Source organism: Stomoxys calcitrans, chromosome 2, assembly GCF_963082655.1.
Source record: "Stomoxys calcitrans chromosome 2, idStoCalc2.1, whole genome shotgun sequence".
Lineage (NCBI taxonomy): Eukaryota > Metazoa > Arthropoda > Insecta > Diptera > Muscidae > Stomoxys > Stomoxys calcitrans.
This window is the reverse complement of record NC_081553.1, coordinates 179,060,320-179,198,740: the sequence shown is the minus strand read 5'-3', so window position 1 is coordinate 179,198,740 and position 138,421 is coordinate 179,060,320. Positions and strand designations below refer to the sequence as shown.

General features: G+C 41.0%; 4 protein-coding genes across 15 annotated transcripts; 3 read left to right on the top strand and 1 right to left on the bottom strand.

Annotated features, from left to right (window-relative positions):
* Positions 1–2,247: 2,247 nt before the first annotated feature.
* On the top strand, positions 2,248–25,530 carry LOC106086110 (nuclear factor related to kappa-B-binding protein). Of its 4 annotated transcripts, none has more exons than XM_013250642.2 (6): positions 2,248–2,698; positions 2,794–3,954; positions 12,210–15,351; positions 20,031–21,142; positions 24,159–24,524; positions 24,591–25,530. In XM_013250642.2, exons 2-6 carry the CDS (start codon positions 2,845–2,847, stop codon positions 24,870–24,872), a joined length of 6,012 nt encoding a protein of 2,003 aa, XP_013106096.2. In that variant the 5' UTR covers positions 2,248–2,698; positions 2,794–2,844; the 3' UTR covers positions 24,873–25,530. The 4 variants fall into 4 exon arrangements, with proteins under 4 accessions (XP_013106096.2, XP_013106095.2, XP_013106094.2 ...); XM_013250641.2 differs by having other exon boundaries at positions 2,248–2,709; XM_013250640.2 differs by having other exon boundaries at positions 2,248–2,740; positions 2,825–3,954.
* Positions 25,531–29,300: 3,770 nt separating this feature from the next.
* LOC106086109 (uncharacterized) lies at positions 29,301–31,135 on the top strand. Its single transcript, XM_013250639.2, has 4 exons — positions 29,301–29,577; positions 29,642–30,446; positions 30,502–30,767; positions 30,854–31,135. The coding sequence occupies exons 1-3, from the start codon at positions 29,429–29,431 to the stop codon at positions 30,757–30,759; spliced, it is 1,212 nt and encodes a 403-aa protein (XP_013106093.2). The 5' UTR covers positions 29,301–29,428; the 3' UTR covers positions 30,760–30,767; positions 30,854–31,135.
* LOC106086108 (protein unc-79 homolog) lies at positions 30,772–99,083 on the bottom strand. 9 transcript variants are annotated; one of them, XM_059362151.1, is made up of 31 exons: positions 98,983–99,083; positions 91,529–91,637; positions 91,347–91,466; positions 91,101–91,262; positions 86,826–86,996; positions 86,665–86,754; positions 86,406–86,591; positions 82,076–82,875; positions 81,440–82,007; positions 81,104–81,375; positions 76,740–76,841; positions 76,531–76,675; positions 75,396–75,452; positions 71,959–72,038; positions 71,380–71,442; positions 63,015–63,123; positions 62,734–62,951; positions 62,498–62,646; positions 58,317–59,053; positions 54,359–55,123; positions 53,847–53,900; positions 48,514–48,781; positions 42,331–42,967; positions 40,925–42,277; positions 34,950–35,128; positions 34,735–34,889; positions 33,963–34,672; positions 33,729–33,907; positions 33,157–33,664; positions 32,969–33,088; positions 30,772–31,207 (listed from the first exon to the last, which is right to left on the bottom strand). In XM_059362151.1, the coding sequence occupies exons 2-31, from the start codon at positions 91,581–91,583 to the stop codon at positions 31,034–31,036; spliced, it is 9,186 nt and encodes a 3,061-aa protein (XP_059218134.1). In that variant the 5' UTR covers positions 91,584–91,637; positions 98,983–99,083; the 3' UTR covers positions 30,772–31,033. The 9 variants fall into 9 exon arrangements, with proteins under 9 accessions (XP_059218134.1, XP_059218139.1, XP_059218135.1 ...); XM_059362156.1 differs by having other exon boundaries at positions 55,046–55,123; XM_059362152.1 differs by having other exon boundaries at positions 75,396–75,422.
* Positions 99,084–102,805: 3,722 nt separating this feature from the next.
* Positions 102,806–103,642, top strand: LOC106086107 (uncharacterized). Its single transcript, XM_013250634.2, has 2 exons — positions 102,806–103,260; positions 103,323–103,642. The coding sequence occupies exons 1-2, from the start codon at positions 102,897–102,899 to the stop codon at positions 103,565–103,567; spliced, it is 609 nt and encodes a 202-aa protein (XP_013106088.2). The 5' UTR covers positions 102,806–102,896; the 3' UTR covers positions 103,568–103,642.
* Positions 103,643–138,421: the final 34,779 nt, after the last annotated feature.

Below are 138,421 nucleotides of genomic sequence, written 5' to 3'. Positions count from 1 at the left end.
ACTCAGCTTAATTGCACCAAGATAAGAGTCACGGCGGTTTAAAAAAAGATGGTCTCACGCGAACAACTGTTAACAGCCCGCCATATTTGACGGTATTAAGATGACAGATTTTTGTATGCATTTTCTGTTTTGATATTTATTTTATTTTCATTTATTTACTTTTACAACTAAAAACACTACTATGTGCCAGCACCTAATGACGATCGGTTTTAAGCGTCAAGGCATGGCAAAACAATTAAAGGTGGTCTCATTAGCACAACAACCATATGGTGCAATCCGCCATCAAGATGATCGACGTTGCCAACACACACGAAATTGGTGTCGCTTTTGGATATACGTATGCGTACATAAGCAGATAATATGCGAGAAAGAAAATGACAGCAAAGAGAATGAAAACAAAAATCTGAACAAAAAACGTCTGCAAAACGTTGGCTAAAAATAGTGAGGAAATTGGCAAAAAAAAAATCAAAGTGGCAACACTTGATACCATTGCACGCATCATTTTTGTATGTTTTATTGGTTTTAATGGTACCTTTTCTTTTTTAATTTGCGAAAAAACCAATTGAATAGAGAAAACAATAAGTGCTGATAAAAAAGTGTATTGGTATAGAATTTATTTAATTATTTTACCAAGGTTGGAGTCAAGATATATTCATTTACAGGTAGTGGCAGTTGCCCAACAACAAAATATTGAGTGCACTATCTGTCAAAATCAGTGGTTAGTGCAACTCTGATTTTGTGTAAGTTGCTAGTTCGCGCCATATTTCGTTGTTTGTGTGTGTTATGGTTCTTAACTATAATACAAATCGTTGACAGATAGTGAACTTCGAAATTGTACCTAGCAGTTTACGGTGCACTACCAGGTAATTATGTCATGAATGAAACGTCAAAATTTGCTGTGCTGTCAAAAATCTTACTAGCCCCTGGACTTCCCAAAAATTATTTACCACACTTAACGTCATATTTTTATTATCCCTACAACTTTGCTACCATTCGACACACAGCCTTTGTCGGGAAACATTTTTCAATTTTAAACATGTTTATACCTTCTAGGATATAAATGGGTCAAATCGGCCTATGTTTGGATATAGCTGCCATATAAACCGATCTTGGGTCTTGACTTCTTGAGCCTCTAAAGGGCACAATTCTTATCTGGTTTTATTAAAATTTTGCACGTAGTGTTTTGGTATCACTTCCAACAACCACGCTAAGTATGGTTCACATCGGTCCATGTTTTGATATAGCTGCCATATAAACCGATCGTGGGTCTTGACTTCTTGAACCTTTAGAGGGCGCAATTCTCATCCGATTTGGTTGAAATTTTGTACAACGGCTTCTCTCATGACCTTCAACATACGTGTCTAATATGGTCTGAATCGATCAATAGCTTGATACAGCTCCCATGAAAACCTATCTCCCGATTTTGCTTCTTGAGCCCCTACAAGGCGCAATTCTTATACGAATGAACTGAAATATTACACAATGTCTTCTACAATGTTCAGCATTCATTTATGGTCCGAATCGGACTATAACTCTATATCAAGTTATAGTCCGATTCGGACCAATAGCATAACAGTTCTTATTCAATATTTTATGTTTGTCTAAAAAGAGATACCGCGCATAGAACTCGACAAATGCGATCAGTGGTGGAGGGTATATAAGATTCGACCCGGCCGAACTTAGCAAGCTCTTACCTGTTTTATTTTTATAAAATTCAATTTTAATTTTTTGACATTTTGGGGACTGTGTTTAGTTTGCACAATTAAGGCATTTATTGGCGTTTGGGCTGACATGCCTTAAATGACTCGTTTTTGTGGCAAACGAGTAGTCTTGCCCTTATAAATTGTAAAGGAAAAACGAGTCGCTTTCAGAGCATTATAGAGCGAAATAGAGTCGTTTGCTCAAAACAGCTTTGTGCTGAACATAGTATAATTCAGCCATGGAAAATATATTATCGTATTAATGCCCCATATAATATGCATATTATTAATCTATTAAAAACTTTTACTGTAAAGAGATATTTGGTCACTCGCAATATATCAACATTTTCTCTAAACTAGATCATTTGAAAAAAATGTTTTAAACACCATTACTTCCTTGACTTTCGCTTGATTTTTTTGGGGAAGTTTGGCAAAGTGTGGGCGTTGTGTTTCTAAAACGATGTCATAGGAGCAATGACAACACTATTTAGTGGCAACACCCCAAACAAATGTCAAATGTCATACAGTGTTGTATTGCCACACAAAATTCTTATATTTTAAAAAATGTTCACTAAATTACATTCGAGCGAAAAAAACACGACCACGAGCAGATCAAGAGAAGCCACAAGGCAATTCCGAAAGAAGCGACGAAAAATCATGTAATTGCGCATTAAATCGCCATAAAAATAGCAATATCAATTATATTTTTCATCGGTGGCTTATTGTTTTCACTCGAAAAACCAGAGCACTAGGCTAAAACCTAAGGATTCTTCATTTCCGTATGAAAACGGTGGCGCTATCTCTGAAGCCGAAGATTCCAAATAGAAGCATAGACACACGAAAAAACTTATAATAATTCAATGAAAGCAGCAAGCAAAAGGAAAAAAGTATTTTAATGATGATGCAACTGAAAAGAAAATAGAAGAGAAAAAATATAAAAAATGTGTGTGCGTGTGTGAACAAATTTAAGTTAAAACTACTTGTGTACTGAGATTGCTGTGCGTGCTTGGTATAGAGAAGAAATTTATATAAAACGCTATGTAAATATTCACAACAATTAATGTGGGCCAATTGATTTTCTCACCATTTGCAGATCATTGCTTTGTGGAATATTTTATGTGCAGTTTAATACAAGACATTCCATATGTCTGACTCGGAATTCAGTGAATCATTTGCCGGCCAAGAGGGATATGAAGAGCAGCATGCAGGTCCTCCACAAACAACAGAACAAATGCATACCCAGCAGCATACAGTGGCCGGGGCCACCGCCTTTGGTGAATTGGCTGCCTCTAGCAGTACATCGGGCGGAGATTCTAGTGTTTCGTCCACTTCCTCGGAGGATGAGTCAGATGAAAATGAATCGGAAAACTCGTTGGAGTTGACAAAAATCACCAGTGAAGTATTGAGTTTGCCACGGGGTTTGTGTGAGAGTGCAGAGGTATTCCATGAATTCTTCTCCCTGGACACCTGGCATCAACTGCCAGTGCAAATTCAAAATCATTTGCAACAATTCCTGCCCAACTTTTCACAATTACTGCCGCCACAAATTGCTGCTGTTGAACAGGCCAGAACACTGTCAATGCTGTTTACAGGCGAATTGCAGCGATTTGGACAATCCCCTCTGGCACTTTTGCAACAGCAACTAGAGGCAGGCAATTGTCGTCCTGATATTAAAAAACTAAGAGAAAACATTAAAAAATCGCAAAAACGTGAAATGAAATTTCGCAATTGTGAACGTTTATCGCATATGGCTAAGCGGCTGTTTCTTTCGCGACAACGCCTGTTGGACCATGCCAACAAGTCTTTGCCAGAGTCGATGGTGAAAGCAACACCTTCACCATCCACATCAGTGCGGCAACCTAAACCGGCGCATCTTTATCGCGATAACAAACTCTCGGCTATAAGAGCTCGCAAACGTTTCTACTGTGAGATATCACAAATAGCCCAAGATTTAGGTATGGGAGAGAATTTTGCTCTCAGTGCCGACGAGGACGATGAGGATAATAAACTAAACGAGGAGATGCGGAAAGATTTACTGCAGCAACAACGTTCTGTGGACGAAAACGCAGAGCCTCCTAAAGCAAATATCGCATTGGCCGAACGTTGTGTATACAGCACTGTCTTCTGGAAACGGGCCGATGTTGATGACGAGGAGGCATTTCGCTTCCAACAGAGAAGTCGCCAATCCAGGCTGTCTAATCACAACTTTAAGGAGTACTTAAGGGAACACAAGAGAAGAAAAATGACTGAACCGGTAAGTAATGCATGAAATTGTTATTTTTTTTTTTGGAATTTATTTGACTGCAGCAGTGGGTAGGTATATAGCGGCATGAGAAAGTGGTTTGATGAACTCGAAGACTTGTATTATTTTCGCAGGGGTAAGAAATAGAGGTGTGCACGTGAGTTGCCGCGTCATGTGCGTATCAGGTGATTCGTTAGCGATATCCAAAACCAATCACGTGATCTTGCATGACCGCGATTGAATTTAAATTCTTCGTGCGTGAGTGAGTGAAGTCACCCTTACGACACTAACTTACCGAGTGACTTGTGAGTCGCCGAAAAATGGCGTGCGTGAATACCCTGGGTGAGGCCACCGTTGCGCAGAAGTTGGCATGCTTGCCTATGACGCTAAACACCTGAGATCGGAACCTGGTGAGAATTTCAGAAACAAAATTTCAGCGGTTGTTACCTCTTCTGATGCTGGGGCCATTTGTGAGCTCCTAATCCATCTCGAAAAGTTGTTGTCCTGCGGCTCGCAGCTTTCACTCTGCTTTAAAAAGGAGGTCTCTTATCATTGAGCTTATTTAAATCGTACAGCTGTTGTTGTAGTTAAATTTTCTATGTGGAGGTGGCGATCCTCGTCAAACCTTTATTTGAGCAAGCTCGCTCCGTTGCAAAGGTCCAATCGCAGCGGGAATAAGGTGGCCATTGGTCTTATAAAGGCGCTAATAACCCGCCTTGTCATATCGAGCATCATAGGCACTCAGTATTTGTGCAAGAGCCGGTTCCGCCCGGCCTCTCACTGAGACTTTGCTCGATAACGCTGATTGTCCGCGACTGTCGTTGCAGCTACTCCGTATGGAGCATTCCGCTATCCGAAACCTGTAAACGCGCCAGGTAGCTCGCAACTAAGCTTCTCGTGACAGCACCACACAGACCGAGTCTCAATGTTCCAGCCTGTTTGGTGCTATCCCGTGCCGGGAATCGGACAGCTCTCATTAGTATGTTAGAAGATTGCCCGCCGAATAACTACAGTAAGTCAAAACTTGCATATCTCTTCGGTAGGTCGGTAGAGACAACCCTCCACAAAGTAATACGAGAGGTCGAAACGCCTCTGCAACTGACGGAGTATGCTATGACGGTTTTCCTGGAGATAGGGATGTTCTTGTTGTAGCCACATTTTCATGTGGAGGTGGCGATCCTCGTCAAGCTACTGTATTTGAGCAAGCTCGTTCTGGTCCAAAGGACCGATCGCCGCGGGAACAAGGTGGCCCTTGGTTATTTTAAGGCGCCAATAACTCGCATTGTCATGTCGAGCATCATAGGCACTCAGTATTTGTGCAAGAGCCGTTGCCGCCGGGCCTTTCACTGAGACTCACCGTTCGATACCGCGGATTGTCCGCGACTGCCGTTGCAGTTACTCCGTATGGAGCATTCTACTATCCTCAACCTGTGGACGCTGCCGGTAGCTCGCAGCTAAGCTTCTCGTGGCAGCAATGAACACCACACAAATTTTGGCTAAATGTTCCAGCCTCACAGTGCTCACAGCTATCCGGTGCCAGGGGAGATAGGGTTGCTTTTCGATGTCGTGCACTGAACTGGACCCCACCTGAATGTCTGCCGGGGTTTAGACTCCGTTATTTAGGCTGTGCCAGCCTAAATAAGCGAGTCTAAGCCCCGGTAGGGAAATGTTCGGTAGGAAGTTAAGAGTTAGCACTTCAATGATTTACTGAATATACAAGGCCATTGCGAAACGATTGTTGACATGCATTTCAGGTATGGTGGTAGTTGATGGAAAGCAGTATTCTTACCTGGGAGTTTCAGAAAGTTCAAAGTTTGGCATGCATTAGACTCACGGAAGCGCTAAGGTCCACACAGTAGGCAGGTTAGGAAGCTATGCTGGTTATGCAAGAAATTGAGGTACTCTGTCGCCAAATTTGCGCTTAGACTGGTAAAAATTAACATGCCGAAGTGCCGAAGGAGAACGGGTTCAGCCACGGCCATGTTTCATTCTGTGTCTTTTTATATATACTATAGGTCGGCTAGACTGAAGAAGGTCTCATACTATCTGGTACAGAGACCGATTCGGCATAGGATCTTTAGAATTCGCTTTTCCCGAGAGAGGTGTGGGAGAACGATGCTGTGTTTTAGGAGGATAAGATCTCGGTGTTCAAAGATGACTTGTAAGATGGAGTCAGGGACGGGTTTGTAGGACTACTCCGACACATTTGACATGAGGATGTCGGGGAGACTGTCGGACGAGGTGTGCTCGTGATTCGTGAGTTATCATATTGCGCGAGAGTTTCGCAATTCGTGAGGGACATGCAAACTTAATCACGTGATCGTAAATGCCCGTGATTGAATAAAAATTCTTTGTACGTGAGCGTGTATGGGAGAAATCATGCACAAGACTCAAAAGAAAATTGCGACACTCGAGAAGATTACAACTCACAAAAGCTCACCACGCTTCATGTAAGGTCACGATTCACGCTTTTTTCAAACGCGATTTTCTTGTGAACTGTGATTTTCTGGAGTCGTGAGCTTACCGTGAGTCATGTTTTTCTCGTGGGTAGTGCGTATTTGAGTAAAATCCTTTTTTCGTGAGCGAGGGTGAATGTGAATCAACATGAAACCGTAGCGCGTGAGCGTGAGTGAACAAAAATTTCCATGCACATCTCTTCTACGACCTGACTGCCCTTGGTTTAAGCGCAACCAGGTCGAAGTGCATGACGGTATGTGTAGAGTACTCGAATAAACTTCAGGCTCAAGATGTAGCTCTAATTTGGTGACAAGGCGGACGAACATACCAGGAAGAGCGAGCGAATCGTTCGCCGGTCTTCTGTACGTGACCATAGAATATAGTAGAGAGAATGGCCAGTGTGGAGTAGATGTTGAGGTGGAAATTTTTGTACTTTGTTGACGAATTGCCGTTATAACCGGGTGCTGTGCGAAATGACTGCGTACATTGTAATGCCGCATTATGAATACTGCAGTAGTTATTTTGATAAGGATGAGGAAGAGATATTCCAACATATCGGGTTCTATCATGGGGAGACGGGGCCTGGGGCCAGGACGATCTTACAGATGTGTCTCGAGAATGTCCCATCAGATGAACAAGACGGCGTGGTTTGTTGTTGTTGTAGCCACATTTTCATGTGGAGGTGGCGATTCTCGTCAAGCTTCTGTAGGTGAGCAAGCTCGTTCCGGTCCAAAGGATCGATCGCCGCGGGAACAAGTATGTATTGTATGGAGCATTTCACTATCCGCAACCTGTGGACACGCCCGGTAGCTCAAAGCTAAGCTTCTCGTGACAGCAATGAACACCACACAGAGCGGACCTCAATGTGGACCTCCATCGGGGGACGCGATGAGATACAAATACGGGCATGACGCAGTTGACACATACCAAGTAAAAACTCAGGTCGGAGTGGACCGGTGTTTCAGGAAGGCAATTACGTGTAGGCGTGTCGGATAGGAGCTTGCTCCCAACCCTCTTTTTATATTTTTCATCTCCCTTCCTCGTCTCTAGGTCTGATTTCAGAACTCACACTTTTCTTTTCCCTTTGACCAACGCTTTTTCTAGATGTGATATCACAATGGCCCAGATTTACCTCCGAGTGAACTCAAATTTATGACGGACTATGCTTTCAACCTAAAGCTAAAAAATACCCTTATTTTAACTTAGTTTAGGTTAGGTTGAATGGATAACCCACCATAGGTGAGTTCTCTCGGAAGACAGTTTTGCCCATTGTATTACTCTAGAGAAAAAGAAAAGAGAAAAAAAAATGTGAGAGATCGGATAATATCCAGAGGTTATACACAAAGAAAGAAACGGTAAGAATGGAGAACTAAAGCGGGGGTAAATACCCATACCTCGCGTAAGAACGTCCTCCTCCTGTCAGTGTTCAGTTCACGTATCTCAGGAAATATCCCAGAGGTACGTTCGCAAGATCACCCAGATCGCAGAAAAACCGCCTCCTCAGAAAGGAGGGCCTGCAGATTTGGACATGAACAGAGCAAGTGCTGGGCAGTCTTCTCCTCCTCCTTTTCAAGTCAACTTTACGGCCTATGCCACAGTTTCCAGTTATGACCCCTGTCAAGGTACTCAGCGATCTCTTATCGAATGCCAGTAACTCCTTCTTCCTCCTCCAGCAGCCATCCATGGAGTCCTATTCCGCCGCCGACCCAGCGTTAGCTTTTACATCTACTATGTACTGTTGCTCAACAAATGGTACGTAAGCAAGACTGGCGGCTGGTTGGCCCGGCCTACTAGACGAACCTCTCCTGGCGCATTCTCCCGCCCCTCATTCACTTCATGAACCCGGAGCCTGTCCGGGGACATTGGATCATTCTAGAACCTAGGGCCATGATTAGAGAGGGGCGAGGGGTAAATTACTCGGTAAATTGGATAAATATCCGGGTAATTAACCATATATACCCAAAAGCTGGGTATTTAGTTTAACATTTTGCAAATAATTTTTGATGATTTCGTATTCTTTGTATATAAACCTGATCTTCCGTTCCCATCACATCGGACTATAGTTATATATCCACTATATAGACCGATCTCCAGACATAATGTCTTGAGGCATAATTTGCTCGTTTTTTATCCGATTTAGATGAGTGAGTGAGTCGCACAGTAGTTCTGGTAGACCCCCACTCACTACTGTGAGATGTAGTCCAAATCGGACCACGTTTGCATATAGCTGTCATAAAGACCGACCGCCTGAAATCTCGATATAGGGTATTAAGGCCATAAAAGTTCCATTTATTATCCGATTTCGATGAAGTTTGGCATAGTGAGTTCTCGAAGACCCCTGCCTATTTCTGTCAAATGTGGTCCAGATTGGACAATATTTAGATATAGCTGTCATATAGACATCGGTCTCCCAATATAGAGAGTTTAGCCTATAAGAAAAGCATTTTACACCGATTTCCATGAAATTTGTCACGTTTAACAAAAGGTTCCACAAAAAAGGTGTAGAGGTCTACCAGAAGTCAGTGTGCAATATTTCATTGAAATCGGATGAAAAATGCTCCTCTTTTGAGCTCACGCTCTAAATCGGGAGATCGGTCTACATGGCAGCTATATCCAAATATGGTTCGATCTGGACTACATAGCACCAGGAATGGGTAGGGGTCTACCTAAACTCACTGTGTCAAATTTAATCGAAATCGAATGGAAAAAGCTCCACTTATGGCTTCTACACTCTATACCGGGAGATCTGTCTATAAGGCAGCTATATATAACTTTAGTCCGATTTTATGAGATCAGAATGTCAGTTTTAAATACAAAGAATAAGGACTTGTATAAAATGTTTTCAGTTTTCAAAATATCTGAAATTTTATAAATACTTAAAAGAACACCCAATAAAGGTATTTATTCGCCAAATAAGGGCTATAAATATCTCTCCAGGATTTCTCTTGCGGCTACCGTAATGACACAAACCTCTGCCTGAAAGTGTACGATCTGATAGTCTCAGAGACATACCGATATTGATTGTGCCGGAGTAGACTCCCAATTTCGTCCCTGACTCCATCTTGGAGCCATCAGTGAAGATCGAGGTCTCATCGTCCTGAAACACAGCATTCGCCCTCCACTTATCCCTGTTAATCTTTTACTCATCTTATTTGCAATACAGTTGAGGATGCAAATTTGACCATGAACATCTCATTAAGAAACAGAGGTAAAATTCTCACATATCAATGAGTGCTGTCCGATTCAAGTTTTTAAGCCAAGTACAAACGGCGTGGCGCAGTGCGACACTTCATTGGGGAGAAGTTTTTACACGGCTTCTATGCATGGTATAGTACCTCACAAATGTCGCCAGCATTAGAAGGGCAAAAAACCACCGCAGAAGAATTTTTTGGAATGTTTTCGGCAATATATTGGGTTGCCCAAAAAGTAATTGTTGGTAATATAGTAGTAATATAGTCGGCGTTGACAAATTTTTTCAACGGCTTGTGACTCTGTAATTGCATTCTTTCTTCTGTCAGTTATCAGCTGTTACTTTTAACTTGCTTTAGAAAAAAAGTGCGCGAAATTTTGTTTACATTTGTTTGTTTGGCGTCAATTTTAATATGGGTACCACATGTATTGAAAGAAATTCATTTAACAAACCGAATCAACGCTTGTGATATGCACCTTAAACGCAATGAATTCGATCCGTTTTTAAAACGAATCATAACTGGATATGAAAGACCGCACACATCTTTGGTCACTTGCCAAAAACTGAGTGAACTTGGCTGGGAACTTTTGATGTATCCACCATATAGCCCTGACCTTGCACCATCAGACTACCATTTATTTCGATCTGTGGAAAACTCCTTAAATGGTTAAACTTTCGGCAATGATGAGGCTATAAAATCGCACTTGGTTCAGTTTTTTGCAGATAAAGGCCAGAAGTTCTATGAGCGTGGAACACTAAATTTGCCAGGAAGATGGCAAAAGGTTATCGAACAAAATGGCAATTATATATTTGATTAAAGTTCATTCTAAGTTTTATTAAAAATGCATTTACTTTCTTTTAAAAAATCCGCAATTACTTTTTAGGCAACCCAATTGTTCCCTGCTTTCACATCGCTGCGTGAACATCAGAAAAACAATTTTTAGTAGTGTTTATTCCCTTACAAACCCTGTCAACATTTGCAGGATATCCAGCCATGTTGAAACTTCTCTAACAAGTGGTATCGCTAAGCGGCACGCCCCATATTATTGAGCTAAAACTTGAATAGGACTGCAACACTCTTTGATATGAGAGAATTATCCGCTGTTCCTTATGGGAATGTTCATAGGAAAATATGAATGTATTAAAATTTAGTACAAACGGTATATCAACAATTGTCCTTTGTAAGTGTTCTTCGAGACCTTGCTCGACCACTACGCAACCTTGCTTACCGTGCGTGTTTTCTTTTCCCAGCACGTTGGATGGTTGTGAAGGTTCAGCCCATCTCCAAGAAAGGCGGGGCGAACAACCCTGCGAATTACCGGCCAATTTCGATATGCTTCGTGCTCTCCAAGGTTATGGAGAGTATGGTTAACCATCATCTTGTCAGATACTTAGAGTCCAATGGCCTTCTAAGCGACAGACAGTATGGTTTCCGTAGAAATCGCTCTACGGGAGACCTAATGGCATTTTTGTCGGAACGATAGAGTCGCTCTATCCACCAGTTTGGTGAGAGTAAGCTCGTGGCTCTGGATATCTCCAAGGCATTTGATATGGTCTGACTCGGTGCACTTTTATCAAAGCTTGTCGCTTTTGGTGTCGGCAATTACTTTGTTCGATTTATATCGAGCTTTCTCATAGATTGCACTATACGAGTTGTTGTTGTAGATGGGTTCTCATCAGATGAGTAAACATTGACCACAGGTGTGCCACAAGGCTCTGTCCTTTCCCTCCCCTTTTTCTTATTTTCATTGACGTTCTATTGGGTCAGACTTCGAATCCAGTCTATTCATTTGCCGATGACAGTAGTCTGTGTCATTCATATTCATTCGACCATAGGCCCAGTCCTCAGGAAATTGTGGACAGTAGGCGCATTATGGATGAGACGCATTATGGACGCTCTCCCAGGATTTGTTGGCCATTTCCGAATGGGGTAGAATGAACAGAGTAGACTTTAACGCACAGAAGACGCAGTGCTGTTTCTTGTCTCACAAGCGATTCACTGATCCACTTCAATCGTCGATATCTATCGACGGTATAGGTATTGAGCAGTCAGATGCTCAGATGTTCTGGGCATGAAGATACAATGTGATGTCCGTTGGTCAAAACACGTATTGCGGTGCAAGAAATATTCACCTGTTCTGATCTTCTCAATATCTATACTACCTACATCAAGCCGAGGATGGAAGACAACTCTCATATATGGGCAGGAGCTCCAAAATCATCCTTGGAGCTACTTGACCGGGTTCAACGGAGAGCAATGGTGTTGATTGGGGACAGTAGGGTATCCAACTCTATTGCTTCCCCTGAACATCGTCGGAATGTGGGTAGCGTGGTATTGCTCTATCGTTATTTTCATGTCGTGTGTTCCAGGGATATTCGTCTTCTTATCCCTGACGTTAGGATGTTCACCAGGAATACAAGACTTGCCAGGAACTCACACCCCTTTGTAACTGATTGGCCAGTCGCCCGAACCATTCGTATGTGGAATCGACTTCCGGCTAATATCTTTCCCACCGACATTAAGGTTCAGAAATATAAGACTAATATCAATAAACACTATTCCTCAATCTACACCCTCATTGTTAATAAATATCATCGCCTTTCTTATCTATATTTGCAGACACTTCCCGAATTGGAAACCTCCGACATACGGCTACGTGATGTTTGTGCCCGCGCCCAAATGGGCAACTTTAAGCGTGTACTGGGCGCTGGAAAACCAGGACGTAAACCAAAATCAGCAACAGCTGGCGCCGCATCATCTTCATCTTTGCAGTCGTCTTCACATGGAAATACCACAATTGAGCATTCGGCAACGGGTCCAAATAGAACTTCATTACCAGTGATATCGCAGCTTGTGCCTCTTGCATCCAAACTTAGTGAACCACCTGCCCTTGTTCCCATTCAACCGATTACCAAAAAATCGGATATCTATCAGTCGCAGATTTCAGGAACTATGCTGCCGCCCTCATCAATGCAACAACATCCACAGCAGACTGCGATGGAAATGTCAGCCTTTGCCAAAGGCAATAATCATATGCAAAACCCACCTAATGATTCCCTTAATATGTCCTCATTTATGTCGGCTCATGGTGACAATTTGAATTTGTGCATGGACGAGTCCTCGTTGTTGACTGGCGATCATGATGCCTTCAATATGCTGGATAGTGAAGTGGAATTGCAGCAGGAAGAAGTAGTAGAAACCTTTGCCAGTAGTAGCGATGATAATTTGCCGAACTTTGTGCTAAGCGATGATATGGTTATGGGTTCAAGAAATGAGACTTCGATCTTGCATACACCTCAAAAGGTTGATGCAAGCGGGCGTCGCATAATCCACGGTCAACAACAGCAGCAGCAGCAACCTATTCCCAAATTGGAGCCCATAATGAGGAACAGTGATGCATCACCGAAACTGTCACTAAAAGCCGGCAACAGTCAAAAGTCTCCCTCGATTTCTTCTTTGTCCGCACTGAACTGTTCGAGTGAATTGATTCAGGAGACCCATGCATCGTACTTTTCTTTGATAAGGGACTTCTTCTGTTCAACACCCCATCATCGCATGCGGTATGATGATCTAAAATCAAAAATAGACATTTGGTTGAGAAACCCTATAACTGCTTTGAATGAGTGGTATTCTTATGCGGGAAATTGGTCGAATCTTCTAGGTTCTGCCATTAATTTTCTGGTGGGAGACTTTCCAGACTTACCCGATGAATATGTTCCCTATATTGAGCACAAGGTTCAACTGAATATCTATCAGTGGATAGGGGCAGGTCGAGACTCGGATACACGTTTAACAGAGTTGTGCAACCTTTGGATGGATAGGAGAAAGCATCCAAATGAAAATCCCTCCCAGCTCCCGGGCAACCAAATGGGCTTGGACACCAAGTTGGAGGTCTTGCCCAGATCCATTGTGGAGAGTGAAGATGCTGCTGATGCTGCAGCTCTAACACCGCCCCCACCACCTCCCAGATGTCCCACGAATTGGACAGTTCGAGCAGCTACCGAAGATGAAATCATTGAATTCCAAAGACAAGAAAGGGAACGTTTTGAGAGGCCGCATAAAGCTTACACCTATCAAATGCATGGTTACGAAAGTGTAGTTGGTCCCGTTAAGGGCATTTACACTCCAATGCTAGCTCTAGCCAAGGCTCGTGGTCACAGCATGATGGTGGGGGATAGGCCTAACTTTGTTACCATTCTCACGCTTGTTCGAGATGCCACCGCAAGATTACCAAATGGTGAAGGCACACGTGCCGACATCTCTGAGTTGTTGAAATGTTCGCAATACATTAACCCCGATGCTGCAGAAAATGTCTTGCAGACAATTGTCAGTGGTGCATTGGATCGCATGCACACGGAACACGATCCCTGTGTTCGCTATGACCCGAAACGTAAAATTTGGATATATTTGCATCGCAACCGCACCGAGGAGGAATTTGAGAAGATACATCAACAAAATCAGACAGTTGGCAAGACGAAGAAGTTGCAGCAACGGAAGACCCGACCGTTTGCCGTCAATGCTACATGCAATAAATTGAACAGTCCAGATCAGGAGGGTGGTAGCTTGTTGGACGCCGCCAATGGCACCCTGCTTACTATGCCCGCCCTTGTACCGGCTAATCCCATAATTGTAAGTAACAGTGCCCAAAGGCAACAACAGCAGCATTTGCAGCATCATCAACAAATTCAACTAAACAAATGTCCCCCTGTGCCGCCTTTGAAGTACAATATACCCTCCACGTCTGGGGGTCAGACCCAACAACAGCAGAAATCTTTACTAAAGACCATTGTACGGCCGGAAAGCAAGATAGTCACACAAGCAGCCAGCAAGCAACACAGTTTTCAAATGCCCCAAGCTAAAGCGAATGCTCCCTCAAATACTACTCCCATTATTGTGGCAACGCCGCAAGGCTTGCAAACGGTTCATGTCTCGAATGCCACATCAGTGATGTCTTCAAACAGCTCCAACCAGCAGCAGCAGCAGCAGACGTCGGCAGTGCAACAGACAAATCTTACAGCAAATTTGGCCGGCAAGAGGGTCATGCTGAATAAACCCATAATTATCAATCAAATAACCAATCAACAAACATCAACCGGGGTACCGAATTCCGCCACTGCCATTGCCTCAACGACGCCCAAACACAAATCGCCACAGCAAGTAGTTAAACAGCAGAATCGAATAACTCTGAGCCAGCAGCAACAGCATCAATTACAACAACAGTCCAATATTATTACCATACCTATATCAATGGCAAACGCTGCAAATGCAACGGATCAAGCGAATACATCTCAAGCATCCAGCAATATTTCCTCCTTCAGCGGCAAACAAAATATCATACGCATACTGCCGGCATCGAATGTCAAGACAATTCTTACTTCGTCAACAGCTCAAGTGGTCAATAGGCAAAGAATTGTCTCGGCATCCAATCTATCCACTGGTATTGCGGCACAAGAACAACGTTCGAATACTCAACAACAGCAACAGAAGACTGGCTTTCAAATATTGTCGAGCAGTGGAAATGTTGTCACTATAAATAATGCTGGAAGGCAGGTGACGGCAGGCTCAGCTTCCAACGCTCCGGCTGGGTCCATTGTGAAAATGTCAGCACAGGCTTTTGCAGCGCTTCATCAAAAACAAGTCCAGCAACAGCAGCAAGTGACCCAACAGCAGCACATGATTATGAAGCAATCGGCAACCATTGGAACAAAAATGTCTACCGGTCAAACCATTTCAGCACTTAAAACTCAAAGAGTTATAGTGGGTAAGTTTTGCCGCCATGATGCTGAACTTGTGTGAAACATTTGTATTGAAATTTTAATCAATGGATGAATATTAAGTCGTATTTTATTCAATATTAGAAGTTTTTGTAAAAATGTTAAGAACGACGTCAGATGGTTGGCCAATGTTACTCTAGTCTAGCCAAAAGGGATTTATTGTAGAGACTGTTTGCTTGAAATGTGCAATTTGACTCAGAAAACTGGATCCATTGTGCTACCATAGGAACAAGAAGAGGAAGATGCTTCCTAGTTTCTACAGTCGAAACAGCCACATCAATGCAAAAGTTTACATCCGTTTATTCACACGTTAGAAGTCTATGGATACAATTCACCATCTTCTGAAAAGGCATCCATGGCACAGAAACGTCCAGTAGGATCAACATGATCTAGGGCAAGAGGTTCAGCGCTACAAGAGAGAACGTGTACATCAAGGTTTGATCCCAACGTGCTAGTCTTGTGTCCCTTCATATTCTGGCACCTCTCGAAACACGTTACCTGTTAGTCTCCCCAGCCAATCCTACTCAACAACTATCAGATACTTCTCTACACACACAACCCAATTTGCAGAGTTTCGGGATCCTGGATATTTACCAGAACCTACCAAAAGTACTTAGGATGGCGTACTGTTACAACATTACAACAACAATCTTGTTATTGGGTAATCTTCTCGATATAACCTTTTCTAGTTCTTTAGAGTAAATACCAAAGAACCATCCGTCTACGTACCTGTTGTTACCAGGATCTATCAGGTATAGCCGCATATTTTTTTTATCGAAAATGTGTAGTCCATACTGCGCTAAAGCTGAAAAACTATCGATAAAATCGATTGTGCGCAGGAACTCTGCGACTAAGTTGGGGTGTGTCCAGATGGATCTGGGTCTGAGTTAAGTGGGTTTGGCTGCGTAGCTAAACATGTGACGTGTGTCGTGTGGTCCCAGGTCACAATTGGGACACATGTCGTGCTCGTTAGCATCAATCCTTGCTCTGTAGGAGTTAATGCGACTGCATCTGCAAATTTGCAAATTTTGCCCATGAACATTACACTTAGCAAGAGGGGCAAACTTCTCACATATCAATGAGTGCAGTCCGGTTCAAGTTTAAACTCAATGATAAGGGGCCTCCTTTTTACAGCCGAGTACGAACGGCGTGCCGCATTGCAACACCTCTTTGGAGAGAAGTTTTACATGGCATAGTACCTAACAAATGTTGCTAGCCTTAGGAGGGGAAAACCAGGCTGAAAAATTTTTAAGCTCAATGAAAAGGGGCCTCCTTTTTATAGCCGTGTCCGAACGGCGAGCTGCAGTGCGACACCTCTTCGGAGTGAAGTTTTACATGGCATAGGACCTCACAAATGTTGCTAGCGTTAGGAGGGAAAAACCAGGCTGAAAAATTTTTAAGCTCAATGATAAGGGGCCTCCTTTTCATAGCCGTGTCCGAACGGCGAGCCGCAGTCCGACACCTCTTTGGAGTGAAGTTTTACATGGCATAGTACCTCACAAATGTTGCTAGCGTTAGGAGGGGAAAACCAGGCTGACAATTTTTTCTGATTAGTCTCGCCAGGATTCGAACCCATGCGTTCAGGGTCATAGGGGGACATGCTAACCTCCGTATCGTTTGTAACACCTCGAAATATTCGTCCAAGACCCATAAAGTATTCATATTCTTGATAGTCTCGACGCCCTGAGTCGAACTAGCAATGTACGTTCTGTCGAAATCACGATAGCAGTCGAACGCGTAGAGCCAGCCGCTTGTAATTTTGCTCAGATGCTTTATATTAATGTAGGTCGTTGGGGATTGCAAATGGGCCATATCGGTTCAGATTTAGATATAGCTCCCATATAAACCGATCTCCCATTTTTACTTTTTGAGCCCCTGGAAGCCTCAATTTTCGTCCTTTTTAGCTGAAATTTTGCAAGTAGTGTTCTGTTAGGACTTAAAACTACTGTGCCTAGTACGGTTTATAACCTGATATAGCTATCATATAAACCCATCTCCCGATTTGACTTTTTGAGCCCTTACAAGCCGCAATTTTTGTCGGATTTGGCTGACGTTTTGCATGTAGTGTTTCGTTATGGCTTCCAACAACTGTGCCATGTACGGTCTATGTCCTGATAAAGCTTCCATATAAACCGATCACCCGATTTGACTTCTTAAGCCTCTGGAAGCCACAATGTTTGTCCGACTTGGCACGTGGTGCTTTGTTATGACTTCAAACAAATCGGTCCATAACCTGATATAGCTACCATAATCCGATCTCCCGTTTTGACTGCTTGAGTCCTTACAATCCGTAATTTTTGACCGATTTGGCTGAAATTCCCGGGCCCGGATGGCATATCAACAATTGTCTTACGCATGTGTTCTTCGATGCTCGCTCGTCCATTACGCAACTTTTTACACTTGCCTACCGTGTGGGATTCTACCCGGCGCGTTGGAGGGTTGCGAACGTTCAGCCAGTACCCAAGAAGGGTGAGGCAAACAATCCTGCGAATTATCGGCCAATTGCGATATGCTCCACTCTCTCCATGGTTATTCACCATCTTGCGAGGTATTTAGAGTCTAATGGCCTTCTCCGCGACCAACAGTATGGGTTCCGCAGAAATCGCTCTACGGGCGACCTGATGATACTTCTATAGGAGCGTTGGAGTCGCTTAATCCACCAGTTTGGTGAGAGTAAGTTTGTGGCTCTGGATATCTCCAAAGCATTTGATAGGGTCTGACAAGGTGCACTACTTTCAAAGCTTGTCGCATTTAGTGTCGGTAATGGCTTTGTTCGATTTATTTCGAGCTTTCTCAGAGATCGCATTATTCGAGTCGTTATAGACAGGTTCTCATCCAATGAGCATAAATTGATCGCAGGTGTACCCCAGGGCTCTGTTCTTTCTCCTTCACTTTTTCTTATTTTCATCAACGATCTGTTGGGTCAGTTGGTACATTAATCTCTGTCATTCGAACATAGGCCGAGTCTTCGAGGGATTGAGGACAAGAGGCGGGTTTTGGACGATACACTCTGCCAGGATTTGCTGGTCATTTCTGAGTGGGGTCGAATCAATCGAGTAGATTTAAATCCACGGAAGACTCAGTGCTGCTTGTTGTCACACAAACAATTCGCTGACCCATTACGATAATCTTTGTCTGTAAATTGCAAATTTTGCCCATGAACATTCCATTAAGGAACAGGGGCAAACTTCTCACATATCAATGAGTGCAGTCCGATTCAAGTTTAAGCTCAATGATAAGGGGCCTCCTTTTTATAGCCGAGTCCGAACGGCGTGCCGCAGTACGACACCTCTTTGGAGAGAAGTTTTACATGGCATAGTACCTCACAAATGTTGCCAGCATTAGGAGGGGAAAACCAACGCTGAAAATTTTTTCTGATGGTCTCGCCAGGATTCGAACCCAGGCGTTCAGCGTCATAGGCGGATATGCTAACCTCTGCGCTACGGTGGCCTCCATTGTTTGTCTGTCAACGGTGTAGATGTTGAGCAATCACAAGCTCTTGATGTCCGTTGGGCTAAACATGTATTTGTACATGTATAAACGGTGTAAGAATTACTTCACTCCGTCGGATCTTCGTAACATCTACACCACTTTCATAAGGCCGAAAATGGAGTACAACTCACATGTAGGGGCTGAAGCTTCAAAATCATCCCTGGATCTACTGGACCGTGTACAGAGGAGAGCGATGGCGTTGATTGGGAACAGTGGGGCATCCATCTTTAATGCCTCCCTTTATCATGGTCGCAATGTGGGTTGTTTGGCGCTGTTCCGATAGGTACTTTCATGGTGTGTGTTCGTCTGATATTCGTCTTCTTATTCCCGATGTAAGGTTGTATGTCAGGGATACTAGACATTCCAGGAACTCACACCAGTTTGCAATTGATTGGGCTGCGGACCGCACAATGCCTTATAGAGAGAATTCTTATTTCGCCCGAAACGTTCGTATGTGGAATTGACTTCCGGCTAATGTTTTTACCACCCACCTTGACATCCATAGATTTAAGACAAATGTCAATAAGCACTACATCCTTCTCTTCCTTCGGCAAGAGATGTTTATGTGGTAATAAGCGAAAATTTATCCAAGCATAAGCCCAAGCAAACGTGAAAAACATGCCCAAAAAAAACCCTGAATGTTGATAGCTATTAGCAGACTTTTGGATTGTAGATTCGAGAAATAGTTTAGGAAGCTACCAGGTGGGTTAGCATGGCACCAATGACGCTGATCGACTGACCGTTGTTTTACTGTACTCCGTTCGAACCCAAGGAAAAATAAAAGATCCCCTCAGATTAAACTATGGGTTGCCCAAAAAGTAATTACGGATTTTTTAAAAGAAGGTAAATGCATTTTTAATAAAACTTAGTATTAACTTTAATCAAATACACTTTTTTTACACTTTTTTCTAAAGCAAGCTAAAAGTAACAGCTGATAACTGACAGAAGAAAGAATGCAATTACAGAGTCACAAGCTGTGAAAAAATTTGTCAACGCCGACTATATGAAAAATCCGCAATTACTTTTTGGGCAACCCAATAGAATCAGGTAGCACTTATTAATATGAGAGAAAGTTTCGGCGCTTTTTTAACATCAGTAAAGGTTCATGATTTTTTTTTTAACTAAAAACATGGTTCGAGACTTTATAAATTAAATTTGATTGTTATGTTTTTAGGCAACTCCGGTGTTGTTGGCCAAACGACACAAGGTAAAAATGTTGTACTACATCAGATTCCTGTTGGCGCCTCGTCTGTAGTTGTTACACCCACAACATCAACAACGGTAGTCTCTGCTTCCGCCACAAGCTTAAGTGGAGGCAATAAAATACAAACAATTAATACCTCCAATTTAACGCCCCAGCAACAAAGAATACTCATACAAAATCTGAAGCAGCAACAACACCAACAGCAGCAACAGAACAATGTTATAAGTCAAAATCCAGTACAATACAAAACGGTACAAGTTGTTGGAAGCAGTGTAACAACATCTCAACAACAAACCATAATTCAAAGACCACAGACCATAACGGTGGCGGCTGCCGCACCGCAGCCATCAACACCCAAGACTGTGGTTATGGTACCGCACGATAGCGGTGGGTCACAACAACACCCGCAACAGACTATAACACGAATACTCAAAACAAGTCCACAACTAAAATCGGAGACAGCTTCAAGTACAACGTCACGCGTTATAACCAGCTCGAGTGGTCAGATCATATCTCTTGATAGTTTAATACAAAAACAAGGAGGAGCGCTACGCATAACAGGGACTTTAAATCCCACGGGCACAGTGAAAACCAATGCAGGACAACAGTTAAACACCACAATTCTACAAAAACCCCAACAACAGCAGCATCAGCAGCCTAAACAACAGCAGCAACAATATGCCATTGTATCTGTACCGAACAGTATTATATCCTTGAGTAATTCCGGAAACTTTACTGTGGGCCAAAGGATAATCACCACTCAGGCAGCGGCATCTGGATCATTTAATACATCTATGGTCAATGTGGATAATACCAAAGTCACCCCCGGCATAGTTTCAGCTGGGGGTCAGCGTCGTATAGTAACAACAACATCCACAGCTGGAGGCACAAAAATCATAACAAAAGCTGGAAATGTCAATGTGGGCACACTACAAGGCAAACAAGTGGTATTGGCCAGTGGTAAAACTGTTACCGCCATCAATAAAGCTCAACTAAGCAATCAACAACAACAAAATGTTGTTCAGACCACGGCAGGTGGTATTGTGATAGGAGGACAAACTATTAAACTACAACCAGGAAATGTAAGTAGATTTATTTTAATATAAATGGAGGATTTTGTTTTTTATTATACAATAGGGTGGGGCGATAGGAACATGTATGGGGTTCTTCTGATTCTTGGGATTGTACTGAGTTAAAAAATCCCCTAGACCTTACGTATACGGTGAAACTTGAGCCTTCAGATTTTGACTAGCAGTTTTTTGTCACTATTTTTTTGATATTTTGGCCTAAAACAGCCAAACCATTGAAATTTTGATTCTAATACTAAGTAAGACAATTAGTGCCTATCTCAGGGTACTCTTTGCCCTAAAAATCAATACCGACGCGGTACCCTATACCCTTTGATCATCCTGCGGAGGACAAAGTTATCCAGAGCCCCGATGCCACAATAAAGATCCATACAACGTCATCCGCGTAGGCAACGACCTTCATCGTCTTCTTACTTGTCTAAGTCTCCGACCAACCACAAGTCCACAACCAAACTTAGTCTACTTTCCTTGTTTTTGTAATGATTCTCCCAATCCATCGGTCTTGTTGTAAGGCGGTAGTGTCCACCTCTTCCCCCTCTAGTAGATCCGTCATTTTGTATACTGCACCTACTCTGTATACAGTTTGGATATTCCAGTTGCAGATTCGTAAATTATGTTGAACGTTATGGAAGTCCCCTTTTTTATTTTTTCCTTGTGTTCAGAGTTTTTGTATTTCTTTTTGGGCCTCAACCATGTTGGTATAGTGTTAGTAGGTTCAGAGCATGTGAATGTCGCGGCACATGTTAGGTACTAAAGGCAACCACTCCTTTTATCAATCCCATGGCAGCTGGTTGTACGTGCCGGATTGACCCGATGGATTCCTTCATCGGCAAGGGCTGCCGTCTCAGTGTAGGTGTTCGTCTATTTTCGTCATGGGAGAAGCACATGCCGGAGTGCCAGGATTGAAAAGAATACCGGACCCTGGTGCTGTTCGGTTTGCCAGAACCACTTCCATCATCGGTCGGTGTCGGTGAGGTCGGTAACCGGTGCATGGACTGGGTACATTTCCGATCTTGCTCTGGCCTCACTTCACTACGGGAGTATAGTCATACTGAATATGTTGCAAGGTGCTGTGCGAAAATAGCCAGCAGTGGATCACAAGCGTCGTCGTCGCCGCCTTCTGCGTCCTTGTCAGACTATGTGAGAGTATACCAATCGCAGCTTCAGTGAACTGCCATCCCTCTCGGATGTGCTAGTTGCCGAGAGGAAATTCCGAGACATCATTAACGCAGCAGCCGCTCGCTTTATACCAGTCGGTCGAAGTGCGGCCCAATTTCCCGGCGCAGTCAATGGTACTATCAGATGAGCGTGGTGGGATTCGTTGTGTGGAACCCACTAACCCCAGAATCAGCGAGCCGAATCTGGAAATAAACAGGGTATTCAACGAACATAGGCGGAATTTATGGCTGGAACACTCGGAGCAATGCAACTTAGGTACCGGTTTAGGCAAGCTGTGGTCTACTGTTAAGTCACTCTCGAACTCCAGTAGATGGGATGACAGGACCTCAGTCACTTTTGGTGAAGTAACTGTGACTGATCCGGAGAGATGCGCCAGGTTGTTCAACCGTCCATTTATTGTGCAACCCGAGAGTGACAGGGCAAAGAGAAGAGCCATTCGCCATACCCGTGGCGATGGACAACCATCACAATTCACCGTGGGCGAAGTTACGAATGTCATCCGTGGCGCCAAATCATCCAAGACGTTGGGAATCCAACGGAATCTCTATATTGATGTTGAAGAATCTGGATTAACCTGGAGTTGAGTACTTTACTACTGTCCTCAACCTGTCTTTGAACACTCTTATAGTTCCCGATGTCTGGAAAATGGGCAGAGTGATCCCGCTACTGAAGCCTGGTAAAGACCCGAGTTTGGGGGAGTCGTACAGACCGATCTCCCTTCTCTCACCAGTGGCTAAGACGCTTGAGGCATTACTCCTCCCGAGCCTCGTAGGAGAATTTCCATTCGCCGAGCATCAACACGGATTTCGGAGACTGCACAGCACAACAACAGCTTTGCATGCCATCACCACACACATTTGCCGTGGCTTCAATCAACCCAGGCCATGTGATAGGACGGTTCGGACCTATCGAAGGCATTCGACACGATCAGCCATGCCAAACTATTTGAGGACTTCGCCAACACGTCCCTCCAGCTAGGCCTAAAATCTGTGCGGTCGCCAGTCATTTGTGGAATTTAGGGATAAAATGTCAAAGCGCCGTAAAGTGAAATATGGAGTTCCCCAAGGTGGGGTGCTATCTCCGGCACTGTTTAACTTCTACCTATACTCCATTCCACCCCCTCCAGACGGCATAGACATCGTATCATATGCGGACATCTGCAATAGGTTACACATCTACCATGCCTCTTATTTCGCTGCAAGAAATTTGAAGATATCTGCCACCAAATCTTCAGCCACATTGTTCACTACATACACGTATGAGGTGCGTAGGAAGCTGAAAGTGATGGCCGACGGAGTGACAACTCCGACCATCAAGTGTGCCAAAATAATTGGTGACACAATTGACAGCTCCTAAAAAATCTCCTCACATGCCACAGCAATTTGCGATAAAGTCAAAAGTACGGCAGCGCTTGGGGTGCTGACAAAGAAACCTTGGTGACAACGTACAAGGCAATTGGCCGGTCTGTGATAATTTATGCAGTGCCAGTGTGGTCGCGTCAGATTTGCAACGCTGTGGTATAATATACAGATCTGTCGGAATGCCTCCCTTCAAACAGCGACGGGCTGTATCCTCAGTGCAGGATGTATGTCCCGATTGTGGACCAGATTGTCACCACACGACACACCGCCCTTATTATTGTGCTAAAAAAAGAGCGCAAACAGACATTGAGCTAAAACTTTAATTGGACAGCACTCTTTAATATGTAAGAAGTGTCCCCAGTTCCCCATTGGAATGTTCATGGGAATATTAATACTATCCATATAAAAAAGGCATTAGGCGATGGTGAAATTTACTAAAAATACTTTAATTTTTTTTTCGTTTCTTTCAGAGTAATATCCAACATATATTAAACAAAGGAGGCAACATTGTAACAGCCCAATCGGCCGCAACGACAACGACCCAATCCACTGGCGGTGGAAGCGGTCAAATGCAAACTGTTATAATGGGCAATCAAATACTCCGCGTACAACAGCTTCCACAAATTGTTACGGCAGGTGGAGCCAATGCGGCAAATCGTCTGACCACAGCGAACGTTATCAATAAAGCAGGAAATATTGGTGATGGTGGTATTTCGAGTGCCGCAACTACACCTAAAACCATATTCTTGGGAAGCAGTGGACAAACGCTTAGGCTACAATCTGCAACAGGTCAGACGTCCAATAACAAGAATGTTATAGTAAATACCAACCAACAGGTAGGTGGTGATGGTAACACATTCATGTGGGAACAGTGTGATAACGCAAATTCTTACAATTTTCAGAGCAATGCTACGGCGAAGACATCCTCTGGTAGTAGTAGTGGCGCATCATCTACACCCAATCGCCTTGTTTTAGCAGTACAGGGTGGTGGTCAAATATTTCTCTCGCCCAATTTTCAAAGTGGCGGAAATATCAACCTTAAAACGTTACAAAATTTGAAAATGGTTCCTCTGGCTCAGGCAAAAGACCAGCAACAGACCGCAACCTCCATTCAGACACAACCAAACATTTTGAAGATATCACCCTCCAGTCATCACAGCACAGCAAGTGATGCCAATGTTTAAATGCATTAACCATATTCCCGATTTCCTTGTAAGATTCATTTCCACAAACTGTAAATTGTTTTCTTTTTGTGCAAGCAAAGAGAATTTAAAACGTAAGACGAGATTTTATCGCGTTGAATGTATTTAAAAATTACGCCAAGCGTAAAACCTTTTCATAAACATATTCCTCTAAAAAAAACCACTCCCCTGTATATACCCAAGAAACATAACTAAATACATACCCTACATTATATGTAACATGTATAGTATATGTATGAATATTTGATTATAATAATTAAATATATCCAAAGTATCCTGCATTTTTGCCCAATCCTCCTTTACCTACCTCCCTCCCACCCCATGGTTACACCATTCACCAATATTCGCACTTATTGGCTTTGTGGCCTCCATGATATCACAATCGCTACACTTCGTTATTTTAACCTGCTTATTATTCACAAAGTTACAGCCCTGCCCCATTAAACATTTAATGAATGATACAATGATACAAAGCAAATTTTGTATTTTGAAGTTTTATTTTAAGTATTTAATTGAGAAATAAACCACACAAACTAAACACAACAAGAAATGAGTTAAAAAAAAAAAAAAAAACAAGAAAAGAAAACAGAATTTCAATTCTTATTAATCTTAATAATTATCAATAGTTCTTAGTATAAGCTACAATAAAGAATAAAATAATAAAACCCCACAGAAACGAAACACATTGAGGACTTACTCAAAATGAAGGAATTTTAAAACGTATACCGCCTGGTAAGGATGGCTTTGAAGAAGTAACCCGGTTTCATACTGCAAGGCAATAGTAGGGGTAGACGGATTACCAGCTGATCTATTTAAGACCAGAGGCGACACTCTGTAGAGTGCGCTTGTAGACGTGTTATTTAATTTCCGGTGTTTCGATGTGTGCGTAAGACATGTATGTGTCTTACTTTCTCGACCTTTTCTTTCACCACAAACATTGTTTTTGTTGTTTACACTCCGCTGTGGGAGTGAGGCAGGTATAGAGTGCTCTATAAAGGTATAGAGTGCTCTATAAAGGTATAGAGTGCTCTATAGAGGTTTAGAGTGCTCTATAGAGGTATAGAGTGCTCTATAGAGGTATAGAGTGTTAAGATATCCGCTTAGTAATCCGGAGGCCCAGGTTCAAACCTCGGTAAACGTATTGGGTTGCCCAAAAAGTAATTGCGGATTTTTTATATAGTCGGCGTTGACAAAATTTTTCACAGCTTGTGACTCTGTAATTGCATTATTTCTTCTGTCAGTTATCAGCTGTTACTTTTAGCTTGCTTTAGAAAAAAAGTGTAAAAGAAGTATATTTGATTAAAGTTTTATTAAAAATGCATTTACTTTCTTTAAAAAAATCCGCAATTACTTTTTGGGCAACCCAATAAATTTTTTCTATATTTTTAAATTATTTTTCCCCCTTTTTTATATCCTCCACCATAGGATGGGGGTACACTAATTTCGTCATTCTGTTTGTAACTACTCGAAATATTCGTCTGAGACCCTATAAAGTATATATATTCTTGATCGTCGTGACATTTTATGTCGATCTAGCCATGTCCGTCCGTCTGTCCGTCCGTCCGTCTGTCTGTCGAAAGCACGCTAACTTTCGAAGGAGTAAGGCTAGCCGCTTGAAATTTTTAACAAATACTTCTTATTAGTGTAGGTCGGTTGGGATTGTAAATGGGCCATATCGGTCCATGTTTTAATATAGCTGCCATATAAACCGATCTTGGGTCTTGATTTCTTGAGCCTCTAGCAAGGCGAAATTCTTATCCGATTGGAATGAAATTTTGCACGATGTGTTTCGCTATGATTTCCAGCACCTGTGGCAAATTAGGTTCAAATCGGTTCATAACCTGATATAGCTGCCATATAAACCGATCTTGGGACTTGACTTCTTGAGCCTCTAGAGTGCGCAATTCTTATCCGTTTGGAATGAAATTTTGCACGACGTGTTTTGTTATGATATCCAAAAACTGTGTCAAGTATGGTTCAAATCGGTCCATAACCTGATATAGCTGCCATATAAACCGATCTTGGGTCTTGTCTTCTTAAGCCTCTAGAGTGCGCGATTCCTATCCGATTGGAATGAAATTTTGCACGACGTGTTTTGTTATGATATCCAAAAACTGTGTCAAGTATGGTTCAAATCGGTTTATAACCTGATATAGCGGCCACATAAACTGATCTGGGATCTTGACTTCTTGAGCCTCTAGATGTCGCAATTTTTATCCGATTTCCCTGAAATTTTGTACGACGGAACCTCTCATGACCATTAACATACATGTTTATTATGGTCTGAATCGGTCTATAGCTTGATAAAGCTCCCATATAAATCGATCTCTCTATTTTACATCTTGAGCCCCCAAAGGGCGTAATTCTTGTTCGAATTAACTGACATTTTACACAGGTCTCCAACATATACTTTAATTGTGGTCCAAACCGTACCATATCTTGATATCGCCCTTTTATGGCTAAGAAGAGATGCCAGGAAAAGAACTCGACAAATGCCATCTATGGTGGGGGGTATATAAGATTCGGCACGGCCGCTTAGCACGCTTTTACTTGTTTTGTACTAAAATTTGACGAATGATTCCCCATTTCCAGTGCAAATAGAAATATGGTCCTAAACTTAGTTTTGCCTCGGTAGCCATATTTGACTTAGAATAAACAGAATTGTGTGAAGTTTTGGAAGTGACTCGAGCATTTAAAAGCATCTGGATAAGCGGAGAACGGGTCTTTTCAGTTCACCTGTGATCTCCACGGTCAGATCCCATGGCAGCCGGTTGTACGTACCGGATTGACCCGATGGACTTATTTATCGGCAAGGGCTGCCGCCTCAGTGTATAACTCACGGCTACAAAAACAACGGCCAGAACCCTTTTCTGCATTAAAGTTTTTCCTCTTGCCTTGCTATTCGCTATAGTTTTGCGATTTTGTCAAAGAAATTATAAATTTCGCGAGTGAATTTAAAATTTAGAATCCCATTTACATTGTACGTCTTTTTCATATGAAGTAAGTTAAAATGATAATTCAGGCAAGTGTTTGTCGTATTTTTATTTTTTAGAAAAAAAGAAAATTCCTTTGGTTTAATAGGCTGCATTACCAACTTTTTTATGCACGGATTTTGTTAATATTTTTAGCTGGTCAGAGAATTGCAATTTTCTTGGTAAGAGTCTACCATAATTATCAGGTAGTGTACCGTAAGCAACTGAGTACAATTTCTTCACGCGAAGTACACTATCTGTCAACGAGTTTTGGTTGTGTGTGTGTGTGTATTATAGTTGAGACCAATAACATACACAAACAACGAAAAATGGCGCGAACTAGTAACATACTCAAAATCAGAGTTGTACTAATCACTGATTTTGACAGATAGTGTACTCAATAATTTGTGTATTTCCCTCTTCAGCTTTAGAGTCTGTGACCACCAGGTGTATGCTCCCTTCACTATTGACATTTAGATATACTGCAAAATAAAAACATATAAAAAAAATTATACTCAGCTGTTCGCATGACTTCACCTTAGAAGTGCATCCTGCCTTCATACTATGTGCTCTATTCCTGTATGACATACATAATGAGAGTCATATGTATACAGAAAGTGACATGCCATATGATAAATACATACCGTTTGTAAGCGATTTTAACTATGAACGATATGCGTTTGAGTCTTTCAATCATGATACTATTAAGAGGTAGCGTTATTAGCACAATAACAAAAAAAAATACTTTGAGTGGTAAATGCCGCAAATTGAAATGTCAAAGTGGTTTTAGCAATAGACTTTGTTTTACAACTTATATTCTTCAAATGTGTTTTATATTTGTATTTTCATCATTATAACACTGTTTTGTTGCTTATACAAGGTTGCTTTGTAACAAGGCGGATTTAAAAAGGTAGTCTACCGCGAGCAGTTGTTAACAGCCAGCCAGGTTTGACGGTATTAAGAGGACAGATTTGTGTTTGCATTCTCTTTGTTTTTATCTACTTTCTCGCATATTCTCTGCTCATGTACGCACAAGTATACACACACGCACATGAATTTCATTGGGCGTTTTGGAAAAGTTCGATTAGCTTGATGACAACATGGCGGATTGCACCACATGAATTAAGGTTGTTGTACAAATGAGACCACCGTTAACTGTTACGCCATGTGTGTGTAATGTCGGATAAAATAAAATCACAGCTTTGAGGTTTAGATATAATGCAAAATAAAAACTCATATAAAAAAATTATACTCAGCTGTTCGCCTTGGACCTCATCTTATAAGTACATCCTGTCTTTCAATAAAGATATATCGTTTGGTGTGCGCCCTGAATTAGTTATGGCAAGTGTTGGCGTCTACCGCCGTCATTGTGGTAAAACGCACATAAACGCTTTCGCTCGGGCAACAGCTGTTCATGTTGATAATTGTAAAACTCGATTGCGGTAGAATTGCAAACAGAAGTTTTATTGAGGAAAAAAATTCTAAATTTTGGGCTAACTTTATTATAAGCAGGCCAATAATTAAAAAGGGCCCTTATTGGATTACAACAGCAACTTGAATATCAAAATGAGTTCAATACCAAGGCCCATATTAAACCGCATTCCTGGTGAAATGCCCAAAGCTCAGAAAGAGTGTCATGTCAAAGATCTAACCAAGCTTACACAAATAGAACTAATGGACATAAAAGAAAGGGAAGCCAAGCTATTGGCCAACAAGTAAGTTAAGTTAAAGTAAATAGCCATAGCAAGTTTATTCCATTTACTGCTCTGATTCCTTTAGAGCTAATTTACAAAAATTGCCTGACAAGGGCAAACGGATTCAGGATTTCTATGACAAGGTTGTGGCGGAACTTGACAGACGCTCTAATGTGGAGGAGGCTGCCAAATTATTCTCAGCTCTCAACATAGCATCAAAAGGTGAAAGGGCACTGAATGAAATGGAGTGGCGGGGAAAAATTGGTCAAGCTGACCATGATGCCTTAAATGACATTCTCGACAGTGACGATGAGTTGGAGATGGATCCTTTGCGCATTATAGCCCAAAAACAAATGCATGAGCGCAAAGTGAAAGTTGAACCACCCGAAGAGAAATTAATCACTGCAGAAGACCTCAAGGAAATTCAATCGTTTAAAGCTGATTCGCCCGGCTCTGGAGTAAATACCGAAAATGCTAGTGGCGATCTAAATACCACAGCCATAGATGCTGAAATAGTTGCAATCGATTTAAAGGAAAAACTGGAGTCTCTGAAACCTAAACTGCAAAGTCTCAATGCTAGTTTAAACTCTTCTCGCAACGAGTCTAGAACATCCAGCTCATGTTCCCAACATTTAGATTTAGATCCCCATGTCCATTATTTAGTGGAAAAGACTGAAGTACAAGTAGCAACAAATCAAAAACCAAAATTCCTGCCATTCCGCACAACAGTCTCCAATGTCCATGATCCCGCCAAAGAAAAGCAAAGAAAGAAAGGTAAAAACTGGGAGATTACGGCGGCTACGCCACCGCCAATACAGCATCATGCTACCCAACTACTGAGTCTCATGGATTCGGTTGAAATACAGACCGATTATTTGTTAAAACTAAAAGTAAGAGTTGATTTTTGCTTTGATAGTTCACTTTGATTATTGATCGCTTTTTCAGGAACTGCAAGAAAAACAAGCCGCCGAACGCTTGGCAGCCAAAGTGAAACGTATGGAAAAAATAAAAATGCAACTGCCAGCAGATGAAATCTTAAAAACCAATCCCTCCTTTACAAATTATCGTTCCAAACCTGCGGATAAAAAAGCTAACCACACAAATCACATTGAAGGAGAACAGAAATTCAATGAAGACGATGAAGTCACAGATCCTTTGGATGAGGAAAAATCTGGAGGCGTTACCTACACAGTCTATGATTAAAAAACAAGGTACTAATGTCATATATATATATATTTTTTTAATTTTTCCAATAACACATTCAACATTGAAACTGGTATATTCTGTTTTACTACAGTGACAACAACATCAATCATTTGACATAGATCGTTACAATATTTCTATAAAAAAACATTTTCAAAACAAGAGCTGGGCTCGAATTTGTTCAGAGTCTTAATTGCTCCTTCTTATGTATGTATGTGATTTTATTTTAAATTATATCTGTATGTTAGTTAATTTTTTTGTAAAAGAAACTCGTTTATATTGAATAGAATTGTGTCGCTGTCGATGCTTGCAATTCGATTTGACCCATTTTGAATTGGAGACGTTGTAGCCATTTCAGTAGAACTTCAGCACTGTGCGCCTGTTGTTTGTCATAATCAGGAGCATAATCTCTAACACTTTGCAAACGCACATGCAGAGTATCTGAGAGCTAAAAAGAAATAAAAAGAAAAAAACATGGTTTTATTATTGCCATCTTTAGAGGTAGTGATCGATCAAAGACCTTCTAAAGTGAAATTCAATGTGGCTCCCGAAACCTCAGTCTAGAATCTGCAGTCTCAAAAGTACTTCAAAGGGACTAAAATTTTTTTTTTATCATAAAACGGGAAAATACGTTTTATGATAAAAAAATATTCTTAAAGGCTCTTATGACATGACATGTCATGTCAAATTATCACATGTTGAGTTGTACATGTCATGTGATACAAACGAAACTAACATATGAAAATCACTTTTCAAAATAGCACATTAGAGTGTGCTCTATTCCGTCTGACAGAAACAAAGAAATCAGCTGTTTTTGTTGTCAGTCGAATGAAGTAAACCCAAATTAAATTGTTTTCGCTTATTTATGATTTTACCAACTTTCTCAAAGCTTTAACTATTTTTACGCATAAAAATCAGTTTTTGCTCAAATATTAAGGTTATGTCATACGAAAATAACATACAGATGTGAAAGCAAAAAAGGTAAATCGTATGTAAATTGACAATTTGGACAAAAATTTTCAATTACATGTGCATACAAAAAGTGACATGATATACGACATCTAAATGCCCTGTAATAGCGTCTTAAGAGTTTTTCTTGTTGTTGTTGTAGCAGTGTGTTATACACTGAGGAGGCAGCCCTTGCCGATGAAGTACTCCATCGGGTCAATCCGGTACGTACAACCGGCTGCCATGTCACACCGTTGTGGATGTCTGATGTGTTTATTGCCTACTTGTCTGGGTTTGCTTGGAGGATAGTTTCGAGTGGAAGTCTTTAAAAAGACAAACTTAGACCATTGACATCCGCCCTAGTAATCAGTACACATATCAATGAGTGCTGCGCGATTCAAGATTAAGTTCAATGTTGAGGGAACTTTTTAAAGCCGAGTCCGAAAGGCGTGCTTCAGTGTGACACTTCTTTGGCGTAGTACCCTACAAATGTCGCCAGCATTAGGAGGGTACAACCAGCGCTGAAAATTCTTTTCTGATATTCTTGGGAGAAGGGTTATTCTATATATGATTCTCTCCCTGAACTGGGATCTATTGGCTGGGGTAACCCGCCCTTGCCAGGATCTTCTATGTACACGGATGAATCATAATTTTATAGAGCCACCGAGCCAGGAAGGTTCATTGAGTTACTTAAAATCAGGGAATCATAAGTCTTCTGGACATATGTAGCGTCTTTTAGGCAAACATCTTCGCGGTGCTGAAGGCACTGGAGATGATGTCGATGTGGCAAGGGATTACTATGATAACTTCATAGGCTGGAACTTGAAGCTCCGATTTGTGTGATGTTCATTGTTGCGATGGAAAGTTCATCCGAAAGTTTTGTGTTCATCGTTATCATAGGAAGCTCAGCAGAAAGCTACAGGGTGCGTCCATAGATTGTGGATAGCGGATAGTTGCATGCTCCGTCTGGATTGTTATTTTTATCAAACATAACCATATTTTTCACATATCATCGGTTCAGATTGAGATATAGCTCTCAAGGTAAAGGCTTTCACCAATTGAAAGCCTTTGCATAATTCCGTCCAAATCGATACAGATAAGGATGTAGCCATTAACATGTGGACCTGATTCAATGAACGTAAACTAGTTCGCATATAAAACGACTTCAATAAGGATTAGTTCATCCTGTGAAAACACACTCTCACTACAAACTTACTCTTGCCTAACCTTGACCCCTCTCCCAAAAGCCAATTATTCTTACCTGAGTATGGGACGACAATACCGGACTCCATAAGGGCAGCAATTTGCTTAAAATTGTAGAATTTGTTTCCTTCAAAGCTTCCAGTAGACTCAGGAAATGCAAGTTAACCATTTCGGATAGCTGTAGAGCAAAAAATGTCTGTCTTTAACAAGATTCAAAAGTTAAAAATCGAATCCCTGAAGATTTACCTTGGCGTTTGAATTTTGGGAGAAGTCATTGGAATCCTTATGTTTCGAATGCGATACCAATTGCAAGATGCAAGGCGTAACTTTAGCCCAGAATTCAAAGAGCACGCCCATGGTGTTGCCCTCCGGATTATTCGATGTATGAGCGATTTGTTCCAAATAAACTGTCCAAAGTTGACACAAGGTAAACGCATGGAATAGTGATGACATATGCAGCACCGAAGTTTTTGATTGTTCGGCGAATCCAGCAAATATGACTTGTATGTGATCGGCAATGTGACAAGAAGCCTCTTGGGGCACAGGCTGATTGGTAGAGTTGGTATGGGGTGGATGATGACCACCACCACCACCACCAGATGGGGGATTTGATGTGGTGCTAGTGGTTTGATTTGCCGTTGATGATATATGGATGGCAGAACGTCTTTGCATTAAGGCCATATGGGTAAGGGAACCCAGCAAAAGCCAGGATAGTAAACGCATGTGACCCACACATTCAGTGAATTCCTTGGGCCTAGTGGAAAAAATAAAAGAAGCATAAGAATTATTTACTCATTTGGAAAGTTCGAGCTATTTACCCTTGCTGCAAGGATGAGGGAGCATTATAAAGCCAGGGTAAGTAACGTGCCACTGCTTTGTTGTCCCTAGAATTTCCTCTGGACATTTCCAAGGCCAAGTACTGTGATACAGCTCCTTTGAGAACGCCACCCAAAGTATCCTCACCCAAACCATTTTGAGTTTGGGAATTTTTGAAATTCTAAAAAAAGTTTCGTAAGGCAAGAAGGATCATTTAGTAAGGCAAACTCACTTACCTTTATCTTGCTCAATGTGTGAAAATCGGCTAGAAAATCAATGACATCATTTATATATTGCCGCAAGCAATCAGCAGCATTGGTGGGCGACGCCGATGGAATCTCTGGTATATCTTGCAAGGTGCCCGGTGGCAAAGTACCACCTGCGTCCAAAAGTACAAAGCCAATTATCATCAGAAGATTATGATCGGGAATATTAATCTTAAACTTTAAGGCCTGCACGAACTCAAAAATCAACTGTCGGCACAAGTATTGCTTGTCACGGTCACGTGAAAATGAACGGCTATAGATGCAGAGATCATAGAGTACCGAATATTCCAGATTGGTATGCTGCACACAATAGGCCACAATTTTCGAATATGGATCCAGCAGCGTCTTGGGTACACAATTTAAACGTAAAGTGGCCACAATTAAATCCAAAAGGTAGTCGTGATTGGTAATGTTTGGTAAAATCACAATGACTTGGCGTAGAAGACTCTCCAAACTGGCCATAGCCTGAGGCCAAGCCGACTGCACAATATTGGCATCGGGAGCCACACATTGCAGATATTCCGACATATTGCGGAAAATAATGGGCAAAGATTCGAGTGGCAATGACTTCTTGGCTTGCAAAGCCTCGCAAACCATATAAATGGGACTGGAAGCATTTAACTCCTGGAAATCCTGCAGGGCTTTGGCAATGCTGCGGAATGTATTGCGACGAACTTTCACTGTAATAGGCAATGCAATAATGAACTCAGGGTAGCATGGGAGATGTTATGTCTCTACTTACTGACAACTTCTGTTTGTAGAATTTGCACAAATATTCCATTCGGTGCCAATTGATGTAGAACACATCTAAGGAATTGTAAAGCCATAGCTTGGGCACTGCATACCAAAGGTGGTCCGTTTTCGCCTTGCCAGGCAAAAGTTGAAGTTGATGAAATCCTATTTTGAGAACAGACAATAAGCTTAGATTCATTTTTAATTTTGGTAACAGTCACTTACTTTGAAGATATTGTCAATATTTCGGGAAGGAATGGTGCAGCCATGGCTGGTTCGCGATGTATGAAGGTTCCAAGTATAACAATTAGCAGACCGATTTCCTCGTCGGTGTATTCTTCAAGAAGAGCACCACACTCTGAACAACGATCACATACTGTGTAGTCTCCAACTCGTCGATTACTCTAAAATATTTAGATAAGGATTTTGATTGCAAGGTGTTATTAAAAATGAAGTAAAAAAGTCAAAAGTTAGGCAGAGCCGATTATTTTAAACCCTACAGCTTCGTGTATACCAACTAATTTTACGCGCGCGCTTCTTCCATTTTACGAGCCATGCAAGAGCTACCAATGCATCCAGAAAAAGTCAAAGTTTGGTGCGGTTTATGGGCTGGTGGCATCATTGGACCGTACTTCTTCAAAGATGATGCGAATCGAATAGTAACTGTGAATGGTGAGCGCTATCATGAGATGCCCAAAATAAAAGAGCTTGACTTGCATGGCATGTGGTTTCAACACGACGGTGCCACCTGCCACACAGCACTCGTAACAATTGACTCATTGAGAGGCGAGTTCGAAGAAAATTTTACTTCACGTTCGGGACAGGACAATTGGCCTCCTAGATCGTGCGATTTAACGTCTTTAGACTAGGACGGCTCCTTTCCATTCTCAGCGATCATCTTCCCTTTCCGTGATAGATGTGGCCTCCTTTTGGAAGTCACAGTCCTCCATAAAGACTCAGGGGTCGTGCGTACTTCCTTCGATCCTGTTCCGACTTTGTCTACCTCCGCAGAACACTGTCTGTGGGGCTATGCTAAACATCATGACCATACAGACAAGCCCGCTTCAATTGACACATTGAAGCAATTATTCGTGAGATACCGGCCGAAATGTTGGAAAGAGTATGCCAAAATTGGACTAAGCGGATGGACCACGTGAGGCGCAGTCACGGTCAACATTTGCTGGAAAAAATCTTCGCACATTTAAAATTGGACCGTACTATCGATTCAAATAAAGATCCGCCTATGACGCTGAACGCCTGGGTTCGAATCCTGGCAAGACCGTCAGAATAATAATTTAAGTGGGCGAAATGAGCAATTTTTTACTCTCGAATACCTTTCGTTTAAATCCCATCTTGTACCATTCGGTGCACATTTGCATTTGGTGTATAATTTTGGGGTGTATTGTATTCTCCCAATCGGTGGTGATTGTTCGTTTGGTGGTGATTTTTGGGGGTGGGACCCCTTTTTGTATTTGTTTCGTATTTTACTTCCAATTAGCTTTAATATGATACCCGTATTGCCTCAATCGGAAAACATGCGATTTTGGGCCCCCGACACATGAGGTCAAATTGTTATATATCAAATTCGTAATCAGCTCTTAAATACCTTTCATTTGATACCCATATTGTCCCAATCGATAAACATGCCCGTTTAAGTGGGTTTTGAGGTAGGGCGTCCCCCATGGTTATTTGACCCCAACGTTTAATATCAATTTTGTGTTTTTCGTTTTTTAAATCGATGCAACCATCTCCGAGATCTTGCGTGTTTGAAAATTGTGGTTAGGGGGAGGGTCCGTCCCCCTCGGGGATATCACAAAATGAAGTACCCTCTTTGAACCGGGGAGCAAAACTCTACCATTTGTAAAAATTTCATAAAAATTGGTTCAGACGTTTTTGAGTCTATTCGGAATAAACAAACGAACAAAGCGCAACACTTTAATTTTTATATCCACCATATTGAAATATACATTTTTGACCCTATAAAGTATATATATTCTCGATCGTCATAAAAATCTAAGACGATCTAGCCATGTCCGTCCGTCTGTCTGTTGAAATCAAGCTACTGTCTTTAAAAATAGAGAATATTCTACTCTCAAATAGCCTTCGTTTGGGTTCCATCTTGTCCCGTTCGGGGTACATGTCCATTTGGTGCATAATTTTGGGGTGGGTCGTCCCGCCTGGGAGTAGATCCCAAACTTTTATATAAGTTTCGTTTTCTACTCTCAAGTAACTTTCCTTTTGTTTGTATTGTCACGATCGGCCTACATGTCCGTTTGGGGCTGTGGTGGCCCCCCTGGGACTTGACTCAAAAATTTTATATAAGTTTTGTATTCTACTTTAATAACCTTTCTTTTGATACCCATATTGCCCCAATCGAAAAAAAAGTAATTTTTGGGGGTGGGACGGCTCCTTGGGGTCAAATTGTTATATTAATTTCGTAATCTGGTCTTAAATACCTTTCATTTGATACGCATAGTGTCTCAATCGGCAAACATGCCCTTTGGGTGGGTTTTGAGGTAGGGTGTCCCCCATGGTTGTTTGACCCCAAAGTTTTATACCAATTTTGTGTTTTTTTTGGTTTACCATAATCAGGTATACAATATTTCACTTAAATCGATGCATCCTTCTCCGAGATCTGGCGTTTTTGAATATTGTGGTTAGGGGGAGGGTCCCTCACCCTCGCGGATATCACAAAATGAAGTACCCTATTTGCACCGGGGGGCTAATTTCTACCATTTGTGAAAATTTCATGAAAATCGATTCAGACGTTTTTTGGTCTATCCGGAAAAAACAAACAAACAAAACACTTTCAGTTTTATGCCTATCACCGAAAGATGGGGGTATATTCATTTTGTAATTCTGTTTGCAACACATTGAAACATAGATTTCCGACCCTATAAAGTATATATATTCTTGATCAGCGTAAAAATTTAAGACGATCTAGACGTGTCCGTCCGTCGGTCTGTTGAAATCACGCTACAGTCTTTAAAAATAGAAATGTTGACCGATTTTGCTGAAATTTGGATAGCAAGTTGTGTTAGGACTCTCAACATCCCTGTTCAATAGGGCCCAGATCGGTTCAGATTTGGCTATAGATGCCATATTTACCTGTTTCGCAATTTAAGGTCTTAGGCCCAGAAAAGGTACATTTATTAACCGATTTTACTGAAATTAAGCACAATGGACCAACAATAGGGGCATTCGAAGGAGTAAAGCTAGGCGCTTGAAATTTTGTGCAAATACTTCTTATTAGTGTAGGTCGGTTGGGATTGTAAATGGGCCAAATCGGTCCACGTTTTGATATAGCTGCCATGTAAACCGATCTTTGGTCTTGACTTCTTGAGCCGCTAGAGTGTGCAATTCTCGTCCGATTTGACTGAAAATTTTGCACTTAGTATTTTGGTAACAACTGTGCTTAGTAGGGCGCAAATCGCTACATAACCTGATATAGCTGCCATATAAACCGATCTTGGGTCTTGACTTCTTCAGCTTTTAGAGGTGTTACGTGGTGTTTTGCTGTCACTTCCAACCACTGTGCTAAGTATTGTTTAAATCGGTTATTAATGTGGTAAAGCTGGCATTTAAACCGGTCTTGGGTCTTGAATTATGGAGCTTCTAGTGGGCGCAATTCTAATCCGATTTGGCTGAAATTTTGCACGAAGTGTTTTGTTGTTTCTAACAACTGGGCTGAGTATGGTCGAAATCGGTTGATAACCTGATATAGCTGCCATATAAACCTATCTTTGGTCTGGACTTCTTGAGCTTCTAGTGGGTGCAATTCTTATCCGATTTGGCCGTACCACGTATGGTCTAAATCAGTCCATAACCTGATTTAACCGCCATATAAACCGATCTCCCGATTAGACTTCTTGAGCTTCTAGAGGGAGCAATTCCTTTCCGATTTGGCTAAAATTATGCATGACGTGTTTTTTTAACAACACCAGTGCCAAGTATGGTCTAAATCGGTTCATAACTTGATCCGATCAAGAAGTCATTCTTGAGCTTCTAGAGGGCGCAATTCTTATCCGATTTTGCCGAAATTTTGCATGAAGTGTTTTATTTTTACTTGAAACAACTGTGTCAAGTACGGTCTAAATTAGTCCATATCCTGATATAGCCGCCATATAAACCGATCTCCCGCCATATAAACCGATCTCCCGCCATATAAACCGATCTCCCGCCATATAAACCGATCTCCCGCCCTATAAACCGATTTGGCTGGTCTAAGTCGGTTCATAATCTGATATAGCTCCCATATAAACCGATCTAGGTTCTTGACTTCTTGAGCCCCTAGAGAGCGCAATTATTATCCGATTTGGCTTTAATTTGTTTTAACTTTCAAAAACTGCTCCAAGTATGAACTAAGTCGGATCTTGAGTTCTTCAGCCGCTGGAGAGCGCAATTATTATCCGATTCGGCTGAAATTTTGCGTGAACAATTGTGCCAAGTGTGGTCTAAATCGGTTCATAACCTGATATAGATACCACCCCATCTTAGTCGCAGAGTTCCAGGGTCTTGACACTCAAAAGAATCAAGCAGACGAGAGATAGAACACAATAAACTGCTACAACAACAACAACAACCATATAAACCGATCCTGGAACTTGACTTTTTGAGCTTCTAGGGGTCATAATTCTTATCCGATTTGGCCGAAATTTTGAGGGAAGTGTTTTGTTATAACTTTCTACAACTGTGTCAGATATAGTCTAAATCGGTTCATAACCTGATGTAGCTCCCATATAAACCGATCTCGGATCTTGATTTCTTAAGCCGCTAGAGGGCGCAATTATTATCCGATTTGGCTGCAATTTTGCATGGATCGTTTTGTTATGACTTCCAACAACCGTGCCAAGTATGGCCCAAATCGGTTCATAACTTGATATAGCTTCCATATAAACCCATCTCCCGATTATACTTCTTGAGCCTCTACATGGAGCAACTATTATCCAATTTGGCTGAAGTTTGGCACAATGACATCCGCTTTGGTCTCGAACAGCCAAACCAAGTATTGCCGCAATCGGTTCATAACTTGGTATAGCTCTAATAACATAGCCATCCATCCATTATCCTTTGTATGCCTATAAAGAGATATCACGCAAAGAATTTGACAAAATCGATCCATGGCGGAGGGTATATAAGATCCTGCCCGGCCGATTTTAGCACGCTTTTACTTGTTTAAATTGAATCGTAAACAGTTTCAAGTATGGCGCTTAAGTAAATTCAATTAAAGGGTATTTCGTCTTCTATAACATAAAGTGAAGGAAATTTCAATGACCTATATTTGGACAGATCTATAGCAATAACAGGACAGCCGGTTCTATGTGCCCTAACTGACAAATGAAATTTTTTGGAGAACCCCCTTTGGGATTTTTTTTTATAGGGTGGCCACGGACCTTTGCCCAAATAATGCAATTCAAGTTCATGTTCCAGGTAAACATCTGTGTATCAATCATAGAAATTAATTGGAATTTTCAAAAAATTTAAATAATTTTTTAATTAGATCAATTACAAATTCATTGAAAATTTCAAAAATTTCAATCATTTTTGTAATTGATCCAATTACAAAATTAATTGAAAATTTCAAAAAATTCAGTATTTTTTGTAATTGATCCAATTAAAAAATTAATTGAATATTTCAATAATTTCAATCATTTTTTAATTGAATATGCAATTTTTTTAATTGAAACATTTGTTAATTACTTTTTTGAAAACGGTGATTGATATTATCAATTTTGTGATTGAGGCAGTTTCAATTAAAAAATTAACAGAATCAATTAATTTCGTGATTGAAACCGATTTTTTTCTTTGTGCTATTATTTGAGCCCAATATTGTTCCGTTTGCTTTTCATATCCTCTTGCGTGGGTTTTGGGAATTGGACGGCACCTAACACCTGATGTCATATTTTGATATCAGATTCGAACTCAGCTCTTAAATATCTTTTATTTGTGTTACATAATATTCCGTTTGGTTTAAAGAAGAAAAATTGGTAGTGTAAAAGTGGTGAGTCGGTCCTATGAATTTAGTTCTAAATTTGGATTACAAATAAATACTTTTCTCCCGAATAGCTTTCATTTGAGTTCCTCCAAGGGTTTTTTTGGAGGCCGGACCCTTCTAACCATGATACAAGATTTGTATTCTACTCCCAAATACCTTTGAGTCCCATATTTGCCCATGTCTGTTTGGACACTATTCGACTTACCACACGATTCGGTTGTGTTGCATGTTGTGCTTGAATTCCATTTTCTTGACCCTCTTCCAACTCATCATCGGGATCCTCTGGTGGTTGATAGGGCGGTGGAGGCCATGAACCTGCATATCTCGACCGTATGTCCGGTATAGCATTGACATCTACAGCAAATGGAGCCATCTTCTGACGGGGTTTCTTTGAACTATCCGAACGTGTTGCTGTATTCGTGGGCACATGAGAACTGCCACCATTTGCTCCCCCGCCAGCACCATGCTTTACATCTTGTACGGTCTTCAAAATTGATGTGTGCAAATCGTGGCCATCGTCTTTAGGCAATGGCGTCGTTGCACCATGTTGCACGCCGGGTTCTTCTAGAGCCACTTGCTTGATTAGACGCCTTGGGGAATTTGTTCTGCTGCTAGGTGTTACATCGTCTTTGGTACTTTCCGACACATCCAGGCTGTCTTGTTTGAGATGACTAATGTCGGGAAGATTTAAACCTTCTCGTATGCGATCGGCAATGGCTGCTACACTTTCCTGAGTTCCAATTGGTAAAAGACGCTCTGGGGTTGGAATCTCTAGCGCAGCTATATTTTTTGGAGGTGGCAGATTGTTGGAGTCCAATTCATCTACAGGATTTGGCATGACACTCATCTTGGAGAGCGGAGAATCAGGTGAGCCATAAGCCTTGTCATTCCTCTTCAAAGATTTGGCAGAGACCTTCTTGTGATTGGCACTGAGACGTGAGTCATCGTTGCCATTGGAAGAGGAGGATGTGGCGGCACCACATTCTATTATGGTCTTATGGCGACCCATGGGTTTTTTGGAAGGTTGCGGGGGTGGTTCCACCGTCAAGGATTTGGCACTGCTCTTCTTATCAGAACTTTCCGAGCTTCCATTGGCCGATCGTGAACAGCTGGCGGAGGATAGGGACTTGGTATCGGTTACTTTGGCTGGTAAATCTTGTAGAGCTCCCAAAGCCTTTAAGTGGTTGGTAGCTATGGCGGCAAACATTTTCGATGTGGATGTGGCAGCGGAATCGGAAGTCTGCGACTTATTGCGCACTGTCACAGCGCGATGGACATCCACGGGAGGACTTATAATGGCGGTCTCTGAAGGTTCTGTACCCACCAGAGGTGTTACAATCATGCGAACACCCTCCTGCAAACTGTGACGTGAATGCGTGGCCACAGAGTGGGGCTCCGTAGTGGTAGGCTTTATTTTTGTGGTGTACGTATCGCCGGTCTTAGTGGTTATCATGGTCTTTTGGTTCTTCATCATTTCATCGGTGGTTCGCCGATTTCTCAAAGCTTCCAGTTTCGAAGGAGTGATCTCCTCAAAATGTATGGTATCATCAAAGGATCCCTGAAAAACGTTGGTTAGAATTAAAAAATCTCAAATTTGTTAATAGCACTTACGGGAGCACTGCTGCCATGCAGAGTGCTATCGGATAAATCACTTTCAGGGATAGCCACCAACTCAGATTCCGTCTCATCGGCATCCAAACTCGAATCATTGTATTTTCTGAAGGCATGCTGCAATTTCGGCGTAAAGGCAACATTTTGGCCCTTACTCTTCGAAGCACCGCTTGTCCCCTCCGAAGGGAACATGGGACTTGCGGGCGGACTTTGTTCCTTATCATCTGGATCGGTGCCCAGCGATGGTTGACTAACATCTCGTGATCTAGAAGTACCTTGTATATCCAAATTCGTTGTCATCGGAATACGACGACACTGATGGAAATGATTACGTAAACTGTTCATTATAATGCGTATGGCTGAGTTTACATAAGCACTTTGCGGAGGTTGGGTATAAGAATACTTGTAGAGCACGACGAGCATAGTGAACATCCAATTGCGTCGGGGATACTGTTCCAAATACCAAAGGGAATAGTTGAAAACTTGATTCTGATACGAGTCTGCGGCATTATTATTTGGATTGGGAGCATATAGAGCTATTTGCATAACGGATGACAGAATGAGACCACCGATTAGGTGATTTTGATCCAAAACTTGGGGTAAATTTGCCATGAACGCATTGAAGACGGCAGAAGCTCTACGGAGAAAAGAAAACAATCATAATGGGTTAGAAATTGTCTGAAGTTTAAAATTTTCTGGGGCCGAATTACGGCACACGTGAACGAGTAAAATCGTTCGAAATCTCTCTATTGTGAATTATGTATCTTTGTATTGAACGGGAATTTTTGATATTTAAAAACGCGAGTGTTTAAATCGATCATTATTCATCAAAACTTTGACACAAAAATGTTTACACAAGTGGCACAACTTCCATTGAATACGAGTCGAAATTTCATTCGATGCGAAAGCGCACTCGATCACATATGCGGTAATAAGGCACTACTGCAAAAAATAATTTTTAATAAACACTACGAGTTCTAAACCGTCAAACAGCCTTGGTTTCGAAACTTGTCATAATTCCACGAAAAAGGAACTCTTTCTTCAAAAGTTTTCACTCTCTAGACTTTTCGTCTTGAGGACACTTGACAGATTGTTGAATGTGCGGATGCGGATACCAGGGGATGTCCCCTATATATGCAGTGCATTGCGTTGGAGAGTATAGTAAACGACCAGAGGTGGGAAAGAGAGAGAGAGTAGTGTTTATTGACATTTGTTTTGAATTTCTGAATGTCGTAAGTAGCGGGAAAGACATCTGCCGGAAGTCGACTTCACATACGAACCGTCCTTTCGAAAAAAGAATTCTCTCGGTAGTGCATTGTCCTAGAAAATCTTGTATTTCTGACAAACAACCTCAAGTCCGGAATCAGAAGACTGATTTCCGAAGAACACACTCCGTGGAAGAATTGATGGAACAGCGCCACACAACCAACGCTTCGACGATGTTAAAAGGAAACAATAGAGTTGGATACCCTTCCATCTCTTATCAACACCAACGTCCGTCACGGTCAAGCAGCTCTAGGGATGATTTTGGAGCTTCGGCCCATATATGCGAGTTATATTCCATCTTCGGTCTAATGTACGTAGTGTAGATATGAAGAAGAAAGCCCAAGCACTTCAATGCTTCCTTCGATACTTCGAATACATGTTTTGACCAACAGAAGCAGATTCATGCCCATAACATCAATACCCTCTGATTGCTTGATATCTACACCGTCAATAGATATTGAGGATTGTAAAGTACACTAAATTTTCGAAGGAATAAAGCTAGTGAGCTAAGTGAGGCGGTTGGGAACTATATTGGTCCATATATATAGTCCATAAATGGACTATATTGGTCCATATTTTGATATAGCTGCCACGTCAACCGACCTTGGATCTTGACTTCTTGGACCTCTAGAGAGCGCAATTCTCATCCGATTTGGTTGAAATTTTGAACCAGATATTTTTACACCCTCCACCATAGGAAGGAGGTATAGTAATTTCGTTATTCTGTTTATAACTCCTCGAAAAATTCGTGTAATACCCCATAAAGTATATATATTATTGATCGTCATGACATTTTAAGTTGATATAGCCATGTCCGTCTGTCAGTCTGTCGAAAGCACGCTAACATTCGAAAGAGTAAAGCTAGCCGCTTGAAATTTTGCATAAATACTTCTTATTAGCGTAGGTCGGTTGGAATTGTAAGTGGGCCATATAAACCAATCTGGGGTCTTGACTTCTTGAGCCTCTCGAGGGCCCAATTACTATCCGACTTGGCTTAAATTTTGTACAACGGCTTCTCCCATGACCTTCAACATACGCGTCAAATATGGTTTGAAGCGATCTGTAGCCTGATGCAGCTCCCATAAAAACCGATCTCCTTATTTTACTTTTTGAGCCACTAAAGGGCGATTCGGACCATAATTTGATATATCTCCAGAAGCATAGCAATTTTTTTCCTTCATCCTTTATTTGCCTTAAAAGAGAGGAGGGTATATAAGATTCGGCCCGGCCGAACTTAACACGCTTTTACTTGATTTTTTACTTTCAAAAAATGTGCCAAGTATGGTTCAAATCGTTTCATAACGTGATACAGCTGCCATATAAACTGATTTCGGATCTGAGCCGATAGAGGGCGCAATTATTATACGATTTGGCTGAAATTTTGTACGAAGTGTTTCCGTTTGACCATCAACAGCTGTGCAAGTCTGGCCTAAATCGGTTTCTTACCTGATATAGCTCCCACATAAAACCATTCCGTATCTGGATTTCTTGAGCCGCCAAAGTGCGCGAGTATTAACCGATTTGGCTGAAATATTGTACCAAGGTGTTTTGTTTTGACTTCCAACAACTGTGCCAAGTATGGATTTTATCGGTACACAACCTGTTATAACTCCCATATAAACTGATTTCGAATCTTAACTTCTTGAGCCGCTAGAGGGCGCAATTATCATCCGATTTGAATAAAATTTTGCATAAAGTGTTCAGTGTTCGGTTCATTACCTGATATAGCTGCCATATAAACCGATCTCGGATCTTGACTTCTTGAGCCGCTAGAGGGCGCAATTATTAACCGATCTGGCTGAAAATTTGCATGGAGCGGTTTGTTTTGACTTCCAACAACTGCATGTACGGTCTTAATCGGTTCACAAACAGGCATAGCTCCCATAAACTACCGATTTTATTTCTTAAGGCGTAATTCTTGTCCGATTTGACCGAAATTTTGCACAATGAATTCCACTTTGATCTCTAATAGTCATACCAAGTATGGTCCCAGTCGGTTTATAACTTGGTATAGCTCAAATAGCATAGCAATATCGGCCAAAGAACTTGAAAAATGCGATCCATGGTGGAGTTATACAAGATTCGGCCCGGCCGAGCTTAGAACGCTTTTACTAGTTTCTTGTTGGATACTGCCGCTTGATTTCAACAAGAAAAACGCACGGCATAGACTTAGATTTCAACAGACAGACAATCAACAAAAATTGATTGATTAATCCTTTTTTAAGATCTCGAAATATTCGTCTTAGACCCCATAAAGTATATATATATTCTTGATCGACTCGACATTCGAAGTCGATCTAGCCATGTCCGTCCGTCTGTCGAAATCACGATAGCGCTCGAACGCGCAAAGCTAACCGCTTGAAATTGTGCACAAATACTTACTATTGATGTAGGTCGTTGCGGTTTGCGAATGGGCCATATCGGTTCAGATATCGGAAAGCTCCCATATAAACCGATCTCCCGATTTGACTTCTTGAGCCTCTTGGAGCCGAAATTTTGGCCGATTTTCGCTCAAATCGAAGATGGGTGCACCGATTTAAGCGAAATGTTGTATGCCACCTTAGGATACCACAAAAACACGAAATTCGTATAAAATTTTGTGGTCAAATAACCTAGGGAGACGCTTCATCCCAAACTCCACACGAACGGACATTTTTACCAATTGGGACAATATGGGTATCAAATAAAAGGTATTTGGAAATCGAATACATATCTGTTATAAGAATTTGGTCCAAGGTGTCTACGGGGCCCACCCAACCTTAAAACCCCCAAAACGGGCATGAATGTGCAAAGTCACAAATGGATATAAAATGAGAGTTCATAGGGAGTTGACTACCGGGACCGGCCCACCCACAAATACCCTTCAATAGGACGTGTAGTTCAATCGGGATAGTGTAGGTTCGAATTTAATGTTGACATAAGGATCCAAGTATCTGAGTCACGTCCTACCGTTCAGCGGGATATGTAGAGCGAAAAAATAAGGGACTCAAATATATGGTCTTTTGTGTCTTAGTGTCGGGGGGATCGACCCTCTCCTCCCAATATTAACCACACTAAACTGTCATGTAGGATGACTGAGAACATATTGCACACAAATTAAAGAACGTGTCAGAAGGCAATCCTCCTTCCCACATCCTACCCAAAACAAAAGGGATTAAAAATAATATTTGAAGCCCCCTCAGGAGAGAATAGGACAGCAAAAAAAGATCTTTGGTAGTAGAGTACACTTTTGGGCCTCAAATTGGGATAGACACAGGAAGGACCTTCGGATCTTTAAAATGTGTTATCTCAAGTGGTAGCTTTGAAATATGACTTTGAAAGTTGATAACCACGCACGCTTTTTGATAATAAAAATCAATAATTTGCAAGCGTTGTTCGTTTGTAAGACTATTCATGATTAATTATAGACCAAACTGAAGATGTTTGACAGCGAAACAGAACACAAACCGTGCGTGAGCTGTTTAAAACAGTGTTGCCGAAAAAATAGCTCAAAAATCACTCTTTTTTGAGATAAATACAATATATTGGGGACCAAGCACTTTAACAGGACATTTATATCGCGACAATAAGGGACTCAAAAAAAGGTGTCTGAGGGCTGCAATAAAAAGTCTGGTTGTGTGCATAATAAATCAATTAGTTTAAACAAGTCGAAACAAGTGAAAGCCTGCTAAGTTCGGCCGGGCCGAATCTTATATACCCTCCACCATGGATCGCATTTGTCGAGTTATTTTCCCGGCATCTCTTCTTAGGCAAAAAAAGGATATAGAAAAGATTTGCTGTGCTATTGGAGTGATATCAAGATATGGTCCGGTTCGGACCACAATTAAATTATATGTTGGAGACCTGTGTAAAATGTCAGCCATTTCGAATAAGAATTGCGCCCTTTGGGGGCTCAAGAAGTAAAATTGAGAGACCGATATATAGGGGAGCTGAATCAGGCCATAGACCGATTCAGACCGTAACAAACACGTATGTTGATGGTCATGAGAGAATCCGTCGTACAAAATTTCAGGCAAATCGGATAATAATTGCGACCTTTAGAAGCTCAAGAAGTCAAGATCCCAGATCGGTTTATATGGCAGCTATATCAGGTTATAAACCGATTTGAGCCTTATTTGGCACAGTTGTTGAAAGTCATGCAAAATTTCAGCCAAATCAGATAGGAATTGCGCTCTATAGAAGCTCAAGAAGTCACGTCCCCAGATCGGTTTATATGACAGCTATATCAGGTTATGAACCGATTTAAACCATACTTAGCACAGTTGTTGGATATGAAAACAAAATACTACATGCAAAATTTCATTCCAATCGGATAAGAATTGCGCACTCCAGAGGCTCAAGAAGTCAAGACCCAAGATCGGTTTATATGGCAGCTATATCAGGTTATGGTCCGATTTGAACCATACTTAGCACTGTTGTTGGATATGAAAACAAAATACTACATGCAAAATTTCATTCCAATCGGATAAGAATTGCGCACTCCAGAGGCTCAAGAAGTCAGGACCCAAAATCGGTTTATATGATAGCTATATCAAAACATGGACCGATATGGCCCTTTTACAATACCAACCAACCTACACCAGTAAGAAGTGTTTGATGAAAATTTCAAGCGGCTAGCTTTACTCCTTCGGAAGTTAGCGTGCTTTCGACAGACAGACAGACAGACGGACGGACGGACAGACGGACGGACGTGGTTAGATCGACATAAAATTTCGCGACGATCAAGAATATATATACTTTATGGGGTCTCAGACGTATATTTTGAGTAGTTACAAGCAGAATGGCGAATTTAGTATACTCCCCATCCTATGGTAGAGGGTATGAAAATAAATTTTAGGGTGCAGTGAAGCACACCGGGCCAGCTAGTCTACTACAAACTAGATTGTTAACACAGATCAGGTTATAAATGTTTCTTACCTCAAATTTTCCGGCGATGTGTGGAACGTCTTGTCAATCTGATTATGACCCAAAAGTAAAAATAGATGTTTCAAAACTATACCCTGGGTCTTCGACATGGGCTTATCCTCTGAGGGAAAGGCTTGATCGGGACGCGACATGAATTGCATTAATAGGAAAACCAAAAGATGAATAGTTTCTCGATCGGATTCTTCCAGTTCTGTTATGCGGCTTAAGAGACCAATAAGAGCATCATCATTCATGCCACTGAGCGAATGAATATGGCCATCTACACATGTGTACACCGAGACAATACATGAATACAAAAAAAAAAAAACAAAAAAATTGCAAATATGAAAATCAAAATTGTTATTCTTTAATAGGGAACTCGAAAAGCACCATCAAATAAGATTTAAATTTCCATTCAGAAATTCAAATATTTTTTGGCTTATTTTCGTATCTCCCAAATTATGGTTTCTATCAAGATCTAGACATTATTACACTTACACTACATCTAGATTAAGAAAAATAGATTGACATTTAGTTTAGTTTGGATACGATACAATATTTTTAGGTATATGCAATCAGCCAAGCCTTAGATTTATAAATGGTACAAATTGAAATGTGTGATGGAAATACATACCAGTTTTGCGGGGTCATAGATAAAATTTAAATTAAAAAAAGAAAAATCTACTTGAAATTTTAATGATCTAAAACTCAAAATGGGCAAATGACTCTTCGGAAATAACTCAAACTAAACAAAAATCAAAAATTTACTATTAAAAAAGCCAACATGAAGGACAAAAGGTTAGAACACTCAAGACTAAGGGGCGGCAGAAAGGCTTTATGTGTTTTTTTGCTTTCAATGCATAGCGTGCTACTAATATCCTTTAGTTCGGCTCTAACATTTATTCAAGGATAGTCATTGAATGCTGAAAGGCAAGTGCTTTTGAAGCTTCCTTTTTGTAGCAAGCTCATTATTCAAAAAAAAATGTGATCCTCCTAAGCAAGAGGTATGGTGGCATGCTTTGCTTATTTGTTCATCAAGTGAAGAGTTTTGTTCCCAGATTTCTACTCTAGAAAGTTCTGAATGCTATACAATTTTGTGACATACTCGTAACGAATCTTTAACTTACTATACCACACCATGAAGAGAATATTAGTTGAATACTTATCGGAAACGGCAGGGGCTGAGGCTGTTAAAAGCGCTCTCGATGTCAATGCACACCGCCAGGGTGTACGTTTTGGCATCGAAGAGTTCTTCTATTTTATGCACAACCTCGTGCAGGACAGTCTCCATCGACCTTCCCTTGACATAGGCATGCTGTTTGTATTTGAGCAGTTCGCTGGATGTCCTACTCTTTATCATGGTGTCCACAATACGTTCCATGGTTGTGAGTAGAACGGACGCAAGGCTTATGGGTCTGTAGGTCTTTGGTGTCGCATAACTTGCCTTGCCGGGCTTGGGTATAAGCACCACCCTTGCCTCCTGCCAGGCTTTCGGAGTATATACAAATTCTAGGCACACTGTGAAAAATAGTTGCCAGATGAGGCGCCAGATAGTCTACCTCTTTCTGTAGTACTTCACCATAAATTCCGTAATTATAAACCTTCGCTCAACGTCATTATTCGAAGATTCCAGGGATTAGGCTTAAGCCCTAATAGCTACGGAGGTGTTATCGAGCCGTTATATGTTGTCTGCTATTGAATCCTAGGCTATTGGAGTAGTTAGGCAAGCTGTGGACCTCAGCCACTTTTGGAGACATAACTGTGACTGACATGAAGAGATGCCCCAGATTGTTCAACTTCCAATTGATTGAGCATCCCGAGAATGACAAGGCTAGGAGGAGAGCCATTCGTTGTATCCGTGGTCTCCGAGCCGATAGACATTCATCATAATTTACCATGGACGAAGTTTCGAATAACATCCATGGCGCCAAGTCATCCTAGGTATTGGGCCTTGACGGAATCTTTAGACTGATGAATCTGGATCTACGTGGAGTCGAGTAGCTTACAGCTGTCCTCAACATGACTTTGTACACTTTAAGTACTTGATGAAGGTGGATATAGTGATCCCGCTACTGAAGCCTGAAAAAGGACAAAGGCAAGGAGGAGTCGTATAGAGTGATCTCCCTTCTCTCATCACTTAGGTTAGGTTTTGGTGGCCGTCTGCCATCAGACTCTTTCGTCAATTAGACGCTTTCATCCACTGTGATACCATAGGAACAGAAGAAGGAAGATGCCTTCTAGTTCCTACCGTTGGACCATCCAGATCGCTTTAAATAGACCAATAACTTGCGAATATTCACATCCGCTAAATCAGACAGGTTCTCAAAGAAATTAAAAAATAAGTAAAACTCCTTTTAATTGCTAGTGCGGGACACACACACAGAAGGTGTTCTGTAGTGTCCTCTTCTTTGATGTCCTCACCGCTTCTGCAAAAGCCGTTGCTGGCAACCTTCAGTCTGTCCGCATGTTTTCCTGTCATGACGGACACAATGACTGACACGTCTGTTCTAGCCAATAACAGAAAATCAGTAGACCTTTTCAAGTCTAGATTAGGCTACATAGTTTTGGAATGCTCACAACCCCCTCTTTGTGACCATATATCATTCGTTTTCCTTCGGCCCTGGTCCTTAAAACTTAGCTTACATGTCGCTAGAGGCATACCCACAGATTCTAGTATCCCTGGAATGTGTAGCGTTGTTCTTAGTCTCGCAAGCTCGTCCGCTTTACAATTCCCTGGGATATCTCTGTGAACGGTGAATTTTTAACTGTTCAGTCATCTCGCTGAGAGATCTGCGACAGTCGAGGGCGGTTTTTGTGTTCAGAAATACTTTCTTCAGGGATTTAATGGGTGACTGGGTGTTTGAGAAGATATTTTTGCCAATCGTCTTTATGACATTATATCTTAGCCTTTTCACTACTTCCTTAATTGCAAGGATCTCCGCTTGACACACACTGCAGTGGTCGGGTAACCTTTTCGATATGACCAGAGTAAACCCCAAGGGCTCCTGGCCGTCTAGTTTGGAACCATCCGTATAGAAGTCTATGTAGCTTCTGTTACCAGGGATATCGTAGTCCCAATCGTTTTTTTTTCACAATCAGTAATCCACACTGCCTGGAACATCGGATATTGTATTAAGGATAACACAATGTTCGTAGCCGCCACATGACTAAAGAGAAAGCTCCCTTAACCTCACGGCAGTGGTCGCTGCAATTTGTCCAGCCACAATATCCAGAGGCATTACATTCAGCATTAAATTCAGTGCATCAGATGGAGTCGTCCTCAGTGCGGCTGTGATGCACGAACAATTCATCCTTTGGATCCGCTTAAGTATTGAGCAGTAGGTCTCATCAGCATTCGACACGATCAGCCGAACCGAATTTCCCCCTGCCGCAATCTAAGGAGTTGAGAGAGGAGTCAAGCTCTGTGTGAGCGGGTCATCCGGCATTAGGCCTCCAGCGGGGTAGCAAGCAACTCAGAAGGTACTTCGACAGCAGCAGATGGGGAAGCATATAAGGAGGAATCTTTCACACCCCAAATGTCCATCGTCCAGAGAAAGAATAATTCCACTGCTTTTTCAACTGCCCAACTCGTGCAGAGCAGTCGCCACCGACCTTCCCTTGACATAGGCATGCTGTTTGTATTTAAGCAGTTCGCTGGATGTCCTACTCTTTATCATGGCATCCACAATGCGTTACATGGTTTTGTGTAGAAAGAACGTAAGGCTTATAGGCCTTTGGTGTCGCATAACTTGCCTTGCCGCGGTTGGGTATACCAACCTGGCCTCTTGTAAGGTTTTCGGAGTATCTGAGAGTCCTAGAGTCGTGCATTTTCATCAAAAGCCTCAACATGTTCTCCGTTGCCCCTGCGTTCATTCCCACGTCGTCTACTAATGTTTCAGTTTGGACATGGGTTTTTGAGAGAAACTTTTTGATCTTGGCGGCGTTATAAACGCTATCGGACTGTGCGCGGAAGAGCTTCCAAGAGGTTTTGCCGCGCTGATCATCTAATTATATTCCTTGAGCCGTGTGTAATACAAATCTCAATTAACTTCCGCTTTTTTACGACGTGCTCTGTTAAAAAGTCTGCGGACCTTATTCCCAATATTGCGAATCTCCCCGTTCATCCAGGATTTTTCTTGAGCTGATTTCTTTTCCCGAAGAGAACAACTATCTTCGAAAGATAGTCACTATTGTAGTCGTAATCCTGTTGACGTTGCCTTCAATGTTTTCTATGTGTGGACAATCTATATTATCTTGCCCAAGTCTTCCTCTGAGTAGGCTTCCGAATTTTATACAGCTGGTTTTTATCTAATTCCGGAAGCTTATCGGTGGCCTTTGATCTATCGGTCAAACCCTAATATTTTGATTTTTTGTAGTTTTAATTGGCTATGACAGAACATTTGTCCCATTAAACATACTAAGAATAGCTTTCAAGGCACCACGATCTCCTGCGCTCCATCTTCAATCTCTGGCACCAAGTTTCGAGATGCCTTTCACCACTTGAACTTTCCATCGGGCTTTTGGTCGTCCGGGTTTGGGTGTATCAGTGTGATTACCTTCAAAAGACTTCTTCGCAGGAGCTTCTTCATTCATTCTGACAATATGATCTACCCAACGCAGCTGTAAGGGCGTTAAGGAAACTATAGGACCCCTTCTGTGTACCGTTTTGCTAATTAGAAGGATTTCAAATTTAGGACCTTTTATTATGGGGAAGTTCCAACATCGTGCTGTTGGATCGTGGCTGAGGATACACACACACCGCTCCAAGTTAGTGAGCAATTATGTGCTTCGATGAAAAATTGTGATTTCTTCAAAGATTCTGTCGTGCTGGAACTACACAAAATTTGCACAAATAATCATAAACTGTAAGCATCTCAATGCTTCAAATAAAATCACCACAATATGAAAATACCTTCAAGCTTAGCTGTATATTCATCACAGCTTCGGTGCTTGCGTTAAAAGCCAGACACTATCTTCTTTTCAAGACATTTGAGGAGCGGGAGTTACTTTGGGTGAAATACGATCGGATTCATTCATTCTACAGTTACTTTGCATATCAACAAATTGATAACATTCAACAGGATTGCTTTGCCCGGAGTGAGACAGACAAACAGAGAGGATGAGAGAGAGAGAGAGGGAAACAAATCTAGGATTGAACATGCGACTAACAAAACTTAAATTTATTTTGTTCGATTTTTTCAAAGCTTTTGGTGATTTCAGAGCCATTATCTGTTTGGCGCTCTCAGCACGCTTATCAATCATTCTAAGGTGTTTTTGGTGTGGAAAGGGTGGAAGTAGCAATAAGTTTACAAGAATTAATTAAGAAATAGAAAGCAAAAAGTTACATGTGCCTGGAAAATCCATACAATGGCTGGGCCTGTGAAAATTTAGCCATAAATCTATATTTTGGTTTTTGGTAAGATATCAAATACATATTTACACATTTGGATTTCGATATTTTTGAATAGGTTACAAAATTTGGACCGCAGAGTAATAGAGGATATAGTACACAAGACGTTTGTTGTTTTGGGAGTCGTACGCAGATTTTTTCATATTCATCATATACACCAATTTAGTAAAAAGAAATAAAAAGAAAAAAATTGATGAAAATTATATTATATGAAAAATAAATGTAAATACATATTTATGTATATTATAGCGAGAGAGAGAGTGAGAGAAAGAGAGTGACACCATTACGACAACTATCATATGTATGTATAGAGCAAGAGGAGTAGGAGAGAGAGAGAGAGCAATACGATCGTTGCACGAACTTTCACACAAAGAAAGATACAGAGAAAGAAAGAGAGAGAGCGAGAGAACTAGACAGCTTAAGAGAGAGCATGCATCTACAACCTACCTTGGGATGCCTGTGTGCAACCGACATCACAAGTACAACTCAATGGCATAGCTGAAGCTGAAGGAGTGGGACTGGGTGCCGGTGCTGCAGGTGGGGGTGGGGCTGGCAATAGATTCGGTGCCGAGGGATGTTTCTGGAAATGGGAGTGATAGGAATGTGTAGGATACGGATATTGATGGGATTGGGTGGTGGGCTGGGATTTTGTATGTTGCTTATGATGGTGATCAGCTTCTTGTAACGTTGGCATTGGACTATGAATTAGCGTTTGACTAGGCGCTACACAATGCACTAAATACTGATGACTTTGACTATGAGTCGAGGTTAAAGTTGATGTTGACGCTACTGGTGCAATGCTACTACTATTTGGATGGGAACTGGACGAAAACAGAAAATGTTGTGAGGTGCCCGTTGGGCCGGTGTATGAGGTGGTGGGACCAGTGGTGGGATGGTGATGGTGAACCATAACCGGTGGATGGTGTATGGGACAGGGTGGGTGATGGTGAGAGGATGTGGTGGGGGGTTGCGGTGGCTGTGAATGAGCTTGTGATTGTGACGACGTTACAGGGTGAGTGTTTATATGAGAACTGTAAGCCGAACGATGTGTTAATGTATTGCTAGTTGCTGTTGGATTATAACTATAACTAGGACATGTTTGGCTAGCTCCACTACCAGAGCCTAAAAACTGACCCAAACCGAAGCGTGATGTTTTCCGTTTCAATATGGGAGCCGATATTTGCCGGCTGTAGATTTTTTCTTTTTCGGGTACTGTAAGAGAAGAGAGAATGTGTTAAAAATATGTGTAAAAAAATTATATAAAGCCAGAGAACAAAGCTGGGACGAAGTTTTTAGTAATGAACATTTGACCAGAAAAGAAATCTATTGGTAAAAGCCCATTATTTCCATTTTTATACCCTCCATCATAGGATGGGTTATATGGATCCCCAACAAAGTATATATATTCATGATAAATTTTGCATGAATACTTGCTATTAGTAAAGGTTGGTTGGGATTGTAAATGGGCTATATCGTCCTAGTTTTGATACCAATGCCATATAAACCGATCCTGGAACTTCATTTCTCGAGCTTGTAGAGGGCGCAATTCTTATCCGATTTGGCTGAATTTTTGTACAACTTATTCTATGAACTGAAACATACGTGCCAATGTGCCACATACATATGGTCTGAATCGGTCCAAAGCCTCCTGGTGTAGCTCCCATGTAAACCGATCTCCCGATTTCACTTCTTTAGGCCACTACAGAGCGCAATTCTTATCCGATTTGGTTGAAATTTTGCACTTAGCAATAGCTTAGCAATTCTCTTCCATTTCTATCGGGGCTTTGGTCGTCCCGGTTTGCATGTACCACAGTGTTTTCATTCCAAGACTTCTTCGCCTTCGACTTCGTTTCTCCAGCAGGATATTAAAGATATCGCACGATAAGCTGAGACTTCGTTTCTTATTGAATGGTTTGGAGCGATTCTTACCCATTCTTACCGAGGAACGTGTGTCAGCAAGTGTCATCCTGCAGAGTCCTATTAATTTTTCAGAGATACCTAAATCAGCCATGACATAAAATAGCTTTAAATGAAGTGGTTTGTCGACCGCGGCTTTTTAGTCAACGAAAATATAGTAAATGTTGATTTGTCCTTCTCGGTTCTTTTCCAGGACTTTGCGCAATTATTTCATTGACTTTAGATTTTAATCTTTCACACAGTATGCTCGAGAGTATCTTATATGCGATGGGGATGAGACTTGTTCGTTTGTAGTTGGTCACGTTCCGTTTTGTATGATTTCTTGTGTACGGGACATAGTATGCTGAGGTTCCAATCATCGGGTATGCGTTCTTCTAGCCAGATCGCGTGGGCGAGCTGCTGCATACGCTTTGTCAGCGTGTAGCCTCCGGCCTTAAATGTTTCAGCGGACGATCCATCGACTCCTGCTGCGTTGTTATTCTTCAGTTGTGTCACTGCTATTTAGACCTCATACTGACTAGGAGAAAAACATTCTTTGCCATCACATGGGATTGGTTCTGCAGTATCCTCTTGCTACTTGGACATCATTCTGCCTAGGATGTTTGGATTCTATACCATCATCATGGATTGGTTCTGCGGTATCCTCTTCGCCGCCATCGTCCGACACTAGCAGCTGGGTAAAATATTCTTCCCACATCCTCAGCACACTATCTGTATCAGTTACCAGATTTCTTTCCCTGTCTCTGTGCCTGCTCAAAAATTTCAGGCAAATCGGATAAGAATTGCGCGCTTTAAGAACTCAAGAAGCCAAGATCGGTTTATATGGCAGCTATATCAAAACGTGGATCGATTTGGCCGTTCATTTACAATCCCAACTAACCTACAATAATAAGATATATTTGTGCAAAATTTCGACCATCTTGCTTTACTCCTTCGAAAGTTAGGACAGACGGACGGACATGGCTTGAGATCAAGAATATATATACTTTATGCGGTCTTACACAAATATTTCGAGGAGTTACAAACTGAATGGCGAAATTAGTATACCCCCATCCTATGGTGAAGCATTTTGTTCATCTGTGAACTGTAGCTTTGTTCACAATGGAACAAACTTGGACTACTTCTTACATGAAATGATTAACCATTTAGACCAGCGATGGACCGAAGGGCTTAGATTTGTATGTAGGTTCACAATTATGTGCAATGGTGTGCGTTATTACCCAACGCTGATTTAGACCCATAAATGTGGAGGTCCGTGTGTGTGTTTCGTTCAGCTGCATTGGACCAGAAGAGAAATCTATCGGTCAAAAATTCATTACTTCTTTTGCACGTACACAGTTATGTGAATTTGTGTGTATGGCCCTGAATTAGGCCATTATTTGTGTCATTACTTCTTGTATACAAATATGTGCATTTGTGTGTGTGGCCCTGAATTAGGAACAAATTTACCCTACAAACATTTTTCATAATTTTGGAAGAACTTTCGTCCCCGCATTGAACAAAACAATCTTCTGAAAGATTTTACCGCAATTGTTCCTCCGCATGAGTCCCAAAACACTCTTCTACGATATCAATGGGCAATTCATAGTGTGTGCGAAAGTTTTAGCTACTCTTCATTACGATTCTCTTACAACCCATTGCGTTATAATCTACCGTATATATCGTGACACACTTTTCTAGGTTATCATTAGGTAATCCATTGGGCGTGTGGAAGTTTTAGCGACTCTTCGCGACGATTATTACGCAACCCATTGCGTTATACTTGTCCAGAAGATATGTTTATTAACAACCTGAGTTAATTTTTCGCAATTGCTTTTATTTTCAAGCTTGGTGCGTTTAGGATTTGTATTGAATTATGTTATTCGATGTTTGGTGTAGGCACCACCAAACAGAATTCTCACTTGGCTTAGATGACGATTGGTACTTATATGACGAATATAACGAGCAATACAAACACTTGTTTTAAGTTTTAGTGGTTGTAACGTTTTTGATGAACAACTAAGCTTGATGTGTCATTTTGGACCTTCTAAGCGAATAACGCCCAACCCTTTTAGAGCAATTTTTAATAAATATTCCAAAACACTTATTTGTTACTCGCCCAGGCGAGTAATGCCCAACTCTTCTAGAAGAGTGTTTTATTAATCTCTCAAAACACTCATTTGTTACTCGCCCACACGATTTTTGCGCGACTCTAAAATCGTTCAAGACTTTTCTGACTTACTCTTAAGCAACTCATATGGAAAATTCGCGGAACACTTTTACAGAAGTTTCGTCTTGATGACACAACTCCCCAAGACGAGGGAATCGTCTACGACTCTTAGCACGTCCGCGATCGTAACCTTCTTCTATACGATTGTTTGGCTATCAAAAATGTCTGCAGGGTAGAGATCTGAGTTTTTGTGGGAGTAGTGGTTCAGCTGCTGAATTAAGCCCAAATCATCTGAAGTTCCTTCGCTTTGTTCTCTACTGCATTCAATCTCATACATACCAAATTTGGAATCTTGTCTCGGTATCATACTAGCCGGTGCTGACATCGTCCTTTTGTAAGGCCATTTTGTGCCAAATGAAGCACTCAAAGTCTTGGCCATTCCTCCTGTGGCCGCATCGTTTTGGCTTAGAGCCTCTCGTGCCTTTAATATTTTCGATGACAGTGCTTCACTGCCATTTTCTGAATTTCGTAAATCACGCAAGTAAGAAATATCTCCACATTTCTCCAGGGTTATTTGTGCCTCCACAAAGAGGGTATCGAAACGATTCAAAAAGAATTCCCAAGTTAAAACTCTACGATCCGATAGGGAGTTGTGCAACTGATAGAGCGACTGCAAAACCACCGGACGATCGACTATGAACAGGTCAAATTGTGATTCCAAGCAGAAGAGGAGTGACCGAATTGCTGTATCATGTATGGTTCCGATGTAGAGCGTAGCTCTCTGGGCTACATAGACATTAATGTCATCCATGCTGGCGATAAGATGACAAAATGCCGTAGCCAAGGCTGTCTGGAGGCCAACCTCAGTGCGTAGTGGTGTCGAATCCATAAAACGTGTAATTACAGTGACTCGTTCGACTGCTGTGAATCTAACACGCCAATCGGTGTCGTGAAATGCTTCCTGTACCACACGCCAGAAGACATCAGAGCCCAGGGGCAATGTGATGCAGTGCAATAGAAGTGGTACACCAACTTGGCAAATGTGTGAATGTTCGGCATTGGAAAGTTCCCAAAGGCTGAAAATGGAAAAAAGGGTTGAGAGAATATTAAGTAAAAAGGAGGGCAATCAGAAATGTTGGCATAATAAGATATGGCAAATAAGGAAAAACGTAACTTATGAAACTAAAAGCTTTTCTTCTAATTTGTTCATCAGAAATTATGTTAACAGTTTTGTCTTAGCCTCTATCAGTTACAAAGTACTCTATCACTTAAACTGAAAGAGCCAATTAGAACCATAATATGACTGGTAATAGAAAGTATTACCACTATAACTATTACCGACTAGATGACCACGTTGGCGTTAGGCCGTAGGGAAAAGGTTACCTGAGTGTCACACTGGGGTGGGGTGAGTTGTCCCACAAATAGTTTGTCCGGAATGTTGATATCAGATTACCGACTAGATGACCACGTGGGCGTTAGGCCGTAGCGAAAAGGTTACCTGAGTGTCACACTGGGGTGGGGTGAGTTGTCCCACAAATAGTTTGTCCGGAATGTTGATATCAAATACCTTCCATTCGAGCCCCATATTCCAATAGTCTGCAAACATGTCCGGTTTAGGGATGTGGCGGCCACTCAGTGACTTGGCCTCTAATTTGAGCCCCATATTGCAATGGTCAGCAAAAACGCCCTTTTTGAGTTTTGTCATGAGGGTGGGGTGGCGCCAAGGAACTTTTCCCGAATATTGGGGGGAAAGGGGGGTTTGGCTAAGGGGTGGACACCAGAAGCTTGGTCCCACATTTGGAAGTCAGATCCGTATTCTATTCTTAAATATCTTTCATTTGAGTCCCATCTTGCCATGGTCGGAAAAATGTGTCCGATTTAAGGTTTGTCTTGGGGGTGGGGTAGCGCCTAGGAACTTTTCCCGAATATTGGGGGGAAAGGGGGGGTTTGGCTAAGGGGTGGACACCAGAAACTTGGTCCCATATTTGGAAGTCCGATTCGTATTCTACTCGTAAATATCTTTCATTTGAGTCTCATCTTGCCATGGTCGGTAAATATGTCCGATTTAGGGGTGTCTTGGGGTTTGGGTGGTCCCCCAAATACCTGGTCTGAAAATTGGACATCAGATATGTTTTCTAATCTTAAATACCTTTAATTTGAGTCCCATATTGTCGTGATTGGTACATATATTTGGTAGGTTTTGTGGGTCGGGCGTCCCTCCTAGGTACCCCATCTGGAATTTGGATACCTATTTGGATAAGAGATCACACAAAATTTCGCTAAAATCGCACCATCCATCTCCGAGATCTGGGGTTTCTGAAAATTGGGGCAAGTGGGAGGGTCAAACTTAGGGGAGTGGTATTGAAGGCAATTAAAGATTTTGTCAGTAGCACGGAATTCCTAACTTTAAATTTTCTTTTTAGAGGTTACTTTATAGTTTTCAGTGCGCACAACAAGCCGATTACTGGCTTAGGTGTATGTCCATAGTGGCATGGGGCGGATTAATATCTGCACCCTCTTTTCAAACTAACCTAACCTAACCATATCTAAAAATCTGTTCTGAACGATATACGACACGGATGTCGAAAAGCCTAACATAAGTCACTGTGTCAAGTTTCAATAAAATCGGATTATAAATGCGCCTTTTATGGGGCTAAGGCCTTAAATCGAGATATCGTTCTATATGGCAGCTATATCCATATCTAGACCGATTAGGGCCAAATTCCAGAAAAATGTCGAAGAGCCTAACACAACTCACTGTCCTACATTTTGGCTAAATCTGACAATAAATGCGCCTTATATAGCCACAAAACATTAAATCGAGAGATCGGTCTATATGGCAGCTATATCCAAATCTGGATCGATCTGGGCCAAATTGAAGACGGATGTTGAAGGGCCCAAAATAACTCACTGTCCTAAATTTCGGGGACATCGGAGAATAAATGCGCCTTTTATGGTCCCAAAACGTTAAATCGAGAGATCGGTCTATATGGCAGCTATATGCAAATCTTGATCGATCTAGGCCAAATTGCAGGAATATGTCGAGGGGATCAACTTAACTCACTGTCCCAAATTTCGGGGACATCGGACAATAAATGTGTCTTTTATGGGCCCAAAACCTTAAATAGAGAGTTCGGTCTATATGGCAGCTATATGCAAATATTGATCGATCTAGGCCAAATTGCAGAAGTATGTTGAGAGGCTTAACGTAACTCACTGTCCCAAATTTCGGCGACATTAGACCATAAATGCGCCTTTTATGGGCCCGAAACCTTAAATCAGGAGATCGGTCTATATGGCAGCTATATGCAAATCTTGATCGATCTAAGCCAAATTGCAGAAGTATGTCGAGAGGCTTAACGTAACTCACTGTCCCAAATTTTGGGCGACATTGGACATTTTATGCGCTCAAAACCTTAAATCGAGTGATCGGTCTATATCCAAATCTGGACCGATCTGTGCCATAATGCAGAAGTATGTCGAGAGGCTTAACGTAACTCACTGTCCGAAATTTCCGCGTCATTAGACAATAGGCGCCTTTTATGGGCTCAAAACCTTAAATCGAGCGATCGGTCTATATGACAGCTATATCCAAATCTTGACCGATCTGGACCAAATTGAAGAAAGATGTCGAGGGACCTAACACAACTCACTGTCCCAAATTTCAGCAAAATCGGTTAATAAATGTGACTTTTATGGGCCTAACACTCTTAATCGACAGATCGGTCTATATGACAGCTATATCCAAATCTGGACCGATTTGGGACAAATTGAAGAAAGATGTCGAAGGGCCTAACACAACTCATTGTCTCAAGCTTCAGCAAAATCGGATAATAAATGTGGCTTTTATGGGCCTAAGACCCTAAATCGGCGGATCGGTCTATATGACAGCTATATCCAAATCTGGACCGATTTGAGCCAAATTAAAGAAAGATGTGGAAGGGCCTAACACAACTCCCTGTCCCAAATTTCAGCATAATCGGATAATGAATGTGGCTTTTATGGGCCTAAGACCCTAAATTGTCGGATCGATCTATATAACAGCTATATCCAAATCTGGACCGATTTGGGTCAAATTGAAGGAAGATGTCGAATGGCCTAACACAACTCACTGTTCCGAATTTTAGCAACCTAAGACCCTAAATCGGTGGATCGGTCTATATGGGGGCTATATTAAGATATAGTCCTATATAGCCCATCTTCGACCTGCTTATGGACAAAAAAAGAATCTGTGCAAAGTTTCTGCTCAATGTCTCTATTTTTAAAGACTGTAGCGTGATTTCAACAGACAGGCGGACAGACGGACGGACGTGTCTAGATCGTTTTGGATTTATTCGCTGATCAAGAATATTTATACTTTATAGGGTCGGCAATGGATATTTCGATGTGTTGCAAACGGAATGACAAAATGAATATCCTTCCCAATTCTTCGGTGGTGGGTATAAAAATTGAGGGTAGGGGTTTCAAAAAAATACTTTTTGTTTTTTGGGACACTCTAATGTATATAAATATAACCTTACTTTTTAATAAGTAAATTTTCTTGACACCATATGAAGAATCCACGATGTTCTCGTGCAGCTTTGGCCAATGCATCACCATGCAAAGACATAACGTTAAGACATTGCAGGACGTAGTAGAGAATTTCAGGTTTCTTGATTGTGGGAATTTCCTAGAATACAAAGACATAGTTAGCCGAATATCCAAATTGGGATTTATGTTGAAAAACCACTGCTAGCTAGTCTTTTGAAAATCTTACCGTCAACAGTTGATGTATGTACTGCAAAGTTTGAGGCAATGCATCCAAGGTAAATTTAAATTTGCCCACTGTGGTATGCCAAAAATCTTCGCCATCCTCGTCTTCTTCTTCTTCATCGGATAGACTGCCATTCTCCAGGCCACAAGCTCCGCCAGTGCTTCCATTGCCATTATCACCTCCCAAAACTGAAGCCTTTGTAACACTTACATTAGCGCTTCCTAGAATCAAATGGATTCAATGGCTACATTAATTTTCCCTTTTAACAATTTTGTCATACTAACCAACATCAGCATCGGATAGTGTTATAGATCTAGCTATAGCACGATCTGGGGGTAATATCGAAGCTAGATCTAATTGTTCCGAAACTGTTTCTACAGTGGCCGTCATTATCTAGGATTCGAGTTGCAAAATGATAAGAATGTAAAATTGAAATTAAATTTTTTAATGTTTACTCCCTTTTCGTCTCAAGAACTTTAACTTAAAAATTTGTAGTTTATTACACTGAAACATTTATATATACAAAAGAGTTATATGGACATTTAGAATATAGGTAATTGGCATTAAGTAGTAAGCCTCTGTTTATTGTTGGCACTGGTTTTTTTTTTTTTTTGGAATATTTGGCTTGTTTTAGCTGTGTATTATACAATTACTCTGCATTGAAGAAATTCAAACGTTAGCATAACGTTTTTTATGTTCTTCCTTGAGAGTCGAGGTAAGATCTGGCATTAGGTCAACTAGAGAATGGTGTGCATATTTTTAGGGGCATGATGAATGACAGTGGTGGATTTCTTTGCAGTGCTGCTTGTGTAGCATATTTTGTGCTGTACATAATTAAAAAAATTGTCATGCTAGTAAGTAAGAAGACATTTAAAAGAAAATTAACGCAAAAACTGAAATTAGCTTTGATTTGCTTTAAAAAAAAAATGAAAGAGAGAAATAAAAGTTTTTATTTTTCGTTTTTCTGCTGAAAAATTATTTACAATAAAATTATATTTGAACATTTAATTTTTGGTAAATTTTTTTTTTCATTTTATTTTGGGTAGTAAATTTTCTCATATTCACACACATACAAGATACTTTGAGACAGAGAAAAATAAGGTATTAATTTTGGAAAAATGAAAAGTTAAAATTTTCACAACAGAATAAGGAAAAGTGTATAACCTGCGCTGAATTAAATTGACTTAAAAAAACGAAAATCTAGCAAAAAATCAAATAGTTTTCAAAAAAAGAATTCACGGCGATCATTGATTATTGGAATTATTTATGTTACTGCATCAAGGTTGGCAAGCCTAGACATGCCTAGGATAGTACAAATTATTCAGTCTAGATCGAAATCGGGAACACTTTCTTTCTATATCAAACATTGCCTGAACTCATTAATAAGGTTCTATTTTTTACCAAGTTCGACTTGCTATGATTTTTCGAATATCTTCCTGCTCGAGAACTTATAAAAGTTGAGCAAGTGTGTGTTATTATTCACCTTTACTTTCTCATTCTGACTAGGAGGTAAACATTCTATATCATCATCAAAGATTGGTTCTGCGGTATCCTCTTCGCCGCCAACGTCGAACACTAGCAGTCGCGTCAATCCCATGGCAGCTGGTTGTATGTACCGGATTGACCCGATGAATTCCTTCATCGGCAAGGGCTGCCGCCTTAGTGTACCACACACTGCTACTACAACAACTAGCAGTCGTGTAAAATGTTCTTTCCATATCTTCAGCGTGTTATCGTTGTCAGTTACCAGATTTCCTTCTTTGTCTCTGCAGGAGGATGTGCCTGCAACCAAGCTATCGGTTTGATGTACAATTCTATGGTAGAATTTCCGGACTTCATTCTGACTCCTGTATCTTCGCAATTCGCTCACACTCACGTCTTTCCATTTCCTTTTTCTTTCTGCGGAATAGACGTTACACCTCCATCCTTTTCTCTCGATACCTCTCCTTGATCTGGGGCGTTGCTACTGAGGGTAGCAAGGTTGCTTCAGTTGCATCTCGACACTTTTGGTCGTACCATGGGTTTCTTGGGTGGGAGGTTTCCGGTATCCAAGTACGAATTTTGCGGCATTTTCCATGGAATGGGCAATGGTTTGCCACTGCGCCATTATATCATCGGAACAAGGAGAGCTTTCATCAAGCAGTTGGGTCAGTTGAGTGGAGTATACCGCTGCCATCTGTTGTGTTTGCAGCTTTTCAATGTCCAGCTTCCGTGCAGTGTTAGATCGTACTTTCCTCGCCATGTTCAAACTGGTGCGAACCTTTGCAGCAACAAGGTGATGATCCGAATCTATATTCCCTCCACGGATCTAACACGCTGGATGAATGCCTTCCATCTATCACAACGTGATCACATTGGTTTTTCGTGTTTTGATCGGGTGACAGCCATGTGGCTTTGTGCATATTTTTATGTTGACAACTGGTGCTACTAACCACCATGTTTTTTGTCGCGGCGAAATCTATCAGCCTCAACCCATTACCGGACGTTATCTCGTGAACTGTTGGACCAAAAATGTCTTCCTTCGCTATCTTTGCATTAAAATCTCGCAGAACGAGCAGGGCAGCGGTCATATTCTCTCTCTAGGCGCTCATAGAAAATATCCTTGGTCTGCTCGTCCTTGTCATTCGTCAGGGCAAAAAATGCAAATTTTGCCCATGAACATTCCACTAAGGAACAGGGGCACACTTCTCACATATCAATGAGTGCAGTCCGATTCAAGTTTAAGCTCGATGATAAGGGGCCTCCTTTTTATAGCCGAACGGCGTGCGGCAGTGCGACTCTTTGGAGAGAAGTTTTACATGGCGCTGAAAATTTTTTTTCTGATGGTCTCGCCAGGATTTGAACCCAGGCGTTCAGCGTCATAGGCCATATAAACCGATCTGGGGTCTTGACTTCTTGAGCCTCTACAGGGAGCAATTCCCATTCGATTGGGCTGAATCACGTGTTTTGTTATGACTTCCAACAACTGTATTAAGAATGGTTCAAATCGGCCCATAACCTGATATAGCTGCCATTTAAACCGATCTCGGGTCTTGACTTCTTGAGCCACTAGAGGGCGCAATTATTATCCGATTTAACTGAAATTCTTCATGAGGTGTTTTGTTATAACTTTCAATAACTGTATTAAGAATAGTTCAAATCGGTCCATAACCTGATATAGCTGCCATATAATCCGATCTGGGGTCTTGACTTCTTGAGCCACTAGAAGGCGCAATTATTATCCGATTTAGCTAAAATTTTGCATGAGATTTTTTGTTATGACTTTCAAGAACTGTGCTAAGAATAGTTCAAATCGGTCTAAACCTGATATAGCTGTCATATAAACCGATCTGGGATCTTGACTTCTTGAGCCTCTGAAGAATTATAATCCGATTTGGCTGAAATTTTGTACAACGGCTTCTCTCATGACCTTTAACATACGTGTCGAATATGGCATGAATCGGTTTATAGCCTAATACAGCTCCCGTATAAACCGATCTCCCTATTTTACTTCTTCAGCCCCTAAAGTGCGTTATTCTTACTAGATTTGGCTGAAATTTTACACAATGACTTCTACTATGGTCTCCAATATTTAGTTAAATTATGGTCCGAAACGAACCATAACTTGATATTGTTCCAATAACATAGCAATTCGATTCTTTTATTCTTTGTTTGCCTAAAAAGAGACACCGTGGCAAGAGCTCGACAAATGCGATCCATGTTGGAGGGTATATAAGATTCGGCCGGGCCGAACTTAGCACGCTTTTACTTGTTACTATTCCTTTATTTCTCATAATAGTTCTCATAGTTTTCTGGAGCGGGTTACTGGTCCAGCGACCCAACCGCACGGGTTTTGTGGGATCTCACATGTATCCCTCGATGTCGCGAGCTGCTTGCTCCAAGTTCCGACGCTCGCCTCCAACCGCCCCTAAACTGGGAACAGACGCTGATGTTGGCCATTGGTAATTTAAAGTCGTCAATAACTCGCCTTGTCAACTCGAGTATCATTGGCACTCAGAGCCAATGCCACCTGACTCCTCACTGAGACTCTTCTCTCGAAAATCGCCGACTGCCCGCGGCCGCATTTGCAGCTACTCCGTATAAAAACGGAGCTTTCCAACATCCGCAACGCCGGTAGTTTTTAGCTAAGCTTCCCGTTATTAGGATGGACACTACACAAGTTGGAGCTCAAAGTTCCAGCCTGTGTGGTGCTCATAGTTATCCCGTGTCGGCCCATCTATGTGATGCTCTTCATTATCACCAGAAGTTTAGCTGCGATCATTCACCGCTTGCGGATAGTGGAATGCTGCGGGTGGCAACGGCTCTTGTTTAAATACTGAGGGCCTAAGATGCTTGATACGACAAGGCGAGATATTGGCGTCCTTAAATAACCATCCTTAAATAAATTTTAAAATATGCGCCTCAAATCTTCACCCACACTGCTCACTATGGTCAGCGGAAATGCTTTGGCAGTCGAATGTCGAAGGCGTACGGATTTTGGCCACCAACAGTCCCAAAATACTTGGGGTAACTTTTGACAGCCTTATCGATCTTCTGCACATGTGACTACAACGTGTGACAAGGTCAGAAGTAGAAACTAGGTCCTCAAATCGCGAACCTTAAACCAGGCTGCGTTTTAAGCGGATATATATAGCATCCATGAACATTTCACTAAGAAATAGGGACAACCTTCTCACATATCAATGAGTGCAGTCCGATTCAAGTTTAAGTTCAATGATAAGGGGCCTTCTTTTTATAGCCGAGACCGAACGACGTGCCGCAGTGCGACACCTCTTTGGGGAGAAGTTTTACATGGCAAAGCACCTCACAAATGTGGCCAGCATTGGGAGGGGAAAACCACCGCCGACAATTTTTTCTGATGGTCCCATTTTGTCATAGCGTTTGCAACACATCGAAATATCCATTTCCGACCCTATAAGGTATATATGTTCTTAATAGTCGTAAAAATCTAAAACGATCTAGCCATGTCCGTCCAAACTATCTAGCCATGTCCTTCCCATCGATCTAGCCATGCCCGTCCGTCTGCCCGTCTGTCTGTTGAAATCACGCTACTGTCTTTAACAACTAAAAGCATGCTAAGTTCGGCCGGGCCGAATCTTGGGAACCCACCTCCATGGATTCGGCTAAAATATGGGAGCTATATCTGGTAATAGACCGATTTGCACCCTACTTGGCACAGTTGTTGACATTCATTACAGAACACTATCAGCCAAATCGGATAAAAATCTTGGGTTGTACGGGCTCAGGAAGTCAAATCGGGAGATCGAATTATATGAGAGCTATATCATGTTCTTGACCGATTTAGATCGTACTTGACACAGTTGTTGGAAGTCATAGCAGAACACTATGTGGAGAATTTCAGCCAAATCAGATTAAAATTGAGGTTTCCAAGGGCTCAAGAAGTCAAGTCGGGAGATCGGTTTATATGGGAGCTATATCGGGCTTTAGACTATATTAGGTTATAGACCGATTTTGACCGTACTTGGCACAGTTATTTGAAGTCATAACAGAACATCGCACTCTAAATTTCAACCAAATTGGACAAAAATTGCCGCTTCTTGGGGCTCAAGAAGTCAAATCGTTAGATCGGTTTATATGGGAGCTATATCGGGGTTTAGACCGATTTAGACCGTATTGAGAACAGTTGTTTGAAGTCATAACAGAACACCACATCCAAAATTTTAGTCAAATCAGATGAAAATTGAGGCTTCCGGGGGCACAAGATCCCAAACCGGAAAAACCTGATATAGCTTCCATATAAGCTATATCAGGTTCTTAACCGATTTGGATAATACTTTGTTGAAAGTCTTAACGGCACACTGTGTTCTAAATTTCAGCCCAATCGGACAAGAATTGCGGCTTTCATTGGCTCAGGAAGTCAAATCGGGAGATCGATTTATATGGGAACTATATCCAAATCTGAACCGATATGACCCATTTGCAATCCCCAACAACCTACATCAATATTAAGCATCTGTGCCAAATTTTAAGCGGCTAGCTTTACGCGTTCGACCGCTATTGTGATTTTGACAGACGGACGGAGGGACATAGCTAGTTCGACTCAGAATGTCGAGACAATCAAGAATATACACACTTTATGGGGTCCTCAATATTTCGAGGTGTTACAAACGGAATGACTAGATTAGTATACTCCCATCCTATGGTGGTGGGTTTAAAAAAAAAAAAAAAAAATATTGAGCTGAAACTTTGCACAGATTCTTGTTTTGCCCATAGGCAGGTTAAGTTCGAAGATGGCCTATATCTTGATATAGCCCCCACATAGACCGATCCGCCGACTTAGGGTCTTAGGCCTATTAAATCCACATTTTTTATCCGATTTTGCTGAAACTTTGGACAGTGAGTTGTGTTAAGCCACTCGACATCCTTCTTCAATTTAGCTCCGATCGATCCAGACTTGGATATCGCTGCCATATAGACCGATCTCTCGATTTAAAGTCTTGGGGCACATAAGAGGCGCATTTATAATTCGATGTCGCTAAAATTTGGGACAGTGAGTTGTGTTAGGCTCTTTGTCATCTTTCTTTAATTTGGGACAGTGCGTTGCGTTAGGACCTTCGATATCCCTCTTCAACATGGCCCAGATCGTTTCATAAAAGGCGCATTTGTAATTCGATGTCGCCGAAATTTGGGACGGTGAGTTGTGTTAGGCCCTTTGACATCTTTCTTCAATTTGGCCCAGATCGGTCCAGATTTTAATATAGCTGCCATATAGACCGATCTCTTGATTTAAGGTCTGGCCCCATAAAAGGCGCATTTATTGTCTGATTTCGCCGAAATTTGGGACAGTGCTTCAATATGAACCAGATCGGTTCAGATTTGGATATAGCTGCCATATAGACCGATCTCTCTGTTCAAGGTTTTGGGTCCCTAAAATACGCATTTATCGTCCGATTTTGCCGAGATGTGGGACGGTGAGTTGTGTTAGGCCCTTAGATATCGCTCTCTAATTTGGCCTAGATCGGTTCAGATTCGAATATAGCTGCCATATAGACCGATCTCTTGATTTAAGGTCTTGGGCCCATAAAAGACGCATTTATAATCCTATGTCGCCGAAACTTTTTCAATATGGCTCAGATCGGTTCAGATTTGGATATAGCTGCCATATAGACCGATCTCTCGATTTAAGGTTTTGGCCCCATAAAAGGCGCATTTATTGTCCGATGTCGCCGAAATTTGGGACAGTTAGTTGTGTTAGGCCCTTCAATATTATTTTATTTTTGTGTTAGGCCCTTCAATATTATTTTTTTATATGGCTCAGATCTGAACCGATCTGATATAGCTGTCATATAGACTGATCTCTCGATTTAAGGTTTTGGGCCCATTAAAGTCTGATTTCGCCGAAATTTGGGGCAGTGAGTTGTGTTAGACTCCTCGACATCCCTCTTCAATATGGACTAGATCGGTTCAGATTTGAATATAGCTTCCATATAGACCGATCTCTCGATTTAAGGTCTTGCGCCCATAAAAGGCGCATTTATTGTCCGATGTCGCCGAAATTTAGGACAGTGCGTTGTGTAAGGCCCCTCGACATCCTACTTCAATATGAACCAGATCGGTTCAGATTTGGATATAGCTGCCATATAGACCGATCTCTCTGTTCAAGGTTTTGGGTCCCTAAAATACGCATTTATCGTCCGATTTTGCTGAGATGTGGGACAGTGAGTTGTGTTAGGTCCTTCGACATCGCTCTTTGATTTGGCCTAGATAGGTTCAGATTCGGATATAGCTGCCATATAGACTGATCTCTCGATTTAAAATCTTGGCCCCATAAAAGGCGCATTTACAATCCGATTTCGCTGAAATTTGGCACAGTGACTAATGTTAGGCTTTTCGACATTCGTATCGTATATGGTTCAGATCAGTCTATATTTGGATATAGCTATCAAAAAGACCAATCGGACCATATTTCGATATGGCTGCAATGGGAGCATAATTTATGAATTTTTCACCGTATTAGGACGAAAGGTGGTGTACATGTATACCAGAGGTGGTGGGTATATAAAGTTCGGCCCGGCCAAACTTAACGCCTTTTTACTTGTTTTTAATAGTTTTGACTTCTGTGCGTCTGGTAACCCAAAAATAATCTCTGAATCATATTACTTATGGATTTATGCAACTTCATCACTTTCCAACTAATCGCTTCTAACATAATCTACGGAGTTTCATGAGTTTCATCTATTACTGGAGATTTCTAAAAATTCCCCTTGAACTAAACTCCTTTCTAGGGGTTTACATGAAAATAAAAGTGTACTAAATTAAAGTAAATATTCCACTAAAGAAGAAAATATATAAACAATAATAATGTTACTTTGTACATTTATATATACACTGAACATTTAGTAGAACAAACATAAAATGTGTTGCGTTATATTCTTTCCCCAGTAAATATGAACACATTTAAAATATGATGAGGAATTTCGAAATAAAAAAATCGAAAATCAATAGAAATAAAATTACACCAAAAAGTTTTGTTTTTGTTTTGCTTATAGAAAAATTTGTCAATGTATAAAATTTAAAAATTGAGTTAAAAGTTGCGTGTTGCTGTTTAAACTAAAAACTAAAAAAAACACAATTTGCGAATTGTCTAAAATGAAAATATTGATTTGTGATTCAAAATGCACAAAGTACCTCGTCTGTAGCGTGAACTTTTCTCAATTCAATACTATCAACCGATTGGCCATTATCGTTCTTCTATAATAAATCAAAAAAAGATCGGATATTTTTGAGCACATTTGTAAGCAACAATGCTTTTTTGTCTGATTTGGTTTTATTCAGTTTAAGAAAAACCAAAAAATTATTAATTACAGAAAAAAAGACACAAGAAATAAAGGAAAATTTGATTTAAAGCAAAAAGATAATTTTGAAATAAATTTTATAAAAAAAAATATTCAACTTAACCTTGTTGCTGTTGTCTGGTTTCTTAAGTGTTTTACTGTTACTTAATATTTATTTATTTTTATTTATTTTTTTTTGTAAATTTTGTTCAACATAAATTTGTGATATCAAAATTTTCCATTCCTGTTTAAAATTGTTTTAAAGTTAATAATTTTTGTTTTTGCAACTAAACTAAAACTGAACATCCCGTTTTAAACTTTGAACGTAACATAACAAAATTTCTTTAATATTTAGTTTTTTTTTTTCAATAAAAAAACTTGAATTATTTGCAACAACATTTTAAGAATCTCTCCGCTTTGCTTTCTAACTTACCGAACATACATGAGGCATATGCACAAGTACGCCACCCACAGAATGGGGTTCGGGCTGTGGTACCGCCACTGGCACTGGACCTAATGGAGATTTTTTTTTTTTGATTTTGTAAAAAGATAAGTGGTGTCAATATGAATTTGTTTTGAGTGTGTGTGTGTTTTTTTTTGCAAAATAAAAATGGTATAGAATTTTAATACTTTTTTAAACTGATTTTAAATTAACAATTTTACTTTGTTACTCCATTTCCATTTCCATTCTCATAACATCATGCAGGAAAGATAAGGAGGATTTTTCTAAACTGTCAAAGCTACTAGGAAATGGATGGCAAAACTATGGCAATAGAACAGCAAACTACTGTTCTACAATATATACTTATATGCTAATGCTAAGACATGCAGTAAAGTATACATTTCGACATTCTAACGGGGAAGAAAAAAAACGCAAGCGTATTGTATACAGTTACCAAGACAAGATTGAGGAAGTCAAATGCAAATAATGAAAGTCATCCTGTACCAAAGTTAAGACCAAACCCCCGCTTAGTGATCCAGAGTTGAATTCTATCTATTAGTTCTGGAAATATTCTATTGAAAACAAGGACTAAGCCGTGCTAAGTGGTTATGGGTCATGGCTGCGAAAAGTCATAACAAAACACCACGTTTAACATTTCAGTCAAATCGGATAATAATTGCGTCCTCTAGAGGTTCAAGAAGCCTAATAGGAAAAGGTGCTTATACGAGGGTTGCCTCTTATATTTCGGGACCAGAGAACAAAAACAAATATTAATCATCGAAATATGCTTTATTGTTTTTCAAAATATTCCCCATTAAGATCTGTACACTTTTAGATGCTTTTGAACCAATTATATTGGGTTGCCAAAAAAGTAATTGCGGATTTTTTAAAAGAAAGTAAATGCATTTTTTAATAAAACTTAGAATGAACTTTAATCAAATATATAATTGCCATTTTGTTTGATAACCTTTTGCCATCTTCCTGGCAAATTTAGTATTCCACGCTCATAGAACTTCTGGCCTTTATCTGCAAAAAACTGAACCAAATGCGATTTTATAGCCTCATCATTGCCGAAAGTTTTACCATTTAAGGAGTTCTGCAAAGATCGAAATAAATGGTAGTCTGATGGTGCAAGGTCAGGGCTATATGGTGGATGCATCAAAAATTCCCAGCCAAGTTTACTCAGTTTTTGGCGAGTGACCAAAGATGTGTGCGGTCTAGCGTTGTTTGAGCTACTTCCAAGGAACCAAACGATTAATTCGGATGTTTACTGTCAACAATTGGACAAATTGAATGCAGCCATCAAGGAGAAGCGACCAGAATTGGTCAATCGTAAAGGTGTCATATTCCACCAGGACAACGCTAGACCGCACACCTCTTTGGTCACTCGCCAAAAACTGAGTGAGCTTGGCTGGGAAATTTTGATGCATCCACCATATAGCCCTGACCTTGCACCTTCAGACTACCATTTATTTCGATCTTTGCAGAACTCCTTAAATTTCCTCCTTTCGGCAATGATGAGGCTATAAAATCGCACTTGGTTCAGTTTTTTGCAGATTAAAGCCAGAAGTTCTATGAGCGTGGAATACTAAATTTGCCAGGAAGATGGCAAAAGGTTATCGAACAAAATGGCAATTATATATTTGATTAAAGTTCATTCTAAGTTTTATTAAAAATGCATTTACTTTCTTTCAAAAAATCCGCAATTACTTTTTAGGCAACCCTTGCCATCAATTTATAGCTTTCGTCGAAACCTTTGGAACTTCATTGTTTATTTGGAACTGAAATGATCCTTAGAAGCCAAGCTGATCCTTGCGATCTTAATAAGTATGTTAAATGATCTAACTTTAATAAGTTTTACTAAGAACAGATATTGTTTCTTTGAATTTTGAAGAAAATATATTGGAGCTTTCCTGTTCCTTTGCATAAACACAGTTTCAAAGAACCATGGAAGTTCCGATGGAACAGGCAAGTTTTAAAGGAACGAGGAAATTCCAAAGTAGCGGAACTTCAAAAGCAACAGCCATTTTACAAAAAACGGGGAAGATTAAAAAGAACAGGGTAGTTTCAAAGGAACAAGGAAGTACCCCAGAAACCGGAAAGTTTTAAAGGCACTGGAAGTTCTGATGCAACAAAAAAAGTTCCGTTGGAAGAGGAAATTTCCGAACGAAGATTTAAGTTCCATGGATGTTCTTAGTAAAAGTAAATTCCGTAGGAACAGGGATGTTCCGAAGGAACAGTGAAGCTTCGAAGGAACAGGTAAGTTCCGAGAGGTCAGGGAAGTTCCAAAGGAAGAAGAACAGGGAAGCACACAGGGAACAGGGAAGTACAATATTCCGTATTCCTATGAAACTTTCAATTTCCTTCAGAATTTCCCAGTTCCTACGGAACTTTCCTGCCGCTACGCAACTTCGATGTTCCTACGGAACTTCCCTATTTCTAGGAACCACTTCGGTTCCTACAGAACTTCTTTATTTTTACCGAAATTCCATATTTCTACCGAACTTCCCTGTTCCTACAGAACTTTCCTGTTCATACGGAGCTTCCGTGTTGAAACGCAAATTCCCTGTTCCTTGTTCGAAGGAGCATCCACGAAACTTCCCTGTTCCTTCGGAACTTTTCTGTTCCTTCGGAACTTCCCTGTTCCTTTGGAACTTCCCTGTTCCTTTGGAACTTCCCTTTTCCTTAGGAACTTCCCTGTTCCTTAGGAACTTCCCTGTTCCTTAGGAACTTCCCTGTTCCTTAGGAACTTCAGTGTTCCTTCGGAACTTCCCTGTTCCTTCGGAACGTCCCAAGCGAAAAATCATGTAACGTCGAAAAAAATTGAGATTCGTATTTCCTCTTTGCTTTTGTCCTTGGTATCCTTTACTGTATACAACATTTGCGCATTAATGATTCAACCATATTTTAAACTGGGAAAGAGTATCGATTCTAAAAAAATGAAGATTCTAATACAAATGAAAAGAAATAGAAGGTTCATCTAATCATATTTCTAGGCAATTATCAAAGAAATCGGAACTTGTGTTTGGTGTTTGTGGCTCGTGTTGTTGGGGAAACATTTTTTCATCGTATCTTTTTTCTGAGTGTAAAGTGTTTGAGTGTGGCTGTGGTGGGTGGATAGATAGGTGGGTGTAACAGTGTAACGAAACTTAGAGCTGCAAAATATGTTGTCTCAAAAAAATTTAAAAACATTATTTCAATAGATATCGAAATCATTGGTTATTGATTAACAAAGCGACAGAAAAAGTTTGTAACGGAACGAAAATTGCTTTCAAACAATTGACAAATAGTTTTTAAGACAGAATCGTTGATATATTTGGGTTTGGATATTCAAGTATTTTGTTTTGTTTCTAGCGTTTTTGTTTTAATTGGTTTTTAAGAGAGAATAGTAGTAGTAGTAGTAGGTAGAAAGAGGATAGATGCATCACCTGCCATAATAATAATTTTCCCATCGTCTGAAATGATTGGATCGAGCTTAAAAAGGTCTTGAGTGTGGAGTAGGTCATCATATCATGGGTTTTTGTTTAATATTTAGTTGTACGAGTATGCCAGAAAAAGAGTATTGATATCAAATATTTTTTGAAGTAAAAATACAAATGGTTTTAGTTTCAAATGTAGCAGAAAGTTGATTGATTGGTTTAATACACAGAGATAGAGATTAAGAGTGTTGGAGAGAGAGAGAGACAGAGAGAGATAGAGAGAAAGGATACATAGAGAGAGAAGATAGACAAAGAAAGAAAACTCACAAACACGCACACAGATAAAAATAGAAAATTTGTAAATGTACAAAAAGTGTAGTTTGTTGATACAACATATGTTTCGTCACAGAGCGCGCGAGAGAGAGAGAGAGTAAGATCGAGGCGAGTAATAGAGCACAAGACCGTTGAGCAAGAGAGTTTTGAAACATTAAGGATAGAAAGAGAGAGAGAAATATGTTTTCGTTTATTATGGTTTGTGACATCGAGTCAAAGAGTTGGGAAGTTTAGTTGGAGTTTTATAAGTTTCTCAAAGCCAATCATTTGGGATGTTTTTATTTTTATTTTATATGGGTTTTCATCCTTATGAGGGGAATGTTGTGTTTATTATTTTTCTCATTTCTGGGTTTAATTGGTTGTTGGTGGTGTCTATTTGGTTTGCTTACAAGTGCAGAAAAGGAATCATAAACTAATTTTGGTTGCTAAGTGATTCATTTCAATTTATCTTGCTACTGCATTTAACTAAGAGTAAAATATATATAGAGAGAGAGGAGCGAGCGGAGAGCAAGAAGTTAATTTGGATTTTCATTATCAGAGTTACTTAAAGCACGCTCTTGCTCTTACGCACAGAGTGAGCCTATTTGATTTAATTATATCGTTTAATTATTTTTTACACAATGCAGGATATTTTCAAGGGATTTTTTTACATTTTGGTTTATTTTATTTAGTTGGGGGGTGTGGGGGAGTTTTAATTTCATCGATAAGCTCAAACCTAAGTAGGTGGGGGTGGGGGAGAAGGGTTATTTGGATAATTGGAAGATCACTAGGGGTAGCAAATACTAGTTTAGTTTAAAATCAAATTAAGCACCTGAAAATCCTCCCAGTGGTCCCAATGGTATGGGCAGTGGGGCCATCGAAAGTGAGACATCGCGTTCTCTTGTCTTCTCCTTATCGCTCTCGGGGGGACTTTTGCGTGATGATTTCTCTTCTTCAATGATTTCTTCAATAGGTACCTAAAGAGCAAAAATGAGAAATTTTAATGGGAAATGTCAAAGGCAACTTAGAAATAGAGCTTACATCCGGAGGCCTGAGGGGATTAAGAGGAGCCATAAATTGTACAAGTTTTGTAGACAACTGATGCCACATTATGGATGCTTCACAATAAGCACATTCCGCCACCTAGAAATGAAAGAAACAAATGATTGTTAATATTTTTTAAACATCATATAAATTGTTTTGCAAGCAAATATATAAAAAAAAAAATCTTCTTCAACCCTAATAGTTATATTCGATGGCTTCTATTGGGTTGCCCAAAAAGTAATTGCGGATTTTTTAAAACTTTAAAAATTTGAAAGAAAAAGGAAATGGAAAGGCTTGAGTGTGAGCGAATTGAGATGTACAGGAGTCAGAATGAAGTCCGGAAATTCTGCCAAAGAATTAAACATCAAACCGATGGCTTTGATGCAGGCACATCCTCCTGCAGAGACAAAGAAGGAAATCTGGTAACTGACACAGAAAACATGCTGAGGATATGGAAAGAACATTTTACCCAACTGCTAGTGTCCGACGGTGGCGGCAAAGAGAATACCCCAGAACCAATCCCTGATGATGGTATAGTATGTTTACCTCCTAGTCAGAATGAGGTCCAAGTAGCAGCGATACGACTGAAGAACAACAAGGCAGCAGGAGCCGACGGGTTACCTGCTGAACTATTTAAGACCGGAGGCAACACGCTGATAAGGCTTATGCATCAGCTTATCTGCGCAATCTGGCTAGAAGAACGCATACCTGATGATTGGAACCTCAGCATACTATGTCCCGCACACAAGAAAGAAGACAAGACCGAATTTGCCAACTACAGAGGAATAAGTCTCCTCCCCATCGCCTACAAGATACTCTCGAGCGTACTGTATGAAAGATTAAAACCTAATGTCAATGAGATAATTGGGCCCTATCAATGCGGCCTTAGACCTGGTAAATCCAACCTGGACCAGATATTCACACTGCGCCAAATCCTGGAAAAGACCCGAGAAGGACAAATCAACACTTACCATCGCTTTGTTGACTACAAAGCCGCCTTCGATACTTCTTTACGTTCAAAGGTATTTCAAGCCATGTTTGAGTTTGGTATCCCTGCAAAATTAATAAGACTCTGCAGGATAGGAAAGAATCTCTCCGAATCATTTAAAACCAAACGAGGTTTCAGACAAGGAGACATCCTATCGTGTGATCTCTTTAATATCCTGTTGGAGAAGATTATACGAGATGCAGATGTGAACAGATATGGCGAACTACTTCCAAGAGAACACATGCTACTCGCCTATGCCGACGACATCGACATCATAGGTCAGTCACCGGAAGTAGAATCGAAAGAGAGTCAGTAAAAATGGGTCTGGCAGTAAATGGAGATAAGACGAAATGGATGGTTTCAACTCCCAAAACGGCTTGTACAACCGAGCAGATAAAGAAAATGGAGAAAGTTGGGAATCACAACTTTGAGATAGTCAGTAACTTTATCTACCTCGGCACCGCCGTAACCGAAACGTATGACACCAGTTTTGAGATTAAGCGAAGAATAATATTGTCAAACAGATGCTACTTTGTAAACAGTTTAGAAACAAGGCCACCTCTCGACAGACGATGATTATACCATACAAGACACGGATAGTACCCGTGTTGTTATATGGTTCTGAGGCATGGGTAGTTATGAAAGCAGACGAGGCAGTGCTTGGAGTATTTGAAAGAAAGATTCTTCGTAAAATATATGGACCAGTTTGCGTTAACGGAGAATATAGGCAACATATGAACCACGAGGAGCTTTGTATGAGCTGTATGACGACGATAGCATAGTTACACGCATCAAATGGGAATTTTGATATTATTGTATTGGGTTGCCCAAAAAGTAATTGCGGATTTTTCATATAGTCGGCGTTGACAAATTTTTTCACAGCTTGTGACTCTGTAATTGCATTCTTTCTTCTGTCAGTTATCAGCTGTTACTTTTAGCTTGCTTTAGAAAAAAAGTGTAAAAAAAGTATATTTGATTAAAGTTCATTCTAAGTTTTATTAAAAATTTGATTACTTTACTTTGCATTTACTTTCTTTTAAAAAATCCGCAACTACTTTTTGGGCAACCGAATATATATAAGTAGCTGGTTCAGTATACTCCCCGATAGAAATAAGAATAATTTGATGCTTTTTGCAGTTTTTACATTTATTTTAAACTAGCTGTAAAGGGCCCGCTCCGCTGCGCTTTCTTTTACGCTCTTATTTTATCTGAACCCTTTACTGGTACAGTCAGGAAAGAAGTCCTATTTGTGGGTGCTGGTACGGCCTTTCAGTTATTTCGTTCCAATGTGGATATCATATTGGTGCTCTACTCCCTAATTTCTTTCATTTGAGCCTTATATTGCTATGATCGGTAAATATGTCCGATATGAGGGTGAGGTGGTAGCCCAACCATCTCTGAGATCTGAGATTTTTGAAAATAAGGTAATGGGAAGTTCCGCTCATTAATGTTTGGATGCTAGATCTACTTCATTCTCTTGGTTTTGGTGGTGTATTAGATTCATACTCTACTCGCAAAAACCACATTAAAGCTACATATTGCTATGGTCGGTATGTATGTGTGGTTTAGGGGGAGTTTATGAGGTGAGACGTCCCCAAAACACTTGGCCATAAAACAGATACCAGATTTGAGCCCCTTTTTGCCATAATCTATAAATATGTACAGTTTGAGGTAGGGTGGGGGCCATCCACACATTTAAAAATATCAGCATCGTGCTCTACTCTCAAATTTCATTTATTTAAGACCCAATTGCCGCTGGTTTAGGGGGAGTTTATGAGGTGAGACAACCCTCAAACCTCAAAATTGGATATTAAATTCGTTTTCTACTATCAAATAGTTATTATTTATTGCCATAGTAGGCAAACATGGCTGGTTTGAAGGGAGTTAAGGGGCGGACCCTGAAATAATATCAGCATTGTGCTAGAGCACGATTTTGTTTAGCCCTATAATATGAAGCATTTTGCAGATATCAAGATATTCAGTACAACGGGGCTCATTCAGGTCCACATTAATTAATTTTTTTTGGTATGGTTATCTACCTTCAAAATCATATTTCAAAGCAACCACTTGGGATACCACATTTTTAAATATCCTCCTGTGTCTATCCCAATTTGAGTGTAAAAGTGTACTCTACTACCAAAGACCTTTTATTGCTGTCATATTCTATCCTGATCGACCTTCATTTATTATTTGTAATTCCTTTATTTTTGGGCAGGATGGGGGAGGAGGATTGCCCTCTAACACGTCCTTGCATTTGAATACAATATACTCTCGGTCGTCCTATATGAAAGTTCGGTGTTGTTTTTATTAAGACGAGACGCTAATACCCAAAAGACAATTTTTTTGAGTCCTTCATTGTTGCGATGTACATGTCCTGCTGAACGGCACAGCGACTGGACGTGACTCAGATTCTTGAATCCTTATATCAACCTTAAATTTGAACTCTACTGACATAGACCTTTCTTTTAATTCACATATTATCCCGCTCGAACTGCACGTCCTATTGAAGGGTATTTAGTGGGTGGGCCGGTCCCAGACTCTATCCCAAATATGTTTACCATATTCGTAGCCAACTTCCAAAGACCTTTCATTTGATATCCATTTTGTGACGTTGGACGTTCATGCCTGTTTAAGGGGTTTTGGGTTTGGTGAGTACTCGTACTCTACTCTTAAATACCTTTCGTTTGATACCAATATTGTCCCAACAGGTAAACATGTCCGTCTGGGTGGGTTTTGGGATAGGGCGTCCCTCCAAGTCATTTGACCGAAAAATTTTGTGTTTTTGGGTTACCATAAGTTGGCATATAAAATTTCGCTTAAATCGATGCTCGCATTTCCGGGATGTGGTGTTTTTTTAAAATGGGGGTTATCCGATTTCGCTGAAATTTTATACAGGAAGTTGTACTAGGGGGCCCCGATATTCAAATCGTTTATCAGACCATTTTTACATATAGCTGCCATATAGACCGATATGCCGGTTTGGGGTCTTGAGTTCGTAACAGGCGCATTTATTATCCAATTTCGCTGAAGTTGGAAACAGTCAGTTGTTTTAAGCTTCTCGACGTTCGACTCAAATATGGTTCAGATCGGATTATATTTCGATATAGCTGCCATATAGAACGATTTGCGTATTCAGGGTCTTAAGCCCATAAAAGCTGCAATTATTATCCGATTTCGCTTAAATTTGAAATGGTGAGGTACTCTTAGCCTCCCGACAACCGACCCAAATATGGTTCAGATCGGATTATATTTCGATATAGCTGCCATATAGACGGATCTGCCGATTAAGGGTCTTAAGCTTATAAAAGACGCATTTATTACTCCGACTTCAAACCCCGACCCCGGTCAACTCCTTGCTTGATACTACTCTTACCTTTAACGAGCAAACATGGCTGCTCAGACCCACGCGGGCTGCAGTGACCATACACTTCAAAAGTCTGGAGACATTTTCGCATACTGAGGTATGTATGCCCAAATGTTGTTCAATATCTTGTAGCTCCATTTGTTTCAAAAGAATATCCAACATGAGTATGCAACATGTCAGATTATGCTCCGAATCCGTAGAGAATTCTGTGTGACGATTGGTGGGAGCCTCATCATCCGATATGGCAGATGTATTGCCAGAATCATCTTCGACCACAGGTGCTGTTTAAAAAAAAAATATGTATTAGAACAAAATCTTAAGACATTAATCATATGGTCTTCTTACATATAGAACTTCTGCGTGGTGGATTCACAATGTCATTCTTCGATTCTCTGGTTATGGCCTTTACTCCCGAACGCGCTATACCACTTTGGCTGCCCTCCTTTTCTCGCATCAACTCGTGTTGTACACCATATTTCATTATGCGCACACCATCACCGAACATGGCAAACAATTGAACTAAGGGTATCAGTATACCCAGTTTGGAGAGGATCTGAAGCCAACGCAAAGCTTGCTGCTGCACCTTGGCTGTGGTCTTTTCAAAGCGTATGGCTACAAAATTATACATGGTTTTGGCATCGAATCCCAAAGGCGACATTTCCGGATCTAGAATTTTGCTGAGCACAATTTTCAACTCATTTAATTCCTTTTCGGCCACATCATTGGTGATGGCTTCCATCCAGTGAGGCATAACATAATCCCATATTTCCGATGTGATAACTTCGTAGGGAACCAAACAGATTAGACGTTGAAGACCCTCTTTGAGATGAGAAGTTCTAGAGGCCAAAGTTTCCCAATGGCCTCCAACTCTGGCATATTCTGGGGGATGAGGCAAGAGACAGGATATAAAGACCTGAAAAAGAAAAATTAATGGCATTAAACACAAATCTAAACTTCACATTCCTTGTGCGAACCACTTACATTGTAGTGTATGCGACATATTTCCTTGAGCCAATCCACAACATGCTCCGTCTTCAATTTCTCAATGGTGCTCTCAATTTGTCCAGCATCATAGGAGTAGGCTGTGACATGGAACCAATGGAATAGCATGCTTAAAATGCGTCCCAGAATTTCCACTGGAGTATCTGGGGTGGGGGTGCAACGTCCTACCAATAGCCAAATGCCATATCTACCCAACATTTGCCTCTCCTCTGGCAATATGGCATCAGGCATTACACCATTTCCACCACCGCCGCCACCGCCACCATTTTTCTTTGAATCCGAGCTCTCTTTGCCCGGTTCAAAATTCAATGGTTTGGCCTCTCTCAACAAACTCACCACACTCTCGACCATATGCATTTGCATCTCTCGATCCATTTGCCAGGCTGGCGGTAAACTTCGATGTACTACATGATCACCTCCACGTCTTGAGTTGTGACGATTACTGTGACATTGGGAGCAATAGCGTATGGGATGATTTCCATTGTAGCTGGCACACTCGGTGGAGAAACAAATCGAAAATGCGGATTTTTCAGTAGAACGGCAATTTTTATTCTCACACACCATAGAGACCTGCTGCATGGGATGCAGTATATCGCCGAATTCTAGATTTGCATGTTCTCGATGAATTTCATTGGCACATTCGATGCACAGATACAATGGTGGGGGACAGTCAGGGGCATAGGTAATACTAATGCTGTGGTCAAAACAAACTTTCGCTGCCTCAGCATTTCCAGCATTGGGACAGTGTTCACGTTGACACACAAAGGGGACGAGATCGTCTAAAAGAAAAATTGAGAAGGTGAAAGCAATAACAAGTATGAGCGAGCTAAGTTCGGCCGGGCCGGATCTTATGTACCCTCCAAAATGGATCGCACCTGTCGAGTTATAGTCCAATTCGGGGCTCAAGAAGCAAAATCGGGAGATCGGTTTATATGGGAGCTGTGTCAAGCTATAGATCGATTCAGACTATATTGCACACGTATGTTGAAGACCATGCCGTTGTACAAAATCTGTGCCAAATCGGATGAGAATTGCGCTCTCTAGAGACTCAAGAAGTCAAGACCCAAGATCGGTTTATATGGCAGCTATATCAGGGTATGGACCGATTTGAATTATACTTAGCACAGTTATTGTAAGTGATAGTAAAACACTTTGTGCAAAATTTCAGTCAACTTGGACGAGAATTACGCCCTCTAGAGGCTCAAGAAGTCAAGACCCAAGTTCGGTTTATATGGCAGCTATATCAGGTTATGGACCGATTTGAACCATACTTATCACAGTTATTGGAAGTGATACCAAAACACTATGTGCAAAATATCAGTCAAATCGGATAAGAATTCCGCCTTCTAAAAGCTCAAGAAGTCAAGACCCAAGATCGGTTTATATGGTAGCTATACCAGGTTATGGCCCGATTTGGACCACACTAAGCACAGTTATTGGAAGTGATATCAAAACACTTTATGCAAAATTTCAGTCAAATTGGAGGAGAATTGCGCCCTTTAGGGGCTCAAGAAGTCAAGAAGTCAAGACCCAAGATCGGTTTATAAGGCAGCTATATCAAAACATGAACCGATTTGGCCCATTTACAATCCCAACTGACCTACACCAATAAGAAGTATTTGTGCAAAATTTCAAGCGGCTATTTCTACTCCTTCAAAAGTTAGCGTGCTTTCGACAGACCGACGGACGGACAGACGGACGGACATGGCTAGTTCGACTTAAAATGTCACGACGATCAAGAATATATATACTTTATGGGATCTTGGACGCATATTTCGATGTGTTAAAAACAGAATGACGAAATTAATATACCCCCATCCTATGGTGGAGGGTATAAAAATACAATGTATAAAGACAACTAGTTGAATCCGGCCCGCTTTTGCTGCACCTACATTCTATCTTTCACTTCCTTTCACTAGAGTCCGATATTGTAATGAATAGTGTGGGTTGGGGTGGGGCGTCCCCTCAGGGGGACCCCTCCCCCCTTATGTTACTGGTGCAAACAAAATTTCGCTTAAATCGCCCCACCTATCTCCGAGATCTGTTTTTTTTTTATATTAGGGTAAGGCAGGGGGTCCTCCCCATTTCAGATTTGAAAAAATTAAGTACCCTACTTCGACCACATGGTTTATAGTGTGCTATCAAAAACCCCGTAATGCAAGGTGGTGACGTGACAATTGCGGTGGGGGAAGACACCCAGCACTCTTGGAGGCATCCTTTAGGAAGCTGTCCGTACAACAGCGAAGTCTGCTGGGTGTTTTGCTGAACAGGAAAATTAACATTCAATCCAAGATTTTAGATGTGGGGAAAAAATCAAGTCTTGCACTATACACCTGCAAGAAGGTTATTGGCCATCGTTGGGGGTTCAAACTCTCTGTCATATACTTCAGTTGCTAGACCTAAAAAGAATATATGGGGAATGATCAGAAGAGGATTAAATGCGCTTTACTCCTGTCGCAACTCGATGTATAGCAGTTGGTGGAGACGGTTCACTGGTATTTACGACGGAGATTCGGAGAAATTGACATCCCCGGGCGGATGCAACCGCCTCACTCCTAAAGAGTAAGTATTGCTGCCAATGTGCAAGATATGTGTCCCAGTTGTAATCTGGGACCACACATCACCAGTTTAACTGCCCAGCCAGACCCCCTCAACTCAGATCCAGATCCCTCTGGATACACCCGATCTTAGTCGCAGAGTCCCTGGAGCTTGATATTCACAACAACATACTGCTAAAACAACAACAACAACGCAGATCCGGCCGATTATCACCTATGGATGTCTCGTATGGTATCAGGCTCTCGGCGACAGTGCCTTTCGCAGGATGATCGAGAACGTACAGTTTACGGTGGCGTTGTTTATCTCTAGAGCAAGAATAAGTTTCTTGAGTCACTGAGTCACATGCTTGATCGATATGCCCTTGCATCTGTATGTTTGATGTATGGCAACCTAGATCGCCCTTAGACTGACAAAATCGGCAACCTGGCAGTCCTCAGACTTTGAAAATTCTTCTAATCTGCTGGGGGCTGGTGATCTTCATTGATATTTTTGGAATTAGGGAGTCATTGGAGAGTCTGAACAGGTGTAGCGTCTTTCAGGCCCAAGTCTTCACGGTCCTGCATGCACTGGAGATGATGTCAATGCAGGAGCGGCTGACCGAACGGACTGTCACGATGTACGTGGACAGTCATTGAAAACTCTGTTTGATTCAAACCACTGGTATAGCGTATCAGGAACTGCTGGGTTGTGAGCTATTTAGGGTGACGGGAAACGAGGCAGCCGAATAGACTCCTAATGAGTGCAGATCGTGCTACGGTATCAGGGAACTCTCCTATATGCGAATTTCTTGGAAGGGTGGAGGTTTTCTATAAACACCGCACCCCAATATGCGAGAGGAAACTCCAAGATGTCATTTACGCAACAGCCACTCGCTTTGTACCAGCCGGTCGAACAATAAAAATTTTCATGTTAGAGGTTTTTTGGTGGGGCGTTCCCCTTGCTTGTCCTCAAATATGGATTTGGAATTCTCTTTTTTTGGGTTATTATAGAAATACAAACAAAATGTTGTGTGTTCTGGTTCCAAAGACCTTAAATTTGAACCCATATTGCCACTGTTAGTAAATATATACGGTTTGGGGTATGTTTTGGGATTGGAGCGGCCCCCCCTAAAACGCTTGGATATCTAAACCCATAATGCCACGGTTGGTAAATATATCCGATTAAGGGTATGTTTTGGGAGTGGAGCGGCCCCCAAGTACATCTGAATATCAGATTCGTTTTCTATTCTGATTTATTGGGGGGCGGCCCCCTAGGTGCCCCACCTCAAATTGAAATACCAAATTTTTTTTTCAGATTTTTTTATAAGTGCAAATAAATTTACACTTGTAATGCCCCACCCACCTTCGAGATTTGGCGTTTGGGAAAATAGCGGTAAAGGCGAGTGTCCGCCGTCTTTCAGTAATAACCGTATAACTCTCAAATACCTTTCTTCTCATTTTGTTACATTTGATATACATGTCATAGTATTGGGTTTGGGCGACCCACCTGGAAATATACCAAACATTTTTATACGAGTTTCTACTCTTCTTTCGTTTGAATCCTACATTGTCCCGATTGGCTTACATGTCCGCTTGGGGTGGATTTTGAGGTGAAGCGGCCCTCCTGGAACTTAACCCCAAATTTTTATAGGTGAATATGCTAACCTCTGCGCCACGGTGGCTTTCATTCTATGGTATTGCATATATATAAATGATACGACTATCGATAAACACAGAATATCTGGAACACTTCGTAATATCGGAACACTTACTTGTAAGTTTCGAGAGCAGGACCTTTCTGTCAAATAGGTTAGGATCAAATGCGGGCCAATAGTAAAATAATAATTTAGCCGCAGAAGATCTGGAGACAGCGGTGCCATATGCTACGACACATAAAATATCTTTCACGACATTATGTTTAAGTGTCATCAGACATTCCAGGAGTTGACAATGATGAGCTGAAACAAAAAGAAGAGAACCATTTTGTATCATTGATTGATGATAGCGATCGAGGGCAAAAACCAAACATACCAGGATTATTAGAGTACTGCAAGACCATCATTATAACCGAAGACACCGATTGGCAAGCTTGTGATTCTTGTTCATCGGCACTGCGGCGAGCTAAGGAAAACAAAGATAGGAATTATGAAAAAAAATCTTTTTCTTTTGGCAAGTATTGTAGTTGTAATTACTTATAGTGAATGGTAGGATGTAGTAGCAGAGGGCATTTACGATATCTTGATGTAAAGCTGGGGGTAGTACAGATATAGTAGAGCTAGCCAAGTAGGGTAGATTATCAATTAAGTCTTTGTCCAAGAATGGCAGGATACAGCAAAGGCATTGCAATAAAGCTTTTCCAAACACTAAAAAGAGAAAAAACAAAAATGGTTTAGGAATTGCGCAAGAATTCTGGTAAGTCGTCAAGTAAGTGAAAATTTTTTTTTTGGTTTGTGTGTTCCTTATAGACTCAAAAACGGCTGAACCGATTTTCATGAAATATTCACTGATGGTGCATAATGATCCCGTGGTGAAAATAGGGTACTACATTTTTTGATATCTGAAGGGAGGCGGACCCTCTCCCTTATCCTAAGCGAAATTTTGTGTGCTCTCTTATAATAACCTAAAAATAAACATTTGGTATTAAAATTTCCGATGGGGTACCTAGGGGAAACGCCCCATCCTCAAAACTTACCAAATATATATTTAGACCTATTAGGACAAAATGGGACTCAAATTAAAGGTATTTAAGATAAGAAAACGTATCTCATATCCAATTGTCGGACCAAGTATAAGGGGGACCACCCCATCCCCAAAAACACACCTAAAACGGAAATATTTACTGGCCATGGAGGTCTAGAGTTCTACCCCTTCCCCAAAACACGGCCCAAACAGGACTTATTTACTGACCATAGCAATATGGTGCTTAAATAAAAGGTATTTGAGTGTAGAATACGAATGTGATATCAAAATGTGAAGCCAATGTGTGGGGCCGCCCTCCCAAAAACACCCCCAAAGAAGACAAATTTATTACCCTAGCAATATGGGGTTCAAATGAAAGGTCTTTGGGAGTAAAGCACGAATTTGATATCAAAATTCGGGAAAAAGTGTCTATGGAGCCACCCCACCCTCATAACACCACCCATATAGGAAGTATTTGCTAACTATTGCATTATGAGGGTCAAATAAGAGGGTTTTTAGAGAAGAACACGAATCTGATTTATATTTTCAGGGCCAAGTCACTGAGTGGCCGCCAATCCCCCAAAACACCCCCCAAGCCGGCCATGTTTGCCGACTATGAAAATATGGTTCTCAAATTAAAGGTATGTGGGAGTAGACCACGTATCTGATATCACCATTAGGGGCCAACTGTCTAGCGGACGTTCCACCACCATAACAACCCCCAAATAGGCCGTATTTGCTCACGAAAACAATTTGGGTCTTAAAGAGAGTGGAACTAAGTATTTATAGTTTTTAGGGCCAATACCCCAAACCGGACATATTTGCTGATTTTTGCAATAAGAAGTTTAAATGAGATTAGAAAACGAATTTGATATCCAATTTTGAGTCCAATTGCAATATGGGGTTCAAATAAATGATATATAGTTATATGAGAATAGAGCTCGTTGCTGATATATTTTTCGGGCTTAGAGTTTGGGGAACCACCCCAATCCCCAAAACACCCCTAAATTGGGCATATTTACCGACCATGTCAAGCTTAAATGAAAGGTATTGGGGGGTAGAGCAAGAATTGATACCCATTTTCGGGACCAATTTTTTGGGGGTCTACCTCTTTCCCAAAATACCCCACAAACAGCAATTTTTTAGTGACCATCGCAATATGGGGCTCAAATAAAAGTATTTGGGAGAAGAATACGAATTTGATATCCAAATGTAGGACCATGTATATAGGGCATCACACCTTCCCCAAAACACCCCCAAGGGGTACACATTTTTCGACCATGCCAATATGTGGCTCAAATGAAAGATATTTGAGATTAGACAACGAATTTGATAACCTATTTTGGGGCCATGTGTTTGGGGGACGCCTCATCGTGTAAACTCCCCTAAACCAATGGGGTTTAAATAAATGGTATTTGAGAGAAGAGCACGATGCTGATATTTTTTCAGGCCCAAGTATCTGGGGGACCACCTCTCCCCCGAAAACACTACTAAATCAGACATCATGAGAATATCGGGTTGAAATTAAGTATTTTAAGAATGGAGTACACCTTACATCCAAACTTAAATTCGTAGACCAACAAAGATCATATGGGATTCAGATAAAGGCACTTATATTGTTAAACTGTTAGTCAAGCGATATACTATTTTTGTAGCATGGTATTTCATTAAAAGCTCTGTAATTGTCGAAAATAAATAATCCAAGGAAACTTTTGTTCCATATAAAGTAAAAGAAGGCGCAGCGGAGCGGGGTTTATATATAAAATTCAATTTGTGTTTGTTTGTTCCGTATAGACTCAAAAACGGCTGAACCGATTACCTAGAAATTTTCACAGACTGTGTAGGTTGGTCTGGAAGGAAACATAGGCTATAAATTTTTTTTGATATCGGGAGACGAGCGGACCCTCCTCCTTACCCCAAAAGTACTACCCAAAAATAAAAGCGGACCGATCGGGATAATATGGGATTCAAATGAAAGATATTCAAGAGTAGAGTATGAATTTCATAATAAAAGTAGGGTCGAAGTACCTGGGGGGCCGCTCCAACCCCAAAACCCATTAAAATAGGTTTATTTGACGATCATGACAATGTGGGACGCAAATAAAAGGTATTCGCGAGTAGATTACGATTTTGGTCAGGAAGTAGGAATAGGCTTTATAATTTATTGATAACGGAAGGGGACGGGCCCTCCACCGTTACCCCAAAAACACCTCCCAAAATCAAAAGATGATCGATAAGGACAATATGGGTATCAAATGAAAAGTATGCGGGAGTAGATAACGAATGTGGCATACAAACTCATGTCGAAGTATAAGCGGTTACCCCAACCTCACAAAAATGTCCACAATGGGCACATAAGCCAATCACTGATATATGGGACTCGGTTTGTTTGTTCCGTATAGACTGAAAAACGGCAGAACAGATTTTCTCGAAATTTTCGCATATTGTGTAGGATGGTCTAGAAGGAAATATAGGCTATATAATTTTTCGGTATCGGAAGGGGGAAGGACCCTCCCCCTAATGCCAAAAACACAACCCAAAATCAAAAGTGGACCGATCGGGACAATATAGGTATGAAAAGAAAGGTATTGGAAAGTAGAATACGAATTTGGTATTAAAATTTGGGTCTAAGTACTTATCGGGCCGCCCCAACATTAAAACTGCCCCAAACAGACATATTGGACGTTCATTTCAATATGGGGCTCAAATGAGAGGTATTCGGTAGTAGATTTCGAATCTGGCATACAAAATTAGATCGATGTATATGGGTTCATGCCACCCCTCAAAAACCCCATTAGACTCATTATGACTATATGACTCTTGGCTGAACTGATTTCTTAAAATTGTCATAGATTGTGTACTAACAATTTTTAGATATCGGTTGGAGGCGGACCCTCCCCTTTATTTGACCCATAATGACAATATGGAACTTAAATAAAAGGTTTTTGAGAGTAGAAAACGAATTTGATATCCAATTTTGGAGCCAAGTGTTTTGGGGTACGCCCTAAAGCACCCCCTGAACTGAACTTCATTTTCGTTGGGAATAAAGAAAGAATTTGATATCTATTTTCAGTAAAAAGTGCCGGCGGCCGCCCCAGCCCCAAAACACCCTCCAAACGGCTCATATTTACCGGTCATGGTAATATGGGGCTCAAATTAAAGGGATTTGGAAGTGCAGCACGAATTTGACAACCATATTTGAGATGAAATGTCTGAGGTGCCATTAGCCCTCCCCCTCTCCCCCTAATGAGAACATTACCCTAAGGAAGAGCATTACCACCAGGAACCGCGAAGGTCTTTCGGATTCAAGTTCAAACTCAATGAGAAGGGACCTTTTTTATAGCCGAGTCCGAACGTCCTCCCACAGTGTGACACCTCTTTGGGGAAAATTTTTCAAATGACAATGCATGGCATTGTACCTCGCAAATGTCGCCAACATTAAGAGGGGATAAACACCGCTTTGTTCGATGTTCTCGCCAGAATTCGAACGCGTTTAGCGTCATAGGGTACAATGGCACGAATTTGATATCCGCATTCAAGGCGAAGTGTCCCCAACCTAAAAAGATATTAGAGAGTTAAAGAAGGCGCAGCGAAGCGGGCCCGGTTCGGTTAGTTTTCTATAAAGACAAAATCTTAGAGAAATTTTCTGAAAAAGCAAATTTACAATAAAATTTAAAAAAAAAAAAATCCTATTGTTCCTTATTCCGCCTGTAGGAATGCAATATACCACCACATTTTCCAAATAGGAGATGGCAAAATCTCGATTTTGTATTAATTATTCGACTTACCAATTTGTCCATATTGTATACAAGGTGCAACATCGATGAGCATAGTAAGTGCATTATAGAGATTACCATATTCAAGAGTGGGATAGGCAGACATGCGAGTAGGATCTTCAGAGGGATTGCGTATAAGATCGTGTGGTGAGGTACGCACATCTTTAAGGACAGCTGTAGCAGAGAGAAAATAAAAACATCAACAAATATTAATATAAAAGTTCAGCCAATAGAGTATTCGTTCGCTGCTTTACTTACTTAAGAGAGTTTGAGAAAAGTATTTGATATTGTTAGCAATATCTAAGCCAGAGGGCGCTGGTAAGACGTTATGTAGTAGACGCACATGATATTCATGAAGACAGCGCAACTTCGCCTTAACTGTTAAGAATAAAAAAGTAATTATCTTGTTTTCCTATTTTAATTTGAATGTTTTTACTTACAGGCCTGAGCACGCGTACCCATATTGACGAGTTGGGTCCTGAAACTCTCGGTCATTATATCAGAAACATCTTTGGAATTTCCAAAGCCCCTTCCAATGGACTTGCCATTCTGAAAAAGAATTTTAAAGTATTAAAATTGTTGTTTATATTGCATGTATGTTTTAAATATATTTTTTTTATATATAGTTTGGCTCAATTTTTACGTGTCACATTCTTAGCGATCTATTTAAGTTTTAAAGAAAAATCACTTTTTATACCCACCACCGAAGGATGGGGGTATATTAATTTTGTCATTCCGTTTGCAACACATCGAAATATCCATTTCCGACCCTATAAAGTATATATATATTCTTGATCAGCGTAAAAATCTAAGACGATCTAGACATGTCCGTCCGTCTGTCCATCTGTCTGTTGAAATCACGCTACAGTCTTTAAAAATAAAGATATTGAGCTGATGCACAGATTCTTTTTTTTGTCCATAAGCAGGTTAAGTTCGAAGATGGGCTATATCGGACTATATCTTGCTATAGCCCCCATATAGACCGATCCGCCGATTTAGGGTCTTTGGCCCATAAAAGCCACATTTATTATCCGATTTTGCTGAAATTTTGGAAAGTGAGTTGTGTTAGGCCCTTCGACATCCATCGTCAATTTGGCTTAGATCGGTCCAGATTTGGATATAGCTGCCATATAAACCGATCCTCCAATTTAGGGTCTAAGGCCCATAAAAGCCACATTTATTATTCGATTTCGCTGAAATTTGGGACAGTGAGTTGTGTTAGATCTAACGACATCCTTCGTTAATTTGGACCAGATCGGTTCAGAATTGGATATAGCTGCCATATAGACCGACCCTCCAATTTAGGGTGTTAGGCCCACAAAAGCCACATTTATTATCCGATTTTGATAAAATTCGGGACTGTGAATTGTGTTAGGCCCACCGACATCCTTCGTCAATTTGGCCCAGATCGGTCCAGATTTGGATATAGCTGCCATATAGACCGATCTTCCGTTCTAGGGTCTTGCTGATTTTGCTGAAGTTTGGGACAGTGAGTTGTCTTAGGCCCTTCGACATCTTTCTTCAATTTGGCCCAGATCGGTTCAGATTTGGATATAGCTGCCATATAGACCGATTTCTTGATTTAATGTTTTTGGCCAATAAAATGCTCATTTATTGTCCAATGTAGCCGAAATTTAGGACAGTAAGTTACGTTAAGCCCCTTGACATACTTCTGCAATATCGCACAGATCGGTCCAGATTTGGATATAGCTGCCACATACATTTAAAGTCTTGGCCCCATAAAAGGCGTATTTATAATCCGATTTCACTGAAATTTTATACAGTGACTTATGTTAGGCTTTTCGACATCCTTATCGTATATGATTCAGATCGGTTTATTTTTAGATATAGCTACTGTACTTATTAGTATTTGGTCCAAATCGGAACATAATTTTCACCGAATTTTGATGAAAGGTGGTTTACATATATACCCGAGGTGGTGGGTATCCAAAGTTCGGCCCGGCCGAACTTAACACCTTTTTACTTGTTTTATGTAGTTTGGCTCAATTTTTATGTATCACTTTCTTAGCGATCTATTTATGTTTTAAAGAAAAATCACTATGGTTTGAAGAAACCTCTGTCTATTTATTATTTTTAAATTTATTTCTGCTTATTATATAATGCTGCCGGTTATTCTGGGGTTTTTTGTAGATGATTTTAATTTTACTGCCAACAAACCGAATGTTATGTTGAATAAATTTCTTTAGTTATTCCAGAAATTATTTTATCCCTTTGAAGTTGGACTTTGAGATTTTGTGGAAAAATCTTTATGGTTAAGGTTTTGCACATTACTTCAATAAGGCTTTACCTTTAATCTACCTACGCAGGTTAGGTTAAGTTTAAGTAGCAGTCTTCCATCAGACTCACTCTGACGTTTTCGTCCATTGTAATACCACATGAACAGAAGAAGGAAGATGCCTTCTACAATAGTTCCTACCGTCATCTAAATCAAAGTGGAACTCCTTCTGATTGGCAGTGCGGGACATACGCACAGAAGGTGTTCTATAGTCTCTTCTTCTTCGATGTCCTCACTGCTTCTGCAAAAGTCGTTAGGTTAGGTTGAAAAGAGGGTGCGGATGTTAATCCGCCCCATGCTACTATGGACAAACATCTAAGCCAATATTCGGATTGTTGTGCGCTCTAAATACTTAAAAAAGTAACCTTGAAAAAGAAAATCTCAGTTAGGAATTCCATGCTACTTACAAAATCCTTAATTGCCACGCCCCTAAGTTGGTTCAAGTGTGGAATTGTGTCCCCACCTAAGTGCCGGTATCTGTTGGATACGAAAGCCGAGCAGTAACAAAGGAAATGCTCAAGGTTAGATTCGGTTTAGGTAGGTTAAGGAAATGCTTTAACCTCTCATCACTTTCCCAGTATGCCGTACACATGCTATCACTTGCCGATTTTACATAAGTGAGCTCGTAGTCCTATGTGTCCCGTTATGATACCGAGAGTTATACTGACCTCCTTCTTACTTCCTTTTAGTAACAGCCTCGTCTTATCACGATCTGGATATCCACATAGGATTTTCCTCGTCCTACCGACCGTTTCGCTGTTGTTGTTGTTGTTGTAAACACATTTTCTCGTGGAGATGGCGAACCACGTCAAGCTCCTGTAGGTGAGCAAGCTCGTTCCGGTCCAAAGATCGATCGCCGCGGGAACGGGGTGGCTATTGGTTATTTAAAGGCGCCAATAACACGCCTTCTCATATCGAGCATCATAGGCACTCAGTATTTGTGCAAGTGCCGTTGCCACTCGACCTCTCACTGAGACTCTCCACTCAATACCGCTGATTGTCCGCGACTGCAAATACAGCTATTTCGCATTCCACTATCCGCAACCAGTGGACGTGAGGCCCGGTAGCACGCAGCTAAGCTTGTCGTGACAGTAATGAACACCGAACTCTATGTTCCAGCTTGTGTGGTGCTCACAGCTATCCCGTGCCAGGACCTTTTCGCTGTTACATGCCACAGGGTTACATGCGCATTCGACGCCCACGCCCTTAACTCGAACTGCGTTGACCCGAAAGGCTTCGGGTTAACCAAGTTTATTGACGGCAGTTTTCTGACTTACAGTGCCAAATCGTCTGCTTTATCATTCCCAGTTACTTCGTTATGGCCCGGCAACCAAACGATGCGGATTTTCCCATAATCTCCTTCTTACATTGCAAGACTGTTCGTGACCTTATCATCCTGTTTGTTATTGCTCTTATGGCCTGTTTACTGTCTGTAAAGATGTTCACACTCGACGTCCTGCAAAAATCGTTACTGGCAATACTTCAGTTTGTCAGCATGTTTTCCGATTAAACAGTGACCTGTCATGACGGACACAATGACTAAGACGTCTGTTCTAGCCAACGACAGCAAAGCGGTTGACCTCTTCAAGTCTAAATTAGGTCACATAGTTTTGAAATGCTCACAGCCCGGTCTTTGTGGCCGTCTACCTTCGGTCCTGATCCTGAAAACTTAGCTTACATGTCGCTAGAGGCATACCCACAGATTCCAGTATCCCTGGAATTTGTAGGGTACTTTCTAGCTTCGCAAGCTCGTCCGTTTTACAATTCGCTGGGATATCTCTGTGGCCCGGCACCCAGAACAAGTGAATTTTGAATTGTTCAGCCATCTCGTTGAGAGATCTGCGACAGTCGAGGGCGGTTTTTATGTTCAGAATTACGTTCTCCAGGGATTTATTGGCTGTCTGGCTATCTGAGAACATATTTATGCTAATTGTCGTTAAGACATTATATCTTAGCCATTCCACCATTTTCTTAACTGCAAGGATCCGATTTTGCTGAAATTTTGCATGGCACGTTTTGTTATGGCTTCCAACAACTGTGCTGAGTATGGTTCAAATCGGTCCATAACCTGATATAGCTGCCATATAAACTGATCTTGGATTTTGACTTTTTGAGCCACTAGAGGGCGCAATTCTCATCCGATTTGGCTGAAAACTTGCATGAGGTGTTTCGTTATGGCTTCCAACAACTGTGCTAACTATGGTTTATCGGTCTATAACCTGATATAGCTGCCATACAAACCGATCTTGGATCTTGACTTCTTGAGCCACTAGATGCCGCAATTCTTAACCGATTTGGCTGACTAACTATGGTTTAAATCGGTCTATAACCTGTTATAGTGCCATATAAACCGATCTTTTGTACAAAGGCATATCCCAACATACGTGTTCAATATGGTCTGAATAGATCTATTGACTGATACATCTTCCATATAAACCGATCGGGAGATCGGTTTATGAGCTTCTTGAGGCCCTTCAAGGCGTATTCTTTTCCGAATGGACTGAAATATTACACAATGACTTTTACTATGGTCTTCAACATTCAATTCATTTATAGTTAGAATCGGTTCTTCTTGAGGCCCTTCAAGGCGTAATTCTTATCCGAATGGACTAAAATATTACACAATGACTTTTACTATGGTCTTCAACATTCAATTCATTTATAGTTCGAATCGGGCTATAACTTGATATAGCTCCAATAGCATAAAAATTCTGATCCATTATTCTTTGTTTGACTAAAAAGAGATACCTCGCAAAGAACTCGACAAGTGCAGTCCATGGTGGAGGGTATATTAGATTCGGCCCGGCCGCTCTTACTTGTTATACCTAAGGCATAACTTTAAACACAATATCCGATTTTACTATCAGCTTTTAACTTAGCTGCTCAACCTACTGACATTTTTTTCTCGGTAAAAAAAGGTTGTGTATGAAAATGTGTCTATACCAATGTGCAAGACCAAGAGCTTGCTTGGAATTATTTTTTTGATACGTACACCGTAAAGTGCAATAGTGTAAGTATTTCTGCTCATCACTGGTCTATGCACTCAAATACTCACACTTTTTCTCTAGTAGGGGAGAGACAAGAGAATAATTATTGGCCCGATAAACGAATGATCGATTGCTGCTATCTATATCAATGTGCAAGCCCAAGAGCTTGCTTGGAATTATTTTTTGATACGTACACCACTCAAATACTCACACTTTTTCTCAAAAACACTCAAATGCTCAAATTTTTTCTCTAGTAGCGGAGAGATAAGAGACTAATTATTGGCCCGATAAACGAATGATCGATTGCGGCTATCCAAACATTTTTGCCATTAAAGAGGCGAAACTGCAAAATTTTAAACTTGCAATGACCTTAAAAATTTTAGTCTGATTACATTACGTAGTTTAATCATTACTGCACTTTTACTGTATGAATTTGTATGTATTTAAGTCATGTTTAACTTGTCCCTAAGCTGGTCTTCATATAAGCTGAATATTTGATATGCCTAAGTTGAGGTGATAGAAAATCCTGTTTGACAATTATATCTGAATGGACTATTATTCTCTGTTGCTTTTCTGCGGCATGACGAAAGAAATTAGTCTTAACAAGTAAGAGCATGCTAAGTTCGGGCGGGCCGAATCTTATATATCCTCCACCATGGATCGCATCTGTCGAGTTCTTTGCGTAGTATCTCTTTTTAGGCAAACAAATAATAATGAATAAGGAAGGAGGAGGAGCTAGATCAAGTTATCGCCCGACTCGGGGCTCTAGAAGCAAAATCGGGAGAGTGGTTTATATGGAAGCTGTATCAAGCTATAGATCGATTCAGACCATATTCCAAACGTATGTTGAAGGCCATGGGAGAAGCCTTTGTACAAAATCTGTGCCAAATCGGATGAGAATTGCTCTCTCTAAAGGCTCAAGAATTGGTTTATATGGCAGCTATATCAGGTTATGGATTGATTTTTACCATACTTCGCACAAATGTTGGAAGCGATACCAAAACACCACGTGCAAAATTACAGTTAAATCGGATGAGAATTGCGCCTTCTAAAAGCTCAAGAAGTCAAGATCCCAGATCGGTTTATATAGCAGCTATATCAGGTTATGGACCGATTTGAACCATACTTAGCACAGTTATTGGAAGTGATATCAAAACACTACGTGCAAGATTTCAGTCAAATCGGACGACAATTGCGCCCTCTAGAGGCTCAATAAATCAAGATCCCAGATCGGTTTATATGGCAGCTATATCAAAACATGAACCGATTTGAACCATACTTCCCGCAGTTGTTGGAAGTGATACCAAAACACCACGTGCAAAATTACAATTAAATCGGATAAGAATTGCGCCTTCTAAAACCTCAAGAAGTCAAGACCCAAGATCGGTTTATATGGCAGCTATATCAGGTTATTAACCGATTTAAACCATACTTAGCATAGTTGTTGGAAGTGATATCAAAACACTACGTGCAAAATTTCAGTCAAGTCGGACGAGAATTGCCCCCTCTAGAGGGTCAAGAAGTCTAGACCCAAGATCGGTTTATATGACAGCTATATCAAAACATGAACCGATTTGGCCCATTTACAATCCTAACCGATCTACACTAATAAGAAGTATTTCGTGCGAAAATTCAGGCGCCTAGCTTTACTCCTTCAAAAGTTAGCGTGCTTTCGACAGACAGATGGACGGACGGACGGACATGGCTAGATCGACTTAAAATGACGATCAAGAATATATATACTTTATGGGGTCTTAGACGTATATTTCGATGTGTTACGGAGGCCACCGTAGCGCAGAGGTTAGCGTGTCCGCCTATAACGCTGAACGCCTGGGTTCGAATCCTGGCGAGACCATCAGAAAAAACTTTCAGCGGTGGTTTTCCCCTCCTTATGCTGGCAACATTTGTGAGGTACTATGCCATGTAAAACTTCTCTCCAAAGAGGTGTCGCACTGCGTCACGCCGTTCGGGGTCGGCTATTAAAATGAGGTCCCTTATCATTGAGCTTATGTGAGATCCTGTTCCTAAGTGGAATGTTCATGGGCAAAATTTGCATTTTTTACAAACAGAATGACGAATTTAGTATACCCCCATCTTATGGTGGAGGGTATAAAAACTTAAAACTGTATATACAGACAAGCAATTTGTCACACCCATTTTTTTCTGATGAATTGCCTCCTAGAAGTAATATATTTTAATCGCCATAATTAAGAATTTATTTTTATGAAATTTTTAAAAAAAAAAGTTTTTAATTTTCTAATGTTAAAATTTTATATCTCCATTCTATGAACTTTGTTTTGGTTAAAATTTTATTTGTTGTAGTTAAAATTTGGGTTTGTTTCTCTTTTTACCGATTTGTATAAAATTACTTGCCCTACAGCTTTGACAAAAATTGCGATTATCTTAAAAATACAACATATATTTTGAGGTTTCATTAACTTTACAATGTTTTATGAAACTTATATAACAATCTTCACAAAGCATCCTTGACGGTAGTTCATGAAGATTTTATATTTTATCCCAAAATCACTTGAAATCCATATAAATTTTAAAAACTCCATATGTTTCTTAACAACAGTTCTTCGTTTTTTAATCTTTTGCTTATATTTACCTCAAAATTTGTTAATTTCTTTAATAAATTTGCAATTTTTTACGGATTTACTTAGAACACAGTACCAAACGAAAAATTTCCAATTTACAAATGAAGCAAATTTTCACTGAGAAAATTCTGTATCCCATCATCCTCGATGTGGGTTGTGTATAACTATGCGATGCAAAGGAACTGCGCATAGAACAGCTGTGAAAATATTTTGGGTTTTTAGCGTAGTGTATAGGGAAAGATTGAAAAGCATCCACATCATCATAAATTATGTTCAAAATGTAAACAAAGGACGAACATACAGGGTGTCACGGAAATTTTTGTACAAAAAAAAAAACCAAAATGTAGAAAATATTAAAAAAAAAAATTTTTATTTTTTCCAACAATGAAACAATAAATGGTTTTAAATTACTAAACTTACACTAGGAAACAAAAATTTTTCTTTGTCAACACTATTTTGGGGAAGCCTGTATAACAAATTCTTCTATTTTAAAAACTTTTACATTAAGTAAATTTGTATGGGCCTGTTATAACTGTCTTAGTTTCGTTTTCTTTATGCCGTAGTTTAGTTTTAGGTTCTTAATATGATTTATTTAAACTGCTTTCTTTTTTCCTTTCAAAATTCATTTATTTAACTTCAATTACATCACTTGAACTACTTTTTTTTCCACATTTTCTCTATTCTAAAGTCTGCTTATCAATGAGCGAGCGACACCATACTCTGTAATCTTACTTCAACTGCATTCAATTGATGGCAGTTGCTTAAGGGTAGGTGGCGGAGTGGGTGGTAGTTTGGCAGATTTATTTTGTCGTCCATGGTCTCCCCCACTTTTCTTATCAAAATAAACAAAAGCAACAGTTGTCAGCCTGTTTTTTAGCGCATGCTCATAGGATATGCTTTGTTTTTCCATTTCCTTTGACTCTACAATCAGCTGAGACCACCAGTTGTAGTTTACACTCTCTTTTGACATTCAACAAGTGTTTGTTTATAACCGGGTTTGCAAAGAGACAGAGTGAGAGTGCAAGAGAATTATTGGTAAACAAACCATAACTGTTATAATCAGCTGTGCGGAGAATGGGGAAATGCATTTACTTTCTCTGCACAACATGTGGCTTTCCAAAACACTCAACAAATGCTAGTTAACTCTCAGTGGCTTATATTACATTGAGAGTGAGGAAGAGAGTTTTTTTTATACCCACCATCATAGGATAGGGAGTATATTCATTTAGTCATTCCATTTGCAACACATCGAAATATCAAGTTTCGACCCTACAAAGTATATAAATTCCGGATCGTAGTAAAATTCTGAGGCGATTTAACGATGTCCGTGTGACTGTCCATCTGTCCCTCTATTCGTCTGTCCATCCGTCTGTTGTAATCACTCTTCAGCCTTAAAAAATTGAGATATTGAGCTGAAATTTGGCACAGATACATATTTTTGCTGCACGCAGGTTAAGTTCTTAAACGGGCCAAATCGGACCATATTTAGATATAGCTTCCATAAAGACCGATCTGCCGACAAAAGGTCTAAGGCTCATAAAAGCTGCATTTATTACCCGATTTCGCTGAAGTTTAGAAGAGTGAGTTGTTTTAGACCTGCCGACATCCGACTCAAATATGGTTCAGATCGGACTATATTTTGATATAGCTGCCATATAGACCGATCTGCTGATTAAGAGTCTGAAGTCCATAAAAACTTTATTTATTACCCGGTATCGCTGAAATTTGAAACAGTGAGTTAATTTAAGCCTCCCTACATTCGACCTACATATGGTTCAGATCGGACAATACTTATATATAGCTGCCATATAGACCGATCTGCCGATAAAGGGTTTGAAGCCCATAAAAGCTTTATTTTTTATCTGATTTCGCTAAAATTTGAAACAGTGAGTTATTTTCAGCCTCCTAATACCAGATCTAAATATGGTTCACATCGGATTATATATAGATATAGCTGCCATATAGACCGATTTTTTACCCGATTTCGCTGAAATTTGAAATTGTGAGTAGTTTTAAGCCTCCGTAGATCCGACTCAAATATTGTTCAGATCGAACTTTATTTTGATATAGCTGCCATTTAGACCGATCTGCCGATTAAGGGTCTGGAAACCATAAAAGTTGCATTTATTACCCGATTTCGCAGAAATTTGAAGCAGTGAGTTGTTTGAAGCCTCCCCACAATCGACTTTAATATGGTTTAGATCGGACTATATATATAGCTGTCATGTATATATTGCTGTCATGTACACCGATCTGCCGATTAAGACTCTGGAAACTATAAAAGCTGCAGTTATTAGCCGATTTCGCTGAAATTTCAAACAGTGAGTTGGCTTAAGCCTCCCGTCATCCGACCCATATATGGTTCAGATCAGACTATATCTAGACATGACTGCCATATAGACCGATATACCGATTAAAGTTTTGACGCCCATAAAAGTTATAATTAATTAACACTATTTCACTGAATTGTGAATCAGTGAGTTTTTTATAAGCCTCCCGCCAGACCCAGATATTGTAAAGATCGGGCGATATTTAGATATGGATATCCCCTTACTAGTGCTGGCTAAATTTGTGAGGCATCCTGCCATGCTAAAACTTCTTTACCAAGTGTGGCATGTCGATCGGACTTGTCATAAAAAAAGAGGCCGCTTATCATTGGGCTTAAACATTAATCGAACTGCATTTATTGATATGAGAGAAGTATCCCCTGTTCCCAAATGGAATGTTCATGGGAGTCCTCAATTTTCAATGACTTCTGTTTTGACTTATCTGAATATCTATGTAAAGTATGAACGGACCGATTCGAATCCCGAATTTGACTTTTTGAGCTCCTAGAAGCCTCCATTTGATTGACATTTGGCTCACGGACTTGTGTTCTGACATCTAACATCTGTGCCAGGTATGATTCGAATCGGTCTAAACATATACTGATTCAGCCCCCATGTAAAGCTATCTGCAGACTTGATTTCTTGATATCCTAGAAGCTTCGATTTTCACCTTATTTGGCTAAAATATGGCACAAAGACTTCTGTTATAATTTTTGACATCTGTGCCAGTTATAATCGGAATCGGTCTATATACTGATGTAGCCCCTTATAAACCGAGAATAAAAAATCATCAAAGATTTTTGGAAAATGATTTTATTACCAAAATATCGGAAAATTTATAACTACCCAAAAGGTCTTTATTGGCCTTATAAACCGAGAATAAAAAATCATCAAAGATTTTTGGAAAATGATTTTATTACCAAAATATCGGAAAATTTATAACTACCCAAAAGGTCTTTATTGGGTATTTACCCGGCAGAAACACACATCAGTATTGCGAATGCAACTTTGCCCACGAACATTCCATTAAGGGACAGGAGGCGAATTTCCCATAATTAATAAGTGCTGTGCGATTCAAATTTAAGCTCAATGATAAGGAACCTCGTTTTTATAGCCGAATCCGAAAGGCGTAGTACAAATGTCGCCAGCATTTGGAGGGAATAACAACCGTAGACAATTTTTCTGATGTTTTCGCTAGGATTCGAACCCGTGCGTGCAGCATCGTAAGCGGAAATTCTAACCTCTTTGCCACGGTGGCCACCATCAGTACAATTTTTTCCCGATCCCCTGTCTATCGGGCCTGCATTCCATGGCTCGTCAATATGTGGCATATACGTATAGCTACTTTTACATTTCATTTATGGAAAGATATCATCCAGGGAGCAGGATAAATGTCGTCCAAAGTGAAGGGTAAATAAGATTTGGTGCGGAAATATAGCTTGATTGATATCATGTTTTATAATATTAAAAACACTTTCCACAACAAATACTCTTTGAGTTTTGCGTCAATTATTGAATTTCATTCATATCTAGTGAGAACATACCGTTTTATTTCAACTGCCATTGCTTGAAAGTCATTCGCAAAAACAACAGATATCATGAATATAACTGGGGCTGTGAGCAAAAGTCTTGAGGAAATTCCCTTGGCTGAGGGCGGTCCAAAGGGAAATGGAGATGAGAAAGAAGATTCTGCAAAAGCCAGAGAAAATATGCATGAAATAGAATCTCGTCAGGATCTTGGTGAGAAAGAGCGAAAACTGAAGATATCTTGTCTGAAAAAATTCCTTCACTTACCATCAAAAAAGTCTTTGGATAAAGCTAAAGAACATGAGTTAGATGTCGTAACTCCAACTGATGAAAAAGTTGACAACAATGATGGGGAAGAGAAAGCTAGTGGCAGCAAGACAAATAAGAAATCGAATAAACATTCGCAACTACCTTTGGGAGGAATGTTTCGTCATGGTAGGATTTTGTTTGTATTCCTATTGCATTTAAGTGAACTTTTTGTTTTATTCTTTATTTAGCTAGTCTTCCGAGATATAAGTCGAAATACGACTTGAATAGTAGATCTTCAAAGATAACCTTAAAATCATCCTTTTCCGGTTTTTGGAATTCTGTTTTCAAGAAGGAAAAGAAGTCACCATCCGAGGATGACATTGATGAGACTGAGGGCGATGTTAAATTTACCAACTTTTTGGAGACCAAAAGTGAATGCCGCACATTGGGCGAAGATATTCATTCTCTAAAAATATCGGAAGATCCAAATTAAGTTTAGAAAATGTTTGAAAATTTTGTTGTTGTAATATTTAACAAATTATTAAATACACTTTTTGGTTATCCATTACATCAGTCCCTTCTGTTGCGTTATACAGACAATTAAAAAACAATAACAATTAAAAGCGTGCTAAGTTCGGCCGGGCCTAATCTTATGTACCCTCCACCATGGATCGCATTTGTCGAATTCTTTTCCCGGTATCTCTTCTTAGGCAAAAGAAGGATTAAAGAAAAGATTTGCTCTACTATTAGAGTGATATCAGGATATGGTCCGGTTCGGACCACAATTAAATTATATGATGGAAACCTGTGTAAAATGTCGGGCAATTCGAATAAGAATTGCGCCCTTTGGGGGCTCAAGAAGTAAAATAGAGAGATCGATTTATATGGGAGCTGTATCAGGCCATAGACCGATTCAGACCATAATAAGCACGTATATTGATGGTCGTTTCAGGTAAATCGGATAATAATTGCGAGTTCCAGAGGCTCAAGAAATCAAGATCCCAGATCGGTTTATATGGCACCTATATCAGATTATGAACCGATTATGAACCGATTTAATTATTTGGCACAGTTGTTGAAAGTCATAATAAAATACGTCATGCAAATTTTAGCCAAATCGGATAGGAATTGCGCTCTCTAGAAGCTCAAGAAGAATTTGCATAACGTGTTTTGTTGTGATATACAACAACTGTGCCAAGTATGATTCAAATCGGTTCATAATCTGGTATAGCTTTCATATAAATCGATCTTGGATCTTGACTTCTTGAACCTCTAGAGGGCGCAATTCTCATCCGATTTGGCAGAAATTTTGTACAACGGCTTCTCCCATGACCTTCAACAGACGTGTCCACTATGGTCTGAATCGATAAATAGCTTGATACAGCTCCCATACAAACCGATCTTCCGATTTGGCTTCTTGAGCCCCTACAAGGCGCAATTTTTATCCGAATGAACTGAAATATTACACAATGACTTCGACAATGTTCAGCATTCATTTATGGTCCAAATCGGACCATAAATTGATATAGCTCCAATAGCATAACAGTTCTTATTCAATATTCTTTGTTTGCCTAAAAAGAGATACCGCGCATAGAACTCGACAAATGCGATCAATGGTGGAGGTTATATAAGATTCGGCCCGGCGAACTTGCCACGCTTTTATAAAGGGTGATTTTTTTGAGGTTAGGATTTTCATGCATTAGTATTTGACAGATCACGTGGGATTTCAGACATGGTGTCAAAGAGAAAGATGCTCAGTATGCTTTGACATTTCATCATGAATAGACTTACTAACGAGCAACGCTTGCAAATCATTGAATTTTATTACCAAAATCAGTGTTCGGTTCGAAATGTGTTCATTCACCGTAACGTTGCGTCCAACAGCATCTTTGAAAAAATACGGTCCAATGATTCCACCAGCGTACAAACCACACCAAACAGTGCATTTTTCGGGATGCATGGGCAGTTCTTGAACGGCTTCTGGTTGCTCTTCACTCCAAATGCGGCAATTTTGCTTATTTACGTAGCCATTCAACCAGAAATGAGCCTCATCGCTGAACAAAATTTGTCAAAATTTGAACACATTTCGAACCGAACACTGATTTTGGTAATAAAATTCAATGATTTGCAAGCGTTGCTCGTTAGTAAGTCTATTCATGATGAAATGTCAAAGCATACTGAGCATCTTTCTCTTTGACACCATGTCTGAAATCCCACGTGATCTGTCAAATACTAATGCATGAAAATCCTAACTTCAAAAAAATCACCCTTTATGTTTTTTAGTTTGTTTTTCTGTGCCGAATCTATTGTAGACTCAAACACGGATGAACCTATTTTAAAAAAAAAATTATTAGAAATAGTTGAAAATAGGGTACTTAATTTTTTTGATGTCCTAAGGGGCGGGCGGACTCTACCCATTACCACAATGTACAAAAACGCCAGATTTCAGAAATAGTTGCACCGATTTAAGCAAAATTTTGTGTGCCACCTTATGGTAATTCAAAAACACAAAATTGGTATATAACTTTGGGATCAAAAAACGGGGGGACGTCCCACCCCCAAACCCTCCCGAGCGGTCATGTTTACCGATTGGGGCAAGATGGATATCAAATAAAAGGTATTTAAGAGTAGAAAACAAACCTGGTATAAACATTTTACTAAATGTGTCGAGGGCCCCCACCCGCGAAATATCCCTCCTAATGGACATGTACATCGAATGGGACAATATGGTTATCAAATGAGAGGTATTTGAAAGTAGATTACAAATCTAATATAAAAATCTATTCAAGATGCCTGGGGGGCCTCCTTACACCCAAAAACCTACCGACAGGACATATTTACCGATTGGGGCAATAAGTGTATCAAATGAGAATTGTATACAGGGCCTTTCCAACACCAAAAATCCCCCAAAACAGACATGTATGTCCAACGGCACAACTTCGGTATCAAATGAAAGGCCTTTGGGAGTAGACTACGAACCCCATGGCAGCCGGTTGCACGAACCGGATTGACCCGATGGAATTCTTCGGCGGCAAGGTCTGCCGCCTCAGTGTACGTGTTCGTCCTTTTTTCGTCATGGGAGAGACACATCCCGGAGTGCCTTCTCCCGGCACGGACCTGAAGTGTGCGGGTCCGACCATATAAAGTATATATATTCTTGATCAGCCTAAAAATCTATGAAGATCTAGCCATGTCCGTCCGTCTGTCCATCTGTCTGTTGAAATCACGCTACAGTCTTTGAAAAAAAAAAATTTTTTTTGAGCTGAAACTTTGCACAGATTTTTTTTTTGACCATAAGCAGCATAATTTCGAAAATGGGCTATATCGGACTATAACTTGATATAGCACCCACATAGACCGATCCGCCGATTCAGGGTCTGAGGCCCATAAAAGCCACATTTATTATCCGATTTTGCTGAAATTTGGGACAATGAGTTGTGTAAGGCCATATAGACCGATCTCTCGATTTAAGTTCTTGGGTCCATAAAAGGCGAATTTTTTGTCCGATTTTGCCAAAATTTGGGACAGTGAGTTGTGTTAGGCCAGTCGATATCTTTCTTCAATTTGACCCAGATCGGTCCAGATTTGGATATAGCTGCCATATAGACCGATCCGCCGATTTAGGGTCTTGGGCCCATAAAAGCCACATTTATTATCTGATTTTGCTGAAATTTGGGACAGTGAGTTGTGTTAGACTCTTCGACATCTTCCTGGATTTTGGTTCAGATCGGTCTAGATTTGGATATAGCTGCCATATAGACTGATCTCTCGATTTAAGATTTTGGGGTCATAAAAGGCGCATTTATAATCCGATTTAGCTAAAATTTTATACAGCGACTTATGTTAGCTTTTTCGACATCCGTGTCGTATATGGTTCAGATCGGTCAATATTTGAATATGGCTACCAAAAAGACCAATATTTTATTCTAGAAAAGTGAACAATGACTTATACCTATTAGACCTCTCAATATCCGTGTCGAATTTGGTCAAAATCGGACCATATTTCGATAAAGCTGCTATGGGGGCATAAAATATGACAAAAGGTGGTTTACATGGAGCTACAATTCCCAATTAACGGGCAGGCTTACAAGCCCGACATAAGTGGACTACTATCTGCCCATAATCGTCTGGTTCAGGGAGACTTTAATGCGCATCACGTTTCATGGCATTCTCCCCTAGGTAACGACTAGCGGGGCAAAAGTGAAGTGAAGGCTCCACGTTTTGCACATTGAATGAGGACGCCCCCACCAGGATTACGAGGCGGAAGTCGCCTGACACTTCCAGTACATCCCCTGATCTACTGAGTGATGTAACCTGTCAAGCCGTCATTTCTTTGGAATCCAACCATCTGCCCACAATACTCATCGACCGACCACTTCATAACCTTTAAGTGTTAAACTTTTGTCAATCAAAAGAAGGCCGATTGGGTCGGCTTCAGAGAGTACACCAATCGCCGCTTTAGTGAACTGACACCCCCCTCTAATGTGCTAGTTGCCGAGGGGAAATTCCAAGACATCATTTACGCAGCAGCCGCTCGCTTTATACCAGCCGGTCGAATACCCCAAGTGTGGTCCAATTTTCCAGCGCAGGTAGTGGTAGTCGCAGACCAGCGTGATGAGATTCGTTGCACAACAAAAACACATATTGCCCATGAATATTCCACTAAGGAACAGCGGCAAACTTCTCACATATCAATGATGCAGTCCGATTCAAGCTTTTTAAGCTCAATGATAAGGGGCTTCCTTTTTATAGCCGAGTCTGAACGGCGTGTCGCAGTGCGACACCTCTTTGGAGAGAAGTTTTTACATGGCATAGTACTTCACAAATGTTGCCAGCATTAGAAGGAAAAAACCACCGTTGATCTTTTTTTTCTGATGGTGCTACCAGGATTCGAACCTAGGCGTCCAGCGTCACAGGCGGACATGCTAACCTCGTTGCACTAACCCCACTAACCCCAGAATAAGCGAGCTGAATCTGGAAGTTAACAGGGTTGTCAACGAACATAAGCATAATTTGTGGCTGGAACACTTGGAGCAATCTAACTTAGGTACCGGTTTAGGCAAGTTGTGGTCTACAATTAAGTCACCCTAGAACCCCGGTAGACCTGACGACAGGATCGCAGTCACTTTTGGCGACGTTACGGTGACTTAGGTGCGCCAGGTTGTTCAACCGTCAATTTATTGTGTATCCCCAGAGTTAAAGAGCTGGAAGAAGAGCCATTCATCGTATCCGTGGTCTCCAAGCCGAAGATCAGCCATCACAATTTATCATGGGCGAAGTTAGGAATGTTATCCGTGGCGAAAAGTCATCTAAGGCGTTGGGCCCCGACGGAATCTCTACACTGATGCTGAAGAATCTGGATTTAACTGAAGTCGACTACCTTATGACTGTCCTCAACCTGTCTCTGAACTCTCTTATAGTACCCGATGTCAGGAAGGTAGACAGAAAGATCCCGCTACCGAAGTCTGGAAAGAATCCGAGTAAGGGGGAGCCGTACAGATCGAGCTTCCTACTCTCAGCAATAGCCAAGACGCTTGAGAGACTACTAAACTGAAAGTTAGAAGTAACGACTTTTGTAGAAGCTGTTGCGTTGTATTTGTCGAACTCAAACATCTCAAAGTGAACAAAATGTTTGAGTGTCACACAATAAATCGTGATACTGGTAGCTTGGTACCCAATTAATAACTCCCTGGCTTTATTGAAATCTCCCCTACAAAAATCCCCTTCAACTTCATAAAATACTGACCCATAGCCTTTTCTTGCAACAATTTTTTTATGAATACCTTAAAAAAGAAAGGCTTCCTTAGTTGTTATTCAAACATAACAATGAATGAATCCTGAAATGGAACAATCGAAACAACAATAAAAAACCAATAAAATTATGAAGTGAAGCCAAAAACAAATTGCTCTCGTATGCTAAGGTGGTCGCGTTGAGTTGAATGAAAAGTAAGACCAAAACTTATGAATGAAACAAGAAGGGTGAACACAATAGCAACGGCAACAGAAACCAATTCAATAAAATACACATTTTATGGAATTCATATGAATATGAAAAGCCAAAGCCAAAGCCTAAGGTAATGGTCGATTGTATTGCTTGGCAATGCCAATAAAACATTTCGAATTCATTGAAAATGGGAAATGAGTTTGCAGGCTTGCAATTCCAATCCCCCTTTTTCAGGTGCTGACTGACCACTGCAGAGGTGGCCACATTAAAAGCCAACGAAGAGTTGGGTGATTTTTTTTTATTGGAACTTGCAGGATTTCATTGGCATAAGCACCAGGTAAATGTAACCAATTCCCCCTTTTTCGCAAACTACAACCATTTGTCTGTTGTCAATTTAGCGCAAAATTTTATGAAACCCCAAAAATTATTAAAATAAAATGACCACATTTACAATTGTTTTGGCAATAAAGATATTTGTTTTGTGGATATAAGGATTTATTTGTAAATAACTCCAAATTGTATGTGTGTGTTTCTTCAATGTCAGCTCTTCGTTGGGAAGGGAAAGAGAATCTATTACACCATAGCCCTTCTAGGGATTCCCTTGTAAATGCACACCCCACATTGCTTGCAGGATTCACTTTCACCCCATTATTGTAATCCTCAACAATAGTGGGGGTAAAACGTAAAAAGTGAAAACGATCGGATTAGCTGAAAGCAAACTTTAAACTTTGTGACAACAAATGACCTTCAAAGACGAAATTTGAATAATGCATTACAATAATGAGGTGTGGAATGGGTAAATGTCTGAATGTCGTAAATTGTGTTGAATGCAGACTATCACTTTCTGCCAAGGGGTAGTTAACATACTTTTGCAAATTTTTGAGTTACTCAATCTGCTATAATCATATCAATGCCTAATATTGTACGCTGCAAGAAGTTACAAAAATTTTTATAAATTAAAAAGCAAATCAAATCTTTAGGTTAGGTTAGGTTGAAAAGAGGGTGCGGATATTAATCCGCTCCATGCCACTATGGACATACACCTAAGCCAGTAATCGGCTTGTTGTGCGCTCTAAATACTAAATAAATCTTTCAAATATGCAATAAAAAGTCAACCAAATGTGATTTCGGAACAAGTAAAAGCGTGCTAAGTTCAGCCAGGCCGAATCTTGGGAACCTCCACCATGGATTCTGCTAAAAATTTATACATTTTTTCATTCTACATAATTTTATTCTACAAGGTGAACTTCTGTCAAACCAGCAAAAACTAAAGCGTCTACGAACCGAACAAGAATAATCGAGAGACCGGTTCATATGGGAGCTATATACCACAGTTGTTTGAAGTCGTAACAGAACCCCGCATTCAAAATTTCAGCCAAATTAGATAAAAATTGCGGCTTGTAAGTCATAACAGAATACTACATGCAAAATTTCAGCCAAATCGGAAAAAAATCCGGCTTTCAGGGGCTCAAGAAGTCAAATCGGCAGATCGGTTTATATAGGAGCTATATCAGGTTATAGACCGACTTGGTTCGTTCTTGGTACAGTTGTTAGAAGTCATAACCGCTATATGGGAGCTACATCTAAATCTGAACCGATATGGCCCATTTTTAATCCCCATAGACCTACATAAACAGTTAGTATCTGTGCAAAGTTTCAAGCGGCTAGCTCTACGCATTCGATCGCTATTGTGATTTCAACAGACGGACGGACGGATATGGCTAAAACGTAAAAATTGTGTAAAAAATTTGTGTAAAATTTCAGCCAAATCGCCCTTTAGGTGCTCAAAAAGTAAAATAGAGAGATCGTTTTATTAGGGAGCTGTATTAGGTTATAGACCGATTCAGATCGTATTTGAGACGTATATTGAAGGTCATGGGAGAAGCCATTGTGCAAAATTTCACCAAAATCAGATAATAATTGCGTCATATAGAGGCTCAAGAAGTCAAGATCCCCGATCGGTTCATATGACAGCTATATCAGGTTATGGACCGATTTGAACCTTATTTTGCACAGTTGTTGAAAGTCATAACGAAACACGTCGTGGAAAATTTTAGAAAATCGGTTTGGATTTGCGCCCTCTAAAGGCTTAAGAAGTCAAGACCCCAGATCGGTTTATATGACAGCTATATCAGGTTATGCATCGATTTCAACCGTACTCACACAGTTGTTGGAAATCATAACAAAACACCTCATGCAAAATTGCAGCCAAACCGGATAAGAATTGCGTCCTCTAGTGGCTCAAGAAGTCAAGATTCAAAATCGGTTGATATGGCAGCTATATCAGGTTATAGATCGATTTCAACCATACTTGGTACAGTTGTTGGAAGTCATAGCAAAACATGTCGTGCAAAACTTCAGCCAAGCCGGATAGGGATTGCGCCCACTAGAGGCTCAAGAAGTCAAGACCCCAGATCGGTTTATATGAAAGCTGTATCAGGTTATAAACCGATTTCAACCATATTTAGCACCGTTGCTGGAAATCGTAATTCAGCCAAATCGGATAAAAATTGCGTGTTGTAGTTGGTCAAAAAGTCAAGATCCTAGATCGGTTTATATGGCAGCTATATCAAAACATGGACCGATATGGTCCATTTACAATCCCAACCGACCTACACTTATTAGTATTTGTGCAAAATTTCAAGCGCACAGCTTTACTTCTTCGATTTGAACCATACTTGGCGCAGTTGTTGGAAGTCATTGCGAAACAAGTCGTACAAAATTTCAGCCAAATTGTATAGGGATTTCGCCCTCTAGAGGCTCAATAAGTCAAGATCCCAGATCAGTTTATATGACAGCTGTATCAAGTTATTGACCGATTTCAACCATATTTAGCACCGTTGTTGGAAATCAAAAAACACCTCATGCAAAAATTCAGCCAAATCGGATAAAATTGCGTCCTGTAGTTGGTCAAAAAGTCAAGATCCTAGATAGGCAGCTATCTATATGACAGCTATATCAAAACATGGACCAATATGGTCCATTTACAGTTCCAACCGATCATCACCTATTAGAAGTATTTGTGCAGAATTTCAAGCGGCTAGCTTTACTCCTTCGAAAGTTAGCGTGTTTCCGACAGATAGACGGACGGACATGGCTAGATTGACATAAAATGTCATGACGATCAAGAATATTTATACTGTATGGGGTCTGAGACGGATATTTCGAGTTACAAACAGAATGGAGAAAGTAGTATACCCCCATCCTATGGTGGACGGTATAAAGAAGGGTGCATTTATTAGTCCGCCCCATGCCACTATAGACGCCAGTAAACGGTTTGTTGTGCTCATAAGACATAGGAAATGCTTCAACGTCTAATCAACTTCCCCACATGCCCTACACATGCTATCATTTGCTGCACCGATTTTGCATAAGTGAGCTCGTAGTCCAATTTGTCTTACTTCCTTTTAGTAATAGCCTCGTCCTCTCACGATACGGACACGACTCGACATCCTCGCGTTAGCACCACACCACCCCACGCATTCCGTGATTGCCGGGATCTCCGCCTGTAGGACCGTATTACGGTCCGGCAGTCTAAAACAGATCTCAGTCCCTGGGTTCTCAAGCTTTGATCCACAGTCCTACTCTGTCCTCTAGCTTTGATGATAAGCCTTCGATCAACCTCATTATTGCAAGATTGTCTCCGTGAGGAAATGGTAATGGAGGGGATTAAAGTCTGGGCGATGAATTCGTTTGAACCCTTCAAGTCAACGGGACAGTATGGCGCACTGCCTGCTATGTTGCAAAGGCAAGGAACGTATGTCATACGACTTCTTGTGATGCTTTTTAGGAGTTGTGTTTTTCTGGTTGGTATACAGTGCCCTTCATGATGTGGTTAGCTAAATCTAAGGGAATTTGGGTGTAGGCGACTTCACTTTAGGGGCCTTCCGGGACGAAAAAAGGGCTTTTAATAACATGAAGTTGAAGTCCATACATGGAGCTTTTGGTGAATTATGTGGATGCGATGCTGAAAGACCGGATTATCAACGCATCGACTAGGAAGATTGTAACCAGAGGAACTCGGGAGGGTTTTTTCACCTCTAGATGTTCGATAGCAAGTGGGCTTTGCATTAACCCCAGAAAGTTTGAGCTGGCTGGTACTTTTCACAAGGAGGATGATGCTGGGTGTTGTTATGGGACCTGTCCTGGATGGGGTGGAGGTGTGGCTCTTCCTGGGGGCCATTTACTTTGGCGTGATTCTTGATCAGACACTAAGATGAAAAAAAAACGTCGAGGAAAGTGTCAAATGGGGACTGAATGTGCTCTATTCGAATCGCAACTCAGTAGGGGTAAAGGGCTTAGGCCGGGGACGGTGCACTGGTTGTTTACGATGGTTGTTCGGCAACTCGTACCTACGACATTGGGCTCTGTACAACTTTGCCCTCCACAGGATGATCGAAGAGGTAAGATGTATCGCGGCAGTGCTGGTTCCTGAAACAAAAAATAGTGTCCCAAGAGAGGTGCTGAATACTATCCTTAATATTAGGCATTTGCACCTGCATATTGGGTGTAGGGCAAGAGAGTCAGGTACTAGGTGCTCGTCAAACTTTGGGCATTTTATTGTTCTGCTAGAAGATGCGTGTTGGTATCCTATGAGCGCCGCGACTGTATCTGACTGTATTCTTCCTTTTTGATGGGTTGGACGTAGTGTTCCCGAAATGGGATTTCGGGCTAGAGGCAACCCGCATTTCCCGGAACCCTCTATATATATGAATGGGTCGAAATTGGATGGGGCTACTGGGATCGGAATTCCTTGCAATAAGGGAACCATATAGGCCTCTGAACGGTGGCGACGTCTTTCAAGCGGAGATCTTCACTATCCTGAGGGCACTAGAGACGATGTTGATGTAGAAGCGGTGGTTCGATCAGATTGTTGGGATGTACATGTCTAGTCAGGCTGTTCTGAAGGCACTGACATCGCACAGTGGGAGAAAATCGAGAAAAATATATGCCATGTGAGGACGGGTAGGTTAGGTTAGGTAAGAGTGCCACTCCTCTACAGATACACTTAGATAATTTTAAGTCCATTGTGATACCACAGTAGCGACAGACCAAGAATTCTGGTGGGAATCGAACCCACGACCCTGCACTGGTAATCCAAGCATGCTACCAACTCAGCAACTGGGGCGCTGATCGGGTAGGGATATCTGAAATTTTTTAATAAAATACACCTAGCATTTTGGAACTCGAAGCACAAACAAAGATTTGGAAGCCCCAACAAATTTTCGAATACCGAGGTGACCAACTTTAGGCGCCTGCCAAATAGCGCCCGTACAACATAAGGCCTTCAAATTTTGCATTCGATCTCGCTAGCACCTCAGCTCTAACCATTCTAAATTTCAAAGAGATATCTGTACCGTTCTCACACGACATTTTTTTCGATTCCCTCCCACTGTGCATCGAGTCATTTGAGGTCGGGACTGTTAGAACATGCAAAGAGCTTCTCTATATCACGGGAAAAGCTGGGTTATGGGCCATCAAGGGGTGGTGGTGAATAAACCGGCCGACGAGCTGGGTAGGAATGCATGGCTGATTAGCATAGCTAGCCGTGCAAAATCATTGAGCCCACCCCTATGTGAGCACCTTGGTGGGGTGCAAGTAAGGAGTGGGTTGGTGTTGTGGATGGTATGGTGACAAAAGACCTGTGACCGACTATTTCGCAAAATAGTATGTCGCTTATTTCGGGACTGAGGAAGTACTTCTGCGGACTGCTGGTAGGCGTTTCAACTGGTCTTTGTAACGCGACTGTGCGCCGGGCCATGTGAGGTCGAAACTGGTTAGGACATGCAAAGAGCTTCTCTAAATCATGGGAAAAGCTGTCAGGTTCTACTGGGTCACGGGCCATCAAGGAGCGGTGGTGAATAAACCGGCCGACGAGCTGGGCAGGACTGCATGGCTGATTGGCATAGCTAGTCGTGCAAAATCGGTGAACCCACCCCTATGCGAGCACTATTTCACAGAATAGCATGTCGCTTATCCTGAGACTGAGGAAGTGCTATTTCGGACTGCTGGCAGGCTGTCAGGTTCTACTGGGTCACGGGCCATCAAGGGCTGTGGTGAATGAACCGGCCGACGAGCTGGGTAGGAATGCATGGCTGATTGGCATAGCTAGTCGTGCAAAATCAGTGAACCCACCCCTATGCGAGCACCTTGGTGGGGTGCAAATAAGGGGTGGGCTGGTGTTGTGGATAGTATGGTGGCAAAGGCCCTGTGACTGAGTATGTCGCTTATCCTCAGACTGAGGAAGTGCTACTTCGGACTGCTGGTAGGCACTCCAACTGGTCATTGTAGACTTCTGCAGGATGTGCAATGAGCAGAAGGAGTTGTAGACGGTCGTCGTCCTTTTGTATCGCTACCCGTTCTCAAACGGCATTTTTTTACTAGTTTTTTTTTTCGATTTCCTCCCACTGTGCGTCGGGCCAAGTAAGGTCGAGACTGGTTAGGCCATGCAAAGAGCTTCTCTAAATCATGGGAAAAGCTGTCAGGTTCTACTGGGTCACGGGCAATCAAGGGGTGGTGGTGAATAAACCATCCGACTAGCTGGGCGTGAATGCATCGCTGATTGGCACAGCTAGTCGTGCAAAATCAGTGTGCCCACCCCTATGCGAGCACCTTGATGGGGGTGCAAATGTAGGGTTGGGTTGGTGTTGTGGATAGTATGGTGGCAAAGGCCCTGTGACCGTCTATTTCGCAGAATAGTATGTCGCTTATCTTGAGACTGAGGAAGTGCTACTTCGGACTGCTGGTAGGCGTTCCGACTGGTCATTGCAACGCCAGGTTTTTGACGTCGTGCTGCACGCAGGGAATGACAGACTTCTGCAGAATGTGCAGTGACCAGAAGGAGTTGAAGACGGTCGTGGTCCTTTTGTATCGCTACCCGTTCTCACACGGCATTTTTATACTAGTTTTTTCGATTTCCTCCCACTGTGTGTCGGGCCAAGTAAGGTCCTGCAAAGAGCTTCTTTAAATCACGGGAAAAGCTGTCAGGTTCTACTGGGTCACGGGCCATCAAGGGAAAGTGCTACTTCGGACTGCTGGTAGACGTTTCAGCTGCTCATTGGAACGCCAAGTTTTTGACGTCGTGCTGGACGCAGGAAGTGGCAGACTTCTGCAGGATATGCAATGACCAGAAGGATTTGATGACGGTTGTACTCCTTCTGAGTCAATTTATCGCAATTGGAAGGAGAAGACGCAGGATAAGGGGAAAATATCTTGTTCCATGCCTGGATTCACCTCAGATACTAAGACCTCTTGTCATTGTGGAGTTCTGTAGATGCCTTAATTGGCAGTCTGGATCATACTCTCACCGCTGCGTTGGTTTCTTTAAGGTAAAGACTAAACATATGGTAGTGTGGATGCGTTGTAGAAAATTAAGTTTCAACGTAAAGGTGTCTAGAAGGGAATTCCCTTATAATGGAAAGTAGATCCTGGGCGGACTCATATATATGGGAGAAGTTTCCCATTGATGCGTAATGGAATGTTTTAGGAAACAGCCGGAATAATTCTCTCATGACTCTGAGGGCAGTCCGACTCAAGCTTCTCCAGAGAAGGGACCTCCCTTTTATAACTGTTCAAGTTTTTAAACCAGTTATGAGGGACCTTCTCAGGAGCCGTTCTCAGACGAACACCCTAACTTCAGAGCCAGTGACCATGCAATGGAATATTTATAGGCAAATTTGCAAAGCCCGAAATTTATGCATTTTCACAGTGCTGCAAGTGTGTGGCCAAACTTTTTTCTTGACTTGTTTTAACAGAATTTTGAAAAAAAGTGCATCGTACTTTTTCTCTGTCATGGTCAACATGCTAATACTGCCTAAAAAACAAAAACACATATAAAACGTGGGCCAAAGATCTTATTGTCGATTCTGATGATGACTATTGCCAAAGACATAAAATTGGATATGGGGGGAGGGGGGTAGATGGGGGCTTACATTGAGCTCTCTCTCTCTGGCAGTCATTGTCTTTACAACAATGTATTAATTCGCCAAAAGAAATTATTGTTTAAATTGCACTTGTTGTCTGTGGTTTTTATTATGAAACTCATTGTGTGCATGTTTCGTTTATGGTTTAGAACAAAACAATAGGAGACGAGCAAGAACGCACTGAGGCCAAAGCAATTGAAGCAGCCACACAAAAAGTTCTTGGCCAAAAGCTATGGCCATAAAATCAAAGGCGGTCTGGTCTCTACATTGGCTGCTGCAGCTGCTGTTGGCGCTGTTGCTTCTGCCAATTCACTTTGATACTGGGTGCTACTGCTGCCGCCACCAGATTAATTCCCTTTTCAATTGATTGCCAAAGGGATTTTTGTTTGTTGTTATGATGATGATGGTGGTGGTGTTGGTGTTGGTGTTGCTACGGCTGCTGTTGCCGCAACGCCAAGTATTTTATGTGCATTGTTTGTGTTGAGTGTTGCTTCTGGTTACCAACTGCTGTTGTTGCAACACCATCTCTAAACTCCACCTCAATTTGAATTACGGACTTACATCTATGGCTGTGCCATATAAATCCAGTGGCATTAAATGATAGGGCTTTAGTCACTCGTAGCGTTAGTATATTCCATCTTTTGTATATGAGATATTCGAGGTACTTATTGTCTTTGGAATCTATAGTGTATATGATTTCCGGGAATACTACTCTAAATAAAGTGATGAACTGGATAAGAAGTTTCCTGAACTGGGTACAATGGTGCAGCATGTAGGTGAGTTTTTAGTGAGCAAGGATAACGCCACTGATAATCGTGGGTTTAATCCCCACTAGAGGCTTTGATCTGTTACTACTACGGTATCACAATGGACGACAAATTGTTGAATTGTGAGGACATAACGGGCTATGTTGAAGTCCTTCCCTAGAAAATTGTATTGAGAGTGCTTAACCTCACCTAACGTTTGGAGGGCATGCGACTGGAATCTCGGTTACTAGCCTTCACTTAGAGACCTTTGGTCGATTTTGTTTGCCATAGAAAAAAGTATAGGACAGAAAGAGAACTACAGAATCGATTGAAAAATGAAACCTCACAGATAGAGATACGAGGGTTGCCTTTTATATTTCGGGATTGGACAACCCTTGTGTTGCAATGTGCCAACTGACAGCTCTATTCTAAAGCTTGACATTTTTGACGTTATACGTATTCAGAACGTTTTGACATACGAGCATTATTTGTGTTGTTTACTGTAATTTAAAAGATTCATCTCGCCATCAAAATTGAATTTAATCGTGAACATTTTCGTGCGATTATTTTTTACAACTTTCGATGTGGATTAACTCAACAACAGTGCACCGATGAACTTAATAACATTTTTGGCCGTGAAGCTCCATCAAGGACCAGTGTTTATATATGGTATGGTGAATTCAATCGAGGTCGTAGTTCACTCCAAGACGAATTTCGTGAAGGTCCAAAATCAGTTGTGGTTCAAAAAACCATTGATGCTGTGCGCCAACTGATATTGCAAGATCATCATGTGATCTTTCGTGAGTTTGAGACAGCCTTAGGCATTAGTGGGACCAGCATACATTCAATAATGCATGAACATTTGACCAGGTAATGGCATAGGAAAAGCTCCAACGTCTAACCATCTTCCACACATGCCGACCCCATTTTGCATAAGTGCACCCGTAGTCCAATGTGTCCCGTTACTATACCGAAAGCTGTACTGATCTCCTTCTTACATCCTTTCAGTAATAGCCTCGACTTCTCATGACACGGATCTTCTCATAGGATTTTTGTCTTACTACAGACCGTTTCGCTGTTCCACAGTGTAAATTGCGCGTTCGTCGCCCTCGAATTGAATTCGGATTGCGTCGACCCGAAATTCGTCCAGTTAACCGAGTTTATTGACGGCAGTCCTCTAACCTCCACTGCCAAATCGTCAGCTCTTTCAATTCCCTCTACTTCGCTATGGCCCGTCAACAAGTCATTGCGAATCATGTCATCCTTTAGAGAAGGAGCTACTCTCCTTCTTACATTCCAAGACTGTTCGTGATCTTACCGAACTGGTTTTTATTGCCCTGATGGACAGTTTACTGTGGAAATTTTCAAGGCCTCATCATCTTCCCCACATGCCCTACACATGTTATCACTTACCGGACCGATTTTAAATAAGTGAGCTCGTAGTCCTATGTGTCCCCTTATGATAACGATAGGTATACTCATCTCCTTCTTACTTCCTTTCAGTAATAGTCTCGTCTTTTCACGATGCGGATCTCCCTATAGGAATTTCGTCATACTAACAACCGTTTCGCTGTTCGACGGTGCGTTCGTTGCCCTCGCACTTAACTCGGACTGCGTCGACCTGAATGGCATCGGGTTAACCGAGTTTATTGACGGCAGTACACTAGCCTGCTCTTTCATTACCCCTTACTTCATTATGGCCCTGCACCCAAGTAATGCGGATCATGCCATTCTTAGGGAAGGTATTAATCTCCTTCTTACACTTCAAGACTGTTCATGAGCTTACCGTCCTGGTTGTTATTGCCCGGATGGCTAGTTTACTGTCCGTAAAGATGTTTACACTCGACCTCCTTGCGTTAACCACACCACACCACCACACCGTGATCGCCCCGATCTCCGCCTGGTGGACCGTATAATGGTCAGACAAATGAAAACAGAACTCTGTTTCTGGATTTTCAATCTAGACCCCTAAGCCCACTCTGTCTTCTAGCTTTGATCCATTCGTATAGCATGAACTTCCAGATGACAATACCAGAATTACGTTAATCCAAGATTAGCGGCTGGCAGCAGTTTCATCCGTTCAGAGTGGTATTCGACCTGAACCCTCTTCCTTTCTTTCCAGGTGTCTTATCGTTGACTCGATTATAATGCGGTGGTGTGACCTGCTTCTATCCTCTATCCATTCTCCCATCTCCTTAAGTCCCATCCGGAGTGGCTACCTCACACTTAATCTGTATGTCTATGGGTCGGATATCTGGAATAGTCTCTAGTAGCCCAGGGGGCGTGGTTCCTCATCGCGCCGCCTGTACAAGAGGTTTAAATGCTCAAAGGGAATCGAGGTACGAAAGAGTTTTTCATCATTCTCTTCGCAATTCCGTCGTGAACACTGCCTTGTCATCGTGCACTCTGTAGAATTTCGTCTCTCTGTCTCTCTCTCTCTCTGTGTTCAGCGTTACGTCAAAGACCTGGCGTTGCAATGACCTTTCAGTTCCTATTAGCAGTTCGAAGTCCCAGGTAATATCCTGTTCGGCCGTAGGTAATGACCCGTTCGTTCACAGACCGTAGGCATCCTACAATACACAGCTCCAGCCGAAGCCTGTCACAGTAGAAGGTGTCCACCCTGCAAAGAAGCTCACATAGCGTTCACCCTGCAAAAAAGCTCACAATCCACAACTCCAGCACAAGCCTGTCTCAGTAGAAGGCGTCCACCCTGCAAAAAGCTCACATAGGGTAGGGTTTACTAATTTCGCTGCACGATCTGCGCCAATCAGCGATGCATTTCTGAACAATTCTCAGTCTTTTCGTTTCCCGCCACCACTTGATGGATCTGGGACTCTGCAGAGCCTGTCAGCATGTTCCATGATGTGAAGAAGCTTTTCCATCTCCTAAAAAGTGTCCAGATCGCGTATATCGTGACTGTCTGATCGGGTTTCCGCTATCGTATCGAAAGTGTCTACCGTGCATTCAGGACTGAAAGACATTGCACTATTCCAGAAGCCTGTATGATTCCTTGATTCAAGGAACTCAATGACACCTTCCCCGGTGCTCCCATCCAATTTAGACAAGTCCGTTTTTACAAGGGATCCCTAGAAGGCATCTCCAGCCCAGAGATCTTGGAGATCGACGGTCAACAAGGATGGACTCATTTGGGATATAATCAGTCCCGTCTCATATATGATGCATATCTATCTCCTGGTAGAACATAAGAATGTTTAAAATTTGAGATCCTCAAATCCACGGTGATTTTCACTGCCGCACATCCAACATACAGGTGTAAAGGCTTAAGATTAAGAATGGTTTTCAGCAGCTGTTTTTGGGCATTTCTCCTTGCTCCAGGTATCAGCACCGCCCCAGTAGCTTGTACCTTCTTGATCATCCTGCGAGCATAGTTTCATAGATTCTGACGTCACACCAAATATCCATAGGTGCGAATTGACAAAACAACCGTGGACCGTCTGCGGCCGAAGCCCCCAACTCCGTTCTTGTGAGTTGTTGCAGGAGTAGAGCGCATTCAGTCTGCCATTGAGTCTTTGTTCGATTTTCCTTCTCCAGCTTAGTTTCTTGTCAACAATTACGCCCAAGTACTTGATCTACGGAGACAGCTGCAGCTCTAACCCCTCTCGGACAAGTCCCTAAAAACATCCAGCTTTCTATTCCTAGCATAAAGTAACTGTTCAGTCTATTTTGAGGGATGAGCGTTAGCCCTCGCTCTTCTCCTGAATAGTAGAAGGGAAACGGCCATCTCCCATGATGACGTCATCCTCGTAGGCCAGGAAAGGGGGATTAAATCCCCTTGCGGAGTGTTTCTGGTTACAATCATCTTAATCGTTCGTTATTCATATGTTGATAATCTGGCATAGTATGAATCCAATTCACCAAAAAGGGGGAAACCCCCATGTCCGCCAGTGCCCCATTTGTGGTCTACAAGTTAATCTTATTATAATCCCCTTTCGGGTCCAATAAGGCCGCCGAAGTGAAGTCGCCGAACCTTATCGACCCCGAGTATAATCTTGCTGATAACCGCATACCAGTAAATGGTCCAGACGGTTCCTAATACATGTCTCACCGATCCTGGCTTTGGTGTTTTTTTGGGATCAACCATTCCTTCCTGATTGATATTAAGGCAAAAGTTTCACTTTTCAACTCCTTGGAAAAAATCGATGTAGTATAAGATTTGATAAGATCGATGTAGATAAGAATGCATTCAGCATTCGGTTTTTTCTTCAGATCCTGTTTTGTTTAAACCCTAAGATGGGCGCGGCCCATATTTTTAGCCGGTACTCTTTCTGTTTGGAACCCGTTTTCTTACTAAAACGTCTGCCCTTGGTCTTTATCGAATTTGAATATCCATCCATCCTCTCGGAAATTTTTGGAGCAAAAGTTGGTTCTGCAGATATACTAGACAGTTTTTGCTGATTTTCGGCTTCTAGTATATAAGTTGAGGTTAGATCTTCCCCCTGCTCCTAAATGGAATGTTCTTTGGCAAATTTATATTTGTTTCGAAGGTACGAAGACAACCATAGCGCAGAGGTTAGTATGTCACCCATGACGCTGGAAGCCTGGGTTTGAATCGTGGTTAGAACAGAAACATTTTTCAGTGGTCCTTTTCCTAATGCTGGCAACATTTGTGAGGTACTTTGCCATGTAAGAACTTCTTTCCAAAGGTGTCGCACCGCAGCGCACATATAAAAAGTAGCCTTAACCTATAGAATATGGTAAGAAGGTAAACAGATCAATAAATTGAATCGGACTGCACTCAAAGATATGAGAGAAGTCTTTATTGCTAATGAAAAATAGCTTAAGATCCTTCACTTCCACTTTCCTGACCGTTTCGGAATATCCCATATGCAAATTCACATTCACATATATCAGCTAGTTTGGCTGTGAATGGATAGATGCATATCACATCTGTGTGGTACTTTGCAATGTAATCGTCATGGTGTCTATAGAAATAGGTTTGTAATCGTTTCGTATCTCCACACTCGTACATTTTCCGGAGGTGGATGTGGGTATGGGATATTCGATGTTCAAAGACAAAGTGTTATGTTGGCCTTTGGCACTTCCGTTTATTGTCTGTTGTCTATGATTCAGTATTGCTGTGTCTGTGTTGTGAAGAAGGGAGCTTTGTGGTTGGCAAGTAATAGCACATAAACAAATAATAATAACAACAACACATTGGTAATAAAACAAATAATTTGTTGGAAATTAATATTAAAGTCATTTAAGATGTATTTTCTTGGATGCAGAAGCGTCAATTACACTGGGAGATGAATGATAGAAAATGCTCTGCAAATGAATGTTTGTAAATTTCCACACCAGTAACCCATATAGGAGAATCTGCAGACTTTAAAACAGAGGTAGTATATTGGGATGTGTATTACACATGCTCAAGGAATATAATAAGGTGATTAGGGCGACAAAACTTGCCTCGTGAAAGCTTTTTCTGCGAACAGGCCGAAATCAGCGTTAATGACTCCGCCAATATAAAAAGTTTCTCTCAAAAACCCATGACCCAACTGAAGAGTTAGTAGATCACCTGGGAGTAACAGCAAGGACAACGGACAAGTTGAGGCTTCTGATTAAAAAAGCACTTTCCGCAGGATACGACGGTACTCACAGAGACACCGGAATCTTGGAACCATGAGGTTAATCGAAGCCTTATCATTACAGACTTTATGACAAAGAAAGCCTTGAGAAGTTTTCAACCATTCAAGTCACCTCGACCTGATGGGATATTTCCGACGTTACTACAGAAGGAGGTGGACTATATGGCGCCCCCTTAGTCCTGTAATTTTACAGCGTGCCTATACCCCGAAAGCCTGGCAGGATGATAGGGTGGTATTTATATCCAAGGCAAGTTATGCGACACCAAAGGCCTACAGACCTATAAGCCTTACGTCCTTTCTACTCAAAACCATGCAAAGTATTGTGGATACTATGATAAAGAGTAGGACATCCTGCTAACTGCTCAAATACAAACAGCATGCATATGTCAAGGGAAGATCGATGAAGATTGACCTGCACGAGGTTGTGCATAAAATAGAAGAATCCTTCGATGCCAAGGCATACACACTGGCGGTTTGCATTGAGGGGTCGTTTAACAATGTGCGGACCGACACATTGATCCAATCCTTAGACCAGTACCGGGTGGACCGGGTCCTTAGAGACTGGATAAACCATATGCTAAGGAACAGGTGGATAAATTGAGTGTCGCATGGCATAAATATAAGGGAGAAAGTGGGACAGAGCTCGCCACAGGGGGGAATTTTATCGTCACTCCTATGAGTGACCATCATAAATGACCTATTACAGATGCTAATTAAGGAGGGATTTGAACCAGCCTACTATACAGACGATGTTAGGATCCGAACGAGCTATGTAGAAGGGCTGAAGGGGTCTTGCATATGGTATATGACTGGGATAGACCCAGAGGTCTCAATGTTAACCCAGAGGAGAAGAATATGCCTGTTCACGAGGAAGACGAAGGTGGGCCAATTTAACGCACCACGTTTTCTCAATAAGACGATTTCGATATCTGACAAGGTCATATACTTAGGTGTGATATTGGACAGGAAACTGAATTGGAAGTGTCACATTCAGGAGCGTACTGAGAAGGCTCATGGATGTTGGGCTCAATGCAGAGGATAGTCAAATGGCTCTACAGAAGCGTGATAAGACCAATACTTACTTACGCCTCGGTAGTTTGGTGGACTGTTATGGAGAAAAAGTGCAACATAAGGACCATACAACAGGTTCAGGGAACATGTTGTATTGCCATAGGTGGAGGGATGAGGACCACACCCACTAGGGCACGCCCACTAGGACCCATTGACATGCAGATTAAATGCGAGACAGCCACTGCGGCTATGAGACTTAAGGCGATGGGAGAATGGATTGAAGTTGGAAGCAGCTCATACCATCGAGGTATAATTGAGGCGATGAAAGGAAACCTGGAAGGAAGGGAATAGGTTTCCGATACCAGTGAACCCAAAGACTGAGATCTATTTTAGACTGTCTGATTACAATACGGTCCTGCAGGCGGAGATCCGGGCGATCAGGGAATGCATGAGGCCTTGTGGTGCTAACGCGAGGACGTCGAGTCTGAATATCTTTACCGACCGTAAAATTGCCATAAGGGCAATAACAACCAGGACGGTAAAGTCACGAACAGTCTTGCAGTGTAAGAAGGAGATTAACGCCTTCTCTGAGGTTGGCAAAATCCGCATCGTTTGGGTGCCGGGCCATAACGGAGTAAGGGGGAATGAAAGGGGAGACGATTTGACAGTGAAGGCCAGAGAACCGGAAAGTCGATAAGACTTTCCGGTCGAAGCAGTCCGATTTAGGGGCGCGGGCGACAAACGCACATGTAACACTGTGGAACAGCTAAAATCCTATGGGGTGATCCCGATCGTGAGAGAACGATGCTATTACTGAAAGAAAGTAAGGAGGAGGTCACTATAGCTATTGGTATCTTAACGGGACACATAGGACTACTAGCTCACTTATATAAAATCGGTGCGGCAAGTGACAGCATGTGTAGGGAATGTGGGAAAGATGATGAGACGTTTGAGTATTTCCTTTATCATTGCCCGGCTTTCGCGTCTAACGGATATCGGCACTTAGATGGGGACAAAAATTCCAGACATGAACCAACTTAGGGGCGTAGCATGGAAATCAATTAAGGATTTTGTAAGTAGCACGTAATTCCTAACTTCAATTTTCTTTTATAGTTTTTAGAGCACACAACAAGCCGATTATTGGGTTAGGTGTATGTCCATAGTGGCATGGGGTGGATTAACATCCGCACACTCTTTTCAACCTAACCTAGCCTATTATCAAAATGCGTGTTTTGTTAAGAAAGTTCATCGCGTGCTTTTTCCATCGAGCGACGAAGCTCATTTTTGGACGTACGAACCGTACTTCTTCAAAGATGATACAAATCGTAACGTTACTGTGAGTGCTGAGTGCTGAGATGATAGCTCAAAATGCAAGAGCTTGACATGCATGACATGTGGTTTCAACAAGACGGTGCCACATGACACACAGCACGCGAACCAATAGACGTATTGAGAGGCGAGTTCGGTAAACATTTTATTCCACGTTATGGACCGTTTAATTGTCCGCCTAGATCGTGCGATTTAAAGCCTTTAGATTATTTTTTGTGGGGCTATGTTAAACCTCATGGCTATACAGATAAGCCCGCTTTAATTGACGTATTGGAAGACAACATTGAAGCATTTTTTGAGAGATTCGTGAGATACCGGCCGAAATGTTGGAAAGAGTATTCCAAAATTGCGCTAAGCTGATGGACCATTTAAAGCGCAGTCACGGTCAAGATTTGCATTAAATTATATGGACCGTACTATCGATTCAAATAAAGATTTCATGAATTTTTCTGAATTATATGTTTGTTTGTTTTTTTAATCTTTCCTATAGCTCTTGAAAAACACGCGGTAGTAAAATGATCGTGCTTCTTACGTGCTGGAAAGAATTTGCACCACCAAAAATTCACATGCCACTGATAGATTCGCAAACCCAGATTCGAGTTCTCCGGCTGGCAATTTTTGTATACCCAACACCATACTAATCTAGTCATTCCATTTGTAACACCTCGAAATATTGATCTGGGATCCGTAAAGTATTTATGTTCTGGATCGTCTCGACATTCTGATTCGATCTAGCCTTGTCCGCCCGTCTGTCGAAATCACGATAGCGGTCGAACGCGTAAAGATAGCCGCTTGAAATTTTGCACGGATACTTAATATTGATGTAGGTCTTTGGAGATTGCAAATGGGCCATATCGGTTCAGATTTGGATATAGCTCCCATATAAACCAGTCACCCGATTTGACTTCTTAAGCCCCTGGAAGCCTCAATTTTCATCCGATTTGACTGATATGTTGTACATAGTGTCCTGTTTTGACTTTCAACAACTGTGCCAAGTACCGTCCAAATCGGTCTTAACCTGATATAGCTCCCATATAAACCGATCTAACGATTTGATTTCTTGAGCCCCTGGAAGCCGCAATTTTTGTCTGATTTAGCTGAAATTTTGCACATAGTGTTCCATAGTAGCTTCCAACAACTGTGCCAAGTACCATTCGAATCGGTCTATAATCTGATATAGCTCCCATATATACCGATTTGACTTCTTCAGCCCTTACAAGCCACACTTTTTGTCTGATTTAGCTGAACATAGTGTTCTGTTATGAATTCCAACAACTGTGCCAAATATGGTCTAAATCGGTCTATATCCAGATATAGCTCCCATATTTTAGCAGAACCCATGGTGGTGGGTTCCCAAGATTCGGGCGCGCCGAACTAAGCACCCTTTTACTTGTTATACCCACCACCGTAGTATAGGGGGTATATTCATTTGGTCATTGCGTTTGCAACACATCGAAATATCAATTTCCGACCCTACAAAGTATATATATTCCTGATCGTCGTAAAATTCTAAGACGATCTAGCCATGTCCGTCCATCTCTCCGTTGAAATCACCCTAAAGTCTCTAAAAATAGAGATACTGAGCTGAAACTCTGCACAAATTCTTTTTTTTGTCCATAAGCAGGTTAAGTTCGAAGATGAGCTATATCGGACTATATCTTGATATAGCCCCCATATAGACCGATCCGCCGACTTAGGGTCTTAGGCTTATAAAAGTCACATTTATTATTCGATTTTGCTGAAACTAGGGACAGTGAGTTGTGCTAGGCCAGTCGACATTCTTCTTCAATTTGGTCCAAATCGGTTCAGATTTGCATATAGCTGCCATATATAACGATCTCTTGATTTAAGGGTTTGAGCCCATAAAAGGCGCATTTATTGTTCGATTAAGTCATAATTTGGGGCGGTGAGTTGTTTTAGGCCTTCGACGTCCATCTGCAATTTGGCCCAGATCGGTCCAGATTTGGATATAGCTGCCATATAGACCGATCTCTCGATTTAAGGTCTTGGACCCATAAAAGGGCATTTATTGTCCGATTTCGCCGATTTCGCCCATATCGGTCCAGATTTGGATATACAATAGCTGCCATATATTGTAGACCGATCTCTCGATTTAAGGTCTTGGACCCATAAAAGGCGCATTTATTGTCCGATTTAGCCAAAATTTGGGACAGTGAGTTGTGTTGGGCCCTTTGCATCCTTCTTCATTTTGGTCCAGATCGGTTCAGATTTGGATATAGCTGCCATATAGAACGATCTCTTGTTTTAAGGTTTTGGGCCCATAGAAGGCGCTTTTATTATCCGATTTCGCCGAAATTTGGGACAGTGAGTTGCGTTAGGCTCTCCGACAACTTTCTGCAATTTGGCCCAGATGGGTCCAGATTTGGATATAGCTGCCATATAGACCGATCTCTCGATTTAAGGTCTTGGACCCATAAAAGGCGCCTTTATTGTCCGATTTTGCAAAAATTTGGGGCAGTGAGTTGTGTTAGACCCTTCGACATTTATCTGCAATATGGCACAGATCGGTCCAGTTTTGGATATAGCTTCCATATAGGGCGATCTCTCGATTTAAGTTCTTGGGCCCATAGAAGGCGCTTTTTTTGTCCGATTTCGCCGAAATTTGGGACAGTGAGTTCCGTTAGGCTCTTCGACAACGTTCTGCGATTTGGCCCAGATCGGTCCAGATTTGGATTTAGCTGCCATATAGACTGATCTCTCGATTTAAAGTTTTGGCCCCATTGAAGGCACATTTGTAATCCGAATTTGGTGAAATTTGACACATCCGTGTCGTATATGGTTCAGATCGGTCTATATTTGGCTATGGCTACCACAAAAATTGAACAATGACTTATACTTTTTATACCACTCAGTTTCCGTATCGAATTTGGTCCAAATCGCACCATTTTTCGGTATAGATGCTGTGGGGGCATAAATTGCACATTTTTTACCGGATTATAACGAAAGGTTGATTATATATGTATATTCCCAAGGTGGTGGGTATTCAAAGTTCGTCCCGGCCGATCTTAACGCCTTTTTACTTGTTTTTTTTTTCAATTTACGAAAACCCCCTACAGTTACCACGTCTCTGCATTTGGCCCCAGATCAAAGATTCTTACAGAATATAAATAATATTCACACTTTTTGTTGACATTGAATACATTGGCAAAGCAACAACTGCTATTGTTCCAATATCTATAAATACTTGTCTCCGTTACATCTTACCTCACACTATTCGTCCTTTGTGCAATTCTATCTCTCACAGTGTTGGCAACCACTCGTCCTGTGTGGTGCATATGTATGCGTATAATCCTAATATGCCTGAATGAATGTGTTTTATTGTTCTAATGCCGTCTACAATATGTTATCCTTGAATGTGATAACCAACAGGATGTGTTCGTTTAATGATTTATGAAAATTCAGGGGGGAGATGGAAGAGCAGGTTTAAATGCATTCGAAAGCCACAACAGCCAACATTTTTGCGAATAACCGCAAATTTGGAAGAAAGGAAAGGGTTAAATATTTCAATCGTATATTAATTTCGCAGACATTTTATTAAGAAATTTTGACAAATGAATTATTTCTTCCTTCCTTGTATGTGCCCGTATATCCTTTGGCATCCCCAAATTTTACAACTATACTTAAACTCGTAACGTGATTTAGCATGGAATCTTCCCAGAATGCACGACACCTGTTCCATGAGTTGAGTTTTTGAGAAGTGCAAAAGAGTCAAAATAACGTTGACAAAAACAACTCTTCAGGCCACCAACAGTTAAGGCGCTAAACAATTTTTTATAGTTAAAAAAAAAAGAAAACCTGAAGCTTCCGATTGACTTGAACAAGTGGAAGATGTTTCAAGTCTACCTTTGCCTCCTCTGGATAAGGGGGCTGATCGTTCATTCCATTCATTCATCGAAGGCACGAAAAATGAGGAAATGTCAATGTAGGAAAATAAAAGCCAATAAAATTGATCATCAATTAAAATTGGAGGGGAAAAAATGACGTCGAAGACACAGAAGACATTGAGGCAAAAAAAATCTGCAACTCCATTCCCTCATCATATCATAAGAGTTGAAGCTTTATTTTACCATGTCTCTTGAGGTGGTAAGGTGTTCCAAAGCAACTGTTTGGCAAGGGGAGAGAAAACCAACAGTTCTGATGAGGCCGTTGTACTGAGATGAAAATCGAAGGTAGGTGAATGATTGTAGATCGTGTGCAACTTTCTGTTCTTCTTTTCTTGAATGTCTTTTGATTTACAATCTCGTCCGGCAAAAATAATCGCAAAAAATGTTTTGCTCCAACCAAAAAAAAGTTGAGTCGAGTGGAGTGTAATGCGGCCAGTGTATTAAGGGCAAAAAAGTGTATGTCGTGCCCATGCACTCCATCCGAGATCATGCATAAGTGATGACATTGTGATCAAGTTCCTCTTCAAATCTTTTGTGATCTGTGATCGCTGTGAAGGCAGCTAAGACCAAAAGTTTTATTGACATGATGATGGTGGTGTTGGTGGTGGGGCATCATCAATATGAATGGATATAGGCTGGCGGCCTGGAAGCTCTGCCACAAGAGTCAATTAACTTTGATCGCATTACATGCGAAATGAGGATGAAAAGGGCGTCTGGTTTTTATATGTTTTGATTTGATAAATCGGAAATTAAGTAAGTAATGCTACACGTGAAGAAATAAGTGGACAAGTTGTAAAAGGAGGGAAGCAGAAATGTACTATGTTTTTGAAGACACCTTGGCAGGCCACTATACGTTTATTCATGGACCAAATTAAGAGAAGTTTTATTATCTTTACGGAGCATAACATCGAGTTTTTCCTAGAGGTAGAAGAATATATCTTTGTCCAGTTTCCTAGGATGTGTATACATAAAGTTTGACTGCAGGTTCAGCAGGTTCAGAGAACATATAGTCTTAACATAAGCTGAGCGATGAAGAACGCTCCCATCAGAGCACTAAACACTATTCTAGATATCCGACTCATAGTCATACAGATTAAGTGTGTGGCAGTCACTGCGGCTATGAGACTTAAGGCGTTGAGAGAATGGATAGAGGATAGGAGCAGATCTCAACATCGCGGTATAATCGGGGCGACAATGGAACATCTGGAGGGAATGGTAGAGCTTTCCGATCGCCTCCATATAGACCGATCCTCCGATTTAATGTCTTTGGCCCATAAAAGCCACATTTAATATCCCATTGTGCTGAAATTTAGCTCAGATCGGTCTAGATTTGGATATAGCTGCCATATGGACGGATATCTCGACTTGAGGTCTTGGACCCATAAAAGACGCATTTATTGTCCGATTTTGCCGAAATGTGGGACAGTGAGTTGTGTTAGGCTCCTCGACATCTTTTTGCCATTTGGCCTAGATTGGTCCTGTTTGGATATAGCTGCCATATAGTTGGGCCCATAAAAAACGCATTTATTGTTTGATGTTGCCGAGATTTGGGGCAGTGAATTTTGTTAAGGCTTTCGACATCCTTCTTCAATTAGGCCCAGATCGGTCCAGATTTGAATATAGCTGCCATATAGACCGAACTCTCGATTCAAGGTCTTGGGCTTATGAAATACGCATTAATTGCCCGATTTCTAAAGCAGTTAAATCGCACGATCTAGGCGGTCAATTGACCGGTTCCGAACGTGAAATAAAATGTTCACCGAACTCGCCTCTCAATAAGTCAATGGTTACGCGTGCTGTGTGGCATGTGGCACCGTCTTGTTGAAACCACATGTCATGTAATTCAAGTTATTGCATTTTGGGTAAACAAGTTGAATTTAATCTGACGGTAGCACTCACCATTCACACCATTTACGTTACGATTCGCATCATTTTAGAAGAAGTACGGTCCAATGATGCCACCAGCCCATAAACCGCACCAAACTGTGACTTTTTACGTTGCGATTAAACTCTGACCATAAAATGGAAGAAGCGCGCGATGAACTTTCTTAACAGAACTCAAAGATTAAAATGCATTTGATAGTAAAATTTAATAATTTGCAAGCGTTGTTCGTTTTTAAGACGATTCATGGTTAAAGTATAGACCAAACTGAAGATGTTTGATAGTGAAACAAGCACAAAACGTGCGTGGGCTGTTAAACCATTGTTGACGAAAAGAAAATAGGTAAAAAATCACTCTTAATAAATATGTTCAAAACTATGGTGTGCCTTCTCCTAATTTTAATTAATACCTCATCGTCCTTGGTCGCTTAGCCGTGAGTGCTGTCCATATTTTATTTGTATGTCCATGGGTCTGATTTAAAAAATTGTCTCTAACACCGTAGTCGAAGTCAACCTTGAAGAGAAAACAATACCCTTGAACCCTTGGTAATGTTTTTATACCCTCCACTGTAGGATGGGATCAGTTTGTAACTTATCGAAATATTGATCTGAGACCCAACAAAGTGTTTATATATTAGTGATCGTCTTTTCATTCTAATTCGATTTGGCCCTGTCGAAAGAACGCTAACTTTCGAAGGAATAAAGCTAGGCCCTGGAAATTTTGCAGGAATACTTCCTGTTAGTGTGAGTCGGTTGGAATTGTAAATGGGCTAAATCAGTCCACGTTTTGATATAGCTGTCATATAAACCGATCCTGGATATTGCCTCTAGAGGGCGCAATTCTAATCGGATTTGGCTGACATTTTGCATCAAGTGTTTTATTTCGACTTCAAATAACTGTGCGAAGTCCGATATCGGACCTTGACTTCGTGAGTTTCAAGAGGGCGCAATTATCCGATTTGGCTGTAATTTAGCATTAAGTGTTTTGATTCATTGATCATTAACAACTGTATCAAGTATGGATCAATCCAGTTCATTACCTTATATAGCTCCCATATAAACCGATCGCGGATCTTTACTTCTTGAGCCGCTAGAGGGCGCAATTATTAATCGATTTGACTGAAATTTTGTATGAAGTGGTTTGTTTTGACTTCCAACAAATATGCCAAGTATGGTTTAAATCACATCCTGATATAGCTCCCATATAACCCGATCTCCCGATTATTCTTCTTCAGCCTCTAGAGGGAGCAATTATTACCGATTTGTCTGAAATTTTGCACAACGACTTCTTGTATGACCTTTAACATCCTCCTCTTTTTAGCCGAGTACATGCCGCAGTGCGGCCCCTCTTCGGAGAGAAGTTTTAACATGGCAAAATACCTTAATAATGTCGCCAGAATTAGCAGGGATAACCACCGCTAAAATTTTTTTCTGATTTTCTCGCCAGGATTTGAACACATTCGTTCAGCGTCTAAGGTGGCCATAACCTCTGCGCTATAGTGGCCTCTTGACTGAGATATTGCTTCCATATCATTGTCTGATTTGATATATTCTCACATTCGCTTTAAAGCTGCCATATAGACTGATCTCTCGATTTAAAGTTTTGGCCCCATTGAAGGCACATTTGTAATCCGATTTCGGTGAAATTTGACACATCCGTGTCGTATATGGTTCAGAACGGTCTATATTTGGATATGGCTACCACAAAAATTGAACAATGACTTATACATTTTATACCACTCAGTGTCCGTATCGAATTTGGTCCAAATCGCACCATTTTTCGGTATAGCTGCTGGGGGGGCATAAATTGCACATTTTTCACCGGATTATGACGAAAGGTGGATTACATATGTATATTCCCAAGGTGGTGGGTATCTAAAGTTCGGCCCGGCCGATCTTAACCCTTTTTACTTGTTTTTTTTTTTTTCAATTTACGAAAACCCCCTACAGTTACCACGTCTCTGCATTTGGCCCCAGATCAAAGATTCTTACAGAATATAAATAATATTAACACTTTTTGTTGACATTGAATACATTGGCAAATCAACAAATGCTATTGTTCCAATATCTATAAATACTTGTCTCCGTTACATCTTACCTCACACTATTCGTCCTTTGTGCAATTCTATCTCTCACAGTGTTGGCAACCACTCGTCCTGTGTGGTGCATATGCTTCCATATCATTGTCTGATTTGATATATTCTCACATTCGCTTTAAAGTAGTTGGTAATCTAGTCGTTTGCGCCCGACTTTTGTCAATTTTGCGTGTTTTAATGAAGAATTTTTCGTTTTTTCACCCATCACCGAAGGATATATTCATATTCATTCATTTTGTCATTCCGTTTGTAACACATCGAAATATCCGTTTCCGACCCAATAAAGTACATATATTCTTGATCAGCATAAAAATCTAAGACGATATAGCCATGTTCGTGCGTCTGTCCGCCCGTTTTTCCCGTCCGTCCGTCTGTCTGTCTGTCCGTCCGTCTGTTCGTCCGTCTGTCTGTCCGTCCGTCTGTCCGACCGTCCGTCTGTCTGTTGAAAGCACGTTACAGTCTTTAAAAATAGAAATATTGAGCTGAAATTTTGCACAGATTCTTTTTTTTTTGTCCATAAGCAGTTTAAGTTCGAAGATGGGCTATATCGGGCTATATCTTGATATAGCCCCCATGTAGACCGATCCGCCGATTTAGGGTCTTGGGCTCTTAAAAGGCGCATTTATTGTCCGGTTTTGCACAAAATTTGAGACAGTGAGTTGTGTTAGGCCCTTCGATGTCCTTCTTGTGTTTGGCTCAGATCGGTCCAGATTTAGATATAGCTGCCATATAGACCGATCTCTGGATTTAAGGTTTAGGGCCCATAAAAGGCTCATTTATTGCCCGATGTCGTCGAAATTTGGGGCAGAGACTTAGGTTGGGCCCCTCGACATCTTTCTGCAATTTGGCCCAGATCGGTCCACATTTGGATATCGCTGCCATATAGATCGATCTCTCGATTTAAGGTTTTGGGCCCATAAAAGGCGCATTTATTCTCCGATATCAGTGAGGACAGTGAGTTGTGTTTGCGCCTTCGACATTCTTCTTTAATTTGGCCCAGATCGGTTCAGATTTTGGTCACATTGAAAACGTTGTGCCAATGCTGCAACCAAACACTTACAAGTAATACAAATTGGTGAAAAAAAAAAATCGATGCGTTTAATTAACAATCGTTGTTTCCAGCAATTTTCTTACATTTCGAAGCATGTAAGAATGAATAATTTTTGGGCTCCATTCCAGTTTGAACAGGAAATAATCATTGTTTATTAAATTTATCAAAAATTTGGCAATCTCTGTTAATAAGCATTTTTTTTTGATTTTTCTTTGGCTTGAAATCAAGAAATTTGATTAAATATTTGTTGGATTTTTTTTGTTTTTGGTTTTTGAGGACATGTGGTCAACAGCTGAATACAGCGAACAGTTATTAATTTTTCTCCATTTGCCAAATTTTTCAGTTGCGATGGTATTTAAAGACTTGCCCGCTAACAATTGACAGCGAATGGACAAGTGTTTTTCCAGTTTGCTGACCAAAAACGATAATGAGGATGATGAAGATGATAGCGCTGTGGCAATTTTAGGGGCCGAAGATGGGCCGAGAAGATTTCCTCATACTCCTCTGTTCCTTGTGGTCATTTGGCAATGGTTATAATTAATCATGGCTTCATTATCTTCTCCTTCAATGGTATTGCAGTCTTGGTTGGGGGATGGGGGCCGAAAATGTCAAAGAGGCTATCGAGGCTGGCTGGAGATTTAGATGCAGAGAAGACCAAGCGAAAAGCTCAGTTGATGGATGGAATTTTAGGAACATGTTCTTCCAAATCACAGCCAGGGTATTTCTTTTGGAGGAACTGATATTTGGCCACATATTACTGCACTTGCTGTTGGAGTTGATAAGATTGCTGGGGTGGCTGTAGTGGCTTTGTCGCTGTGGTGTTTTTTTTGGCTGATTATGTTTGCCAAACATACTAAGCCACCACCCGGTGGCCAGCTGACTTGGAATGTTTGCTCATCCAGCCATAGAGAGTTGTTTTATTTGTGGCAGCCACTTCAGCCAGTATGTTATGTTGTTGCCAAGTTTAGGTGTTCTCTTTTGTGTTTTTTTTCCTTAATTTTCGGTTTCTTGCCGGTTTTCTCCGTTAACCTTTTGACCATACGTATGGAACTATGGTTGTCTATTTCTCTATTCCATGACCAGTCATCCATCGACTCGCATGTCTGTGCTGTCCTTACGCCAACCTCGCAAGTCCGTCGCAATGTCTATGTGAGTCTGCTCGTCTCCATGTCTTCCATCATCGTCCCTCAGTCTTGCCTTGGAAAGCAGAGACTCTGTAAATAAAATAAAAACAACACTCCTTTATCCATTCCATTACTCGTATTTTTTGCTGTTTTGTTTTTTGTTTTTCGGAGCAACTTGTTCATGGTTTTAAATTCAAAATCATGGTCATTCACTTCACTTGCTGCTAACCTTTTAAGACCAAGAGCAAGGAGTAGATGTGGACAATGACGATGACGTTGAGGGCGAGGACGGCATCCACCAAGACCATTGGCCACCACCAATGAGCGTGGCCAAATCAAGTGAACCCTTGGTTGGCCAAGCAGACCGCCTTGACTTGCCTCTCCACGCTAATGTATTGTGGCTAATGTGGGTATAGGTTTCTCAAAATCCCCCACTCAACATGGACTTCGATTTGTTGTTTCCTGAACTGCATTTAGCAAAAGTGCGTAAAGAAAAACCATCGACTCCACTTCTGTTAAAGAGTTTATGTGTTCTTTTCTTACGGTTGGTTGCATCTTTAAATGCTTGTAATGCATTGCTGTTAAAAAAAATGAGATTTGAGCCGAGCCCTATCTTTGTAAGGGGGAGATATGATAGAGAATCAAAGTGTTAATGCACAATTCGTACAGGATAGTTATATAGAGCTTATTCATAATTTTCTAGTGAGATCGGTTTATATGGGAGCTATATCAGGTTGTAGACGGATTTGGACCGTAATTATCGCAGTTGTTGGAAGTATAGATAAGTATACTCCCATCCTATAATGGTGGGTATACAAAAATAACAACATTTTTCAATGTCTAACGATTACTCATAATAGCTGTATAATATAATCCTCAAGGCGCTGGGTGGCCTACGTCTGTTTTTGCTGTGAAGCTGTAGATCTAAGCCTGGAGGTAGGCAGGGCTGCTTTAGACTACATACGTCTGATCTGAAGAGGCTTTTGAAATCGCCTGGTTCGAGTTTTAAGGATCCAAAACCTATCCTATTTCATTTTCCCAGGTCTGCTATTTGCTAAGGCCATCGCACAGTGTTCCGAATTCCAAAAATTTTGGAATTAATTCTGGAACTTTTGAACGTATAGAGATATGTACATGTAGTCAATGTTGAGGTGTTATCCAATAAGTATGCAAAATTTGGGGACCCTAATAGGTCCAGATGCTAATCCATAGCGCTTGAAACTTAGTCACCTCGATCATGTTAAATTTTGAATTGCTTGCCAAACACTCATTTATGGGCCGATCTGCTTGATTTTTGCACAGTCCACCATAGGATAGGGGTATACTAATTTCGTCATTCTGTTTGTAACTCCTCGAAATATTCGTCTATAACCCTATAAAGTATATATATTCTTGATCGTCATGACATTTTAAGTCGATCTAGCCATGTCCGTCCGTCTGTCTGTCTGTCAAAAACACGCCAACTTTCGAAGCAGTAAAGCTAGCCGCTTGAAATTTTGCACAAACACTTACTATTGGTGTAGGTCGGTTGAAATTGTAAAACAGGTGCTATATTACCCGATCTTCGGTCTAAAGTTCTCGAGCCCCTAGAGGGCGCAATTCTTATCCGATTTAGCTGAAATTTTGCATCAAGTGTTTTGTTATGACTTCCAATAACTGTAATAAGTAAAGTCCAAATCGGTCCATAATCTGATATAGCTGTCATATAAACTGATCTTGGATTTGGACTTCTTGAGCCATAAGAGGGCGCAATTCCTATCCGATTTGGCTGAAAATTTCCCAAAAGTTTTTTTGTTATGAATTCTAATGACTGTGCTAAGTATGGCTAAAATCGGTCCATAACCTGACATAGCTGCCATATAAACCTTCTTGAGCCTCTAGAGGACGCAATTCTTATCCCATTTGGCTGAAATTTTGCATGACGTGTTTTGTTATGACTTCCAACAACTGTGCCAAATATAATTTCAATCGGTAACCTGACATAGCTGCCATATAAGCCGATCTTGGATCTTGCCTTCTTGAGCCTCTAGGGGGCGCTAATATTAAAAGATTTGGCTGAAATTTTGTACAACGGCTTCTCTAATGACCTTCAATATACGTGTCAAATATGGTCCGAATCGGTCTATAGCCTGATACAGCTCCCATAAAAACCGATCTCCCTATTTTACATCTTAAGCCCCTAAAGGGCGTAATTTTTATTCGAATTGGCAGAAGTTTTACACAATGACTTATACTATGGTCTCCAACATTCAATTCAATTATGGTTCGAATTGGACCATAACTTGATATAGCTCAAATAGCATAGCAATTCTTTTCTTTTATCCTTTGTTTTCCTTAAAAGAGAGATACCGGGAAAAAAACTCGACGAATGCGATCCATGGTGGAGGGTATATAAGATTCGACCCGGCTGAACTTAGCACGCTTTTACTTGTTTTTTTAAATGGATAGAGCTCATAAAACTCTACAAAAAAAAAACATGCTGACATGAGTTATGGGACTTTTTTATTTTTATTTAATTGGCTATTGCATTTGTTTCACTAGCCGAACGTAGAATAGCGTTCCAAGAGCCTCGATCTTCTGCGCTCATTATAAAATCTCTGACACCAAGCTTCGAGGTGTCTCCCACAACTTGATCTTTCCATCGGGCTTTTGGTCTTCCCGGTTTGCGTGTACCACCGTGTTTGCCTTCAAAAGACTTCTTTCCTGGAGCTTCTTCATCCATTCTGTGAACA

Excerpts from the sequence above, each read along its gene's own strand:
- LOC106086109 (XM_013250639.2), top strand. The coding sequence starts at position 29,429 with ATGAGTTCAATACCAAGGCCCATATTAAACCGCATTCCTGGTGAAATG. Across the intron at positions 29,578-29,641 it reads GCCAAGCTATTGGCCAACAA|AGCTAATTTACAAAAATTGC; the intron begins GTAAGTTAAGTT and ends TGATTCCTTTAG. Across the intron at positions 30,447-30,501 it reads ATTATTTGTTAAAACTAAAA|GAACTGCAAGAAAAACAAGC; the intron begins GTAAGAGTTGAT and ends TCGCTTTTTCAG.
- LOC106086110 (XM_013250642.2), top strand. The coding sequence starts at position 2,845 with ATGTCTGACTCGGAATTCAGTGAATCATTTGCCGGCCAAGAGGGATAT. Across the intron at positions 15,352-20,030 it reads AACTCAAAGAGTTATAGTGG|GCAACTCCGGTGTTGTTGGC; the intron begins GTAAGTTTTGCC and ends TTATGTTTTTAG. Across the intron at positions 24,525-24,590 it reads TAGTAAATACCAACCAACAG|AGCAATGCTACGGCGAAGAC; the intron begins GTAGGTGGTGAT and ends TACAATTTTCAG.
- LOC106086107 (XM_013250634.2), top strand. The coding sequence starts at position 102,897 with ATGAATATAACTGGGGCTGTGAGCAAAAGTCTTGAGGAAATTCCCTTG. Across the intron at positions 103,261-103,322 it reads GGGAGGAATGTTTCGTCATG|CTAGTCTTCCGAGATATAAG; the intron begins GTAGGATTTTGT and ends TTCTTTATTTAG.
- LOC106086108 (XM_059362151.1), bottom strand. The coding sequence starts at position 91,583 with ATGACCGAGAGTTTCAGGACCCAACTCGTCAATATGGGTACGCGTGCT. Across the intron at positions 34,890-34,949 it reads ATATTGACAATATCTTCAAA|GATTTCATCAACTTCAACTT; the intron begins GTAAGTGACTGT and ends TTCTCAAAATAG. Across the intron at positions 33,089-33,156 it reads CCCAAAATTCAAACGCCAAG|CTATCCGAAATGGTTAACTT; the intron begins GTAAATCTTCAG and ends TTTGCTCTACAG.